The 144,179-nt window shown below is 40.9% G+C and overlaps 1 pseudogene; it reads right to left on the bottom strand.

Moving 5' to 3' along the window:
- Positions 1-73,947: 73,947 nt before the first annotated feature.
- LOC147427774 (uncharacterized) lies at positions 73,948-77,098 on the bottom strand (annotated as a pseudogene).
- Between the last annotated feature and the right edge of the window lie 67,081 nt (positions 77,099-144,179).

The raw sequence follows: 144,179 nt of genomic DNA, 5'->3' as shown, positions 1-144,179 counted from the left end.
TGATACCATGGTTATTCTCGGTGTTGCCATGATGATATTTCGTTGATACAATGGTTATTCTCAGTGATGCCATGATAATATTTCGTTGATTCCATGGTGATTTTTGTTGATACCATGATGATGTTTCGTTGATACCATGGTTATTCTCGGTCATACCATGATGTTGTTTCGTTGATACCATGGTTATTCTTGGTGATTCCATGATGTTGTTTCGTTGATACAATGATTCTTCTATGATGCTTTTCGTTGATACCATGGTTATTCTTGGTGATTCCATGATGTTGTTTCGTTGATACAATGATTATTCTATGATGCTTTTCGTTGATACCATGATGATTTATTCATTTTTATTGATACAATGATGATATTTTGTTAATACTTTGATGATTCTCATTATATCACTACGTTGATAAATGTCATTTTATGTAATATATACACATGTCATTTGCATCACGTATCTTGCATCTTGTACTTTTTATGTTCATACTTTATGTCCACATGTGTTGTCGTGCGTATATATGTCGTCAAAAGAGTGGCGTCGCGAACCATCTCTTATGGCATTGTGAACGTAATTATTTCACTAATGATGATAATAATTTTCATGACTATGTTTTTTGAGTCTATGATCTATGTAGGATTGATCAAAGAATTGATTTCATGAAGACAAACTTGGTGACAATAAAAGATTTATGAAGACATGTTTTGTGATTCCATATTGACGACAACATGAAGATATGTTTGGTGATGCGATAGTGATGACAAGCTACACACCAGATTCACGGAGACACTTCTGATTACGAGCTAATCGATAGACTTTACACCTCTTTATTGAACCTTTGTATTCATTATTGTATTTGATAGGATAGGAGTAATGTAACTCCTCATAAAACATTCATTGTAAAAGGGGTGATGTAGCTCCTCATAAAATATTCATTGTAAACGGAGTGATGTAGGTCCTCATGAACATTTGTATATTCAATGATTTTTATAATATAACGGTGGGTGTATATAGAGCTGTGGGTTTTTCCCTTGATCCCCCAAGGGTTTTTTCATCCACAGTTAGGGACCCTTATGTGAGCGGGGATGTTGAGTTTATATGTGAAGCTACTCAATATATGGCTTCTCTATATATGGCACCCAGGTCCCCTCTACATATACATCATCTCATGTGTGTATTCTACACACTTTGGGGTTCTATTTATGTGCTCTCTCTTTCTCTCTCAACAATTGTATCCTAGCTATTGCCGTCTACAAAGAACGCAAGAACATAGCAACTACAATACAATCAAGAAGAAATAAGTAAAAATTATCTTTGTGCTTCGAGCATACGGAAGAGCTCTCCATAGCCATAGATCGATAGAGAACACATGCGGTTGGCTCTGATACCATGATGAACGAGAGGAACAAAGCACATGTAGACAAGAAGAGAGAGAGAGAGAGAGAGAGAGAGAGAGAGAGAGAGAGAGAGACAACACCATCATATGCAAACCCCAAAGTGTGTATAGAGCACACACTAAGTATACATATATAGTGGGGAATCCTAGCTATATATAGCATAGAGGTTGATATTTATAGCTCCAACATGAAGGATCTATATTTGAAGATTGGAATGTGGCGTATACAGATTGGCGATGACGTGATAAAGCAGCTCGTCGGTATATTCTTTCTGCTCTTAGTGATTCTTTTTTGCTTGATATGTCTGAACTGCCTACTTCCCATGACGTATGGAAGTACCTTATTGCAAAATTTCAGAAGAAATATCTTACAAAAATACTTTATTTGAGAGGGTTGCTTAACAAACTACAATATGAAGTTGGTACTACCATGACGATTTCCTAGTAAGCAATGTTCTTACTGCAACAGAAATGGCCATACTGAAGATGATTGTTGGGCACGTCAATATGATGAAGAACACAATATTACCACGAAACAACCACGTTTATCTAGATTCTGAAGAGCGAGTGATGTCTGTGAAGGATGAGGAGACCTGTGATGCGGCGAGTCTCACATCTCTCTTTGCTGCTGCTGATCATGAATCATCTAGCAGGCTAGGGGATGGGCAAATTATGTTAGGAGTTTTTTGGAGCAAGGGATTGCGCATATGTACATATACATGCATGGTGTATCGAATAAAGGATTGCCCATTTTCTAGAGCCAGGTGGTTATGTGGGGCCTACATGTGTACAGGTAGGACAGCATGTACATAGTGCATCGATTTTCACTATTACCAGTACCACTATGTTTTTCTACAATAATGAGGAGTTTATAGCGCATAAAAATTCTCGAGGAAGCTATCCGCGGGCCGACGACATGAGGTCAGCAGGTGCGTCAGATGGCATCTAGTGGCGTCAGGAGGGCGAATGAGGTCAATATTTGCACTAGATGAGGAGGGACACAACATGGGTGTTTTCTTGTGAGGGTTATGCAGAAAGGTCATCATTAGGACCACTTTTTGGGGCCACTTCACGTGGTGGCGAGATGCATTATTGGAAAAAAGTTGAGTGCCAGGTGTGCGAATGATGCAAAAACGTGACAACTATGCATTGCGAGGTCAGTTTTTGGCCTGTTCGGGGTCCGTTTGAGGTCATCTAAAAGGCCAAGGGTGCCCAACTAATAAAGCTAAGTGTGGGAACTGAAAAAATAGAGAGAAGACCAGAAAAAACGTGGATAAGAGAGGAGGAACAGCCGCAACTGTGTTTTTGCTCATTTTGGAGCCTATTTTGGCCATAAACTGCTCATCCGAGGTCGGATTTGAGCACTTTGACATTGTAGACTGGGGTTTTGGGCCGTTCCGGACGCGATGGCGCTGCCCATTTTGCCAAATTCCTCACTCTTTTCCTACTGTTTTTCTGTGTAAGTTTCTCCTATGAGCGAAGTTTCTGCTCTAGTTTGTGATTGTATCTAGTATCTTTTACCCATATTGTGTGAGTTGTTTGCCCCATTGGTGTTGGCCCAAGCTCATTTGTATCTAAACATAAAAAATTCTCCTCTTTTGAGCTGAGTTTTTTGGGTGTGTGTGTGTGTGTGTGTGTGTGTGTCTGTGTGGAGTGGGCAAGTGGATAGTCTCTTTCCTCTCACTCCAGAGGTGTGTTCCCTGTCTCGGCCAGGTGTGTTGTGTAAGCCGAGTGGTGCCCCATAGTGTGTGTGTGTGTATCTTCCCAAGAGTGTGTGTCGGGTCGTTATAGAGGCGCTGTGTGTGTTTTCATCGCGCTCACAACGCCACTCTTTTGACAACATATATAGCACGACTGTAACATTTAATGGCCTAAAATCTTATTTGTAGCGGAAATTAGCATGAACATAGTGGGCATTTCATTAGAATAGATTCCTAATGATAATTACAAGAGTGCTTGGGTGGAGAGAGCAACAAAAAGCATAACACCTAGTTAGATAGCATCGACAATACTTTCAAAAGAGAGAGCAATTAAACTATTGACAACAGTTGAGGACCGGATTTGCATGGAGCCGGTCCCCCCTCCAAAAGGATTTGTATTATGGTTTCTCCCATCAAGAGAGACATTGTACAATACAATTCTTTGTGTTCCTTCAAGACTAGCTAGTGCAATGAAGATGGAAGCTTCATACACCAAGCAAAACACTTAATCAAACACAACTTGAATTATCCCCGTTCTCAGACCCAAGACCTCACACACCTTCGAAGATGGTGAGAGCTAGCAGGGTATGAGAGTAGATTGAGAGGAAAAAGAAGTATCTTACGAGAAAGAAGTATATCTCCTCACATAATCACTCATATTAGCATAGCTTAGCTTAGTAATTAGCTTGGTAGAGAAGATGAGCATGCATTGAAGCTTGGCTCTTGGTTGGATTTGCATCCACATGCCAAGAGAGTGTTGATGTAGGCTTCTATCTCACAAGCTTGGAGTAGGTGATGAGCTCTCCATTAAAGCTTGGGAGGAGATAGAGTGTTTTTCCTTCACACATGGTCAAGTGTGAGAGTGTGTGTGTCAATGCCAAGCAAAAATCAGCCCCCTCTCTCTCTTGGGCGAGCCCTAGCTGCTAAGTTAGGCTGGCTTTTGCCTCATTGGACCTCCCCAGGTCAAGCCAATAGGGATTAAGCAGCATAAGTGATAGCCTTCTGACATGTGTCCCCCTTTCCCCTTTTGTGAGAGCTTTAGGTAATTAAATAATTAAACTAAACTCTCATTGGACCCCTTTGCCTCCTGGCCAATAGGAATCAGGCAAGCCATGGGGCTCCTGAATGCTCATTGGACCCCTTGGGAGACTGCCCAATAGTCTTCTAGGACGCTTAATTCTTATTGGTTTCTTTTATTAAATGTTTTTAAATTAATTAAACTAGATTTACTCTAGCTTAATTCTCATTGGTCCACTTCAAGGGTCTTCCAATAGGAATTGGGCACACCTTGTGGGCATCTGGCCTAGGGAGCTGACATGTGTCCCTCATTCCCTTTGTGTAAAGGGAGCCTGTGTGTGTGTGTGTGGTTTTCTCTCTCGTCCCCTAGCTTTGGGGCTCGCCCCCTCCCATGTAGGGATGCAGAAAGACTTTTTGGGCACACACACTAAGCATCCAATTTTCCCTAAGGTTGACCTTTGGACACAACCTTTGAATTTTGGAACCTTAGCATTTTGGAAGTCTTAATGGGCTGAACCTTAGGGTCTTTTTAGCCCGTTGTTTCACATGGCTCTTTTGCAGATGGCCCCCCCTTTGGATCCCTATTTTCCCTCCTTTGGATCCCTACTGTGGCCGGTCTGCTAACTTAACCAATATTCTAGCTTTTTCTCCCTTGGCACTTCCCCACATTAAATGATCAGTTTAATATGAGAAAATCATTTAGGAGAATTAGATATTGATTATTATGACAACGACAACATATGTGTACATAAAGTATGAAAGTAAAAGTAAAAGATGCGTGATTACACGATGCAAATAACATGTGTGTATACTATATAAAACAACTTCTATCAATGTAGTGGTATCAATGAATATCATCAAAGTATTAAAAAGACATCATCATTATATCAATAAAAATGAATAAATCATGATGGTATCGATGAAAAGCATCATGGTATCACCGAGAATAATCATTGTATCAACGAAACAACATCATGGTATCAACAAAACAACATCATGGTATCACCGAGAATACCCATGGTATCAAAGAAACAACATCATAGTATCACCGAGAATAAGCATTGTATCAATGAAACAACATCATGGTATCACCGAGAATAACCATGGTACCAACGAAACAACATCATGGTATCACCGAGAATAACCATGGTATCAATGAAACAACCTCATAGTATCACCGAGAATAACCATGGTATCAACGAAACAACATCATGGTATCACCGAGAATAACCATGGTATCAATGAAATATCATCATGGTATCAACGAAAATCACCATGACCAAAGTACTAACAAAACATCATCATGGTACTATCAAAATCACTATGGTATCAACAAGAGACTATCAATAAATTGATGTAAACTATATCTCTAGAAGAATAATTATACAAGAATCAATGAACGAATATATAATATAATAAATTTAAGATCATATACAATAAGTAGCTCGACGTAATTTGGACGATCATCAACGGTCTGACTGTATCGAAATTATATTCATGACAGATATCCATGAACAGATCTACAGACATTTGAGATCTGAAAATATAGGTATCCAAGAACAGATCATTAGTAAATATCTCGGAACGTATTTGCAAAATTTAGAGAGAGTTTCTTCTGCAAAGTTCTAGACCACATCCATTTCGATGGCTCACACAGAATGTTTCTGCAAAATGGTTTTCAATTAGGAGAAAAATCAAAAGAAAAAAGTGAAAGTTTCTTTTCAGACATGTTCGCAGTTAGGGAACGATAACTTAAAATCTATGCAGAATTTGAAAAAAGAGTTTCTTTTGCAAAGTTGTAGACCACATCGATTTCGGTGGTTCACACGGGCCATTTCTGTACAATTGTTTTCAATTAGAAGGAAAATAGAAAACAAAAAACGAAAGTTGCTTTTCACACACGTTCACAGTTTAAAAATGATAACTCGAAATCTGTGCAAAATTAAAAAAAAGTTTCTTCTGCAAAGTTGTAGACCATATTGATTCCAGCGGCTCGTGCGAATTGTTTTTGCAAAAACATTTTCAATTATGAGGAAAATAAAAAACAAAAAACAAAAGTTAGTTAAAAGACATGTTCACAATCCAAAAACGATAACTCCAAATTTGTGCAAAATTTGAAAAAAGTTTCATCTGCAAAGTTGTAGACCACATGATTGCGGTGCCTCGAGTGGGCTGTTTTTGCAAAATCATTTTCAATTATGAGAAAAATAAAAAATAAAAAGTAAAAATTGCTTTTCAGACATGTACGCAGTCTGCGACGAACGATAACTGAAAATCGGTGCAGAATTTGAAAGAAGTTTCTTCAGTAAAGTTGTAGACCACATCAATTTCAGTGGCTCGCGGGTAGTTTCTACAAAATCGTTTTCAATCATGAGAAAAATCAAAAACAAAAAGAGGAAGTTGCTTTTGAGACATGTCCACAGTCTGCGAAGGATAACTCGAAATCGATGCAGAAGTTGAAAAAGGTTTCTTGTACAAAGTTATAAAAATTTGAAACAAAAATGTCCTACTCTGATACCATGTTGAGAGAGGAAGAGAGAGCACAGAAAAATAGAACGCCCAAAGTGTGTTGAATACTTACATGACATGATGTATATATAGAGGAGACCTGGGTGCTATATATAGAGAAGCCATATATTGAGTAGCTTCACATATAAGCTCAACATATTTCTTATGATTCATAGCGATTTGCAATATACAGTTTCTTCATTATTCCATGATATTGTTTCACATTGGCTCACATGATTTTATTGTATTTTTTATTATATATATTTGTTATGATTATGAGAGAGTGATGCCATGGTGCTTTTCATGGTAAATTATTATGATTAAAACGATTCTTATTCTATGGCTTTGCTTCATTATGCCATGATATTATTTCATGTGGGTTTGTAATGATTGAGATGATCGTTTTATGATGTCATGATATTGTGTCATTATCTTATTTCACTATATTTGGTTATATACGAGATGTTTATTTCTTCATGGATTTTGTTCTATAAAATTATTTTATGATACCATGGTATTGTTTCATGATCATTTATTATGATTAAAAGAGTTATTTCTCTATGGAGTTTCCTCATTATGTCATAACTATTTAAAATTGATTCACAATGATTTAGATGCTTGTTGTATGATGTCATAGAATTGTTTCTTGATATATTGTGTTTAAGATATTTATGATTTTATGGATGTGCTCTATGATGCAGTAATGTTATTCCATGATGATCTATTATCATTTTCTATGACTAGCATCTCTATTATTCCATTGTTTTCTTCCATGATTATTTGTTATATTTCGTATGATTATTGTTTCATGATGATTTGATACTTGTAATTTATATTACATTGGATACAATTCATATAAATAAAAATTACCCATGGTTAAATCTGTATGCGTATATATGTTCACATGTTACATGTCGTTTCATCTTTTTCTCACCCCCAAAGGATTTATCTCTTGCTCTTCAAATTGCAACTTATATACAAAATGCGGAGGTGGTAGTTTTGTGATTCTTTCTCTTTACATGGATGATCCTTGTTTTGAATGATTTGAGATTTCTTTAGAAAGTGAAGAAGTTGTTGTCTTTGGCATTTGATATAGTGGATATTGGACAAATTCACTCATGTCTTAGCATTCAAAACAAATTCACTCATGAACATCAAAATTTATTTAAAAAACTATTCAAAATATTGGTTTTAACTTTGCAAATTTGGTGAAGACACCTTGTCTTACAAGTTCTATAAGACACACTTCTAAAAATAGCAGTCAGCTTGTCATAAATCAACCTTATGGTAACTTGATCAGATGTGTTCAGTTTGTTGGCGCGTCCTTCTCTTAAGCACTGGTTAGTAAGAAAATGTGTGTCGAAATACTTAAAAGGCACTCTAAATTTTGGTTTGATCTATTGATGAAAATTGACATCAGATTCTATGCAATCTCTCTCACTTTTGAGTTACATAGATACAAATTGAGTGATCTCGCATTTATCTATGCGATGTAACAATGGAAAGTGCTTCTTTATTGATGGTTCTCTTATTTCTTGGACCAACAAGAAATAACATTCTGTTGCAGTTTCTACAACCGAGTCTGAATATGTTGCAACATTACTTGTAGCTTGTGAGCTGGTCTAGCATCAACAAATACTGGTTGATACTGGTCATTCTCTTTTTTCTAGCACACCCTTGAGATGCGATAATCAGAGTGCTATTAGTCTTTTAAAAGACTATGTTCAACATAACAAGTCAAATCATATTGTTGTGCATTATCAGTCTATCTGATATGAAGTACACAAAGGCACTATCATGATTGAGAGACGGCCAAGGCCTTAAACCCCCCATTCTTACCTGCAGCCCTTTCTTATCGGTTCATTTAGTGCCACGTGGCAGTTGTGGGAGGACCTTGAGCTCCAAGGGACCGGAAAATCCCCTTTAAATCTCCACGGGAAGGTAATGTTTCCCTCGATCTTCAAGGCCTTTCTTCTTTTCGTTGATCGAACGATCCTCAAGCTGCAAGGCCCCACATGTAGACCCGGTTCTCGAGTTTTACTCATATCGACCTCTCTCTTTTATAACTTGATAGGCCCTCCAACCAATGCGACCAAAAACTGGAAAAAGTATTCTGGCGTCACCTCACCATCGCTTGGTGCAAGCTTCATCTCGCAATAATTCACTGTTCGGGTATCCGATTGACAAGCAACCACTTCTTGCCAACTCCATATGAAGTGTTCTACCCTTCGAAACCTCGTTGAATACAAAATGATGCCCGAAAGACCATCCTCCAATGCAATGAGCGTGGCCCATAGCAGGCCCTCGGCAAATCTTTTGATGGCCATAACTTTCTCTCTGGAGCACTGATTTGCAATCCGAAAGGACGGGAATGGACCATAGCTTCAAATTTACACATCTATCTGTTATCATCCACTCTGGCCTCCTGTCTCCAGCTGCCCTATCCATGTGAGATCTACTAAACCTTCTAACTTCAAGCTGCAATATCTTCCACATCGAGGCTCCGTTTGACAAGCCATCTGAACCATCTCGTAAATCACTTTGAGCATCACAATATTGGCCTAGGAAACCACTTTTTGACAATAATCATTGTTGGAGCTATATAGACAGTCCACACTTCTGCTATATATAGCAAGGAGTCCCCACTATATATGTGTACTCAGTGTATGCTCTACATACACCTTGAGGTTTGTATAAGATGGTGTCGTGTCTCTCTCTTCTTGTCTGTATATGCTCTCTCTGTCCAGTTCAACATGGTATCATAGCATACAATCCAAGGCTTTAAGGCACGGTGGGTAGTGAGGAAGCTTCATAACAAAACAATTAGAAGTTCATCAAGAGTCAATCTCACAAAGTACAAGAATTATCATGCAACACACGGCCAAAGATAAGTCAAATTATCTATCAACTAAAGTTTGTTTTTTGCTTTTTTTATGGTCGTGTTGTAGCTGCATGCAAAAGGTTAATTCTACGTTAATTGTGGGTGTGAGATTGCAAGGTGTTTGCTCTAGTGCAGGATTATAATATTTTGCTTCTAGGCCACCATGGTGCAGCTTGATGTATAAGCGCAACTTGATGTGGCCTGATGTAGCACAGATGTAGCAGCCTGATGTAGCTTGATGTAGCATGGATGTATAGCAAGTAGCCTGATGTATCGTGGATGGAGAGATTTTTTACCCGAGGACGAGCATGATAGAGATCAGAATCCTCTATGCATGTAAGTGGCTACTTTCAACATCTCATCAATTCTACACGCAAGCGGCTGCTTTTGGTATATTTAGTTGGTTGGCCATCATTATAAACGCCTATAATTAATGCAAGTAGTGCCAAATTAGGCACCACTGCTCTTCTCTGCTGCTTTAACTGAGTGCCCGACTATAAATGTGGGCATGCTCAAAAGACTAGGATCGCAAGTCTTAGAAGCCCATCATGAATTCTGTGTGGCCACAAGCGGAGTATTGAGCGTCTACCTTGGGCAGTGTATAGCAGTGCATGGAACGTTGTAGAAGTTGGTAATATTATTACCTTGCACTGAGCATGTTTTTCTATTTCAGGGTTATGAGGATTCCATAAGACCCCAAGTGCGAGGATGCACTAGTTGTTAAAAATAACGTAGGAATGATTCTATTTTTACCTTGCAGTCTATTGATGACGCTATTTTTATCTTCTCTATCCTTTAACGAGCGACGTAAATAGTGAGAAGAATTAGAATAGCTGCTAACTAATGAATTCATTAATCTATTGTACTTAGACTGGGTTTTTCATGGTCGTAATTTAGTTGTTGGATGCACGTGTGATCAAAACAAGCAAGCGGCTTTATCCGAGCATGCCCCAATCTTTAGTGACCTTGTTTTTATTGTGCTGCACAAAGGAGAAATATTATTGTTGTTACTATTGCCGACCAGAGCAACTTGCAAAAACCTCTTATTTGATTATTGCGGTCTCTGTGAACTGTTTTAATGACCAGCGTGAAGGTTTATTTTGGCTTCGATCAGAGTAGCACCATCATGTTATCTTTATGAATATTTTTTATCATAAGTACTAAATGGATATACACGTTGATTGTTCCTATGAGCCTTCAAGTTCTATGCGTGCTCAAATTAAATTAGTTCTTGGAATTAGTTTCTACTCGGACTAAGGCACAAATAGTTTTGGCCTTCCTCGTCACTAGGGACTGCCCTGTAGCCACCTCGACCTTGCAATATTAAGATTGCATGTTTGGACATCAGTTCTTGTAATTTGTTGCTATTGATCTCATTGCAATTTGTCATAAATACTTCACGTAATTGTATGATCTTCTTATGTGATCGTATACTAACGTGTGTGATGATTTTCATGGGAATCATCGATGTAGAGATTACAAGATTTACCAAGCCTAGTGATTAATCATTGTCCTGAGGTTTTTCAAATTTTGCTCAAAATTAGCAACTCTGATGCCATGGTACGTAAAGGCATGATGATGATTCCTATTTTATACCTTTTATTTGATTTGAATAAAAACATCTATGATTCCATGGTACGTGAATCCATGATGATTGCTATTTCAAAGTTTTTCTGGGCGTCTCTAATGCCATGGTGAATACCGTGATGCCATGGTACCTAAAGCCATGATGATGTTTACTATTTTATAGCTTTTATTTGATTTGAAGAAAATGTATCTGATGCCATGGTATGTAAAACCATGATTGCTATTTCAGATATTTTTTGAGCGTCTCTTATGCCATGGTGAATATGGTGATGCCATGGTACGTAAAGCCATGATGATGACAACTGCCAGCTGTTGAGATGTTGGGGGTCCCAATATGTTCATTACATCTCGTATTTGTATATATGTGTGCCATGTGACTACATTGATATTACATTTGTTTCTATGTCGTCTGCACATGTGATTACATTGACATTATGTTTGTTTCTATGTCGTCTCTAGAATGGCATCGCGAACCATCTCTAAGGACAATGTGATGTGATTATTTCTAACCTTCAAATTTTGATATTTTTCTTGAGTTGGTATTAATTACATGATGAAAATCACATTGAGCAGCATATACAAGGGATCAAAGACGCTAAAGCTTCTCTATCATTTGTAGTGGCACAAGAGTGATGTAGCTCCTACAGTTAAAACTTTTCATTTGTTTCCATTAGATTTTTTATGAGCCTTCATGGCTATTGTTGTATATTATGGAGTAATGTACCTCCTTGAGAACATATTTTGTAAACTTGAAAATTTATTAATACAACAATGCATGTATATGGTGTTGTGGATCCACAGTTAGGGACTCCTATTTGAGTGGGGGTGTTTGAGCTATATAAAGAGTCCACACTTATGATATATATAGCGAGGAGTCTTCACTATATATGTGTACTCAGTGTATACTCTACATACACTTTGAGGTTTGCATATGATGGTGTTGTCTCTCTCTCTCTTCTTATTTGCATACGCTCTCTCTGTCCAGATCATTAATCATTGTATCTTGGTCTGTAAGCATCAACCTCATTTTGATGGCCCCAAAACCACAATTAGCATACATTCCAATTATCTCATGACATCATAGCAGGATTCTGGCCTAAACCATCACTTTGGCAAAACCTTGAAAATGCAAGCAGATCCTTGTCTTTCACCCCGTGCTAGCGAAGCGGCACAACATTCACCCCCTCTTAACCTGCACATCCTTTGGTATGTGCCTATATAGTTTTAAACTTTGAAGCAAAAACTTGTAAACACATAATCACTACCCCACTACGTGCAAGCTTTGAAAAATTTTCCAATGTGTGGCTTCATTCAAATATACCCGATCATAAGGAAAATTTAAGAGTTTTCCAATAGTGGAACATAAGTATGAATTCACCAATAAACTTTAATGAACCCCACCGGGATCAAATTGTTGAGAGAGAGAGAGAGAGAGAGAGAGAGAGAGAGCAGAGAAATAGAACCCCAAAGTGTGTAGAATAGACACATGAGATGATGTATATAAAGAGGGGACCTGGGTGCCATATATAGAGAAGCCATATATTGAGTAGCTTCACATATAAGCTCAACACCCCTGCTCAAGTAAGGGTCCCTAACTGTGGATGAAAAAAACCTTGGGGGATAAAGGGAAAACCCACAGCTCTATATAAACCCACCGTTATATTATAAAATTCATTGAATGTAAAAATGTTCATGAGAAGCTACATCACTCTTTTTACAATGAATACTTTATGAGGAGCTGCGTCACTCCTTTTACAATGAATGTTTTATGAGGAGTCACATAACTCCTATCCTATTAAATACAATAATGAATACAAAGGTTCAATAAAGACTTGTAAAGGCTATCGATTAGCTTGTAATCAGAAGTGTCTCCGTGAATCTGTTGTGTAGCTTGTCATCAATATGGTATCACCAAACATATCTTAATGTTTTCATCAATATAAAATTACCAAACATGTCTTAATAGATCTTTTATTGTCACCAAGTTTGTCTTCATAAAATCAATTCTTTGATCAATCCTACATAGATCATAGTCCCAGAAAACATAGTCATGAAAATTATTAGCATCGTTAGTGAAATAATTACGTTCACAATGCCATAAGAGATGGTTCGCGACGCTGCTCTTTGGAAGACATATATACACACGACAACATATGGTACATAAAGTATGAACGTAAAAGTACAAGATGTGTGATTACGTGATACAAATGAAACGTGTATACACTACATAAAACGAAATTTATCATTGTAGTGATGTCAATGAATATAATCAAAGTATTAACAAAACATCATCATTGTATCAATAAAAATAAATAAATCATCATGGTATAAAAAAACAGCATCATGATATCATTGAGAATAATCATTGTACCAACGAAACAACATCATAGTATCACCGTAAATAACCATGGCATCAACGAAACAACATCATGGTATCATTGAGAATAACCATGGCATCAAAGAAATATCATCATGGTATCACAGAGAATAACCATGGTATCAACAAAACAACATCATGGTATCACCGAGAATAACCATGGCATCAACAAAACATCATGGTATCATCGATAATAACAATGGTATCAACAAAACAACATCATTGTATCACCGAGAATAACCGTGGCATCAACGAAATATCATCATGGTGATAGTCGTTTTTCGGCTCTCCGTAATTGCCATAGTGAGTTAACCCACCCTACCAAAATCATCCAAACACTGTGGCTATCCCTACCATTTCACTGTACATACGCGTGTGTGAGGTAGGGGACTTTCCCCATATTTTCTTAAAAAACCCTCAATTGGCTAATCACTCGGCTAGTTGAGCCAAAAAATTATTTTTATTTTTTAAAAAAAGGTATATTATGGCTTCTTTGTGTGTAAATATTTCATTGTATATAGGGCCTAATATAAGGATTTTTCATAAATTTTTTATTATTTATTTAAATATTTATACTTAGGCCTGTGTTATTTATGCTATGTACATTCACTTACCATTACCACCATTTTTCTTACAATTTTGTATACTCTTTATTCCATAAAGATATAATTTCATGGAAGCTTCTCTTATTTTTGGTGTAACTCCATCCCAACAAAAATCCAAAAAAACTAGTTTTATTTATGTTTATATTTTTTCACTATCGTGATTTTTTTCCTTCCTACATCTATTCTCTATTACTCTCATAACGTAGAACACCAAAAATATTCATCTTTTAATTGTAGACTTATAATGAGAGAGATTTATTTTGACCCCTTTATATTTTTTCCACCTATATTATTTATATTTGACATGTACATATATTTTTAGGCCCCTCAATATTTGATTTCCTTAGTTGTACTATTCATTTATGATCTCAACAATATCTTCAATTATAGACCTACCAAATAAGGTCAAGGGTATGTGGCATGCATGCATGCATTATGGAGGGCTCACTCTTGGAGGCATTCAAAATAATCATCCAAAGAAGGACCCCACAAGGACTTTGTGCAGTGGAAAAATAAAGTAGGTTTTGCTGAATTTTTAAAGATCACTTGCTCTCCGAATTGGAAAAGGTGATACAAACAAAAGTTGTAAGTCGTAGGCTAAACTTTTGCCTCAAATTTTTAAATATTTTTTTGAGGTACGAACTGTGAGCTACAATTTTATTGGTGGACCCTAGTTTGCCCATGCCATGCAGCCACACTCCCTCTTCCAATTTATCATTTTCCTCTTTCACACACACTTCTCCACTCATCATCCCCACCTCTCTCAGCACTCCCCTTTGCACCCTACTCACCTCCTTCTCAACCTTGAAGAATAAGAGAAACTATGGTGAACTCATGTCTCCTACACACACTTCCATTCCAAAATTGACCACCTAGTCTCATTTTTCCTCTCCCATATTACCCATATCTATAAAAAAAACCACAAAATTCAGTCTCTTCTCTTGAAAGACAGCACCATGTTGATTGATTAATCATATTCAATTACCTTGGCTCTCAAGGAAGGTCAAGAGTGGAGAAAAAACGTACCGTGAAAGCTAGTGGACCGTCAACAAGCGTGAAAATTGACCCTACTCAAGGCACTTGGAGCATCAACATTGTAAGAAATCCATATTTTCTTACCTATTAAGAGTTTTCTCTTCCTTATTTGTATCCTGCATGGATACTCTCATTGTAAATATCCAATTCCATTTGTAAATAAATAAAAATACTAACTCTACTAATTTACTAACACTAACCTACTATGAAAAGTCCTATCACCTCCACTTCTCTCCTCTCTCTCTCTCTTTCATGTATCCCCACCAACTTCTTGATAATTCCAAGCAAAAGAAATTAGATAAGTGCTGAAAATCTAACCTAACCATGGTTAGAGGAGTAACCCTAGCCCTCAAAATTGCTATAAAAGGAGGGTGTAGCTAGCACAAAAGGAGAGATCCATAAGCAAGAGCACTATGCTATAGCTTGATAAGCCAAACTCAACCTCTCTAGAAGGAGCTCTTGAGTGGAAGCTCATTGTCTTTTTTTTTTCCGAGAAAAAGATCCTTCTGTTAGTTAATGAAAACTGCCTATAGGGCTACATCCACCTCTGCAAGAGAGGGCTACAACAAGCATGATGGGGAGACACTCCTAATGAAAAATCAGCATATATACAATGAGGCTAAATCAGGAGATGGGAGGAGGGAAGAGCCACACAGGTGGATAGTAGTGCCATCTGAGCACCCCCTGGACTATGGTGTAGACAGGCCCAGGGCGCTAGAGTCAAAGAAAAGCCTCGCGGTGCTCCTGCATGCGGTCGGAGCTGCCCTATAGTCCCTCAAGTTGTCCTCTGAGAGTATGGATCAGCTCTAGCCAAAAGTCACGAACAGTCTCTGCTGGTGGCACAGGACGAGTCTCAAAGATGCAAAAACAGCGGGCCCGCCAGATGAACCAGAGAGCTAGGCCACTGATGAGCTCCCAACACTCCTCTCTCTCACTACACCACTCCTGTGGAGTAATCTCTGTAGCAGGCTGGAGTGTAGGTCGCCCCCCCTGTATCACTATCATCCTGCTGGTGGAAGATAGCTCAAACTAAAGTGCTGGGCCCGTGAGGGTGGACCAAACCGCTGCCCCCCAAGTGTACTGTCGAGCCGTGGAGAGGGCAGGCATCAACCGAAGAACACGTAGCCACACCTGCTGGACCGAGGGACAGTCCCAAAGACAGTGACGCTGACTCTCCACCAACTAGTCACAGGCTGCACATGTGGCCGAGAGACCAGTATGCACAAGCCAGCTCCCTACTGCTGTGGCTCTGTGTGCAACCAGCCACTGGAACAAGGTGACTCGCCTCGGCTGTCTGGAGTCCCATAGCCTCTGCCAAAAATCTTCCAAGAACTCGACTGTGAGGCCCTCCTCCTGCCAATGACGTGCTGCAGCGGGGCGGGCCTCTCTCTCCGCTGCAAGTATATGAGGTCCAAGCCGAACAATGTACTGAAAGAAGGGGAATCCTGGGCGGTCGTATGAAGAGAAGGGGTCCCTCCATAGCCACTCACCAGGATCCCACTGTACTTGTGCTAGTGGAAAACACTTCCAAGCCCATAGCCTCCAGTGTCCAATCTCAAGAGCTACTGGGTCAAGGTCTATGACGCAAGTCCTCCCACGGATGCCCACAACTCGGATCCTCTGGAAACAGCACTCTGCTACTTACGGGGCCTCTTTTGCAACTCGCTGTAATTGTCCCCCACCCTGAAGCTCGAAGAACAGGGCTGGGACAGTCTCTGAGCAAGCCCTGACTGAAATGAGAACCTCTAGTCGTGTGAAAGCTCCCATCCATCGGGGTGCTACAGGCTCGAGAGGCGTGAGCCACTCAGCTGGAACTGACTCTAAGATGTTCTGACACATGCTCTACACCCCTCTCATGCCCTGTAGCTGGACAGCCTACACCTCCTCTGACAAACCTGTGAACTCTAGCCAGTCACCTAGAGAACGTGCTGGACCTGCCGCCATGGGACCCCAAGAAACATGAGGCCGACTCCCAACCAAGTGGCTTCTCTGAGTGCTAACCATGGTGTTCCAGACAAGGGGCTACCGTAGGCGCTCCTCCATGCACGTCGGATGTCTCTGCTCTAGGCCATGCTGTAAGAGCTCCCAAGATCGAAGCAAACTCACAACGAATCTGTCCTCTAGTCTCCTGCTCAAACCAACTCGACGCAGCTCTGAAAAGATCCATCTGGTCGAAGGTTGCCAAGGGACTCCTGACTGAGGCACCCTGGCACGAAGCCTCTGCAACAAGAATTCCTTCCAGGGCTCCTTGCCTGGAAGAAGTCCTCTGACGACAAACTTCCCAAGAAGGGCTCTGCTCTGTTGTGTAGGATCAATGATCCCAAGCCCTCCCTAAGAACAAGGAAGTGTGATGACCGACCAAGCCACCTTGGCTCGGGCAATCTGAGTATCGCGACCTGACCAAAGGAAGTTCCTGATCATCCTCTCTACCTGGCTGATACAAGAACTCGAGAAGATCCAGCAAGAAGTGATGTACCACATAGTCGCCAACAACACCTGGTTGGCAACTACTACTCTACCAGCCAACGAAAGTCGTGCTAAGCTCCAATGTAACAGCTTTCTTCTGATGGACAGGAGAAGAGGAGCAATCTGCTACTTGGGGGACAAGTCCAGACCAACCTGACAACCCAAGTACCAAACTGCAGTCCCTGGAGGAATCCACCTGAAACCCGCTCCTGGCATCCAATCTGGCACAGGAGCACAGCCAACCGAGAAAGCCACTGTCTTTCTCCAGTTGATCAATGTGCCCGATGCACAGCAGAAGGTCTCGAAAGCCTGCTCACATCTGTGTAGATTGGCCTCCTGGCCCTCTAAGTACAAGGCTGAGTCGTCGGCAAACTCAGTGTCCAGAAGCTCATCTCCCCGTATAGGGAGTGCTAAGCCTCTCAAACCAACCTGCTGTGACACCAAAAATCTTCTCATCACCTCCGCATAAAACAGAAAGAGAAACCTGCGAAACGTGCCCTCTAGAAAGTCCCAATCAACTCTGTCGTATGCCTTCTCAAAATCGAGAAGAAGAATCACAAGGTCCTCCCCACGGAGCCGTGCAAGGGCAGAAGCCTCCCAAAAAGTGAAGATGCTGTCAAGGATACTACGTTCCTTGACAAAACCTGTCTGAGTCCCATGTATAAGGATCTCCAAAAGTGGCTGAATCCTCAAACTCAGAGCCTTGGCAAGAATTTTGTAGGCTGAGTTGAGAATGGTGATGGGGCGCCACTGTCAAATCTCATCCAAGGATCCACCCTCCTTTGGAATGAGGTAAATCAGGCCCTCACTCATGCTATCCGGCATCACTCCTGTGTGCAAAATGTACTGAAAGGCACTACAAAGATCTGGGCCAAGCAGGTCCCAGTACTCCAAGAAGAAGCTGGGAGTCAGCCCATCCTTACCTGGACAGCTACCACGAGGGAGGGCCCTAAGAGCCGTGTGTAGCTCCTCAAGCTGAAGAGGTATCTCTAGCCTCTGGCGCATCTCCTCAGTCACAAGACAAGGCATCTGTGCCCAAACCTGCTCCCTGCATGCATCCTGTCTTTCTGACTCGGGCTCAGCCGACAATAACTCACGGTAAAAGTCAGTAGCAACTGCACGCATATCCTCTGGCTCACAAATAACTGACCCATCGGGTCTCCTCAACTGATTGACCTTGGCATGCGAGTGCCGAGGTCCCACTGTCTCAAAAAAAGCACTTGTCACTCTGTCACCCACCTGAGTCCACTAAGATGCTTGTTGGTGAAAGGCAAACTCATGGCGCCTCTCCTCTGTGCAAGCAAGCTCCTTTCAAGCCTGCTATAACTGCTCCTCCAACCATGGACTGTCTGGATGCTGCTCCTACATCCTCTATAGTGAAGCAATGCCTCGTCTAAGACAGTGCTCCTCCTCTCTCGCTGTAGCCCGTCGATCCATAGACTCCTAGAGAAAGAAGTGGCTAAGCTGAGCTAGGCCTGAGGCCACTCTGTCTGCAGGTGGAGCCTGGCTGTCCATGCCCTCTGTCCATAGAGCCTCGACCCTCTCTCTGAGTGTTGAGTCCAACAAGACCCGCTCTGGGATGCGAAGCATCGTGCTCCCACTCCTTTGCCTGTCTGCCATTGTGAGGATCACTGGTGCATGGTCCGAGAAGGATGTCCCTGCCAGGATGCCCACTGATCCCCCCAGGTCACTGAAGTGGTCACTAGTGTAGAAGCGATATATGCGCGATAGATTCACTCCTCCCACTCTGCGGTCCGCTCTAGAGAAGGCAAGACTCTCTGGAGGCCTCACAAAGCCAGAATGCTTCCATGTGTCCGAGACCCTCAAAGTCATACACAACCTCTCCCAAGCTACTAACTCGACTCCATGCACAGTAGCATGGCTGCCTCCGATCCTGTCAGAAGGGTCCTCCAACATGTTGAAGTATCCTCCTACACACCACTGGTCAACCTGTGGCAAAGACTCAACAATCTTTGACCAAAACTTTGCACAAGCACTCGCCACATTGGACACATAGATGTTCAGGAAACCCACAAGGCCACCCTGAACCTGCATAGTAATCCATTGAGCCCTGCCTGGCACAATAATCCCTCTGCCCACAATGGCCTGCTGCAATGAGTCCTCAATAGTCATACATACCCCACTCTAGATGCCTCCAAGTCCAAAAGCAGCTAACCAAAAGGTATCATAGAGTCCACGTAAAATCTGACCACATCGCCGAATGCAGCTCTCAGACAAATGGTGCTCCTGAAGCATAAGGAGATCAATCTCTCCTCCCACAAGGCAACGTTGAAGCTCCTGATGCAATTGGCCCCTCTGTCGCTGAAACTGAGGCCCACCTAGTCCCTGCGCGTTCCAGGAGACGATCCTCATGGAGAGCGAGATAGAACAGATGCTGCCGCAGCAGCAAGACGGGCTATCTTCGAGGCTAGCTTGGATGGGGAGTAATCCGCATCCGAGCGCCCTCTAGATATGAGAGACAGTAGTGAGTGCCTGGTCCAAGCCCAAGTAGAGCGAGCCGTGCGTAAAGCAACCTCCTCTGTCCAAGAGTCCTCATGAATGTATACATAGCAAGGCAAACAATGCGTATTAGAAAAAAAGTACACCACAATGTGTCTACATCCTCCTGAGTCTGGGGGTGTCACCGCAAACTTGGCCAGTGGCCACAAAGTCTGCAGCAAATCTGTAATGCCAAGTTCTCCCATGTGGTGAGAGAACTCAAGAACCTATGTATGCAACCATCCCACCACTGAATAGAGGGACCACTCTATGTCAGTCCTATCACAGAGGGGGAAGGAGAAACCAACTGCTGAGTCCAAGGCCTCTGTCCCCCTAGCGGCAAGGAACAAAGCGTGGACCCTGAAGCAGGCTGCCTCGTGGTCTGCTGCGGAATCGCCGAGAAAGCGAGTGAACCCATAATCGAAGAAATACCAGCGGTGTCGGAGGTCAATGCTCGTCAGACCACGAGGGATAGCTGCAAGGGAAGATGTCTGAATCTACAGAGGGGGCCGCAAGAAGGGCTGACCCTCTCTCGCTAGGCGACTGGTGGCAAAGGCGCTGCCAAGAGATCTCCTAGCCGTCGGCGAGGGACTAGTCTCCTGAGTTGACTGTGGTGCTGGAGCAGGAGGAGGGGGAGAAGGAGCTGGGGGGGGCGGAGGAGAAGAGAAGCGGGGTGGGGCGACAGAGACAGGGAGCGAGGTGGGGAGTGGGCGGGAGCAGAGGGCGGGGGAGGGGATGAGGAGGAGGAAGGAAAATTGGAAGGCGGGGGGGCTGGCAAGGGTTAGGCGGAGGTGGAGGCTGGCGTAGGGGGCTCCTCCTACTCAAGAGGACCAAAGCGGGTCCCCGTGGGGACCCATTGCTGCTGAGTAGGCACTTGAGGGCCACTCTGAGTGCCAGGCTATCTCTGTGGCCCCTAGCGTTGACGGCCACGGGCTTGCTGCCACCCTTCCTCCGCTGGAGCCCCAGGCTCGGAGGGTGGCTCTAAATCTGTGCGCTGTGTCGCTGGCTGTGGCTGCGGCCCAGCCTTAGCACGCTGGGGCTGAGGCTGAGGTGCAGGTTGTGGTCTCCTCCGTGGACAGGCCTTCGCTAGGTGGCCCATCTGTCTGCAAATGAAACACTGATTCGGGAGATCCGAGTACTCCACACTCTTTCTAAACCAACCCCCACTCACCCGAGGCAGAAGGATGACCTTCGGGAGCGTGTGGGTATCTGTGACCAAAACTGGAACAAAAGGGATGCCAGCCGCCTTGCCAGCTACTGATGCTGCCGTACGAGGTGTCTCCAGGACAGTCCCGATGGAGGAGCCAATCCTGGAGAGAAGTGGAAGGTACTCCCTCCGTAAACCTAGAAAGCAGACTAAGATGGGGATGTCCGCCTCCTCTACTAGCACATCCGAAGTCGGGTCAAAACCATGTCGCCACTGCTGAAAGTGGGCGTGTGATGCTCGGATGGCCAATGGACTCATAGCTATGACCTTGGAGGTCATCTCGGAAGTCGCAAACTCAGTCTGGTAGTAACTCCATCCGAGAATCTGGATATCCAAGATCTTGCCCACCTCTGCGAGGAGGCGGGTCTGGAGAATGTCTCGCAACTCTCCTCTGCTAGGACGGGTGCCGAGAACCTTGCAGATGATAGAAGTCGCCTGCAAGCGTTCTACCTCTGCGGCAAGGCTCGCTTGCTCTGTCGGCAAAAGAGCAAGTTGAATGGTGGGCTCAGCGGGGTCGGGCGAGGGGGCTTCAGGCGAGTCCCTCTGAGGTGGAGCTGGAGCCTCCATCTGTGTCTACTACTGAGTCGAAGAAGCGGGTAGTGAAGAAAATCTGCGAACGAGTACGCCAAGCACTTGTCCGAAGAGAAAGCGTTAGCTAGGTGCTGAAGACCTTCGGGAGCGAAGAGGACGGGGGGGAGATGGTGGGATGGCGAGGGCGAAGTGGGCAGCCGGGTAATGTGCGGGTGCACAAGCAGCAGCGAGGGGGGGGGATGGCAACGCGAGAGGAGGGCAGCGGGCATCCTTTGGGGCAGCGCAAAAATAGGGGGGGGTAGCAGGTGGGCTGTGGGGCAGCGTGCAGGGGCAGCGGGTGGGGGGGGGGGGAGAGGGTAGCGATGGTGCAGCAAGGGGGGGGCGAGCAGCAGTAGCGAGCTAACTTGTCATGGTGCTCTTTTCTCCTCTGACTTTTGAAAAGTGTTTTTGGAAGCTCATTGTCTTATGCATATGCATGCGTTGTATTAGGGGTGATTAGCAAGGAAACTCTATGCCATTGTAAGAGAGAGTGATCATTCAATTGAGAGTAGTAAATCTATCATTTCTCCTACTAGTGTAAGCCCAACATTTGCTTAATCAAGGAGGGTGGATTTGGACTAATCTTGGATACTTTGTCTCTCTTCCAATGTGAAGTAATGGACAACAATGATGTGTAAGTGTCTTGGTGTTTTTTAAAAGTTCTTGATTAGCTTGTCTCTGGGTGTTGTCATCAATTTAGCCATGAATCCCACATCCCGGGGAGGTCACCTAATAAAAATGTAACCTATCACGTGAGTTCAACATAAGGGTATTTAAAGTTCTTGAAACTTACAGAAATATATATACACAAGGGTATTATTTTTTCAAATTTGAAAAAAACTTACAGATTTTAAAAGAAAAGGGTACATTATATTCCTTAAAAAAATCACAGATAAGGGGTTTTACAAACATGTCTTGAACGCACGTGATATGGTAAGTTTACACATAGTGAACCCCCCAAGTCCCACATACTGTAAGAGGGCGACAGGGTGGAGAGGACTCCCTTGACCTTAAGACAGTGATTGGGGTGGATTTTCTTGTGATGTGTTGTGGTGTAATTTACTGAAGCTATGTTGAACAAATAGTAATCTCATTTTCATTGGTCATGACAAATTTGTAAGAAGGTATTAGTGCAACAAGCATCCCCTCCCCCTTCTCTCTCTTTCTTACATATATAATTGTGTTTGCTTGATCACTGCCGAACATTTCAAAGTAGCCCGAGCACTATCTCTCTCTCTCTCTCTCTCTCTCTCTCTCTCTCTCTCTCTCTCTCTCTCTTTACGCGTCCTTGTTCGGATCCAAAACTAGATGGTGCCCCAAATTTGTGTAGGGTTAGGTTGCGGGTTTGTGTGTGTGTTGTTGTTTTTTCCAACCCCAACCCAATTGAGCAGCACGGGAGCCTAGAAGAGTGCTTAGAGGCCACTCTGCTTGTTGCCCGCCCCGGACCGCCTCAAATTGGTGCCTCCACTGAGGAATGGCGTGTGTATTTTTGTGTAGGATCAACCTTTTAGCATAGTCAAGAAGTTTGCATGAATCACGAGAATTTGTATGATCCATTCATTTCCATTGCAAGGCAAAAGGTACACATAATTGTTAGTACTAAGTTGCAATTTCAACGTGTAATTCGTAGAATTTTAGGTTCTCTTAGGTTGGCAGAGATAAACGCATCAGTAAATCCTTTTATTTTGCCTCTCATTAGGTACGAGCTTAGTTTGGACGTCTATATTTTTTTTTTGTTTTAAGAATTAGGTCATGCATAGACCATGGATAATGGCCGAGGAATAGAGTTTTTTCCCTTTCATTTCACTCCACACATTAGAGTAAACATTGCAATTAGTATAAAAATCCATTTTCAACAACGTATGGTGTTCATGTTTGGTGCCCAAAGAGTAGGAGAAATTTTTGCATCACCAAACCCTGTCATTCTACCTCTTATTGATTATCATAGGTCATTTGATGTGAATATTTTTATTTTGTTGTAGAATAGATTGCAATTTAGAAAATATTATTGTGTAAATCTTTTAAAGAAAGAAAAAACAAAAACGCTTCACTTTGAAATCAATTCAATGGAGAGGCAACGCCAAATGTCTGGATATCCTCTTTTCTTTCGAGAGCCTGGAGAGGATGCAGAATTATTTTTAGCGAATTTGAAGATGTCTTGCCGTATCAAGAGGATAGTAACTGATCAAGAATGTGTAGAAATGTTTGATTTGGTCCTTAGGAAAGATGCTAGCACTTGGTTTGACTCTTTGTATAAGAAAGTTAAGGGGAATTACATAGAAGTTTTGAATGGTTTCAAGAAATACTTCTTGGATCCCCAAAACACTCAAAAACTATGGCAAGACATTGTTTCTCATAAGAAAAAAGACTTAGACGAGTACTACTTGTACAAGCAAGAGTTTCTACGTCTTTGGGCTCTATGGATACGAAATGTTGCTAACCCTGGTGATGGTGCAGAATTTCTAAAGAAGGAGAGGTTCATATCTGGACTCTTTCCTAACCTTAAGAAAAAAGTTGAGGCCAGTGCACCTGCTACCTTTGATGCAGCTGAAACTAGGGCTGCTGAGAAATATAGGAAACTCAAGTGCTTAAGGGGGGAGGTTCCAATAGAAGGTCTTAGACCCAAACGTAAGTCACAAGCATCAACATCTAGGGAGCTTCCTGAGGTAACGGCGGAAGTGATTGAGAAGTTAAATGAATCTCTAAGCAGCTTGTCAATTCACCTTGCACAAGTTGTAGGTCCAAAGGGACAAGCAAAGAAGTCTGAAGAGTGAGATTCACAACCTAGGAGAGTCTTGCAATGTTGGAATTGCAGTGAGTCTGGACATGGGATGCATAATTGTCCTTGGCCCTGTGGGGAGCCAGGGAGACCTAACTTGAATTACCCAGTGATGAATGCAGGTGAAGGAACTGGTCAACAACCAAGGCTTCTACAAAGACCAAATGGACCAAGACCACCTCCACAAGGGGTAGAAGGAGTTCCACCTTTGCCAGATCCAAATGTGCATCTGGTAGAGGTGACAAATTCAAATGAGGCTGACATGGAAACAAATGGCATTAAGCATGGCCGAGGGAAGGATAAAGAGAAAGAAGGTGTCACATCACAGAGTGACCATGGACGAGGCAAGAAGGCAAAGGAGACCAAGTAAGCTAAGAGGACTCGACGTCCTATCAATCTCCAAGACTTCCCTCTTGGACATGGTATTGCTCCATACAACTTGTTGGAAGACATGAGAGATAAGGGTCCTGATATCTCATGGCCTCAGTTTGTTGGAAGACATGAGAGATAAGGGTCCTGATATCGCATGGCCTCAGTTTCTTGCATTATGCCCACAAGTTAGGAGGGATTTAACAAAGGCAGTTAGCACTAGGAGAAAGGTAAAGGAGAGTGTGTCTGTTGTAAAAATTGCACATGCTAAAATGAATGAGTATATTACACCTGTGCTAGATTGTTATATCAAAGGAAGATTGGTTAGGAAAGGTCTAGTGGATGGGGGTGCACAAATTTGCATCATGACAGAGGGACTCATGCAAAAACTAGGCATGCACATCCATGAGAGACCTGCAATTAAAGTCAAGATGGCAAACAATAGCAAGGCTAGGTGCGTAGGCATTTGTAAAAATGTTTTTTTGGAGGCCTTTGGCATTAATAAGACAGTGGATTTCTATGTCATGTCTACCAAAGGAAATGGCTACCCATTTATCCTAGGGAGACCATGGCTAATGAAAATGCGAGCTTTGCAGGATTGGGAGAGTGGAAAGCTAATTTGCAGGAATGACAATCATAAGAAGGTTGTCTTTGACATGAAGGAGCAACGCCAAGAGGAGCTCCATGAAGAATCATCTCAAAGTGAGACGGAGGAAGGCAGCATTACTGAAGAGGAGTCTTCCATCGAAGTCAACGAGGTAAGGTTTAAGCCAAACAACCAAGAGACCTCTTGCCCAGGTTTGGAAGAGGTAGGTTCCCAAGAAAACCAAAAAGTGGAAGATGAAAGAATTCTAGAAGGTATGTTATCTACAACACTTGCAAAAGATGAAAGAGAGGAGCTCAAAGGTGTGTTAAGGAAATTCCCTAGGCTTTTTGCTAAAGACTACACCGATGTGCGTGGAGTAGACGTTGTTCAAAACAGAATTGAGTTGAAGCCAGAGGCCACACCTAAGGCTCAGAAGCTACGAAGGCTAGGAGTCATCAAGGAGCAAGCTTTACTCAAGGAGGTAAGAAAGCTTCTAGCAGCAGGTTCATTTATCCAGTGGAGAATTCAGAGTGGGTCTCTCCCATTGTTGTCACTCCCAAGAAGAACGGCAAGTGGAGGGTGTAAGTGGATTATCGTCCACTCAATGAGGCAACAAAAAGAGATCACTTTCCCCTCCCATTTCAGGATGAGATACTAAATGAGGTAGCTAGTCATGAAAAGTACACTGTGTGTGATGGATACTCGGGTTACTTTCAAATAGGTATCCCATTGGAAGATCAGTTGAAAACAACCTTCATCACTCCTTGGGGTTGTTATGCTTTTAGAGTCATGCAATTTGGTCTGAAAAATGCTCCTGCAACTTTCCAACGCTTCATGAACATGGTGTTTCAAGCATTCTTTGGAAAGTCCATTAGGGTTTCTATTGATGATTTTTGCATTTATAGCTCAAAATCATTGCATCCACAAAGGGTAGAAGAAGGTTTAAAGAAGCTCTATGACATGGGAGGTCAACTCAACCCCGACAAGTGTCACGTAGGTGAGGATGAAGTGATCTTGCTTGGTCACAAGGTTTTCTATAAAGGCATTGAGGTGGATCCTTCAAAGGCAAAGGCTCTTATTGAGCTCCCATCACCCAAGAATCTCAAAGAGGTCATCTCATTCATTCAAAAGGTGAAGTATATGTCACGCTTTATTCACTTAGCTTCGGAGTTGCTTCATCCTTTGCAAAAGTTGACACAACAAGTAGAATTTGCATGGTCTGATGAGCTTGAAGAGTACTTTTGTAACATTAAAGTCATTTTGTCAGGGCTACCAACACTCATGCCTGCTTGTTGGGAGTACACATTCTTTGTTAGCTCTAGTGTTGGAAGGGAAACAATTGGTGTTGTGTTGCTACAACAAGATCCCCACAGTACCAGGATGCGACCCATCGACTTTGCTAGTAGGGTCATGAATGCTTCGGAGAGAGGCTACACAGAAGCAAAACTCATGATGCTTTCTCTCATGTTTGTGGTGAGAAAGTTTAGATCCTACCTGCTACCAAAAACTTTTGTAATGCTCACTGCAGAAAATTTGTTCCCATGGGTGTCATCTCAAATGAATCTTAGTACTAGGATCTCAAAGTGAATTATGGAGTTGCAAGAGTTCCAATACTCTTTCAAGGTGGAAGATAGTGTGCGTGCACAGTTGGGAGGAATCCTTACTTATCTTTGATGGAGCTTTTCGACGAGCCATAGGAAAAGCAGGGGGAGAGCTAGTGTTGCTCAACCCAAGTGGGGAGGTGGTCATGAAAGATAAGGTCAATCTACCAGGTTCAACTAGCAACAATGAAGTAGAATACGACACACTACTTCATGGTTTAAAGATATGCATTGGCCAAGGTATACAACGTCTCATGGTAAAAGGGGATGCACTTCTCATTGTGAAGCAAATTTTAGGCATTTGGGCATGCAAGAATGAAAGCTTAAGGACAAAAGTTCATGCCATTCATAGGATGTTTAATCAGTTTGAAGAAGTGCAACTATATCATATTCCTAGGAAACAAAATGAAGATGTCGATTTACTTGCACAACAAGCAGTTACATGTGTTGAGAAAGAAGTGCAGGTCATCATGGTGGCAGCAATTGTCAATCAATCGAGATACCAGGGATTGGAGTCATTGACTCCCATTATTAGCTACATTTTGGAGGGTGAGTTTCCACAAGACTTCACGAAGGCTCAGAAGAGGAGACTCATGAAAAAGGAAAGTGCGTATCTCTTCCTAGAAGGATCCCTCTATCAAAGAGGGAAGGATCAAGTGTGCAGAAGAGTACCAACTATCAAGGAAATTCCAACCATTCAAGAGTTAACTGTGAAGAAGATTTTGCTTGCGGGGTATGTTTGGCCAAGTTTACATGTGGATGTCCAACATTGGTGTAAAAGTTGTCACAATTGTCAGGTAAATGGGAATAGAAGATTGGTTTATGGTCCAAGGCAAATCGTGCTTGCAAATGGACCCTTTGAAAAGTGGGGCATTGATGCTATGGGTCCTCTGCCTAAAAAACAAAATGGTAAATTTTACATTCTAGTGGCTATAGACTATATGACTAGGTGGTAGAAGCACAAAGTGTGGCGAAGGTAAATGAGAGGACAATGAGCAAATTTGTCTACACTCACATTTGTTGTAGATTTGGAACACCTTTGGAAATTGTTTTTGATAATGGTCCAGGGTTTAGAAAGGGCTTGCTCACAAAAGTCTGTGAAGAACTTCACATTTTACATCGTCACAGTACACCCTACTATCCCTAGTCAAATGGTCTGGTAGAAAAAGCTAATGGTGTCATTGTAGGCATCATTAGAAACATGGTGCGAGACAAGACAAAGTTGTAGGATGACTTCTTGGATGGTGCCTTGTGGGCGTATCGAACCAGATATAGGGAAGCCACGGAGTTTACACCATTTCACCTGGTCTATGGTCAAGAGGCTTTACAACCAATTGAGCTCAACATTCCAACAATGCGACTTCATGGCAAAGCAGCACAAGATGTTCAAGAAGCATGGAGGGATCGACTTCTTACCTTAGCTGAGCTTGAGTGGAAAAGAGAAGCAGCATACGAGTGCTACAAGAGGAAATCTATGTAGGCGAAGGATAAGGTTGACAAGAAACTAAAGGACAAAGGCATCAATGAAGGAGATCTTGTGCTAAGGTATGACAATCGACTCGATAATCGTTACGATGCCAAATTTGAAACTAGATGGCAGGGGCCATACATAGTTAAGAGGGCTTTCAATTCAAGTTACTATCAACTTATGGACTTGAATGGGAAAGAGCACTCTAGGAAGATAAATGGTTATCGCTTGAAGCCCCTATTTGAGTCTCCTTCTACCAAAGGATCTACCAAAGATCTGTCAAAAGATAACTATCTCATGTAACTATTGTTACATGAAGCATGAATGTAACTCCAGCCAAAATTCTGAGGAGCCAAACAATGAAGATCTCGTCAAGGACTCTGAAGCACTCTCTTTGGAAAAGATGCTCTATGATGGTACATGAATATACCATCATCCTGGGGGGAGGGCTAATGATAGCCGTTTTTTGGCTCTCCGTAATTTCCATAGTGAGTTAACCCACCCTACCAAAATCATCCAAACACTGTGGCTATCCCTACCATTTCACTGTACATACGCGTGTGTGAGTTAGGGGACTTTCCCCATATTTTCTTAAAAAACCCTCAATTAGCTAGTCACAGGGCTAGTTGAGCAAAAACAAAAAAGGTATATTATGGCCTCTTTGTGTGTAAATAGTTCATTGTATATAGGGCCTAAATATAAGGATTTTTCATAATTATTTTGGTATTTATTTAAATATTTATACTTAGGTGTGTGTTATTTATTCTATGTACATTGACTCACCATTACAACCATTTTTCTTACCATTTTGCATACTCTTTATTCCATAAAAATATAATTTCATGCAAGCTTCTCTTATTTTTGGTGTAACTTTATCCCAACAAAAATCCAAAAAAACTAGTTTTATTTATGTGTATATTTTTTCACTATCGTGATTTTTTTCCTTCCTACATCTATTCTCTATTACTCTCATAAAGTAGAACACCAAAAATATTCATCTTTTTATGGTAGACTTATAATGAGAGAGATTTATTTTGACCCCTTTATATTTTTTCCACCTATATTATTTATATTTGACATGTACATATATTTCTAGACCCCTCAATATTTGATTTTCTTAGTTGTACTATTCATTTATATCATGATCTCTACAATATCTTCAATTATAGACCTACTAAATAAGGTCAAGGGTATGTGGCATGCATGCATGCATTATGGAGGGCTCACTCTTGGAGGCATTCAAAAGAATCATCCAAAGAAGGACCCCACAAGGACTTTGTGCAGTGGAAAAAGACAGTCAGTTTTGCTGAATTTTTAAAGGTCACTTGCTCTCAGAATTTGAAAAGGTGAAACAAACATAAGTTGTAGCTCATGGCTGAACTTTTGTCTCAAATTTTTTCATATTTGTTTGAGCTACGAGCTGTGAGATATGATTTTATTGATGGACCCCAGTTTGCCCATGCCATGAAGCCACACTCCCTCTTCAACTTTATCATTTTCCTCTTTTACACACACTTCTCCACTCATCATCCCCACCTCTCTCACCACTCCCCTCTGCACCCTACTCACCTCCTTCTCAACCTTGAAGAATAAGAGAAACTATGGTGAACTCATGTCTCCTACACACACTTCCATTCCAAAATTGACCACCTAGTCTCATTTTTCCTCTTCCATATTACCCATATCTATAAAAAAACCACAAAATTCAGCCTCTTCTCTTGAAAGACAACACCATGTTGATTGATTAATCATATTCAATTACCTTGGCTCTAAAGGAAGGTCAAGAGTGGAGAAAAAATGTACCGTCAAAGCTAGTGGACCGTTAACAAGCGTCAAAATTGACCCTACTCAAGACACTTGGAGCATCAACATTGTAAGAAATCCATATTTTCTTACCTATTAAGAGTTTTTTCTTCCTTATTTGTATCGTGCATGGATACTCTCATTGTAAATATCCAATTCCATTTGTAAATCAATAAAAATACTAACTCTACTAATTTACTAACACTAACCTACTATGAAAAGTCCTATCACCTCCACTTGTCTCCTCTCTCTCTTCTTCATCTATCCCCACCAACTTCTTGATAATTCCAAGCAAAATAAATTAGATAAGTGCTGAAAATCTATCACCTCCACTTGTCTCCTCTCTCTCTTCGTCATCTATCCCCACCAACTTCTTGATAATTCCAAGCAAAAGAAATTAGATAAGTGCTGAAAATCTAACCCAACCATGGTTAGAGAAGTAACCCTAGCCCTCAAAATTGCTATAAAAGGAGGGTGCAGCTAGCACAAAAGGGGGGAGTCATAAGCAAGAGCATTATGTTATAGCTTGAGAAGCCAAGCTCAACCTCTCTAGAAGGAGCTCTGGAGTGGAAGCTTATTGTCTTATGCATATACATGTGTTGTATTAGGGGTGATTAGCAAGGAAACTCTATGGCGTTGTAAGAGAGAGTGATCATTTAATTGAGAGTAGGAAATCTATAATTTCTCCTACTAGTGTCAGCCCAACATTTGTTGAATCAAGGAGGATGGATTTGGACTAGGCTTGGATACTTTGTCTCTCTTCCAATGTGAAGTAATGGACAACAATGATGTGTAAGTGTCTTGGTGTTTTTTTAAAGTTCTTGATAGCTTGTCTCTGGGCGTTATCATCAATTTAGCCATAAATCCTACATACTGTAAGAGGGTGATAGGGTGGAGAGGACTCCCCTGGCCTTAAGACAGTGATTGGGGTGGCTTTTCTTGTGATGTGTTGTGGTGTAATTTACTCAAGCTATGTTGAGCAAATACTAATCTCACTTTCATTGGTCATGAAAACAAGCACCGCCTCCCCCTTCTCTCTCTTTCTTACATATATAATTGTGTTTGCTTGATCACTGCCGAACATTTCAAAGCAGCCCGAGCACTCTCTCTCTCTCTCTCTCTCTCTCTCTCTCTCTCTCTCTCTCTCTCTCTCTCTCTCTCTCTCTCTCTCTTTACGCGTCCTAGTTCGCATCCAAAACTAGGTGGTGCCCCAAATTTGTGTAGGGTTAGGTTGCGGGTTTGTGTGTGTGTTATTGTTTTTTCCAACCCCAACCCAATTGAGCAGCACGGGAGCATAGAAGAGTTCTTAGAGGCCACTCTTCTTGTTGCCTCCCCTGGACCGCCTCAATGGTATCTTGGAGAATAACGATGGTATCAACGAAACAAGATCATGGTATCAATGAAATATCATCATGGTATCAACGAATATCACCATGATCAAAGTACTAACAAAACATCATCATGGTACCATCAAAATCACTATGGTATCAACGTGAGATGGTCAATAAAACAACGTAAATTATATCTCTAGAAGAATAATTATACGAGAATCAATGACGAATATATCATATAACAAAAGATCATGTACCTACAATAGCTCGATAGAATTTGGACGATCATCAACGGCTCGACTGAATCTGAATGATATGTAACTCGCTTTTGTAGCAAAGTTACATTAGTAACAAATATATGATTGATGAAGAGAAAATATAATTGAGAAGTTTTCAATTATGAGAAAAATCAAAAGCAAAATGTAAAATTTGATTTTCAAACGTGTTCGCAGTCCGAGAACGATAACCCAAAATTGGTGCAGAATTTAGAGAAATTTTATTTTGCAAAGTTGTAGACCACATTGATTCCCATGGCTCTAACAAATAATTTTTGCAAAATTATTTTCAATTAAGAGAAAAATCAAAAACAACAAACGAAAGTTGCTTTTCAGGCATGTACGCAGTCCGCGAACGATAACGCAAAATTGGTGCAGAATTTGAAAAAACTTTCTTCTGCAAAGTTATAGACCACATCGATTCCATTGCCCCACCAATGCAACTTCTGCAAAAAAAATTTCAATCAGGAGAATAATTAAAAACATAAAACAAAAGTTACTTTTCAGACATGTACGCAATCCGCGAACGATAACTCAAAATCGGTGCAGAATTTGAAAAAACTTTCTTCTGTAAATTTCGTTGCCTCACGCGGGTAGTTTATGCAAAATCGTTTTCAATCAGGAGAAAAATTGAAAACAAAAAACTTTTCGGACATGTACGCAATCCGCGAACGATAACTCAAAATCGATGCAAAATTGAAAAAGCTTTCTTCTGCAAAGTTGTAGACCACATTGATTCCGTTGCCTCCCGCGAGTAGTTTCTGCAAAATCTTTTGAATTAGGAGAAAATTTGAAAACAAGAAACGAAAGTTGCTTTTCGGACATGTACGTAGTCCGCGAGCGATAACTCAAAATCGGTGCAGAATTTGAGAAAACTTTCTTCTGCAAAGTTGTAGACCACATCGATTTCAATCGTTTTCAATCAAGAGAAAATTAAAAAAAAAATTGTACTACTCTGATATCCTGTTGAGAGAGAGAGAGCACAAAAATACAACCCCAAAGTGTGTAGAATACACACATGAGATGATGTATATATAGAGGGGACCTGGGTGCCATATATAGAGAAGCCATATATTGAGTAGCTTCACATATAAGCTCAACACAAATGGCGTAACCATCAATGGCTTTGGACTATGCATATGACTCTCTCCACCTGGATCAAAAGCTAGCAAAGGATCCCCTACATCGTAGGGTAACATCAAGAAGTAAAATTTTGGTCCTGCTCATCTGAGTCCCTGAGTGGCCTAGAAAAACTCTCTTCATGTGGTTCTCGAGAATCATCAAGGAAAGATTCTCTTTTTGGTACATGCCCAAAATCTAATAGAACCTCATCCAGCAATTGCATAAGGTCCTCATTAGATGCATCTGGATAAACTTGACTTAAAAAGGGTTTAATACACGCATGATGATTAAAGAGAGTTTGAGAGAGAAGACTGCAAATAAGAAAATTATTAATTAATACAACGATAAGAAACATAGATTCTGGACTCAAGAGTGTGGAGCTTATATGTGAAGCTACTCAATATATGTGTAATAGGACTAATTTTTGAGGTTCTTAAAGTCGAAACGAATATAGTACGCCATATCTTTCGTTTACATGATTTGAAAGATTGTTGAATAGACTATTAGATAGAGCTTATTTGAATGAGTTTAAGATATCAAGAAAGAAAATATATTCTCTTTAAAAAAATATATATATCCTAAAGACATATTTGATAAAGATTAATGAATAACAGATAGTCTGTGTATGAATAATACAATAAAAACGTAGTTAAAATTGAGATTTTGATTAATATCAATGTTTTATATTTTATATGTTTTAGCTCAAAATGCATGGGTAGGCTTAAAATAAGTTGAAAAAGTAGTAGAGACCCAAAAAAAGAGCTTTTATGAGTCGCAACCTAAAAGTTGCGTTTTCATCCAAATAAAGACATTTTTTGCAATTCTGTTCACGTTGCCTTGTAGACCAGACCTATTCCTGCCGTTTTGAGTACCTGGATTGCTCTATTCTGAGTTTGTTTATAAAAGGTATGATGAAAACAAACAGAAGGTAGCAGCAATGTAGTATACATAGGGACAGACGGACAGACAACAACATACAGTTCTCCCTGCTATCAGCGAATAAGTGGATTTGTTTCTTCACGGTGGACTATTGCAATTGAAATTATGATTTTTCACTTTAACTATCATGTTGAATTGGTTTCACGAGTATTTTCTTTTTGCTATTTTGTAGACGATGCAGAAATCAATGCGTGAAACAGGATCTGTGCAAGGTGTCATGATATTGGGATTGTGATCGTGTTGCGATTCCGATTATGATGATTGTTGCCATCAAGAGATTGAGATTGAGAATGTGATTGAGATAGAGAGTGAGAGTGTGATTGAGATTGAGATTGTGCACAAGATTGAGCTTGTGATTGTAATTGAGAGTGAGAGTGTGATTAAGATAGCTCAGGGGTGGTCTGGAGGTTATGAAACGATCTATGCTCTTCTTGTAATGATTACCTTGTATCCATATATCCATACAGATTCTTTATTTGATCTATTTACTCTGCGTACTCTGTATATTCCTTGTTCATCAAAGTATTCCACTATCCCGTGTCGCATCACAATATGGCTTCTCTATATATAGCACCCAAGTCCCCTCTATATATACATCATCTCATGTGTGTATTCTACACTTTGGGGTTCTATTTCTGTGCTCTCTCTCTCTCTCTCTCTCTCTCTCTCTCTCTCTCTCTCTCTCTCTCTCTCTCTCTCTCTCTCTCTCTCTCTCTCTCTCTCTCTCTCTCTCTCTCTCTCTCTCTCAACATGGTATCAGAGAAGGAAATTTTGATTTTTCTTTTAATTGAAAATGATTTTGCAAACTACCTACGCGAGCTATCGGAATCAAAGTGGTCTACAACTTTGCAGAAGAAACTTTTTTCAAATTCTGTACCGATTTTGAGTTATTGTTCGCGGATTGTGTACATGTCTAAAAAGCAACTTTCACTTTTTGTTTTCAATTTTTCTCTTAATTGAAAACAATTATTTAGAAACTACCCGCAATAGCTATCGGAATCGATGTGGTCTACAACTTTGTAAAAGAAGCTTTTTTCAAATTCTGCACCGATTTTGAGTTATTGTTCTCGGACGGACTGCAGACAAGCACCTTTAACTTTTTGTTTTCAATTTTTCTCCTAATTCAAAACAATTTTGCAAAAATAACGACTTAGAGCCACTGGAATAGATATCGTCTACAACTTTGCAAAAGAAACGTTTTTCAAATTTCGCACAGATTTTGATTTATCGTACATAGATGGTGAACATGTCTCAAAAGCAAGTTTCGTTTTTTGTTTTTGATTTTTCTCCTAATTAAAAAGGATTTTGCAGAACTGACCCGTGTGAGCCACTGGAATCGATGTGGTCTACAACTTTGCAAAAGAAACTTTCTCTAAACTCTACAACAATTTTGGATTATCGTTCTAAGACTGCGTACATGTATGAAAAGAAACTTTCACTTTTTGTTTTTGATTTTTCTCCTAATTGAGAACGATTTTGCAGAAACAGCCCGCTTAGGCCACAAGAATTGATGTGATCTACAACTTTGCAGAAGAAATGTTTTTCAAATTCTGCACAAATTTTGAGTTATTGTTCTCAGACGGCAAACATATATGAAAAGCAACTTTCGGTTTTTGTTTTTGATTTTCCTGCTAATTGAAAAGGAGTTTGCAAAAACGGCCTGTTGGAACCACTGGAAACGATGTGGTCTACAACTTTGAAGAAGAAACTTTCTCTAAACTCTGCAATGATTTTGGATTATCGTTCTCAGACTGCGTATATGTTTGAAAAGCAACTTTCACTTTTTGTTTTTGCTTTCTCTCCTAATTAAAAACGATTTTGCAGAAACGGCCCGTGTGAGCCACCGGAATCGATATGGTCTACAACTTTGTAGAAGAAACTTTCTCTAAACTCTACACGATTCTGGATTATCGTTCTGAGACTGCGTACATGTCTGAAATTTCTATAGATCTGTTCATGGATATCTGTCATGAATATCGTTCTGATTCAGCAGAGTCGTTGATGATCGTCCAAATTTCGTCGAGATACTGATGGTATATGATCTTTTGTTATATAATATATTCGTTCATTGATTCTAGTATAGTTATTCTTCTAGAGATATAGTTTACCTAGTTTTATTGATAATCTCTCGTTGATACGATAGTGACTTTGATGGTACCATGATGATGTTTTGTTAGTACTTTGGTCATGGTGATTTTCGTTGATACCATGATAATATTTTATTGATACCATGGTTATTCTCGATGATACCATTATGTTGTTTTGTTGATACCATGGTTATTCTCGGTGATACCATGATGTTGTTTCGTTGATACCATGGTTATTCTCGGTCATACCATGATGTGTTTCATTAATACAATGGTTATTATCGGTGATACCATGATGTTGTTTTGTTGATACCATGGTTATTCTCGGTGATACCACGATGTTGTTTTGTTGATACCATGGTTATTCTCGGTGATACCATGATGTTGTTTCGTTGATACCATGGTTATTCTCGGTGATACCATGCTGTTGTTTTGTTGATACCATGGTTATTCTCGATGATACCATGATGTTGTTTCATTGATACAATGGTTATTCTCGGTGATACCATGATGCTTTTTGTTGATACCATGATGATTTATTTATTTTTAGTGATACAATGATGATGTTTTGTTAATATATTCATTGACATCACTACGTTGATAAATTTCGTTTTATGTAGTATATACACATGTCATTTGCATCACGTAATCATGCATCTTGTACTTTTACGTTCATACTTTATGTACACATATGTTGTCATGCGTATATATGTTGTCAGAAGAGTGGTGTCGCGAACCATCTCTTATGGCATTGTGAAAGTAATTATTTCACTAATGATGCTAAAAATTTTCATGACTATGTTTTTTGAGTCTTTGATCTATGTAGGATCGATCAAAGAATTGATTTCATGAAGTCAAACTTGGGGACAATAAAAGATTTATGAATACATGTTTGGTGATGCCATATTGATGACAACATGAAGAGATGTTTGTGCTGATGCCATATTGACGAAAAGCTACACAACAGATTCCCGGAAACACTTCTGATCACGAGCTAATCGATAGCCTTTACACTTCTTTATTGAACCTTTCTATTCATGATTGTATTTAATAGGATAGGAGTAGTGTAACTCCTCATAAAAAATTCATTGTAAAAGGAGTGATGTAGCTCCTCATGAACATTTGTACATTCAAGGATTTTTATAATATAACGGTGGGTGTATATAGAGCTGTGGGTTTTTTTCTTGATTCCCCAAGGGTTTTTTCATCCACAGTTAGGGACCCTTATTTGAGCGGGGATGTTGAGCTTTTATGTGAAGCTACTCAATATATGGCTTCTGTATCTTTAGCACCTAGGTCCCCTCTATATATACATCCTCTCATGTGTGTATTCTACACACTTTGGGGTTCTATTTGTGCTCTCTCTCTCTCTCTCTCTCTGTCTTAGCAAAGAGATCTATTCAACTAGCAGGTAATACAATTTTAATTTTTCTCATTGCCCTTTTTACAATCCGGTTGTATGCACCACATCGTTATGCCTTCTGAATTTGCAACCCTTCAACGAGGAAACTCCCAAAACCATCTAGTCTTTCGTGCTCTTGATGCTCTTCCCGACCTTCCCTTGTCTTCTCCAACTGCTCTAAAAAAACAATAATTGTCGCCTTTTGCATTCGGTTCCCCAAAAATGCCTCCAAAATGGCAAAAAAGGAAGAACCTTATGATGGAAAAAAGGACCTATAAATTTGTGTGCATCTCCTTTTATAGGAGTGGCTAAGCCCAAAAAGAAGAAAAAAATGGAGCTCCCCCAGCTCTTGTAGTTCAATTGAAGCTTTTTAGTACTTTTTTGCATTGGTTACACTTGCTCTACTCATTTTAGAAACCCTTGCATGGGCTCGCCACATCGTGAAGCTTCTATTTTCTCCCTCTCACATGCTAGCATGACTCCTCACTTTGCTTTGCTCTCTTGGCCGCCCGGCTTTGCTTCCCATCAACCGGTCAGTCTCTCTCTCTCTCTCTCTCTCTCTCTCTCTCTCTCTCTCTCTCTCTCTCTCTCTCTCTCTCTCTCTCTCTCTCTCTCTCTCTCTCTCTCTCTCTCTCTCTCTCTCTCTCTCTCTCTCTCTCTCTCTCTCTCTCATCTGTACCCGATGCCACGGAATCGCCTCCTTAGCACTAGCGACATCGTGCATGGGGCTCCCCCTTTCTCTGAATAAATTAGACCTTTTGTGGCGCGTGAGTAACTCTAGGTGGGTGCTACTCTCCGCCGGGAGCCCCCTACTGGAGCCATTGGCCACCGCCGTTGCTGCATGCCTCTTACACTGGTCAAAACAGTGTAAAGTGCCGCCCAGATGCACTGCCAGGGGAGGGCCCTGTGCCGACCGCCATGGCCACCAGGAGAGTAAGCTCTCTCTCTCTCTCTCTCTCTCTTGCAAAAGCTATAGGCCTCATGGCCTATGACTTATACTCCCCATTCTCACTTGTGGCCCTCGCTTACGGGTTCATTGGACACATCTAGAGTAGAGCACATGTGAGATCCAAATTACACACTAGGATTGAAAACAAAGGACATTGCTCATAGATGTGATACCTTCACATGTTGAATGTGACCAATGTATTATTTATGATTTAAGTATTACTTAAACAATGGATATGTTATATGTGTAGACAACAATAGTGCACATTCATCAAATGAGTGATGTAACAATGAGGGGTTTAAGGTGTTACAGTTGGATTTGACCTTCCAATCCCCAAGCAAAGATCAAGCTGTGGCTCTGTCTGTCTCTGGTGCCGGCATCAACATGAGCTCTCATAATTCCCATGCTTGCTCTAGTTGAGGTTGAGGTTATGCCTCATGCTCCACAGCTTCGTAGACATTATCCTCATGCTCATCTCGTCGGTAAATAAGGTGGACGTCATTTGCAGCTACAACTTGCATGGCGATGTCGGTGACAGCTTTACGGCGATGTCTTGCCTTCATCTGCACAAGGTGGCTAGATTATCCACGTCTTTCCACGCTCCTCAGACTGATGAATGAAGACCCTGAGGAAGTTCCAGGCCTTGGCGGTGGTGCGAGCACTACGGTAACTAGAACCGCCCATGAGAGAAGAACTGAGTCCAAAATCTCTTAAGCACCCTGCTTAAAACTTTTTAGGTAGTCTGATTATTGTCTGCCATGACTTGCCATGTTTTGAAACTCCCATGTGCTTGAGTTAGCACCACGGTAACACAAATTTTCAGTTTTTAACATGGAGCATAGTATTGTTTGCAGAATAAAGACATAAAACTGACAAAACTAATTGGACGAAAGTAAATTAGTGATAATTATACACGCCGTAGGCAAAATCATTTGATTGTTAGGCTTTCAAATGTAATAGTTACAACACAATTTTCAATATTGAGAGAATACATGGTTTTTCAATAGTTACAGAAAGATGTATACACGTCATCTCAATATAAAATCTATGACAAAAGGAAACTGATGCACTCTGGCTACGGCTACGTCTAGACTGACAACATGTAATCAGACGTCTCATCGCATCCAAGCAGCGTATCTGTCGGATTCTGCAGAAAAAACAATAAGACATACTTTGTGTAAGTATAAACATATAATTACAAAACAATTTATTTTCTTAGCTTGTCATCAAAATAGAACAAATGTAGAAGAGTAGAGTGAAATACTAACCATGCCGCCGTGAGAATTCAGAATGTCCATCAAAGCATTTAAGCCCTTTCTGCCTGTGTACTCGCGCTCGTACGGTGTGAAGTCACGTCGTGTCATCGACCACTGTTCAAAACATATAAAGAATCCATTATGTTAAAATTTAAAAGTACAAATAGATGTAGCTACCAAACCTAAAGAGCATGCAAAAACACTCACAAAATCGGACTCAAATGATGCCCACTCACCGCTCCCCAAGTGGTGCGAGCTCCTTGCCTCTACTCGCGCTTTGGCTGCATCCTTTTGTTGCTTCCACTTCTGAAGATTCTCGCACGTTGACCGCTTTGCATTCTTCGAATCTTCTTCGGCCAGTCAATCTAGTCCGTTCCACCCATGCTTTATTGATTTTTGTACTTAAGAACACTTGTGCCTGCAGTATTTGTGCATTCGAATCTTCATCGGGTCTTCATTGAAGTGTTCATCCCGACTTGACACGAGGAACTCGTCATGCAGCATGCTGATGACTCTGTCTTTTAATTCACTTTGGTACTTCACTCGTGGTGTTTAGTATATAGTGTCTAAACACCTGAGAGCAAAGACTGCGCATGCACGAGATCACCTTCTTGCCTTCGTCACCCAAGATGATGTCGTTGCTGATGTCAATCGAGTACGTCAAGCCATCTCGTGTCTCTTAGGTCGGTCCATTTTTTAGTTGAATCCACCTCAAGGAAACCAGACTCTCCTCTGCACACAGTAGCGTTGCAATCCTCCATGTTTATCTTCAATGAACAAGTCGACAAAAAATCCTCTATAATCCATCCTCTAAATCTCTTGTAGCGTGCCAAAGTAAGTGAGTTCCGCCACCACAGGATTTGCATCAGAGAACCGTCGTCGACTAGACTGTTCAAATTTTGCCATGATTCCACAATCTTGAGTAAAACGCTTTTTGTCAATTTGTTCCACCCTAAAATGTTGACCTTTACACCATGCTACTCTGTATCACTTATACTAAAACCAACAAAAATTTTGAGTGGCCGTTTAAACATCTAGAAAGTCGCTAGTCGTACATTCCAAACTAACCTTGGTTGCGCAACCCCGAGAGTACTCCCACTCCTCCTCATTCACTTCTTCACCTCATTTTTGTGCGCTTGTCAATTGGTTGCGCAACCATCTTAATCTCATGAATGTTGGTATGCTCTACAGTGTCAGGACAAGGGTCCTACGGGGCAAGGCCCAACCTAGGGGGTGAGGAACCTAGGCCAAGGGCCGGCTGGACCAATGCGGACTAGGGATCCGCTTAGGGCAAGTGCTAGGAGATAGCCTATATAAAGGGCGGTAGGGAGGAGGATTCTATGTTCAGTTACCCTAGGTCTTACACTAGTATCACAACAGCTAATCTCTACAAGAAAGTATAGATGCAGCAATCGGTTGTGACAACATGGCTGTCCATAACAGCTCGTAAGTTCACTTGTGTGGGTCTCCTGCTCTCTCTATAGCACTACGGAGTGTCTATGGACATACTGATTTAGGGTAAGACCCGGCGGGTGATTGTTACATCTCTCCATAGGCATTAAGGATCATAGTTTGATGTGCATTGAGGATCACAATTGATCTCTCCCAGTTATACTTTCAAGGAAAGAATTCCGCAATCTACCAAATGCGGTAGTAGATAGACACACTTTTCAAGTTGATTCCAATCATTCTGTACACGGTTGACTATGTTGGTTACCATTATCTGCTATTGAGCAGTTCTACAAAGAGTCTTACCAAGGGGTTTGACTACGTAGACTCTAATCCATGGGCTTGGATTGCAAAGGCAACACCCAAGATTCCCAGTGCAATGCTGTTTGTTTTTTCAGGTAGGGGACGCGCTCCTCTCCATTTGAATACATGAAAGTGTACATTATGTTCAAATCTCTAGGTACGCATCTATTGATTTGGTGTTATTCCATTTTTAGTATGCTTTGCTCGGTTTTTCAAGACGTATAAGTATGCTTGAATGTTACAGAGACATGCCAAGGGCATGTCGGCACTAAGTATTTTGGGCTAAGTATCCAATCTCTCTTTCTGCCTTATGCTATTACGAACCTACTTGTAGGGTTCAATTTGGCACATGTTGTCACATGGGATACAACATGGTCTAGGAACTCAAGGAGTTTGGTTTAGCCAGTGTGGATCAAGGCAAATGAGGGTCCCTCTCACTCCCGTCGTAGAGTGTTTGCAGCTACCTCCACACACAAGTACATCTTGTACTTGAAGGATGTTCTTTTTTACACATCCTTACATGAGACATATTCCAGATGTGGAGAATATGAGACTCTGGACTGACATTGGCACCATTATTTCAATTATGTGTCACGACAAAGTCCCTAGGTGCTGGTCACATCTGTTTTCTAGACCATTTTTAGCACGACATATCAGGAGCAATTTCATGGCCAGAAATTGTCGGATACATAAAATGACTTGTTAAGGTACAAGTACTGCTAAACAACATTACAGATGGTTGTGTATACCGCTATAAGTTGTTAATGAAAAAGTTTCATTGTCTGTACCTAGAAGTGATCAATGTTTCACCTTCTATTGTGATTGAGACGTTTCAGCAAGGCTTGCAAAAGATTGCAACTAAAAGTATTTAGTTTCTGTTCAGAACTATTTACCTTCCTTTTAATGTGTGCTAGACGCATCACATTTGCCATAAGTATTGGAAAGCAACATTATGGCCCTAGTGTTTAGCAAAGGCTGATTTGAAACGGCTTGCATATTCCTCAAGTTGTTGCTTATGAAGCATTTTGCACTTTATGTGCACTATCTCTATGAGATTACTTTTGGGTCTACTAATCACCAATAGAGGTCATGGCTCGGTTTGGGAGTTTGTGGACTTTTTCAAGTTAACCACGATGGTTATTTCGGACATTGTTGATTCCTCACCAATTTTATACACCACTATGCTTCCCCGTTTACCAGTCATCTGGGACGACTGTCTGTAAACCGGGAAGAAAACACACCTCAATATTGTCAGTTATCCAAGGGGATAGGTAGACTACAAAGAGTAAACTTGGGCTAAAGGATCTGCTAAAAGCATACGTTAGCACAACCCATTTCTGAATATATGATTTTCTCCCTATTCTAGAATTTTCTTATGTACGGTTTTCGACTTTAAACACCTGTTGTGGTGGGGTTGGAGATTGTGTCAACACTTTCATACGTCAAGGACTTACCAAGTGTGCTGACAAAGTATGTTGGCAAGTAACCTTCATTAGGGATGAGCATGTAGTTCTTTATGTTACAAACTATTCAGAATTCTAACACAAGGACATTCCCTATCTACGGACTTTTCAAGATACTCAAGCGAGTAGGAAATCTCGTTCACAACTGCATGGAAAGTTACGCCAAGGTTTTCTTGCATTATTCCAGTACCTTCAGAAGATCTGAAAACTGGTTATTCCTTTGGCCAACTCTTAGTTGTGGTTACTCCTTTATAGTACTCAAGTGAGTTATACATGGAGTCACCATTTAGACCCAAGTGGTTGCAAACGGACAACAATGTTGAAAATCAAGATGTTGCTCTTGGTTTCATTGAACCTCCTCACTGTACCAATTATCGGTCATACAGACAACTAGCTCACTTCTGGGACGTCAGTAAAGAAAACATCAGTATTCTTAAGAAGATATTACTATTTGTGTTTTCGAGGACGAAAACTCTTCCTTAAGGGGGGAGTAATGTCAAGACAAGGGTCCTATGGGGCAAGGCCCAACCTAGGGGGTCAGGGACCTAGGCCAAGGGCCGGCTCAACCAGTGCGGACTAGGGATCCTCTTAGGGCAAGTGCTAGGAGCTAGCCTATATAAAGGGCGGTAGGGAGGAGGATCCTATGTTCAGTTACCCTAGGTCTTACATACAGACTCTCCGGATAATGCATCGGCCATCGTCTTCCCCATCTCCACCCAATTTGTGCCCTTTGTCGCTCTTGCTTTGCATCCTTGTATTGTGCAATCCACTTTTGCATCACTAGATTGTGAAGCATGCAAAATTGGTTGATTTTAGCCTATAGATCTTCCATCATCTTCTTCTCAACACCAAGACTGCACATGAAAATCCCATATATGCGCTCATCATCTATGGTTTGCCATATCGTATCTCGGGCTTTATCAAATCCATCTAGCCACTCTCCAATGTAAACTAGGGACTTTGATACTAGCTAACCTTCTGCCATGCTACCCTCCGTACGTTCCTTCTGACGCACATATCCCTTGAGCATTTTCATGAAACGTTCTAAAAAGAACATCCGTCTGGAATGTACTGTACCGGCTATTTCCACCTCATCAAATATGTGAACAAGAAGATGCACCTAGATGGTTAGCATGGTAGTAGGAAAGTGTTTCTCAAACATGCACACAACCTCCGCAGCGTTAGTTTGGCAAATGGTACGGAGTCTACATTGATCTCCTTTTGTGAGATCCATTGCACCAACTTCGCAAGTTTATATATTATGTTACGGACGTTAGAAGACAAACACCCCTCAATGGCCACCGGTAAAATAAACTAAAAAACACGTCTAGCAATGATATTAAAGTCCATACACAAATTTGTTACACAATCCTCATTATGATATATTCCACTTCAAACATACCTGACACATTTTATGCCAGTCATGTGACTTCAAACCGGTAAGCTTCCCTTCTTTAGTAAAACACGTTCAGAGCGAGTGCATTACGCCAGTGGGGGTTCACACAGATCGAATGGTCTCTTTTACTTTGCGTTCTTGGGCTCTTGTCAAAATCCATGGCACTTTAGGAAGTTTTATCGATCCATCGGATGCTGTCTGTGGCCAATAGTTCTCCATACGATCCACATTTCTAAGGTCAACCTTGGCTCCCAAAGTATCTTTCTTGCCGGTCAGATGGTCCCGCAGCAGATTACCCACATTCTTGAATATGTGCATTAGATCCAGCAAGTGATTGATCATGAGTCTGGGCCAATATGGTAGCTCGTACCATAGAGAGAGTCTCTTTACCCCTGGGGACAAACCGTCATCACACATCTCCGTCTTCTCTAACCATGCTTGTGTAGACATCCTCGATGGCTCTCCTCCCAAAAAGCCGTCGCGTAACTCATGATCCTCCAAAAGATACGCTTGATGACCTTAGTAGATTTGCTTCTTCAATGAGGACGCCCAACGTTCATTAAGTGTAGGTCCACATGTGACACATGCTTTGTATCCGCTTGTTTGAAGCTCTGCATGTGTACACATGACAATAGATAATCTTAAGAAAAACCAAGATTTATAGTGTTTGAGTTTGAGTATAAATCACCTGAGCATTATGTTAGTCCGGGATAGTCATGCATGGTCCACATTAGAATGCCTCTGATCAAAGCATTCCATCGACCTGTGTGTCGGATCATATCCACCACCTCTATGTCAATCCACAATTGTTGTAGCTCTTCCTATAGTGGATGAAGATACACATCCATATTCTTCACTTTATACCACCCCGGCACAATCGAGCTTAGCCACAAGTGCCCCTTCTTGGTAGTCAACCACGGGGGAATGTTGTAGTTGACGATGACAATGGGCCATACACAAGATGTTGATCTCTGACCAAATGGATTTATGCCATTCACAGTGAGGCCTATGCGCAAATTGTGAGATTCCCTAGAAAAATCCATCCATGTAACGTCTATATGTTTCCAGGATGTGCAATCTCCAGGAATCCATAACACATCATCCGAAGATCTATTCTCCTCATGCCACGATGCTAGGGCGGCCATGGAGTTACATTCGAAGAAATGATTGATACAAGGAAGCAGAGTAAAATGTCACAAAACCTTTTGTGGAATTTTTGTTCCGTGGATATCTCTCGGAATCAAATTTTGGACACTTCTCCATGTCTATGTATTCCCCTCTGAAAAGAATGCAGTCGTCAGGACAAGCGTGAATTGAATTGTAATCCATCTCCAAGTTTTGCAAGATCTTTTGTGCTTCCTCTCTAGAATCTAGCATCACATTATCAGCTAGCAGTATGTGCTCTTTGAGCAATCTACATAGCAAACAAAATGTGGTACACTTGTGTAAGTAATCTATGACATCATTATACATCTAGAGTTTTTTATTGAAGTAAACACATTGAATTAGATCACCTAAAAAGCGCTCTGATGCTAGTGTCACTCCATCCAAACATTGCCTACATATTGAGAAGAACCAGGAGCGCTGTCGGGGGATATATGTTTGCTATGTGAGCCGGACAGGCGCAGGGCCTCTGCCTGTGGGAGGTGTGAAAGAGAGAGAACAAGAACAATTGATGCAACTGACTTAGGCAATCACCATAATCATCAATTAATTGATTAATATGTTTGGTACTATCCAAGGCGGGCTGTTAACAGCACCGTCACTTGGGTCATCTTCTAACTAGGAGTTTAAGCTCCTGTTTATAGGATTAACTGGGCCGTTAACGACACTGGACTTATCAGAATGTTAAATCAATTTTTAGGTGATGACGATTATGGAAATTTTCCTCATGTTTCTTCATCTGCTTCAAGTGCCCCGTGGATTCTGCAGTCTCCAATTCTGCTCACTACCTCACTCATCAAGCTTCAGTAGTTATTAATTATCCTGCTTTGTGCGCTTGCACTTACTTATCTGCCGTTTATGAATTTTTACGTCTCCTCTAATCCATTTTCTCTGATCTCCTTTGGTGCTCCAACTCTCTTTTTCTTGAGTACCTTATCTTGCCGGAATCTGCTTATCTGCTCTTGGCAAGAATCTTTTGTTCCACTTCCTTGCCTTCGTTAACATTACCCTATTACCCTCATTCAACTCTTCGTTAATTGCCCTTCGATGCTTCTTGGTTGCCCAGGTCGAAAGCGAGAGAGAGTAATACTTCGCTTCTCGAGTATATGATGGAGAGGGAGAGACTTCGTTCTTACTTAAGCCGAGAGAGAGAAAGAGCTCGTCCTGTTTGGATTGGAGATCAAGAGAGAGAGAGACCTCGCCTTGCTTACCCTCACCTCCTCTGAGCCTTGCTTCCCTTGCTTCGTTCAAGCTCGAGAGGAAGAGATTTGCCTCCTCTTCTTCTCCTTCGTTAATCTCCTTTCTTCTTATCCTCTCATCCTCCTCGTTTTCTAATTGCAAACCCTCGCATGCCAAAAAAAAATCCCTAATAATAGCTCTTTTCTTCCTAAGCAGTGGTGCCGGCGTCAGCGACGTGGCGCGGGAGTCGGCCCTATGACATGGCAGTTGGTGATGTGAGGCAGCGCCGAACTTGACGTGACTAGTGCAAAAAGGGTTCGCCATGGGTGGCGTTGCCATTTTCGTTTCATGGACGCTACCACTCGAGCATCTCCCTAGCTGTCACAAGAAATTATTTTCCCTGCAACGCTGCTTGCCCCTAGCTTATTCGCCATGCCTCCCTTTGTTCACACCTCATTAAGGTTTAGGGAAGCCCCATTTACAATGGCGGGCACACTTTAATGACTTTGGGAGGATAATTTAATTCTTTGAGGCTTAAGGCCCTTGTAGGGTACCACACTTGCCAAACATGCCGGCCAAGCTTGCTAAGCTTCTCCATTGGCGGTCTTCAGGTACCACATTTGGTATACAATTCAGCCAAGGCACCGCCAAGCATCTCCAGTGGTGGGCGGCCACAGCCATTGTAAGAGATGACATGCCGTCCAAAATAGTGCCAAGCACAACTTCTCTTCCAAGCAGTCCTTGCCAACAATCTCATCAAGAAATTTGTTGCCTCTACTGCGTTCAAAACCCTCGCTACAGGTCAAAATTCCCAATGGCACTCCGATCGAGCGGACTGCGACCCGGCCCCCGGTGAACCTTTATCGGCCAATATCTTTGCGACAGGAACTCTGATCATCGCTGATCTGGAAAGACCGAGGCACTCCACAAAGTGAGCACTTCAGGCCCGTGCATTCATTTCATCTCTGTCACCTCAGCTGTAGTTTCCCAATCCGGTACGGATCTGCAATCGACTTAAACTTCAAACTACCATAACTTCTTCACCGTAGCTCCAATTGACGAGCCATAAAGACAGGCCTGTAGAGCATTTCAAGCACTACAATTCTACATCATAATCTTGCATCTCTGCTCACTTCAAGAATAATCATTTTTGGCATCATTAAGGCATCTGTTGGCCCTTTTTAGATGCATCTAGCATACATTAATCATTAAACTTGGCCTATTTACAAGCCCTCATCACTGACCATTAATCAAGTAGGCTTTCAATAAGCTTGATCTGAATCTTCTTGGCATATTTCTTAGCATGGGAGCGGAGCTGCACGACATCCACCCCCTCTGAACCTACACAGCCTCCGGTCTGTGCCAACTACACTTCATTGTGCATCTGCTTTATGTACCTTAAGCTCTTTTCCATCATCAGTCTCACATAACTGGTAAACATATGAAAAAAATGAAATAAGGCTTATACCCTATCATTGATGTTATAGCTTAATCATTATATAGTTGTCCATCAAAAATCTCTGAATTGTATCCGTCGTATCTTCAAAGCATTCAATCATGGATAACTTGTTTAGTGCACCCCGCCAGACTCAAGTGCTCCAGTTAATGATGCACACGGCTTGCCCATTAAGCTCTCTTTAAGGAACCCTGTCAAGCTGAAATATTCCTTACTCTGTCTGCACACGGAATGGTCGTCAAGTCCTTTACTTCAAGTTCTGTTAGCAGAATCAACTCAATATATGTGAAGATACTTCATCAATTATCCAAAGAAGTCAACTGGAAGCCAGCCATGTAATCTTATTGACTGCATAACCAAAAACTCTTCTAACTTAGCGTAATATAAGAACAAAACCTTGTACCATGCAACCTGCTGCAACAACAGATAACTGGTACTCTTCAAATCTAGAACTTTGCACTTTATTAGCCCCCGGGATCAAACGGGAAACTTATCATTTGCCCAATTGTGAGAATTCCTTTAAAAAATATGCACCATCCTCCAGGATCATAGGGAATATACAAGAATTTACAATCAATACAGCATAAACATACATTAACCCACAAATCTTCATGCAAACCGCATGGATCATACGGCATGTAAGTCCATTGCCCAGGACCATGCATATATCTGTCATCTCCTGGGTCAAAAGCTTGTTCAAAATCCTCTATATCATAAGGTAACATCAGATTCCATATAACATCAGGTAGCATCAGATACTGCCATATCCCCTGTGCAATTGGCTCATCCAATTGTCGACCATCAATCACAGGTAAAAGCATTGGCAGTGCACCTTCACTCTCACTTGTATTGGAATCCCAATCATGCATATCTAAATACATCAAGCTACTGGCAAAATCCTCTTCATCAGACTCAAAAGATGCATCTGAAAACAATTCTCTATCTCGTAGAGGCTCAAAATCAAGTAGTGCATAGTCTAACAATTGCAGAAGTTCATCATCTGCTGAATCTGAACAAATTGGCTCATGCATGAACCTAGATGGATTGGTATCCTTAGCATCTGTGTTTGAGAACCCTTCCAAAGCTTCATCCAGTAAGCACATAAGGTCTAGGTCCACTACTTGAGAAGGTTCCTCCATATTGCACATCTCAGGTTGCTGCAGTAAACCAAGATTTCCACAGATGACATGCATACTAACCGTATCACCAGTAAACTGCTCTTCAAGTCTTGCACCCTCATCCAAATATCTTTGCACTTCTGTAGCACAAAGTTTAGCATGCGCATTGAAAATTTCATCTACTACTCTGTCTATATCATCGGCACAATAAAACCAATCATATTCATCTACAAGAGATTGCACTTCACTATGCACCCCCTCTGAATCAGCATCATCAAGTTCATGATCATTCTGCCATAGTGTGAGTCCTGTGTCACAAATTCTTGATAGAGAAGAAGTTTTCTCCCTCTCTAAATCACCTTCATCAAATTCAGGATCAGTCTGCCAGATCACTAGCTCTAGGTCACAGAAACTTTTCAAAGAAGGAGTCTGCACCCCCTCTGATTCATTATCATCACATTCAAGACCAATTTTCCACTTTTTGTAGCTGTGATTTACAAAAACTTTTCAATGAAGGAGTCTTCACCCCCTCTGAATTAGCATTTTGCAGATCTTCAAGCACATACTCTTGCTTAGTCAAGTCCTCAAAATCTGGTACATCCAAATTCGATAAATCTGGTATACCAAAATCCATGGTATTGCTTCTCTCAACAGCAGCCCTGCTTTGACCCATAACATCTGTATCATTAATCAACTCTTTGGTCTGTACCAGTATTTTCAATCACCTCTATGGTAGAATCTATACCAGAAAAATTATGCTCTAATTCTGAGTAAGTAGCAAAAGTATCATTTGTAGCTGAATCTTCCTGCATGTCTACTTGAATATGACTGCACTCATTCACCTGCAAAATTTCTTCGTGAGCTTTAGACACTTCATTTTTTTGATCCCTTGATTTCGTTTCTTCATGTACTGTATGCATAGGTTCTTTGCAAAATTCATTCTGTGTATCCCAAACTGCATGTGTAGATTCTTTGAAAAAATCACCTTGCATATCTTGAAGCTGTAAAGCCTCACCCTCAAAGACTTCTACTTCTTCATGCACAACATCTGCAAAACCCAACTTTGCATACACAGCTTCAACTGTCTTTGTCATTAGTGTGTAAAAAAATAGCATCCTGCACAATAAACTCATCAATCACAACTTCTAACTTTGATCGTACTTGTCGTCGAATATCCTCGTAGTCTGGTAGACTTGAATTCTGTTCTTGATAGCATTCATACTGCTCATAAAGTACTTGCACAATAGCTTCTTTGAAATACTCCCAATCATCGTTGCAAGCTTTGGTAACTTCTTGAATCTACTCCTTCACATCTGAAATCACTAACTGCTCAACACATTCAATCATCAATTCTTCTGGTATCCCTCTTACCTTGGTCTTCAACTAATAGCACTCTAGATCGTATCCATCAACGAGTCGTCTCTTGTCATATATACTGCATCCAAAGATTCATCCATTGGATTTTTCTTCTTTACTGCCTCTATTTCAAGCAGAGATCCTCAAACCAATTGAAGCATCTTCAAAAAATATGGAACTGTTGACTTATCATCAAAACCGTTCGCACTTAATTCTGCAATCATCTTCATCCTCTACTCTAAATTCTCCATCTTTACCTCCCACCCTGGCTCGTTTCACGTTGGGTTCACCAAAGATGTCGGGGGATATGTGTTCGCTACGTGAGTCGGGAAGGCGCCAGGCCTCTGGCTCTCGGAGGTGTGAAAGAGAGAGAACAAGAACAATTGATGCAACTGACTTGAGAAATCACCATAATCATCAATTAATTGATTAATATGTTTGGTACTAGCCAAGGTGGACTGTTAAAAGCACTGGCACTTGGGTCATCTGCTAACTAGGAGTTTAAGCTCCCGTTTACAAGATTAACCGGGCCGTTAACGACACCGGACTTATCAGAATGTTAAATCAATTTCTAGGTGATGACGGTTATGGAAATTTTCCTCATGTTGCTTTCTCTGCTTCCAATGCCCCGTGGATTCTGCAGTCTTCAATTCTACTCACTACCTCAATCTAAAGCTTTAGTAGTTATTAATTATATTGCTTTGTGCGCTTGCACTTACTTATCTGCCGTTTATCAATTTTTACGTCTCCTCTAATCCATTTTCTCTGATCGCCTTTGGTGATCTGACTCTCTTTTTCTTGAGTACCTTATCTTGCCGGAATCAGCTTATCTACTCTTGCCAAGAATCCTTTGTTCACTTCCTTGCCTTTGCTAATGTTACCCTATTATCCTCGTTCAACTCTTTGTTAATTGCCCTTCGATGCTTCTTGCTTGCCGAGGTCGAAAGCGAGAGAGAGTAATAACTTCGGTTCTCGAGTATATGATGGAGAGGGAGAGACTTTGTTCTTACTTAAGACGAGAGAGAGAAAGAGCTCGTCCTGTTTGGATTGGAGATCGAGAGAGAGAGAGAGACCTCGCCTTGCTTACCCTCACCTCCTCTGAGCCTTGCTTCCCTTGATTCGTTCAAGCTCGAGAGGAAGAGCTTTGCCTCCTCTTCTTCTCCTTCGTTAAGCTCCTTTTTGATTATCCTCTCATCCTCCTCGTTTTCTTGTCAACCCTCGCATGCCAAAAAAAAATCCCTAATAATAGCTCTTTTCTTCCGAAACAGTGGCGCCGGCGTTATCGACGTGGCGCGAGAGTCCGCCCTATGACGTGGCAGTTGTTTGTGATATGAGGGAGCGCCGAACTTGACGTGACTAGTGCAAAAAGGGTTCATCATGGGCGGCGCTGCAATTTTCGTTTCATGGACACTACCATTCGAGCATCTCCGTGGCTGTGACGAGCAATTCTTTTCCCTGCAACGCTGCTTGCCCCTGGCTTATTCGCCATGCCTCCCTTTGTTCACACCTCATTAAGGTTTAGGGTAGCCCCATTTACAATGGGCAGCCACACTTTAATGACTTTGGGTGGATAATTTAATTCTTCGAGGCTTAAGGCCCTTGTAGGGTACCACACTTTCCAAACATGCCGGCCAAGCTTGCTAAGCTTCTCCATTGGCGGTCTTCAGGTACCACATTTGGTATACATTTCGGCCAAGGCACCGCCAAGCATCTCTAGTGGGAGGCCACAGCCATCGTAAGGGATGACATGCCGGCCAAAATAGTGCCAAGCACGACTTCTCTTCCAAGCACTCCTTGCCAACAATCTCATCAAGAAATTTGTTGCCTCTACTGCATTCAAAACCCTGGCTGCAGGTCAAAATTCCCAAATGCCGCACCGATCGAGCCGACTGGACTAGTACGGACCCGGCCCCCGGTGAATCTTTATCGGCCAATATCTTTGCGATCGGAACTCGGATCGCTGATCTAGAAAGACCGTGGCACTCCACAAAGTGAGCACTTTAGGCCCGTGCATTCATTTCATCTCTGTCACCTCAGCTGCAGTTGCCCAATCCGGTACGGATCTGCAATCGACTTAAACTTCAAACTACCATAATTTCTTCACCGTAGCTCCAATCGACGAGCCGTAAAGGTATTCTGGTAGAGCATTTCAAGCACTAGTTCTAGATCATAATCTTCCATCTGTGCTCACTTCAAGCATAATTATTTTTGGAATCTGTTGGCCCGTTTTAGCCACATCTGGCATACATTAATCATTAAACTTGGCCTGTTAACAAGCCCTCATCACTGACCATTAATCAAGTAGGCTTTCACTAAGATTGATCTGCATCTTCTTGGAATATCTATTAGCATGGGAGCGGAGCTGCACGATAGCGCCTTCAATCTAGACACAGATGCTCCATTATACATTGGCGTGTCGGCCTCACTTTTCACATCATCATACATAAGACTTTTTGAATCCATGATTGTCTCAATCATTTCATTGATCTCGGACTCAAACATTGCCTCATTGGGAATGTGGTTTGCATGATCATCCTCCAAGATGTCAGAGGCTACATCTTGTGGCCTCACGTATCCTGCTTGATCTAAGCGTCTACAAACACGTTGTTGCGCCCATTTTGAGAACCCCGTTTTTTATAAATGTGTACATACGGACACGAGGCCCGATGTCAAAAGTGTGTATGGGATTTCTTTTTGTGAGATTTTTAACTTGGTTTAGCAAGCACATCTACATGCACTGCAAGTCGCTAGTCTAGTGACAGTTGTCGGGCTATTGTAAGTGCCTGTGAGTGAGTTTTTTTAAGTGAGCCTTGTATATAACTTAAACTCATGTACAAACTTAAAAACGTTCAGCCAAACATCAAAAATTTTCAGGTTTTGGGTCGTTGTGTCTTCTTGATGCTTTTGGATGCAGTTTTTTGCCCCGACTAGCCTTCTCTACGTGTAGTCGTGCTAGGACAACTTTCTTTTCGCGTCAATTTTTCTCATGGTGGAGTATGGAATCAAGTTTGTTCATCTTCAGCTTTCTCGCCAGTCATTTTTCAAGATTTCTCTCAATCTTTAAAGTTCCCCAATTGGAGTTGTGCTCATCAGGTTACGACTAGTTCTCTGCAGGGTTATGGCTATGGCAGCCTAGTGGCAAATTGTGTGCTGACAGAATTGGAGGGCAAGTATGCATGAATTGTGGAATTGATGTTGAAGTTGTGGGTTTGTGATGATTTATTTGAAAAGAGAGGCTCTTGTCTTCATATGCATTGGTCGGCGTGTGCTGTAAATCCATGCTTTGGCAGGGTTTTGCTCCTATGTGACATAGTCTCTTGGGTGGGCGACGGCTAGTAAATTCCCAAGGGGACTACTCTGATTGGGCTTGTGGTGTCTCAAAAGGATTCTGCAAAGCTTTTGGTGTCTTGTAGTTCTCTTTTAACGCTCTTGGGTGACATCGATATAGAGGTGTTTTAGTTCGTTTGTTTCTCAACAGTGTTTTGCTGCCCGCCACCGAGGATCTTCTTCAGGTGACCTTCAATTGACAGCTTTGATGGCTATGGTGACAGATTTTCCAAGGTTCTATGGCCATGTTGGTGAGGATGCAGATGCATTCATTGAAAACATGGAGTTTCATGTTTGATTGCCAATAAGGAAGATCCGATGCTTATGCTGAAGATTTTGTTTTTTTGCTTGAAAGAGAATGCAAGGATATGGTATGATGAGTATGAGTCTTGGTGGAAATCCTCTCAACCTTCACAAGTGATGAATTATCATGTAGTAAAGAAGACTTTCCTTAAGAGGTTTAAGAAATTAGAGGACCCAACGGATGTATGGCACTCCAGTGAAGGACTTGTCCAATGTGATGGTCAAAGTGTAGATGCCTTTGTCAAGGAGTTCAATGCCTTGTGGAAGAGATGGTGTGTTTCTTTGGGCAATGATTCTCCTCCTCTTATGCTTAAAAAGTGTATGTTTATGGAAAGTTTGAGGGCTGATTTGAAGTTAAAGGTTGAGCTTAAAAGGCCACTTACATTTGATGATGCAGTAAAGGTTGCAAAGCATAAGGAATGGAAGCTAGAGAGAGTGAAGGAGATTGGATTGCAAAGAAGATGTGAAGCCAAATGTATCTTATGTTTTAGACATAAATATGAACAATGTATGCAATGAATACTTTCATGTTTCTCATTCTCTTGAGCATGTGAAAGAAGAATGTCATATGCATAATGAGATAAAGAAGAATGCTCAATGTATGCCATCTTTGTTGTTTAAGAGATTTGATGTCAACCTTCATGTCAAAGATGGTGATTCTAGTAAGGTGAATGTAGACAAGAAAAGCTACCATGATCATGATAGAGTCTCAAATGCAAGGAGATGATCATTTTGAATGTCCAAGTCACATGGCTAATGCTTCTCATATAGGTTACAATGAGGATGAGTATGCTTCTGGTACGAATGTTATTGCTGTGAGTTCTTCTCTTGTAGATGAGGTAGTCAAGGATCATAGGATGGAGGTCAACGAAGATAAAAATGACAAAGAGGGTGATTTGTATGATGAGGAATCTTGAGTATATGCTTTGTGTGATTGTATGCAAAAGGGTGATGAAGCAACTAAGTATACTACTTGTGTTGTTGATGAGGACCCTATCAATGAGAAGCTTCATGGCGTGCATGATGGTGTGGGTGATCCTGGCTTAATCGATGAAGAGAATATTGAGGTTTTAGAGGATATGGAAAATGATGGAGATTATCTTGATATGCGTCATGTGAGTATGGTTGATACTACTCTGCTTGATCCTCTTGTTAATGAGCCTAAGGTATGCACGGAAGATAGCTTACCTATCAAGCATGGTGTGGTTGAGTTGGTGGATGGATGCTTAGCCAAGAGTGGGGATAATGAGATGGATATGCATGAGGATATAAAAATGGCCGAGAAGGCCTTTTGGATGAGATGTTAAAGGATTATTTGCATGCTTTAGTAATGAAAGGGTCTCTCCATGTACTATTTGTTGAGAGTACTTTCTGTATAATGAGGATTTGGATTCTACTTATGGTTTATGCTTTGATATTGGGATTGAGAGAGTTGACATGGCTGGTGTTTCTTCATGCATTTTGTGTTTATTTTGTATGGCCCTTTGATCCGGGTGGACAATATACTTATGCTACTGCTGAGCATGAATGCTCTAGCAGACTAGGGGGTTGTCAAATTATGTTGCGCGTATTTTTAGAACCCCGTTTTTTGTAAATTTGTAGATACGGACACGAGACCCGATGTCAAAAGTGTGTATGGGCTTTCTTTTTGTGAGATTTTTAACTTGGCTTAGCAAGCACATCTACATGCACTGCAAGTCGCTAGTCTAGTGACAGTTGTCGGGCTATTGTAAGTGCCTGTGAGTGAGTTTTTTTAAGTGAGCCTTGTATATAACTTAAACTCATGTACAAACTTAAAAACGTTCAGCCAAACATCAAAAATTTTCAGGTTTTGGGTCGTTGTGTCTTCTTGATGCTTTTGGATGCAGTTTTTTGCCCCGACTAGCCTTCTCTACGTGTAGTCGTGCTGGGACAGCTTTCTATTCGCGTCAATTTTTCTCATGGTGGAGTATGGAATCAAGTTTGTTCATCTTCAGCTTTCTCTCCAGTCATTTTTCAAGATTTCTCTCAAGCTTGACAGTGCCCCAATTGGAGTTGTGCTCATCAGGTTACCACTAGTTCTCTGCAGGGTTATGGCTATGGCAGCCTAGTGGCAAATTGTGTGCTGACAGAATTGGAAGGCATGTATGTATGAATTGTGGAATTGATGTTGAATTTGTGGGATTGTGATGATTTATTGTGAAAGGAGAGGCTCTTGTCTTCATATGCATTGGTCGACGTGTGCTGTAAATCCATGCTTTGGCAAGGTTTTGCTCCTATGTGACATAGTGTCTTGGGTGGGTGACGGCTAGTAAATTCCCAAGGGGACTACTCCTATTGGGCTTGTGGTGTTTCAAAAGGATTTTGCAAAGATTTGGGTGTCTTTTAGTTCTCTTTCAACTCTCTTGGTTGACATCGCTATAGAGGTGTTTTAGTTTGTTTGTTTCTCAACAACGTCTATTGGGTTGCAAGATTGTTGCATGTTGGCCAGTGTTAGAGTCCGACGAGTTATAATTGGCAACAACACGATCTATAATAGATGGATCAAACTTTCCAAATTCGCAAACTTGCTGCAAAGAAACGTTTCTTGTCTTTCGCACAGCATGCTTGCATTGATTACAAGGACATAAAATCCTTGTCGAGAGATAGGTGTGTTTTGATTGGATGGACCACATCCTCGTCACTACTCATTATAAATGCAAAATCCTTATAACTTGGATCTAAATTTAATCTTCTATTGGCATCCTCCATCTTTTATCTCTCTCTCTCTCTCTCTCTCTCTCTCTCTCTCTCTCTCTCTCTCTCTTTGTTCACATTGTAAACTACCTCACATTCTCTAGTCACATCTAGTCCGTGCACACCTCGGTCTGGAGGTGCTCGGAGATCAGAACCACTGGGTTATACTCTTGTCTTTATTGGTCAATGCCTATACTTGTGGGTACGGGAAATCTACACACCCACGTCTACATGTTAGTGCATGTAGTGGACAAAACCCCTTTGCCTCTTCTATAGCTATAGTAATTCACAGCATCTTAACATCTCTTCAGAGCAGATCCTTGTTCGAGGGATTACTTTGCACATTACATGTTGGCCTTCAATGTGAGTATCATGCCGTTGAAAGCTTTCCAACTTAAGGTCGTAGCTGTAGAGAGGAATAGAGGGATCACCGTTCACCTAACTCTAATATTTTTCCGTAATCCCGAAGGTGGACTTTAATATAGAAACTAAATAAAAAATCTTATCTTAAATCTAACCTAATTGAACATATGGTGATTCTGAGCTAATTGAACATGGTTAGTAGGTGAGTTAATAGGTGTCAGATTCTGATGGGAATATACATATTGTTGTGTAACTAGTGTTTTCTCTTTGGGCAAAGCCTTCATTGACATGCCCTAAAATCTAACCCAAATCTAATATAATTTAATCTTAAATCTAACATAAATCTAAATCTAATCTAATCGATCCTAAACTCAACATAAACCTAAATCTAATCTAATCTTAAATCTAACCTAAACTTAGATGTAATCTAACTTAAATCTAAATCTAATCTAGTCTTGAACTCAACGTAAACCTAGATCTAATCCAATCCTAAATCCTAAACCTAAATGTAATCTAACTTAAATCTAACCTAGCTAATCATAAATATTGCCTTAATTTTAAATCTAACGTAAATCTAAATCTAACCTAATCTTGAAGTAAACATAAACATAAATCTAACCTAAACCTAAATGTCATCTAACCTAATCTTAAATCTAACATAATTTTAAATTTAGCATAAATTTTTAATATAAGTTAAATGTAATCTAACTTAATCTTGGATCTTAATCTAACTTTAATTAAATGTAATTTTAAATCTATCTTAGCCCTAAATCTTAATCTAACATTTCATTTCATATTTTCTCTACTTTTTTAATCTCTCTCTCTCTCTCTCTCTCTCTCTCTCTTTGTTTTCTCCCCTTACCTCTCTCTTTCCATCTTTCCCCCTCTCTTTCTCTTTGGTTTTTTTTTTCTCTTTCTCTCTCTCTCTCTCCCTCTTTCTTTTCTCCTCTCTCTCTCTCTCTCTCTCTGTCTCTTTGCTTTATATCTCTCTCTTTACTTTCTCTCTCTCTCTCTCTCTCTCTCTCTCTCTCTCTCTCAATGTGTGTGTGTATGATTCTTTGTTTATGCATGTGTATGTGCTTTTTGTTTATGAATGTGTGTACTCTTTATCTCTCTCTCTCTCTTTCAAAGACACAATGTGTGTGTGTGTGTGTGTGTGTGTGTGTGTGTGAGAGAGAGAGAGAGAGAGAGAGAGAGAACGAGAGAGAACGAGAGAGAGAGAGAGAGAGGGGAAGGGAACATGAGAAGGAGGAGATGGAAGGAGCATACTTGGCTCTCCTTTCTCTCCTCGTGTGTGTGTGTGTTGGGGGGAGGGGGGGGAGAAAGAGAGAGAGGGAGAACACGGGTTTACCTCTTCCACTTGAGCACCAAAACTCAGATCTGAGATCTGAGTTTTTGACGCTCTCGATTTATTTTTTATCCCTGTCGGCGTCTTTATGAGCGTCTCTATGTAACAAAGAAAATAGCGACGCCCATAGCGACGCTCATAGTAGTGACACCGTGGATTTGCACTTTTGAGCATCACACCGTGAGCCTCGCTAATGTGAAGTACCTCTTGTAGTGTCCATGTAAGTAATTCTCCCATGGGCGACTTCCAAAGATCTATGAATGTTTCCCAAGGTCCCAATGGAATTTCCTAGTGTGATGTGCATACACAAATGTGAGATCATGACGCATAGAATTCATCTTTAGAGCTTGTGCACTTAATGGTCTATAACAAGGCATTTTTACTACCTAGGGTAGAAGCTTGAGCCCTCAAGAAGGGGAGCTCATTAAGGGCAACCCAATCATTGAGTATCCAACTGGGCCTATTTCCAAGGACAATGGTAGCTAGATATGTAAATGTAGATCGAGATGAGGAAATCACTCAACATAGGGACCCAATGTGAGTGGCCGGGTTGCTAATGAAAGGGAGAGTATCGCCCTAGCTACTTTCCTAGGGATTATAATGAGGCAAGTAACTACTACATAATGACCCTACTTACAGACTAGGATTCAAAACAAGGGGAAATCAACTTACAAACTAGGATTCAAAACAAGGGAGCCACTTAGAGTTGAATGCCCTCACAAGTTTTACGCTAATGCATGCATAAAAGAAAAGGTGTGTATATGATCTTCCTTCATCATCATATTCAAATTCTAGCAATACTCGAGATTGAAAATTGATAATCATGTGTTCTCCCTAACGCTAGTATTCCAAAAATTAACATGAATAGATGCTCATGAGCCTGGTCCTACCATACCCCTTGTAAATTCTCCTACTTTTGACAAACGAATGAAAAACTTAATTTTTGCGTACATGATCTGTAAAACAATCTTTAAAAAGTCCTAATGTTTTATCAAATGAAGATGGTAGGAATCAAGAAGAGTTAGACCTGTCTAATTTTATAAATGGATTCCAAGATGATTTTATCGATGATATCCCTTTGGACTTACCTTTAAAATGAGGGGATGATGACCATCGAGTTGATCTCCTACCAGGAAGCTCACCACCTAACAAGCTTCCTTATCAACTTTCCCAAGATCAACAATACTAGATCACACAAGATAGTTTATGGTTCTTTTATTACTTTGTAAATGGATGTAAGAAGAGGAGGATTGGGGGGTGGGGGGGGGGATTCAAGTGCTACCATTGGATGTTCCGATCTCCAAGCTCAGCTCTACCTCTACCTCTTCTGTAGTTTCTACCTTCAACTTCAAATGTTGTAGGTTTGTCTTGCAGGTATAAGCTACTCCATATAGAGCATAGCATATGTAGTTATGGTTGTGTTATTACCATACATAATCCTAAACCCTTGCCTAGAAAATCTAGCAACTTGGGCATGGGTTGTGTCCTAGAGGCTTTAGGTGAGCCCATTATTGGAGCATGTCCTTGAGTCTTCTTGAGGATATTCTCTAGCCAAGGAGAGTGTGTTGCATAGATCCGTGTGACACATAATGACGTGAAGCCTTTGGGCCATCTATGCTTCTTCTAGCTCCCAAAAGAATATAATAAAAAGGGTTGCCAATATTTCTAGCTTGCAACTTGATGAAAGCTATTCTAAATAGAACTTCTTCATGTGCACACTTTCTTATACATCAATTAATGTCTAAATTTGTATATATTCCTTGGAAATTGCTCACTAGATTTTATATTGTAACCAAACAAATACCCAACCTAATATAATGGGGAAAAAAGACTTTCTATATGTCCACCACAATGAGCTTCAAATCATTGTTCAACCAACCTTGAGAAGACTATTTGAAGGTGTTTCACCACGATCAAAGTCAATAGTTGGTGCCTTTGGAGCATGAAAAATGTAAAATCTATGAGTATTTACACCATTGAGGCTCAAATAAAAGGATTTCATATAGAGTTGAAATGTCTTTACATGCTCCAAGCTACCCCATGCATAAAAGACACAATGGACACAAGACATCACATCACAATCACATTTTGACAATGTACAAAATTCAAACAAGATAATGATATGTTCTCTAGCCAAGGGCTCTTGTTTCCCAACATAAGTCCTTTGGTTAAGAGAGTTTTTTTTTTCAAAAACAAAACAAAGAATACATATGCGTTCAAAGGAAAAATGTCGACCAATCACATCAATGACGAGCTGTGTTGCTATTGTACCTTTTGACCCCAAACTAAGATTTAACTCTAAAAAATGTTACTCCCGTTCCACAACTTCCTTATGTGATGGGAAAAAAGGAGTTGAATGCCTAATGTCTTTTACCATGATCTGGGAACAATTTTCTCAAACGAGCTATTAAATAGTGTTTCAAAAAATTGCACATAATATTAAAGACAGTCATCACTGAGCTCACAACTACTAGAAATTTACTACCCGTAAAGCAAAGCACATGCTAGATATAAAATACACATTTCGTACTCAAAACAAAGGAGGTCTGTGGGAGCTGAGATGCCTCCACAAGCTGCCTGATGACACATGCATGCAAGTAAAAATTCACATAAAGCAATCCTTCATGAAGGAATTTTGAAAATATCTTAAATTAGAAAACGATAATCATCCGTTCTTACTCAAGGTAGTTTTTCCCAAAAGTAAACTGTTAATTGTTTTATCATTACTTAAACAATGGACATTATGTGCACATAAGGACAATGCTAGGAAATCAAATGAGTGACTCAACAAAGAGGGGGTTCATGTACTGATATGATTGGACCTCCCCATATCCAATTAGAGATCTAGGTGTGGTCCTTCTGCTGATTCCATTTCCATCTTCTGTAGCTCTAGCTCTCCTTTACAAGAACTCATAATTGCATGAAGAGTGGAGTTGTTGTGAGATCAGAATTACACCTTATGATCATTAAAAAAAAATCCATTTAGAGTTCAGACGTTGTCACATGCTGTAAACATTTATGTTAACCCATGCATACAAACACAGCATGCATTAATGATAATCCTCTACAATGGAACTCAAAAAATAGGTCAAATGAAAAAATGGTAGTCATGTGTTCTTCTTCAAGCTAGAGATCCAAAATTTAACTTACTAAGGAATAATAGTTATGGTTGTGCTATTACTTAAACAATGAATGTATATGTATGACATAGCAATGATGGGGTTCATGTACTATGAGTGATCCTTCTAATCCCTAAGCTAATCTCTACCTTTGGCTCTACTAAAAATGCCACCGTTAGCTTCAAGAGTGCTAGGTCTAATATGCAACTATTACTAGCTACAACGTTGGAGTCGCTTGTGAGTCCTCATAACCATTTTTTGCACTCAGGGACTGAAGCAGCGCCTCATGATAAGATTTTTCAGTTGTGCCCCACGGGGGCTACTAAAACAACCGGGTATTTTTACCGTGTCCCAACCTTTGCAACAATATAACGTCATGAGGGCCATTATAACTGAAGGCCATAGTATTCTATTGCCTCTATTAATAGCATCCAAAAGCAAGGAGCGACGTAGAACGTGGAGGGTTTCTTTAGATGCCCAGCCAGGATGTTTAGAGATTTTGTTTAGCGGCAATAATATTGCCTCGTAGGTTGTCCTGTTTAGCGGAAATCTTCCTACCGTAGATTGTATAATTGAGCTAGGGTGTCGTGTCCAAGGTAGCGTTGATTGTATAATCCAACCAGGCTATCGTGTCCTAGTGGTTTATGAAAGCATCCCTTGTAAATTCTATTTCATCATGCTATGTGTAGCACCCAAAAGCAGTGTTTGTCGCTCTAGTTTCTATCGAAAATAGTGCTAGATATTATACTCTCGGCTTCCTTTATAAAAGCTCTACAAAAAAAAAAAAAAAAATCATAGCCGATTTGAGCCACAAAACCATGGATTTGGGGTTACTTTTGGCTAGAGACGGTATTGCCATCTTTGCCTTTTTCAGATACTAGTTTAGGTTCCTTTGGTCGTTCTCCAAAAATTATACCCCAATGTGATTGGCACTCATATTATGCAACCGTTCCCACTTTTCTCTTTGCTTCGATTAGAACAATACCAACATGTCGTCCTATTTTCAAGGAAAGATCTGTTTTCATAAAGTAGTTGTACTAATTATCTTGGTTCAGGTGAGGTGTCTTTATTTTCTCCATCCATGGCTCTTATTCTTGACGCTATGAGTTCTGTCTCGGTCACTTTGTAACTCATCGAATACTATCGTCTATAAAAATGTCTCATTTATTGGTCAATTTAGAAATCTGATGAAAGCTTCAATGATCTTGCAAAGTTTCCTAATGCCATGTTTCTTGACACTATGATGCTGGTATACTAATTTGTCTTGATATATTTTGTTGCCAGATCTCGTTATAGACAGTGATAAAGATGATGCAAGGTGATCGTTACTTCATGCCTTTTGAATCTATCCTACTTTGAGCCCGCATGGTTACGACGTGTATCCATATTGTCAGGGGTATTTCCATCTCATATTTCTATTACAAAAGTTTTCTTTTATTTGTTGAAAGCATCTCTGATGCCATGGTACGTGAAGCCATGATGATGATTGATGAAAGTGTCTCTAATGCCATGGTACGTGAAGCCATGATGATGATTTCTATTTCATAATTTTCTCGTTGATTTGTTGAAAGCGTCTTTGATGCCATGGAGAGTTCCATGATGCCATGGTACGTGACACCATGATGGATATACAATTTGAATTTGTTCAAAACCCATCATATTATTTATTTTGTGTCGACATTGTGTATATTTGCGCACGTGTATTGCATTCTTGTTTTATGTACTTGTGGCATCATTACGTTTATTTCTATGTCGTCTCTAGAGCGGTGTCGCGAACTGTCTCTAAAGACAATGTGGTGTGGTTATTTCTAACCTTCACATATTGATATGTTTCTTGAGTTGATATTGTTTACAGGATAAAAGCTACGTCAAGCAGTGTGAATAGAGACTCAAAGATATTGAAGCTGCTCAAAGATCTTGAAGCATTTTCATCAATTCAATCGTATATATATAGGGTTTTTGAACTTTCAAAGATTCTTGAAAGCACACATTGTATATTATGGAGTGATGTAGCTCCTAAAAAATGAATTTTGTAAACTTTGATAATTGTGAATATAACAGTGCATGTATATGGTGCTGTGGGTTTTTCCCTTGTACCCCCAAGGGTTTTTTCATCCACAGTTAGGGACTCCTATTTGAGTGTGGGTGTTGGAGCTATATATACCAACCACTATGCTATAGATAGCTAGGAGTCCCCACTATATATATGTACTCAATGTGTGCTCTACACACACTTTGGGCCTTGCAATTGTGGTGTCGTCTCTCTCTCGTGCGTGGTTTTTCAACACTAAGCCCTCATTAAAAACCTCTTAAGCTCTCTTTAACATCTCCTAACTCACTCTAAGCTAAGGTTTGATTCCGAAGCTCAGTAGTGAAAGCCCTCTATGCCCGGACTACCAAAGTTACGTGTTTTTTAGCCATTCAAATCTTCATCTTAAACCTTCACTAAGCCTCATTAGCCATTAGAATCGGGGAGTAGAAGACAGAGTAAGCAGAGTTTCATCATTTTCTTGTTTAAGCATTTGGTTTAAGCCAGGTTTCTTCTTGTAAAGAGCATTTAATCCTCCATAGTGATTATTTAACCATGGATTCTATCGATTAAGTGGGAATTAGACAGACTATTTGTCTAAAACTCTCTTGTTGGTAATAGCGTCTGCTACACCTTTTTCCCCGCACCTCTCATAGCCAGGGGTCTGGTGCCTTCCTGTCTCACCTTTCTCACAATTATCCCCCGACATTCTTGGTGAACACGATGTGAAACGAGCTGGGGTGAGCACTGTGGTGAAGAATGATGTCGACACCGCAAGAGGCTGCCATGTAGCAAATGATGCAGCAGTTTGCTGCTTACATGCAACAACAGCAGGCTTCCCAACAGCAGTACAATTTGCAGGACAGGATCCGTAAAGCTCGGCACACAGTTACCGAGAAATTGCATCGATTTGAAGGCTAGGATATTAGCAAATTTTGCAATATCTACAAATAGGCAATGTCAACATGATCGTGAAACGACAGATGAGAGTCGATAAGTTGATCATGGCTGACATCATGGATGTTGCAGAGGAGGAACCTAAAGTGAAAACTACATCGGCAATACACAAAGTGGAGGAGCCAGTTCTTGACGAATTGGTAAAAGGTATTCAAGGATTGAATTTGAATTTTAAACCTATTAAATTTGATGGACTAGTTGCAAAGGGCTCTACATCTGAGCCTAAACAACAGCCACCACACAAAGGCTGGGACCGATGCATGTGGTGTGATAGTAAAGACCACATGTATGTTAAAGAATGTGATGATTTTGACGAAGCATATGAAAGGAACGTGGTGTTCTGGAAGGACAAGAAGATACACCTTAGGGCAACAGGTGAGATGCTCGCCTAGATGAACTTCCGTAGGGGCGACATGAAGAAGATAGTTAAAGAAATTCATCATAATGTTGCTCTTGTGGAGGTAGCTACATATGGGCTGCAAGTCTGCGGGGGAGGGTGATGAAGATGGTGTAGGTATTAAGGGTCAATTATGGCCTTATGCTTTGAAGACAACAGAAACTTCAGGTGTCTTATGGTAAGCTGCGGCAAGTAGGGAATTCAATTCGAGAAACCACAGGGTGGACTGATCCAGTGGATTCCCTCTTGGTGTATGCATTCATTGCGGAGTCTCAAGCTAATGAGGCTATGGTGGAGGAAAAGCGGAAAAGAGATGAAGAAGCTCCTGGGCCATCGAAAAGGACAATGAGGCTCAACAGCAAGAAAGAAGAAAGTCCTGCTCCTAAGCCCGCTCTTGAAGTGGTGATGGAGGAGGCACCTAAGGACAAAAAGCAAGGTTAACCTAGGGCACCCTCTTATAAGCCCAAGTCTGACACTGAATTAGCTACAAATTTAAATAAATTCTTTGAAGACCGAATTCTGAATAGGAAGGGGGAGCTCACATTGGGTGATATATTGGGCATTGCCAAATGTGAGTTTCATGAGGAGATAATAGATATCGTCAAAAGGAAGCGGCAGATACCAAGGGAACAAGAGCCGGAGTCAGTGAAGAGCTAGGCGGTACGCCACATTGAAGCAATTCTAGATGACTATGAAGAGTATTTAGCAAATCTTGAAGAAGAAGAAGAGTCGAGGTCTGTGGTAGTGTCAAATCCAACCATAGCTGAGGTAAGGCATGTTTATTTCAATGAAGATGAATATAGTGAAAGCATACCAAGGAGTCACTTTTCAAGGACTCATTGGGCAAGAGCAACAACCGAAACTATTGTAAAGCTTGGTGACAGCGAAGAACCGGTCTTAGCACTCATAGATCATGGATCGGAGATCAATTTGATGGCTAAAAGCTTGCACAAAAAGGGGAAATGGCCTATTGATGTGGACCGTGGTTGGCAGATTTGAGCTGCCAGTATGCTTCTTGGGACCTCTATGGTGCATGTGCCAATGTTAAGGTAACTGTAGGGGATGTCTGTGATGAGCAAAACTTCTTTATACAAGAGCATTCCTCTTATCCTTTAATTCTGAGGAAACCATACATTATGGCTGTGTGAATGGAAACCAAAGTGTTGGATGATGGCTTGGCCTATGCCAGGGTTCGGAGCCATGATGGTAAGAAAGTAGCAATTCTTGACTGTATGTGTTGACCATGCTAGGAATAAGGACAGACTACATGATCATCCAATGCTGAAGATACGCAAGGAGTTTAGACAACATAGGTTTGCACAGGATTTTCTCGGAGTGCCATTATAAACCGGGACTATGGTGGTATAAGTGCGGAGAAGTTATCCCAAAGAGAAGCTTTCTCTTCGGGATTTTTGGGGTTAACATCTGAAGGTTCAGTCTCTTTCAAAAAATTTAATGATTTGCCAAAGTGGGAAAAACAGTATGTTTTAGGTATCCAAAGTGAATTGCACGGTTGTGATGTGCTTGAATCCGATTATGTGATTTCAGGAGTCTTTGAAGAGGTATCTTATGTAGATACTATGTCAGAGCTTGAAGAGATCATGTAAAACAGGTTACAAAGCGGGACTGAAGTGGTCAAGGTCCATTCAATGGACATGTATGATGAGTTAAGTATATATGAAGCCCTTATGCATATTGAATATGATTCAGGTGAAACTGTTGAAGCGCAGGTAGAGACAAAATACAAGACTGTTGCAAAGAAAGTGAGGCTAGTGGCTACACCGCTGCCAGAAGGAAGTGATGGGATGATCAAGGAGGCTTCTTGATAGCCTATACTCAGAGATCCCAAGAACATAGGGCATAAGTTTACTAAGGAGACACTGTAGTAGTTGAAACTTAGAGAAGATGGTTTCCTCAATGAAGAGGATATCAAATGTTTTCAAGGTATGCTTGAAAAACATGGTAAAGCTTTCGATTTTGAGCCGAGTGAGATTGGATGTGTGGATCCAAGTGTTGTTTCACCAATGGTTATTTTCACTGTTCCACACATGCCATGGAGCTTGCATCCTATTCCAGTTCCTAAAGCTCACTTGCCAAAGCTCATCAATTTGCTTAATGAAAAGATTCAAATGGGAATTTTGGAGCCGTCATGTGCTCCATATTCTAATCGATGGTTTAGTGTTCCGAAGAAAAATGGTACATTAAGGTTCATTCAGGATATGCAACCGGTTAACAAGGTAACAATCCGCAATGTGGGTATTGGTCCAATTGTGGATGAATTTGCTGAGGCCTTTGTAGGTAGATCTATTTACTCCATGGGTGATCTTTATTCAGGATATGATCAATTCCAGCTAGCTTTGGAGAGCAAAGATCTTACTACAATGCGTACTCCTCTTGGTTTAGTAAGGATGTACACACAGGGTGCTACTAATTCAGTAGCTCATATGATGAATGGCATGAATAAGGTATTAAGGGACTTTATCCCACATGTTACTATGCCTTTCATTGATGATCTACCAATTAAGGGCTGTGAAGAAGGCTCAAAAGATGAAGCAAAAGACCAGAGGGGGTGCTGACAGTTTGTTGCTCAACATATTGTTGACTGTGATGCTATACTATCAAGGCTTGAAGAAGTTAACTTAATACTTTCAGGTCAAAAATCGACTTTTGGAGCTAAGGCAGTCTTAATTGTGGGACACATGTGTAGTTATGAAGGAAGAAGTCCAAGTCCAGCAAAAGTCGAAGCAATCCAAAAGATGAAGGATACATATTCTTTAGTTATTGAGGTTTGTCAATTCTTAGGTGCGTGTGTTTTCTATCGTATTTGGCTGCCACACTCTTCCCATGTTGCAGAGGTGCTGTATTAATTGCTACGAAAAGGTAAAAGGTTTGTTTGGGAAGAAGTTCACACACGAGCTATTAAGAATTAAAGAAGATGCTTCTTGAGGCTTCGACCTTGAGGAAAGTTCATTATAAATGCGACAGGCCAGTTATTTTAACAGTTGACACTAGCCCGACAGGTATTGGATGGGCTATAGGTCAAGATGATGTTGAAGGACATAGGTATGTAGTGAGATTTGGAGCCAAGGTGCTCAATTCTCGTCAACGAGGATATCCACAGGTGAAGAGGGAACTTTGGGGCGTTGCTACTGCTCTAAGGACCGACAAAGAATACTTTATTGGAACTTTTGTTGTGGTAGAGACAGATTGCTTACCACCCCATTGATTGGGATGATTACAAACGACTCTAATCCAGATATTGCCATGCTACGATGGATAGCCTATATTAAGGCTCTTACCCTAAATTTTGTCATGTTGTAGGTAGAGATAACCCCGTTGCAGATATGTTATCAAGAGACAGGTTTGAAGATGAATAAGAGATGCTGACCCCATGAGTGATGATGTTGGGTTGAAGTTCTACACGTCTTCTTATCTACATGTCAACTATGGTAGTATTGCTCATGTTTTTGAAGTCTTTTCTGAAGACTTTTATGATGGAGAGTGGATTATGATTGGCCGCTACCTAAGTACTCTCACTAGACAAGAAGGATGGAGTGATCAAGAATTCAAGAAGATCAGGAAAAAATCCTATGGCTATTTCTTGAAAGACTGACATTTATGGAAGCAACCAAAGCGCCCATGAGGGGTACCACAATGAATTATTTGCGGCAAAGCAACCCAACAACAGGTGATTAAAGAGTTTCATGAAAGTCTATGGGCTAGACACAGAGGAGTCTGGGCAACTTTTGTCAAGATTAAAGACCGATATTGGTGGAGAGGTATGTATAAAGATGTGGTTCAATTTGTGGAATCATGCTTAATATGTCAACAGTACTCTAATGTGCGACATAGATATGGGTTGCATCCCACCTATCCCACTGGCTATGCACTACAAGTGGGTGGTGGACCTTATTACAATGCCAGTAGGAGTGTGGCAGATGAGATATATTGTTCTTGCCTGGGAAGATCTTACAAACCAGGTTGAAGGCAGAGCTTTGCGTACCAAAGCTACCAGTTCGGTATGCAAGTTCTTGCTTGAAGTATGTTATCTCCAGGTATGGGTGTGTTGGTAGAATTACTGCAGATAGAGGGGAACTCGATGCAGATGAAGCTCGAGAGTTTTTTGCTCGCATGGGCATTAAACTCGCCCTCACCACAGCATATAATCCAGAAGGTAACGGAAAAAGTGAAAGAGGACATCCACCTATTGTTAAAGCTTTAGCAAAGGTGTGTGAAGGATGTATTGGTGATTGGCCTAAACTGTTGTCATTTGCTTTGTGGGCTGATCACACTACAAATAGTTCAGTTTACAGGATTTATACCGTTCGGATTGATGCATGGGCAGAAGCCCATTATGACTACAGAGGAAGCAGTTAAAACTTGGACCATAATGCCATGGGAAGAAGGTATGTCTACTGAAGACTTGCTTGCTCTACGTATTCGCCAGCTTGAGAGGCGACAAGAGGAAATTGAACAGGCAAAAGAGAAGCTTAAGGAGGCGAGACTGAAGAACAAGGCAGCATTCGATGGAAAGCATAGACTACAACCACATGCTATCAAAGATGGTGACTGGGTACTTGTCTATGATAGTAGCTTGGAGAACCAATACTCTGTTACGCGGAAAATGGTTAAACGGTGGTTTGGACCATATGTGGTGCAACATGTTTTTGATAATGCAACATATCAACTATGTGAACTAGATGGTACTATGCTTAAGGTGCCTATTGCATGAAAAAGGATCAAGCTATTCAAGAAGTGAGAAGGCAAGATTGTTCTTGAAGATTCTCATTCAGATCCGCCTCCATAGGATCATGTTATGTATGCATCAGATGATATGTCTGATGATGATTTTAATAAAGCTGATTAAGTGCAATTGGCATAGACAAGAGGCTATGCAGGTTCATAGGGGGTGAATGTCGTGCTTCTTCTCTCCCTTGGCGATAAAATAAGCAAAGGAATTCCGGTCAAGTGTATTTGAGTCCTGCATAATTGTTCAACAATTATAAGGGCTTGCTAACAAGACAATTTTTTAGCTAAAAGTATATCAGATAGGGCTCTAAGGGCCAAAAGATGACTTGGTAATGCCAAATAGTGAGTGTGATTCATGTGGTCATATCTGGGGATTTATTAATCCAAGTTGAAGTACTCAAAAAGCTCTACATGCCTGTCTTTATGGCTCATCAATCGGAGCTACGGATAGGAAGTTATGACAATTTTAAGTTGAGTGGGTAGCAGATCCGTACCAGATTGGACAACTCCAACTGAGGGGACAAGAATTAAATGAATGCATCGGGCTGAAGTGCTCACTTTGTGGAGCGCGTCGGTCTTTTTAGATCGGTGATTGGATTTACGGCTGCCAAATTATTGACTGTTTAAGATTTACCGGGGGCCGGGTCCGCACTATAGACCGGTCCACTCGGTTGGATTGTCATCTCAAAGTTTTTGTCTTTCTTCCAGGTTTCAGAATGCTGAGCACGGTGATTCCGAGGAAGCATTGAGGCTTTTAGATCAGATGTGTATTGAAGGGGTTCCTCAAGATGCATTCACTTTAGTTTGTGATCTGAAAGCTTGTGGTAAAGCAGATTCTCCTCATAGGGGCAAACATGTACATGCCGAGGTTGAAGAACGGGAGTTGTTTGCAAAGGACCTTGTTGCTGCAATTGCCTTGGCCGATATGTATGCCTAATGTGGTGCCCTTATGATTTAAGCGTCCGCCCAAAGACTCAAGGGCCATAACCTAAAAGGCCGCCGAGCCGTTGCCTAAGAGGGGTGGCCACCCTATTAAATAAAAGGAGAGTGTGAAACAAAAAAGGGGCATGGCGAGGAAGGCGAAACGGCAGTGTAGAGAGAGAAGGTTATGCTCGCGTTGGTCGGCATGGCCACAGAAGCGAAATCTGTTGGGAATCACCTCGGACACAGGTATGGTACCAGCCTCGCGCATTTTCATGCTAGTCAAAAATCATCTGCCACGTCATTAGAGTGGCTACCCATTAGCGACGTCGCTAATGGGTAAGCCAAATATAGAAAAGGGGACGCATGCAACCTACAAAAGGGGCGTGTGGTTATTTTGGGGCTCTCATCTCCTCTTTTTTTTCATTGAGCGATCTCTACCGGGAAGATCAAGCAATCCTTAATCTCTCTCAAATCTTCAAGCTCTTAAGCTCTCTAATCTCGCCCTTAAGTCATCTAAAACCTCTCAAATCTCCTAAGCCCTCATTAAAAACCTCTTAAGCTCTCTAATCTCACCCTTAAGTCATCCGAAACCTCTAAAATCTGTTAATCCCTCATTAAAAACCTCTTAAGCTCTCTTTAACATCTCTTAACTCACTCTAAGATAAGCTTTGATTCCAAAGCTCAGTAGCGAAAGCCCTCTATGTCCGGACTACCAAAGTTAAGTGTTTTTTAGCCATTAAAATCCTCATCTTAAACCTTCCCTAAGACTCATTAGCCATTCGAAACTTGCTCAAAGCCCATTAGCCATACAAATCTGGGAGCAAAAGACAGAGTAAGCAGATTTTCATCATTTTCTTGTTTAAGCACCTGGTTTAAGCCAGGTTTCTTCTTGTAAAGAGCATTTAAGCCTCTATAGTAATTATTTAACCATGTATTCTATCGATTAACTGGAAATTAGACTGACTGTTTGTTTAAAACTCTATTGTCGGTAATTGCGTCTGCTACACCTTTTTCCCCACACCTCTCATAGCCAGGGGCCCAGTGCCTTCCCGACTCACCTTTCGCACAATTATCCCTCGACAACGTTAGCTTAGATTAATTTAAGCTATGCTAGGTTAAGTTAATCTACATTCGGTTTAGCTACATTCGGTTATGTTAGGTTAGGTTAGGTAAAGCTACATTAGGTTAAGCTACGTTCGACAATACGGCAAGCTATAGAGCTTACCCACAGTGCATTAAAAACAACACAATGGCAATCCGTTCATCAATACGGAAAGCAATAAAGATTACCCACAACACATATGCATTGTGAGCAAGCTGTATGGCTTTTTGTATTGCCAACTGCTCGCCATTGTGTTGTTTATATGTCTGCAAGCGGTTTTCAAGTCCTAAAATAGCACCATAGCAATCCATTTGGCAATAGGGCAAGCCATAGATCTTGCTTACATTGCATATGCAATCTGGGAAAGCTTTATGGCTTGCCGTATTGCCAAACGGCTCGCCATGGTGTTGTCTATATGTTTGCGATCGATTTTTAAGCGCTAAAATTACATCATGCCCCTAAATACATCACAATGGCGATCCTTTGGCAATATGGCAAGCCATAAAGCTTTCCCACAAGGTGTATGCATTGTGGGCAAGATCTATGGCTTGCCATATTGCCAACGGCTCGCCATTGTGTTCTCTATATATCTGCAAGCGGTTTTTAGGCCATAAAATCGCTTTGCAACTCTAAAAACAACACAGTGGTGAGCCGTTTGCCAAATTGGCAAGCCATAGAGTTTGCCCACATCGCATATGCATCGTGGGCAAACTGTATGGCTTGTCGTTTTGCTAAACACCTCACCATTGTGTTGTTTTTATGTTAGGTTAGGTTTAGGTTATATGGTAGGTGAGATTATAGGGTAGGTTAGAGCTATCGATGACATAATAGTCGAGAAAATACAAACGGACTTTGAATATGACTCATGTACTTCTAAAAATGCAAACGGACTTCGGTTAGGTTAGGTTATAGGTTAGCTATATGTTATAAGTTAGGTTACATTAAGTTAAGTCAGGTATAGGTTTTACGTTGACATAAGGAAGCCGAAGCGGGGCACCTCTATAGCAATGCTTCTTTGCCAGTTTGAACTTCCAACAAATACGACCAAAACACTACTTATCTCACCTTGCAAGACCGCCTCGAAATCGTCGGCTCAAATTCTTGGCCATGGGGGCTTACAAGCACACACCGACTAGGAAAAAAACAATCTCACTACATGAAACTACAACACTCGCCAACAAACCAAGTGCATACTAAGATCCTTCCTCTTTGATCTTATCGTGTCCTGCAAAATCACATTTGAAAAGCTTCTTCCATGCAACTCAACTGTCAGCATGCATTGAGCTTTTAAACTGCTTAAGATCAGCATCCTCCAAAATTGAGCTTGGGATCTCCTCTGTGATCAGAGCCCTTCAACATGGACGATGTACTGCATTGAAAGGTCGCCATCATCTCTGACATTCTCCCTCAAGTTTAACACTGACTAGAGTCATGAGCCCTCTTTGTCGAGCCTTACCACATCCCCTCATCTCACAAAACTGTCCCCCTTGGGTCTGCTTGTCCACTTTCCCCAAAGTTGGCCGCTTCCTCTCTGCTCACAGCTCTCCTGTAGTTATTAAAAAAAAAATTATTTATCTGCTCTTGCACACAAAGGGGAGGCTCTCTCCACCCTTATCACCATCGCACAACACACACTTCTGCCCTGTCGATTTTGCAACGCCTCTCTACCATCTGGACCCGCCAGCACGGGGAGGCACTCAGAGGAGAAAAAACGAAGGCCAGCTACATCACCGCCCTCGGCCACCCTCTTCCTCTTTTTCTGGTGTGCCTCCCATTCCTAACACGCTCCCCTGTCTCTGGCTTCTCCTCCTGCTCGACCTGTCCACCCGCTCTCAGATAGTGCCCTCCCACTCGGTTGTGCTAGTTACGCCACCTCAGCCCCCATCCCACCTTCTATATGTGGCAACGACTTTTGAACTATTTTTTACATCCTCCGTTAGTCCTTCTTACCTCTTCGATCGGTTGATCTCCCAATGATTGACTCCCATGATAAATTAGTTGACCATGGTGCCCACGTGTACAACACAACCGTGATAGCTACCCATCATGTATCACATTCATATACACACCAGGCGACGAACAAGAAACATTTTACTCTACATCTTAGGCTAGCACACTCAGTAAGCCACCAATGCACTGAGAAAAAGCATCCTGGACTCTTCCTTCAGCCTGGATGAACAAGAATGTATCCCTTGAGACCTCACCTATGACATGCATGATAGAAGCATCATGATTAGATCCAAAGCCAAAAGCCCAAAATGCTCCCACTGGTATCAAGCACGACAACGAGATTGATAGGGGCATGGGATTGAGGCCTTCCAGGAAAAAAAGAGGGAAATGCATGCATACCACGACCACAAAGCATACCAACTGTTTGACCCAAAAACCCTTGCCACCGTATCCGCCCTCATTGACCAAGTCGAGACCACTACCTGCAAGCACACATAACTCATGAGACAATTTGACAAACATTCCAGCACTAGAGATTGGCGTTTTGCCCATTCCAAAAAACACCTGACAACGTTAGGTTAAATTATAGGTTAGGCATAACGATTATAGGTTAGGTTAGAGCTTGCATCAAATAAATAGTAGAAAAAATGCAATTGGACTTCGAAGATGACTCGTGTACTTCTAAAAATGCAAACGAACTTTGGTTAGGTTAGGTAGATGTTATAAGATAGGTTACATTAAGTTAGGTTAGGTATAGGTTTTAGTCTAGGTTAGATTATTGGTTAGGTTAGAGCTAGCGTCAAATTAATGGTAGTAAAACGCAATCGGACTTCGAAGATGACTCGTGTACTTCTAAAAACGCAAACGGACTTTGGTTAGGTTAGGTTATAGGTTAGGTAGATGCTATAACTTAGGTTACATTAAGTTAAGTTAGGTATAGGTTTTACGTTAGGTTAGGCATAATGATGATAGGTTAGGTTAGAGCTATTGTCAAATTAATAGTAGAAACAATGCAATCGGACTTTGAAGATGACTCGTGTACTTTAAAAAACGCAAATGGACTTCGGTTAGGTTAGGTTATAGGTTAACTAATGACTTTTTCTAGGAAACCTTTTGTAAATCTCTTTTTATTTGTCTATAATACACTTTAGATTTTGGTCATTTATGTAGCAGTTTCATTGATTGTGTTTCATTTGTGTAGCACTTTCATTGATTTGTCTTTTGTATTGATTAAGCATTTCTTACGTAAACTAACGTATTTTGTGGGTGTTGTTTGTGTATGATTAACCATGGCCAATGACGATGAGGCATACTATCCTAGTTTTAGTTTTCCAGTCACTCCGGCCGGCATATCACCCGAGCGGATGGGCTTGTTTTTGTCTTAGTTCACACGAGAGCAGATCGCAATGGCACAACACCTTTGGGGTGGAGGTACCTCTAGACCTACTACGGCTGACCCTATGCCCGGGACTAGTGTGGTCCCTACACCGAGCGGCCCCACACCTCTGTCTTGTGTGCCCCCTATGCCTAGGACTCACGTGCCCTCTACACCGATGGGTGGTTCATCCTTGAGACGATGTAGCCATTGTTCTGGAGGTGATGGTTGCTGTGGTAGCAGTTCTACCGATGCGTCCACACCATCGACAGAGCGTTCACCACTCTCTTCAGTAGATAGTTCACTGATGGGCACACCACGTACACCTTGGGGATCACACGAGCATGATCCTAGCAAGGTGTATAGGAGCAGGGATGGGGCTATTGTGGCAGATACAGTGGGAAAGGAAATGTGATAGAGGATTCAACAGCTCTGTACGATTCAGTTTGGTCACTCTGTGATGGAGATTTGGAAAAATCTCAATCTTGAGAGAAAGAATTACATCATCGATGCCATTCAGAGAGAGTACAGGCTGACAGAGGGGTACGATCAGGTCTCGAACGCCTAGATTTTGAGCATGGTGAGGTCCATAATGTCACACCATCGATCAAAGGCCAGAGACATGTTTAATGATGAAGGTAGTCCCAAGCTCGCATGGTTGGACGCAGAGGAGTGGATGGGGATTGCATGAGAGACACAAGACAATCGCAATAGATTTTAGCAGTAGAGAGATGCAGCCAGAGCACATTTGGAGTCTGCTGGAGCGTCACATCTTGGGAGTGGAGGCTACGATACGCTTCAACATGATTTTGTAAGTATTATACGTATGCTTTAATTTATTGATAATATATATTTTACTTGAAGATTTATCTAATGATTAAACCATAATTTTGAAGGAAGTTACCGTGAAGCGCCTTCTGACATGCCAAGAGGAGAAGTATGGGTACAAGCATGGACTTGTGGACCTTTTGACCCAGCTGCAGGAGTAGGGAGAGGACATCAATTGGGAGGCATTACCATGAGGGCTTCTCACTCGGTAATTATTTGCATATGTACAGTTTATGGTATGGTTAAGGTTTGATAGTCAAGATAGATTATGGTTTTGCTATGATGGTATGACAATCATTTGATAGTTATGGTTATGGTTGTGCAAGGTTATGGTTATGGTTATGGTTTTGCTATGGTTATGGTTATGGTTATGGTTATGGTTATGGTTATGGTTATGGTTATGGTTATGGTTATGGTTATGGTACGAAAAGCAAGTTATGGTAATGGTTATGGTATGACAAATTGGTTATGTTTATTGTTTTACAGTTTTTGACTCATGTTTCAATTATGTTAACAAGTTATGTTATTCTTGAAATTTTGCTAATTGCCATACACTCGCTCTCTAGCAACAGCTTGTAGGTGGAGTGCGGTTGCTTGTGCACTCTTTCTTTGGGCAGAGAGGGCTGTTCGTTTTTGTTGCATTACATGCAGCATTAGCTCTCAGCCCTCTCTGCCCAAAAAGTTTTTGTCGTCGGTATCACCGTCGGTAGAGCCAACAGAATGAGTGTTGGAGTTTAATATATTATTATCGGTGCTTATTACGTTGAATATTTTGACGCCTATTCAAAGGCCTATTCGGACGCCGGCCATACCGACGCTACGATACCGACGTCTCTTTTGAGGCTTATTTTATCGCTTTTTAGTTTAAAAATTAGCGCTATTTCATCAGTACCTGCGCCGACTTCTACGCGACATCTTGTAGTGATAGACATAATATATATATATATATATATAATATATATATATATTATATATATATATATATATATGGCCTATGTATGTGCATGTATACCTTTGTAGAGAAAAGGAGTTTCTTATGCACATTGTATAAGAGCATTGTGTGTGTGTGTGTGTGTGTATATATATATATATATATATATATATATAGAGAGAGAGAGAGAGAGAGAGAGAGAGAGAGAGAGAGAGAGAGAGATTGTTTATCTTTGGGGAAGTGTTCTCTACAAGCATTCTTGATTGTGAAATCTAAAGTCTATAAAGTGTCTCCCATATAGCTGTCAAACTAGGGCTCATGAAAAAATTCTTTCTAAAGAAAGAACTTTAAACATAATTTCAACTTGTTGGTGCAAAGTATAACTGGCTAGTTTATGAGCTTGCAAAACTCTATGCGAGAGAGGTCCCTGAGGCTATAAATAAAGAAATCAAAATTTATCAAGATTTTAAAAAAAAGGGTTTGGAAGCACTTAAATGGACCTCCCCCCCCCCCGCTCTCTCTCTCTCTCTCTCTACTCCCTTTTGAAGGCGTTAGTGCATAGTTTCAATTTAACTAGCACAGGGCTAAGCCAAGACACACTTTTTTCGAACATTGCGGGCCCCTTTCCATGTTAACAAAAAATTTGGGCTTGTCTTTGTTAAGTATGGAGCCTGATTTACCCTTGTAATTTTCTATGGTAAAAGCACACATTTGTAAGGCCCCCATTATGAGGAGAAGCCATCGTGCGTGCAGAAAAATCACTCACCGGAAACCAAAATTTTCACGGACAAGAATCAGGGGCAACTTTAGAGGCCTCGGGGGCGGAGGCCCCCGAGACTTTTGTTTTCGCCGGAATATTCTTTTTCGCCGGAATATTATGGCCGGACGGCGGCCGGAAAATGGTCGGAAAACAACCGGTCGGTTGGCCGGTGGCCGATGGCCGAATTCAAAAGCGGACTTGTCTTCTCAAGGGCGGTCACACATGGCGGATTGGAGGGTCCGATTTGGACTTATTCGCACAAGGGCGGCTACACATGGCTGTCTCTCATAAGAGAGGGCAGCCCTTTTGGCCTATAAAAGGAGGCCATTTCTACACACATTTCATAGTGTGAAGTTGATGCAACAAGGTGAGTGTGAGGTGGTGAGAGTGAAGCAAGGCGGGAGCTCCATTAAGGGTATAATCCCTTTGTAAATTACTTCTTGTTTTGAAGTACTAAAGCCATTGAGTGGCTGCTTTCCCGTGGACGTAGCCCACATTGGGTGAACCACGTATATCGTGTGTACTCTCTCTCTCTCTCTCTACTCTATAATCTCGTGTATGTAAATCTGTCTCTCTCCATTAAGTAATCTACTCAATTATCTATTTAGCTACGTCTTATTTCCTAACAGTCTTATCGAAAATGGACCTTTAGAATTTGTCTAGGAAAATATTTTGGCAAGCCTTGTACCTTCCCTTTCTTCCCTTCCTACATGGCATTGATGAGAAAAATTGATTTAGAACTCCCACCCTTAGAATCCAAGCTCCCTCCCTCACTTGCTTTCAAGGCTCCAAGTACTCTGAGGGAATATAATGTCAATGTGGTATTGCAGGTTGCTAAAGTTGAGGCTGTAGTGTACAATACTGAAACTCCTAAATTACCACATTGTATTTTCAAATATAGGCTCGTGAAAATTTGGGGATCATTTTGACTTGTACTATTCTCCATGAATTCGCTCCCCCCCTCTTGGTGATTGAAATGTACCATGAATGATTTCGCTCGCACCCCCTTCTCTACTTGATAGCACTCCATCTCCCGCATCTACTCAGACAACTGAATGTATCCCCCCCCCCCCCCCCAAACCCCTCACACATAGGCACCAGTCACCACCACCTTCAACTTATTAACGGGCTGGATTAAGTGGAAATCCAAGTACACAAAAGAAGGGGAATTCAGGTGTTGTCAACGAATAGTATTGGAAGGTCACCATATACGCTCCCAAAGACTGATTCATATTGAGGACAAGATACAAATATATAAGTGAGACCAAGTTGAGTAGAGTGAGCCATATATAGCTCCAACACCCCCACTCATACAAAGGTCTCTAGCTTTGGATGAAAAAACCCTTGGGGAGTTCAAGGGAAAAACCCAAGCCCCTATACAATTTGAAAATATGAACCAGCGATGATGATGTGAAAGTGAATTGTGCATCTATGTACAAATATTCAAGTGACTTAGAGATCACAATGTGCAAATGTGGAGTGTGCATAGTGCATGGTACCTAAAAGATTACAATGTCATATGTACAAAGCTATTACAATAGCAAAGAAGCTAATCTAGAAAGAGTGAGGTCGAAGCAACTCCAAGCTCTGAGCGCAAGAGGATGAAACGTGACTCGTTGAGGCCTTTGGTCAAAATGTCTACAATCATCTGGTCACCTGGACAGTGTTCAACCATAATGGTTTCTTTGCGTACTTCATACCTGACATAATGATAATGGACAGCAATGTGCTTTGACTTATTATGTTGAACATAGTCTTTTGAAAGACTAATAGCACTTTGGTTGTCACACCGCAAGGGTGTGCTAGAAAGAGGAGAGTGACCAATATCAACCAGCATTTGTCAAAGCCAAATCAACTCACGAGCTGCAAGTGATACCGCAACATATTCTGACTCAGTCGTAGAAATTGCAACACAACGTTGTTTCTTGCTAGTCCAAGAAACAAGACAACCATTTATAAAGAAGCAATTTCCACTAGTAGATCGCATAGATAAATGTGAGCTTGCCCAGTCTGCATCTGTGTAACCCAAAAGAGAAAGAGATTGCATAGAATCCGATGTGAGTTGTCGTCGATAGACTAAACCAAAATCTGTAGTGCCTTTCAAGTATTTCAACACACGCTTTACAACAGACCAATGCTTAAGAGAAGGACATGCAAGATGTTGTCCAAGATAATTAGCAGCAAACAGAATATCAGGACGAGTGTTCATGCCAACAAACTGAAGACATCCAATCAAGTTAGCATAAGGTTGATTTGTGACAAGTTGACCGCCATTATCAGAAGTGTTCTTCGTAGAGCTTGCAAGACAAGGTGTGTTGGCTGAATGTGCAGATTCCATAACAAATTTTTGAATAGTATCTGCAATAAACTTTGATTGTCGAAGGAATAAAATACCTTTTGTACGGTTCCGTTGGATTTGAATGCCAAGACACGAGTGAATCTCTCCAAGATCCACCATATCAAATGCAGAAGACAATAACTTTTTCACTTGCTGAAGAAATCCCAAATCATTGGAAACAAGGATGGTATCATCCACATAAAGAGCAAGAATCACAAAACTGCTACCTTGGCGTTTTATGTATAAGTTGGGGTCTGACGAGCAAGAGATGAATCCTTTAGAGGTGAGAAAAAGATCAAATTTTGTATACCAGGCTCGCGAAGCTTGTTTGAGACCATATAGTGCCTTATGGAGTTGAGCAACAAGGTCTCCATATAAATTTCCTCTTCCAAGTTACCATCAAGAAAAGCAGTTCGCACATCCATTTGATGAGCTTCTAAATCAAATTGAACAGCAAATGCCAATAAAACTCGAACACTTGTAATGCGAACAACTGGTGAAAAAGTCTCTTGATAATCAACACTAGCTACTTGGGAATAACCTTTTGCAACTAAACGCGCCTTGGACTTGTCAAAAGATCCATCTGCTTTTACTTTTGTTTTATACACCCACTTACATTTAATAGCTGTACGACCAGGAGGTAATTCAGTTAGTATCCATGTACCTTTAGAGATAAGAGAATCGTACTCTGCTTCCATAGCCATTGATCCTTTTGTGGTGAAGAGATAGCTTCATCATAAGTAATGGGATCTGCGGAAGTAGAAAAAGCATTATCAGCAACATCGTCATCATAAACATGACATGAGCCATGTTCAAAATCAATAGGCAGATCAACAAAAATATCAATATCATCATTGGCGACATTTGGAATGGATGGTTGTGAAGAGGAAAGTTTCTCTATAGGAAGAGTTTCATCTTCTGAAAGAAATGGAAAAGCTTGAAGCAATGATTTAGTATCATCAGAATCATCCATGGACCATGAGCCTCCCATAAGCTGTTCGTTAAAAGTAGCATCACGATTCACAATTAATTTCTTGGAGGAAGGGTCATAGAATTTGTAGCCTTTGGAAGTGTCAGAATATCCAATAAAAATAACTTTAAGACCAGGAGCATCAAGCTTTGTTCGTGTTTCTTTGGGAACATGAATATAAGCAATACATCCAAAGGTTCGAAAATGAGATACAGAAGGAATGTCACCTGTCCATGCTGTGATGGGTATCTTACCAGAGGGTGCAGTAGTAGGAAGATGATTTTGAATAAATACTGTTGTCAAAGTAGCTTCAGCCCAAAAAACACGAGATAAGCCAGAATGAATCAGCATACATCTTACAGCATTGAGAATAGTGCGATTCTTTCATTCAGCAACACCGTTCTGCTGAGGCGAATATAGAATAGTGTGTTCATGATGAATTCCACTGTCAGCACAGTAACTCACAAACTCTCGAGAAACATATTCGCCTCCATTGTCACTGCGAAGCTTCTTAAGGCGACGACCAGTTTGAAGTTTTGCAGCCTTGTGGAATTGTTTGAAAACAGATAAGGCTTCAGATTTTTGTCTAAGTAGAAATACAGTCGTATACCTTGAGAAATCATCAATGAAAGTAATGAAGTAGCGATATTGTGATCTCGAAGAAGGTAGAGGTCCACATATATCAGTATGAACAAGATCCAATATGTCATGAGAATGAGTTGTATTTGAAAGAGGAAAGGGTTTGCGATTGTGTTTCCCAAGAGCACAAAATTCACAAATTCCCATATGAGGATGGGCTTTAAGATCCATGCCATGAACAAGATCACGACGTTGAAGATCAAGGAGTTTTGAGAAATCAGCATGAACAAAACGGTGATGCCATACTTTGCAATCATGATCACCTGGAGCAGTGACAACATTTGCTACAGCATCGTTGAGAGAGAGTTCAAACAAATTACCATTTCGAGGAGCAGTGGCTATAGTCTGTCCATCTTTCTCAATTTGGCATTTGGTATGATCAAATCCAACAAACAGACCAAGATCAACAAGTCTAGCAACTGAAAGAAGATTACGTTGAAGATCTGGTACATGTAATACTTCTCGCAAAATTCGAGTGGAAGAAGATAAGGTACCAAGATATAAGTCTCCAATACCCTTTACTTGACAAGTAGTTTCATCAGCAAGATAAAAAACACGTTGAACTGGCAGTGGATGATAGTTATGCAGCCACTTAGACTGATATGTCATATTTCCTATAGCACCAGAATCGACAATAAAAAGTGATCCATCGTGTACATGAAGTATTCTGTCTGGAGCAACTGAACATAGGACGCAACTTGTTTCTGGTACAATGTTGTTTCGATGTTCAGTAGCATATGCTCTATTCCGATCTATGTCGAATCGACGCTTATAGCACATATGAGTGGGATGATCAGATCGTCCACAATATTCACAAGAAGAAGAAGAAGAGTCTCTAGATAAACGTGGTTATTTTGTGGTAATATTGTGTTCTTCATCATATTGACGTGCCCAAAAATCATCTTCAGTATGGCCATTTATGTTGCAGTAAGAACATTGCTTATTAGGAAATTTGAGACGAGAGAAAATATTACCGCGACGGCCACCTCTGCGGTTTCCTCGTTGAAATGGACGCCTTCGAGCATAAAAAGCCCATTCCATCTGTTGTGACTCAGTCTCCTCGTGTGAAATCATAGTTGTATCATGACTAGCATTACGACATTCTTGACGTTGAGAGTATTCAATTAAAGACATGCAGGCTTGGTCGAAATCAAGACCATCTTTATTAGAGAGAATAGTAACAATGTTATCATAAGAAGAGTCCTTCACCGTATCAAGGAGAAGTGTAATCAGTTGCTTTTGTGGAACAGGATCACCGGCAGCAGCAAGTTGATTAACAATAGATTTGAAAGATTCAATATGTCCCGTCATGGCAGTACCAACTTCATATTGTAACTTGTTAAGCAACCCTCTCAAATAAAGTATTTCTGTGACAGATTTCTTCTGAAAGTTTGCAATAAGGTACTTCCATACGTCGTGGGAAGTAGGCAGTTCATACATATCAAGCAAAAGGGAATCAATAAGAGCAGAAAGAATATACCGACGAGCTGCTTTATCACATCGTTGCCAATCCGTATAGGCAACATTCCAATCTTCAAATATAGGTCCTTCAGTGATAAGCACGTTATCATTATCCGTATCAACAGGCTGAGGCGGACAAACACGATTTCCAAGAACAACATCGGAGAGTTCATCGCCTTCAAGAATTAACAACATCTTTGCTTTCCAGCCTGGAAAACCTTGACCTTGGAAAGGAGGAATAGAACGCTGGCCAGAAGGAAAACCGTTGACGAGAATATTCATAGCCATATCTTGTTGCAAGAAGATGTATAAGATAAGATCGCAGAATTTGCACACCATATATGGTGAAGGCCGCAATTGAGAATGAGAGAGATATGAGGACTTCGTTCTGTCAACAATAAACGTAAGAAGGATGCTCAAGGAACTTCCAAAGATGTGAGAGACGTCACCCAAAAAGGGCAGGGTAAAGGAGACGTTAATAATAAAAGAGTCCTCAAAATAGAGTGGCGTGAGACGCAAGATTGACGGACACAATATGAATAGCAAAAAGCTAAATCTTCTTGAAAAAGTTAACGCCAAAATAAGAAAAACGATCGCGGATGCTTCACGAAGAAGTAGGACGAAGAAAGCTGCGTCAAGCTCGATTGCAGTAAAAACAGCATAACTTTCTGCTGCGAACTCCGATTGACGCAAACCTAGAACTCAAATCGAAGAGCTCGAGGAGACAAAACAAAACACTAATCATATTCTTCTTAACACAAAACAACCACAATTAACAAGAATCAATGCTCAAAAATAAAATTTGTAGCAATTTTTGAATCTTACATGCAAATCGCATACACATACTATTTTGTCACCATGAATTGAATCGGCGCATGATCGTTACTGCTCTGATACCATGTTGAGATGTAGAGAGAAAGAGAGAGAGACGAGACAAGAGACACACCATATACGCTCCCAAATACTGATTCATATTGAGGACAAGATACAAATATATAGGTGAGACCAAGTTGAGTAGAGTGAGCCATATATAGCTCCAACAAAATCAACACATCCTGCTGACCGGCATTGTGAGCGGAGAAGCATCAAGAGTTTGGAGGCAAATGGGCACATAATGGGCACACTGTTCACTGTGAATTTTGTTTAAACTAGTGCAGAGTTCTCCATGAGGTTGCATAAGCAAAGATGGACAACGTTTGATGCAAACTAATCCATCCACATTCACACATACATGCATACCTAAACACATAAGATACACATATCCCATGCACATCATCAGTCATCTTTGGACTAGATGGTGTGCCATTAGATTTGGATAATGTGCTGGTATAGGATTTTTGCGCGTGTGTTGTAATATGGATACCATATTTTATTATAATTTAAACATAACTTCTGATTGTTATCGCTTGGTCATCATCTAATCTACTATGCATGAATTGCTAAAGAGAGTGGGTATGTTGACATTATGCTCTTATTGACTTAAAGGTTGTTGATGATAGAATGGCTTGTGTGTTCTTATCTCTGTTTGGATAGGAGAGGTCAATCTACCCCTGAAGTGGTGGATATGAGCAATATGAGAAGGTACGGAGGTAGTGATCATTAGCTATGTTGTCTACCTTTTGAAGTGTTTTGCCCTTCATGGTTTGATATTTGATTTTCTATCCCTAGCCAATCCACTTAGGACAATAATATTCACAAGTAGTCTCAGGTTAGAATGTGTGTTGCTTGAACAACAAATACCTAATTGTGTTTTGTATTGCTAGATTTGGAAAAGGTCCGATTGTTTGTCTTCATATGTTGAAAAGTCTTGGTGTTTTTTTTTACAGATGTCTTGCATGCAAATGACCTTTTGTTGGGACCGGCTAGCTTAAACATATTTGGAGGGTTAAGTGTGTGTGTGAAGGTGAAATCTTGTTCATATTCATGTGTTGATGTATTTGCCAAAAACGATCATTAAATCGGAGATAACCAGAATAGAGCTTTGTGTAAGTTAAGTAGTTTAAAAAATGTACTTAATAGTGTTTTGAAACAAGATAAATTGGGTGTGTTTGCATCTTGAGTAGCACGTCTCTAGTCCACTACCTGTTGGTAGATCTGTAGGTCTTTTTGGATTGTCTCTTATTCTTGGTTTGCACACTAATCCATCCACATTCGCATCCAACCACCGCATAATGCATTTATTTTTATATTTTCCAGAAATCATGGCTAAGGAAGTACCCCTTCCCATCCCTACCTCCTTAGAGGTGTTGCTTAAGAGGCTAATCTTGAAGTCCACACTTGTTCTAGATGTTGTGACCAAGGTACTTCCAAGTGAAATTCAGTTTTAGAGGATTTTGAGGATCACATTATCAAGTGTCTGGGAGATACACAAGTTCAAGTGACTGATAGGTTTGGAGGTGTGTATCATCTATCCTATGAGAAAATTTTGAATGAGAGTCATGAGATGGGCCTTGCTATTTTGAACCAATGTATTCCCTTGGGTAACTCTTTTGTGGAGCCCCTTCATAGTTTCCTTCAGTTTACGGATGACATCCATCATGACTTGTTATAAGCGATGGGGTTTGGACACCTCAACTTTAAGGTAGGAGTCCTTTATACCGACAAACATTTCTTTATGGCCTCACATATAGACCCCATGTGTACAATCGGGTGGATTTTGTTGGTAGAGGGGAGAAAGACATTCTACTTATGGGATCCAAATGACCCAAAAATTATGAATGCTTGGCAAGCATGTATGAACAAGGGTACAAGTGTTCTCCCTCGAGCACAATATCACTTCGTGGCTGAGATTTGATCACTTCTATTTATCCCTCCAGGATGACCCCATGCATTGCATACAAGCAAGCGGTCCCTAGGATTGATAGGCACATTGTTCATAGCTGAGAGTCTAATTCAGATTCAAAAGAGATGGGACTGTTGGATGAGGAAGTATCCTCAAGATGAATCTCGGTTATTCAAGGATGTGAAATGCATTCTTTAGAAAAATCTTGGATTATCTTAGAAGGCTCTTAGTCAAAAGCTTAAAATGGTTGATTTACAGTTTAACATGTTCCTGGAAAGTGTCATCAGCCAAGAACATCTTATAGTGGTCAAGAGGGGATGCAAGAAAGGCTCCTCAAGGAAGGTTTCAAGGCCAAAGCCTTCGTGCCAATGGGGAAAAAACACATGCCAGCAAACAGTGCCAAGAGTTGGAGCATGATCCCAAAAAATGCCTTAGTTGCTCAAGATGCTCGTGTATGTAGTCTATGGCTTCCCTATTTCACCGAGTGCACCTTATGCTACAAACAGAATCACTACAATGAAAAATTCCATGTTGAGGCTTCACTGTGACATGGACAGATTCTCATTTGGGTGATTTTTATGTTTTGATTCTTTGACAATGCAATCATATGGTTGGTTGATGTAGAAACCTGTTTTGTCTTTTTCACTTTTAATGTTGTCACATGGTACAGTAAAAATAGATATGTTTTGCAATATTTATCAACAGAGAATATGTAATTTCCGATGTCTTGTGTTGATATGAGTTCAATACAGAGTTGAGTCTAGTGACAAAAGATGTGAAGCATTTGTAGTGACAAAAGATGTGGAGCATTTGCTATTGTTGATAATTTCACGACAATTGAAGCATAAGCATTCAAGTTTTGTTTCAATTTCTAGAATATGTTCATAGCTTTGTTCTCTGTATACATCTTTGTTTTACATACATCTTCATGTTCATATCTTCAAGGAATATCTTCAAGAAATGAAATGATCTTTTACATGTTCACAGCTTCAAGAAATTTTGAGTTGGTCTCATAATTTTTTGGTGGTAGTGGGGCCTTTAGTTTTCAAGGTTTTCTATAAGGAAATGCTACATCCACATAAATCTTTAGTTTCAGACTTTGAGAAAAATTGATTGCTATTTTTTGTCAAGGTTTATGTATTCTATGCTCCTTCTTGGTTCAAACTTCACAGACTAAGTTGTATATACATGCATGATGCCCTGTGGTTTTTAATTAGCTTACTTGACCTTAGCTGCTTTTATGACAGTAATTTACCTATGTTGCCTTTGTGAGGGTGTTTTTGACATTCTATGAGACCCTATCTAGCGTTCCTCTTACATGGGTTTACATGTAGCTTTAGATAAGTATATTAAGCCTAGGCTAGTGTTGAGTATCTCTCCCACAATTGCCTCATTCCATAGCATGCACAAGTTTCCCAGATGATTGGAAAGAGTGCGAAGATGGTCATTGACGGTGGCAATTCTCGATTATTTCTCAACAGAAGCACATTGTCCTTTCCCATAGAAATCAGCCCATTAAGGTTGCTTTAGTGAGATAGCCAAAGCAACATGCATTGCATGAAATTCTTCATGGAGGTAGAAACTCTGAGCCTTCAAACTCACAACATTTTGGGTTGCATATGTTGTATTTATTTCTCTCAGGGTTTTCCTTCTTACTTGTGTCTTTTGCAAACCTAGAACTTTGTGATTCTTTTATAGTCTAAAATTGGCTACGGGCTTCCAGTAAATTGAGGAAGAATGTGTGGACTATCCTCACTCCTATGCACTTCTGGGCCCCTTCTTGGATAATAAATATGAGTGTATTCTTCCTTCATTGTGAGTAATCATGCCTCTTTGGGATAAGTTGTCTTCTAGGAGGAACAAGCTGTCCGTATGTTCCTTCAAAGTTTCAAGGCCTTAAATGAGGAAGCTCTTGATGATTATATTTCACATTGCGTAGTGCGGTTGCAATCCACCCTAGATCAGCATCAAACATCGATAAAATTAAAACATGACATCTTATGAGTGTTGTTTGAAGGAATTTGTCCCTCAAAGGGAAACAAATCAACTACCACTAAGGAACCATGCTTGGCTTCTCTATTGATACAAAAGTCCAAGGACTGGGATGGATGTCTCAATGGCAGCCCAATTCCTTCTAGCTTCTCAAAATTATTTAGGTTGTACAAAGATAGGGGCATGGTCTCTCCGGAAGAGTGGAAGCTATGCATCGGAAAAGAGAGTCATAGCCACAAGCCAAGTACTCCACCCAAGATTAGAGGATCTTGACGAATAAGAAGCATTGAAATGCACATGTAGTGACACATTATCATCGACTCGCTTAAAACGTGATTGTGAGAGGTGTATTTATGTAACACTCCAAGGAAACAAATGATATCGTTTCACTATACCTCTTTGATTGACCAGTTAAAGACATAATGTCTCAATCAATCATACTACCATGACTTCTTAGGTATGTGCTATGCAAGAAGAAAATGGTTGGGCAAAGATGTGCGAGACTTTCCTAAGCACATACATGATTTTTGGGGCGGTGAAAAGACAAGAATTTATCAACAGTTTTGGGATCCAGGTTCATTTTGGGAATCTCCCATAATTTGCAACAACGGATCTTGCAATATACCGTATCGAGCATTTCGTAGCAATTTACAAAGTCCACAATTAGATCTGGCTTGGGATGAAGCATCACAAGCTTATAGTTTCAAATGAACCAAGTGCAGACAAATGATAAGGAGGAAGAAACAACTCATCAAGGTAAAGTTTTTATTTTACCAAGAGTGTCATTAAGTTATGTGCGCACATGAGTGCTGAGTTTTTGGAGCTTATTATGTTTCTATGCATCTAGGGAGATCCTCGGAATTTTGCACTCATGATGCACTGGGATGGCTTTTTAGAAGCATCAACAACCATGAAGAATAGTGTAGTGGTCGAGATAGTCTTACTTAATGGTGGCAAAGAATCGATTTTAGGTTCATTCCCAGTGTTTTTCATACCTCTCTCTTATAAGGATCTGGAAAAGAAGCATGCTGATATTCTTACTTCTTTTCTACAGCCTTTGCTTAGCGATTTGCAAAGCTCTTTCTTAGAGTGAACTATAACTACCACCCAAATACACTTGGTGAGGGTGTACAAGGTGGTTTGGTGCAACTTCAAACAATGTTAATGTTGTGTACAGGCGATCACCGACTCAGTGTAAGCTCAACCAGGTTAAAGACAGGGGAATGAGCTTTTGCAGGCGAGATAAGTTTCATGCAGCTCTAGTTGAGGAAGTAAATGGGTGTAGGTATGTCTATGACAGACACAGGTATCAGGGGAGGTATCCACCAGAGAAGAGGACGACACAAGAAGTGTGGGATGCAATCAAAGCGTCAAAAAGGCAAAGGACAAAAGAGAAAAAGAAGGATGTGCTAAGATGTGCAGGTCTATTAGGTGAATCAATACTATGGAGTCTATACCATTTATATGGGTTTGATATAACAAAGGACCTAGTATATGACATTATGCATATCTTATCCCTTAACCTATTTCAAAAGTACATAAGGAAGATGATGTCCACCGCTTCCACCTCCTTAAAAAAGAAGATAGATGAGATAGTCAAGCGGGTTGCAAAAGCTATCCCCAAGACAATCTTGAATTCTAGTAGATGGCCAAACAACCCTTCAAAGCATTACAAGATGTTTAAAGCTGAGGAGTGCGAGAAGTTTGTGTAGTGGTGTCTTCCACAAATATTGCATCTTTAAGATGAACTTAATGTGCCGGACATTAATATTGGGCGTCTACTCGTTGACATTTCCCACATGTTCTTTGACTCCACTAGAAAGCATGGTTGAATTCAACATGATATTCATGTTTATCGTTCCTTGCTTTGCTCGTGGCACATTCTATCTGAGGAGTTTTATGGACCAAATAGCTCCCTGTTGGAGCATGTAGCTAGTACACATTTTCTTTCCTTAACCTTCAATGTATATGGAAGTGTGTTTATTGCAAGGTTATGAGAACGAAGCTCATTGAGATGTTGTTGGGGTGTTTTTCTCTCAGGTAGTGGAGATATATTTGAAGATATTATGCATCATGGGTCCCATGATTGCTATTGGTACCTCTCGTTTAAAAGAAATGTGTCAGGGTATTTAAGTATATCAACCAATAACAAGTCAAACCAGATATCTTACACTCATTTCCATAGCCGTATTCTATTCACTAAGCTATGAAAGCAGTTCAAAACAGAGAAGGATGGTATTCAATCTTGTGAAAGAGAAGCAAACTTTGTGCCTGAGGGACATACTAGTGGCTCACAAGACAGTTCACATTGTTTAGATTGGCACAAGAGAGGTATCTTCCATGTTACATCAGAAAAGCAAGCTCAAGGCCTTTGGGATACATGCCACCGATTGCCTCCATCTGCTTACAAGGATCTTATTCATGGAAAAAGTATTTTGGTGGGAAGCAAAAAACGGCAAACTTTCCTCTTGAACAAATTTGAGAGGGACAAATTGCTTGAGATTTACAAAGAACTACAAGGGATTCTTCTTCAACCAGAAAGTCTTTAAGCAAGTGGTTTTTAGTATGCAAAATCCTACCTACTTTGAACTGGGTATATGGTTGGCAATAATGTTATTTTTGAGGGCTCCATGCAGAGGAGTCGCTTGAAGAAGATTTTTTCTTATGAACAAGGAGGAACTATTACGGGTTTTGTTGTGCTGGAGCGTCTTGCACATGACGCTAACAATGTAGATCTTATAACCGGTATGGCTATCCTACCCAAAAATGAGAGCATCAACTATGTTGACATAATAAGGCCCATATCGACCATCAACCATGCGTTTTTCTGGTTCAAAGCTCCATCAGTAGATATGAAGATAGCATATGAGGTTAGTATATGTATAGTACGCTCTAGGCTGGATAGTTTGGGTAATCTTGGTTGGGTTTCTCCATGGATTGAGATGGGGGATCATGAGCCATTGTGAGGGTAATTGATAGTGAAAATGATCTATGTAGGATTGATCAAAGAATTGATTTTATGAAGACAAACTTGGTGACAATAAAAGATTTATGAAGATATGTTTGGTGGTGCCATATATAGAGAAGCCATATATTGAATAGCTTCACATATAAGCTTCTTGAACTTATATGTGAAGCTACTCAATATATGGCTTCTCTATATATTGAGTAGCTTCACATATAATCTCAACAGAAAATATAAGATGTAAGGTCCCTCCCTAAACCATAAAGCCATTTAGAACTTTTTCAGCCTAGAAATTAATTCAGAAAAAGCAAGACCAACAAAGAAGCCATTGGACAACGAGAATTTACTCCAGAATGAAAAGACAAGGATATTCCGGATAAGAAATTATGTCATCCCTATATTTTCCCAAAAAGATTAAGATTATTTTTAGAATTCTTTGTCAAACACCGCATGGGAACTGATCTAGATCGAGGACTGGCAAAAAAAGGGACTAGCTTGGTTGGAAGATAACGTTAAGAGCTCGAAATTGAGAAGAAATTGGGGTCCAATAAGAATTAAGAAGAGAATTGGAGTCCAATAGGAATGGAGAAGAAATTGGGGTCCAATAAAAATTGAGAAGAGAATTGGGGTCCAATAGGAATTGAGAAGAAATTGGGGTTCAATCAGAATTAAGAAGAGAATTGGGGTCCAATAGGAATTGAGAAGAATTTGGGGTCCAATAGGAATTTAGATGAGAAATGGGGTCCAATAGGAATTGAGAAGAATTTGGGGTCCAATAGGAATTGAGAAGAAATTGGGTTCCAATATGAATTGAGAAGAGAATTGGGGTCCAATAGGAATAGAGAAGAGAAATTGGGGTCCAAGAGGAATTGAGTATTCTACCCACATTTCCTATATAAGCACCCCCTATCCTTTGTAATTTTACATATATTGCTAATCTACTTGCATACTTGCCATGCTCAAGATTATGCTTAAGTAAGTCAAGGCTTCCATTAAACCTTGCTCTTGCTCTCTCCCTCTGTTGAAGGCCAAACACTACAAGAGGCTATTCATATTAGCGACGCTCACACAGCGACACTCAAAAAAAAATTTCCCGGCGTCGCTATGAGCGTCGCAAATTTACAAAGAAATTTGCGACGCTTATAGCGACGCTCATAGCGACGCCGGATGGGCTAAAAAAATAACCGAGCGCGCCCAAAAACTCAGATCTCAGATCTGAGTTTTTCGGCGCCCTCAAGCAAGGAGCAGGTAACGCTCTCCCTCTCTCTCTCTCTCTCTCTCTCTCTCTTTTTTCTTCTCCACACACACACACACACACACACACAAGAGGAGAGGAAGGAGAGCCAGGTATGCTCCTTCCCTCTCCTCATGCTCATGTTCCCTTCCCCTCTTTCTCTCTCCCTCTCTCTCTCTCTCTCACACACACATAGTGTTTTTGAGAGAGAGAGAGAGAGAGAGAGAGAGAGTACAAACAAAAACAAAAACGCACACACACATACATAAACAAAGAATGCACACACACATTGAGAGAGGAAAAGAGAGAGAGAGAGCATGCATAAACAAAAAACGCACGCATTGAGAGAGGAAAAGAGAGAGAGAACATGCATAAACAAAAAACGCACACATTGAGAGAGGAAAAGAGAGAGAAAACATGCATACGATCCAAAAAAATGCACACACATTGAGAGAGAAAGAGAGAGAAACTAATTTAACGTCGTAGGAAACTAATTAAAATTAAAAGACCTAAAAATCTAGCCGACGAGGAGTTGAACTCAAGACCTATTATTCAAGAGGGAAATGGCATAATCAATCTATCATACTTGGCATGGGTGATAGAAAGGTTATACCATTTATCTCTTTTTATTGGCACACACATCCACACACGTGCACACACACAAGAAGAAGAGAGTTATAACGTCGTAGGAAACTATCTTAAAAGACGTTAAAGATTAGGTTATATGTAGACTTACATTAAATTAGATTTATGTTTATTTTTAACTAGATTTACGTTTATTTACGCTAGATTTAGATTTACTTTATATTAGATTAGATTTAGGTCTCCATAGACTGCGATGCCTGCATGAAGCGGGTAAAGAAAGCCGTCAATGGAATATAGGGTATTGCTGCCTTCACTCATGGTGGGCTCCGTCGATCCAAAAGTACTGGTGAAATGTCCTTAAAAGATAGGGAAGAAGGTGGATCTTCAGGGCGGCAAGAGTCACTACATCCCCGACACAATGACCATCTAGACAACCTCTAGTCATTCAACAGCAACTTCAAAGTTAGTAACAAGAGCAAGAACGGTCTAAAGGGCCAATTGCTGTCGTCATATGTGGATGGAGATGAGGCAGCGTCACCGCCGGAAGTTAACTCTCACATCTTTAGTGATGAGAATGCCAACTCTTGCCGAGTTATGTGAAAAATTATGTGTTAAATCAGTTTTAAGGTTCTTATAATCCCTGTTAGTTTAGTTCTTTGTTTTTAATATAACATAATTTATGTTAGATTTAGATTTATGTTATATTAGATTAGACTTAGGTTTATTTAGGTTTACCCACACACACACACACACACACACACAAGAAGAAGAGAGTTTTAACGTCGTAGGAAACTATCCCAAAAGACGTTAAAGATTAGGTTAGATGTAGACTTACGTTAAATTAGATTTAGGTTTATTTTTAGTTAGATTTATGTTTATTTAGATTTACGCTTATTTACGTTAGATCGAGTCCACGCAAGAATTACTTACGGTTTAGGGTTTAGAGTTAGACGAACAGTGAAAAGATCTACTGTGAAAAGATGGTAAGATGCTGTGAAGTGCTACAGCTAGAGAAGAGGCAAAGGGGTTTTGTCCACTACATGCAGTATCATGTAGACGTGGGTGTGTAGATTTCTTGTACCCACAAATATAGGTATTGACCAATAAAGACGAGATTATAACCCGGTGGTTCTGATCTCCGTGCACCTCTAGACCGAGGTGTGCCGGGATTGGACATGACTAGAGAATGTGAGGCCGTAAAGAGAGAGAGAGAGAGAGAGAGAGAGAGAGAGAGAGAGAGAGAGAGAGAGAGAGAGAGAGAGAGAGAGAGAGATAAGACAAAGAATGCCAATAGAATATTAAATTTGTTGTCCAGGTTATAAGTTTTTTATATATTCTCATTATGAGTAGTGACGAGGATGTGGGACCGTCCAACCGAAACACCTATCTCTCAACGAGGGTCTTATATCCTTGTAATCAATGCAAGCATGCTGTGCGACGGACAAGACGTGTTTCTTTGCAGCACGTTCACGAATTTGGAGAGTTCGATCCATCTATTATAGATCGAGTTGTTGCCAATTATAACTCGTCGGACTCTGACGCTAGCCAACAAGCAGCAATCTTGCAACCCAATAGACGTTTTTGAAGGCGCTTTGGTCAAGCAGCATATGTGAGGCCACAAGATGTAGCCTCTGACAGCTCGGGGGATGATCATGCAGAGCACATTCCCAACGAGGCAATGTTTGAGCCCGAGATTGATGAAATGATTGAGACGATCATGGATTCAGAAAGGCTTATCTATGATGATATGAAAAGTGAAGCCGATACGCCATTGTATAATGGAGCACGTATGTCTAGATTGAAAGCACTCCTGGTTCTTCTCAACATGCAGGCAAAGTTTGGATGGAGTGACACTAGCGTCACAACACTTTTCAGGTGATCTATTACAATTAGTTTACTTTAATAAAACTCTAAATGTATAATGATCTGATAGATTTTTACACGACTGTATCATATTTTTATGTTGTGTAGATTGCTGAAAGAGCACATACTACCAGCTGACAATGTGATGCCAGATTCCCGAGATGAAGCAAGAAAGATTTTGCGAAACTTGGGGATGGATTACAATTCTATCCACGCTTGTCCTAATGACTGCATTCTTTTCAGAGGGGAATACATAGACATGGAGAAGTGTCCGAAATGTGATTCCGAAAGATATCGAGTAGATCTCCACGGGACAAAAATTCCACAAAAGGTTTTGCGACATTTTCCTCTACTTCCTCGCATCAAGCATTTCTTTGAATGTAAGTCCATGGCCTCCCTAGCATCATGGCATGAGGAGAATAAATCTTCGGATGGTGTGCTACGAATTCTTGCAGATTGCGCAGCCTGGAAACATATAGATGGAACATGGTCGGATTTTGCCAGGGAAGCTCGAAATTTGCGCTTAGGCCTGGCTATGGATGGCGTAAATCCATTTGGTCAAAGATCAACATCTTACAGTGTATGGCCCGTTGTCATCGTCAACTACAACATTCCCCCGTGGTTGACTACGAAGAAGGGGCACCTATGGCTAAGCTTGATTGTGCCAGGGCGATATAAAGTGGGGAATATGGATGTGTATCTTCGTCCACTCTTGGAAGAGCTACAACAATTGTGGATTGGCATAGAGGTGGTGGATATGAGCCGACACACAGGACGACGGAATGCTTTGATCAGAGGCATTCTAATGTGGACCATATATGACTATCCCGGGCTAACAGAATGCTCAGGTGATCTATTGACACTCCTCACTCAGACACTGTAAATCTTGTTTTTTCCCATAGTTGATCTATTATCATGTGTATACATGCAGGGCTTCAAACAAGCGGATACAGAGCATGTGTCACATGTGGACCTAGACTGAATGCACGTAGGGCACCCTCACTGAAGAAGCAAATCTACGAAGGTCATCAAGCGTATCTTCCAGAGAATCATGTGTTACAGGACGGCTTTTTGGGAAGAGAGCCACCAAGGATGTCTGCACAAGCATGGTTAGAGCAGAAGGAGATGTGCGATGACGGATTGCCTCCAGGGATGAAGAGACTATCTCTATGGTACGAGTTACCATACTGGCCTCGACTCATGAACAATCACTTGCTCGATCCAATGCACATATTCAAGAATGTGGGTAATCTACTATGGGACCATCTGACCGGCAAGAAAGATACTTTGGGAGCTAGAGTTGACCTTAGAAATGTGGATCGTATGGAGCAATATTGGCCGCAAACAGCGTCTGATGGATCGATAAAACTCCCTAAAGCACCATGGATTTTCACAGGAGCCCAAGAACGCAAAGTAAAAGAGACCATTCGATCTTTGCGGACCCCCACTGGCGTAATGCACTCGCTCCGAACGTGTTTTACTAAAGAAGGAAAGCTTACCGGTTTGAAGTCACACGATTGGCATAAAATGTGTCAGGTACGTTCATAGTGGACTTTAATATCATTGCATAAAATGTGGACTTTAATATCATTGCTGCACATACTTTACAGTTTATTTTACCGGTTGCCATTGAGGGATGTTTGTCTCTCGACATCCGTAACACAATCTACAAACTTGCAAAGCTGGTGCAATGGATCTCACAAAAGGATATCAACGTAGACTCCATACCATTCGCCAAACTAAATGCTGCGGAGCTTGTGTGCATGTTTGAGAAACATTTTCCTACTACAATGCTAACCATTCAGGTGCATCTTCTTGTTCACATAGTTGATGAGGTGGAAATAGCTGGCACAGTTCATTCCAGATGGATGTTCTTCTTAGAACGTTTCATGAAAACGCTTAAGGGATATGTGCGTCAAAAGGCACATCCGGAGGGTAGCATGGCAGAAGGTTGGTTGGTATCAGAGTCCCTAGTGTACATTGGAGAGTGGCTAGACGGATTTGATAAAGCCCGGGACACGCTATGGCGAACCATAGATGATGAGCGCATATCTGGGATTTTCATGTGCAATCTCGGTGTTGAGAAGAAGATGACGGAAGATCTAGAGGCTAAAATCAACCGATTTTGCATGCTTCACAATCCAGTGATGCAAAAGTGGATTTCACAATATGAGGATGCAAAGCAAGAGCGACAAAGGGCACGAATCAAGTGGAGACGGGGAAGATGACCACCGATGCACTATCCAACGGTTCTGGAGAGCCTACCAACCTTCATGAGCTTAAGATGGTTGCACAACCAATTGAAAAGCGCACAACAATGCGGTGACAAAGTGACTGAGGAAGAGTGGGAGTACTCTCGGGGTTGCGCGACCAAGGTAAGTTTGCAATGTACGACTAGCAAGTGACTTTATTTATAAACGTTTGAACGGCCACTCATAATCTTTGTTCGTTGTAGTATAAGTCATACACAGCAGCATGGTGTAAAGGTCGACATTTTAGGGTGGAACGAATCGACAAAAAGCGTTTTACTCAAGATTGTGGAATCATGGCAAAATTTGAACAGTCTAGTCGACGACGTTCCTTTGATGCAGATCCTGTGGTGGCGGAACTCACTTCGGCACGCTGCAAGAGATTTTGAGGATCGATTACAGAGGATTTTTTGTCGACTTGTTCGACGTGCAATGGTTCAAGATAATCATGGAGGGTCGCAACGCTACTGTGCGTAGAGGAGAGTCTGGTTTTCTTGAGGTGGATTCTACTAAGAAATGGACTTACCTAAGAGACACTTTCGTACTACCCGAGCATTGTGAACAAGTAAGTATGTAAATAGTTAACATCCCCCTTTTACAAGTTATGTGCTTGAAAGCTCTCATGTAAGTTATGTGGATCTGGCAGGTAATATTTCATCCTACAAAGTCTACATCAAACTGGTGGTACGTCATAGAGGTAGCCCCTCGTAGTGCAAGGACGTATGAAGGCTACCATGTGCCAATCACAACGGCATCAATGGAGGAGATCAGAGAAGATGCTCAATCAGAAGCCGTTGCGGTGGTGCCAGACGAGCATCAAGATGCTACTACTCTATATGGGGTGGATGCAGAGGAGCTACAAAATGAAACAGAGGATATGTGTTTAAACGGAGAGCTCTATATAGATATAGGAAATTATGCTGAGTTATGCGAGGATGAGAGAGAGATCTCTTAAAGCCACAAATATTGTATTTGAACAATTTTGCTCCGTGTTGTAAAAGCTCTGGCTCTCTAAGTACCTTCCATGGTGTATAACGCTCTTTTCTACTCGCGCTCACATCTTTTGATTAAAAATTCTGAGTTTTCGACTTGCCTCTTCTATCACTCAATTCATTGCGTCATTGTACTTATATGCGTCATTACGTCATTGTATTTAATGGTCTTTGCGTCATTGTCTACTCTATTCATTCAATATTAAGTTTAAATATTCGTGTCTTTAATGCAGGTATGGATGATGAGGGGTTTCTTTCTTCTTTGTCACCGCATCAGAGACAGTGGTACGTGGAGCGTCATTGCTCTGGCGCACCATCGCGCATTCCTACTCCATCCGCATCTCCCTCTCTTTCGGAGCATTCGGCGCGCTCCGAAGCTTCGGCGTCGACGAGACGAGCTTCACACTCGTCTAGACACCGGCGCTCTACTGGTGGAGGTGGCGGTTGTTGTGGGGATTCCGCCACCGATTCCTCTACACCGCCTCGTGTTCGACGAGGCTCTTTACCCTCCCCTTCTTTTCCCGCCCCCACACCAGCCACAGCATCGCCATCTACGCCAGGTTTTGCACGGCTGACTGTTCCTAGAAGATACACACCTCTACCTACTCCGCTAGGAGCCACTCCACTCGACACTCCTCGCTTCGGGGCCCAGACGCCGGTGGAGACACCTGACGTCCGTACCCCCATCGACACGCCGCTAGAGACCCCTACCGGGACACCCAGGTTCACGCGTCGCCGGCCAGAGGGCTTGTCTTACTCCATCGACTTCAGCGACGGCATCATCATGGATGATGACGGCAAGAAGGTGATCTCGCGCATGCGTGGTCTTTGCTCTCAGCTGTTTAGACACTACATACTAAACAAATGGAGTGAGGTACCAAGTGATTTAAAAAACAGAGTCATCAGCATACTTCATGATGAGTTTTCCGTTCCAACACGGGATCAGCACTTCAATGAAGACCTGATGAAGATTCGAATGCGCGAATACTGCAAACACAAGCGTTCCGAAGTGCAAAAAGCAATCAAGAATGGGTGGAACAGGCCAAATTGGTTGGCCAAAGAAGATTGGAAGAATGCGAAGAAAGCAGCGCGCGAGAATCCCGACAAGTGGAAGCAACAAAAGGATGCAGCCAGAGCGCGAGTAGAGGCAGGGAGCTCGCACCACTTGGGGAGCGGTGGATGGGCATCATTTGAGGCCGATTTTGTAAGTGTTTTCACATTTCTCTTTATGTTCGATAGTTTAGGGTTTATGAGTTTTTTAATTCTAACATAATGAAATCTTTGTATGTTTTGACAGTGGTCGATGACAGGACGTGATCCCACACCGCACGAGCGCGAGTACGCAGGCAGGAAGGGCTTAAACGCCCTGATGGACATTCTCAGTTCTCGCGGTGGCATGGTTAGTATTAGGGTTTACTCTTTTTTGTTTTTTGTATTGTTTTATAAATGTCGTTATATGTTTATACTTACTGAAAGCTGTCTTATTGTCTTTTTTTGCAGAATCCGACAGATACGCCGCTTGGACGCGATGAGACGTCTGACTAGACGACGTCAGTTTAGCCGTAGCTAGATAGCATTAGTTTAGGGTTTCTCATAGCTTATGTATCATGAGACGGATTTTATACGTCTTTTTGAACCATGTATATTATTACATTTGTCACCGCAGTTCCTTTTGCCAATCAATTCTTTATGCCTATGATGTTGTACAATTGTCATTATTACATTTGCCAATCAATTCATTTTGCCTATGATGTGTACAATTGTCAATTTTGCAAACAATGCGTCTTGTGGGTGACTATTTTGGGTCTATTATCTACCCTTGCACTTTTTTTAAAAAGTGAATCAAGTACAATATGGTTGATGGATGCCCTGCCACCAAAAAAAATTTATCTCGGGCGTCGCTATAACCGTCGCTATTTATGGCTCCGTAGCGTCGCTATGAGCGTCGCTATAGTCTTCAGTGTAAACGTCGCTATAACCGTCGCTATGAGCATCTCTATATAGCGACGCATATAGCAACGCTCTCGTAGCGACGCTCGTAGCGACGGTTTTAGCGACGCCGGGGGTTATAAAAACCCAGTGTATTTCCGTCGCTAACAGCGTCACAAGAGCACACAACCTCTTGTAGTGAAACCCTCGAGGGTTATGTGAAGAATCTCCTCTCTCCTTCCTCTTCATCCTAAATCCCTTTCCTTCTTCCTTGAGCCTCACATCTCTTCAAGAAGGCCTTCAACCCCACTTCCCTCTTGATTAGAAGAGGTAATCTTCACTTCTAGTAGGATTAATTAACCTAAACCATGTGTTTTAATACTAGGAAGGTTTATGTGCATCATTTTAAATTTAAGCTTTACTGGTAACCTTAGAACTAAGCTTAAGTATTAATGGTAGTTATACTTTATTAAGTCAAGCTTCAAAGGTATATTTGGATCCTTAAGCTAAGCTTTAATGGTAGCTTTGCACTTAGGTGTAAGCTTTAGTGACTACCTTGTATTTTAGGTTTAAGATTTAATGGTAACCTTGGAATTAGGGTTAAGTATGAATGGTATTTATACATCATTAAGTTAAGCTTCAGAGGTAGATTTTCATCCTTAAGCTTAGCTTTAATGGTAACCTTGCACTTAGGTGTAATCTTTAGTGACTACCTTGTATTTCTAGTTAAAGTTTTAATGGTGACCTCGCAGTTAGGGTTAAGTGCTAAGAGTATCTTTGCATCATTAAGTTAAGCTTCAAAGGTAGATTTTCATCCTTAAGCTAAGCTTTAGTGGTAAATTTGCACTTAGGTGTAAGCCTTAGTGACTACCTTGTATTCTAGGTTTATGCTTTAATGGTAACCTTGCAATTAGGTTTAAGTGTTGAGAGTTTCTATGCATCATTAAGTTAAGCTTCAAAGGTAGATTTGCATCCTTAAGCGAAGCTTTAGTAGTAACTTTGCACTTAAGTGTAAGCTTTAGTGACTATCTTGTATTTTAGGTTTAATCTTTAATGGTAACCTCATAATTAGGGTTAAGTGTTAAGAGTATCTATGCATCATTAAGTTAAGCTTCAAAGGTAGATTTTCATCCTTAAGCTAAGCTTTGATGGTAACTTTGTGTGTGATTAGGGTTAAGCTTCCATGGAAACCTTGTCTTATTAAAGTGAGAAAGGTTTAATCTCATTATGGTAATCAAGCTTAGGGTTTGTCTGTCTCTTTAGGGCAAAAAGAATGTATCGTTATAACCCTCTCTTCCAAGATTTAATGGAAAGATATGAATTCCCATTTTATCTCCAAAGAGAGATTTAATTGAAAGCTCGAAGACTCATAAATTATAGGAAGTGGAAAGACTATAAATATAGGGGCTATCCACAGCATCTGTCACCAGATGGTGCTATACCTCTCAAAATAAAATGCTTAGGAAGGAATGAATAAATTACTTGTTGAGCCTTTCCCAAACACTTAATTATGGGAAAGGCTTGTAACCAATTATCTTGGTTTGTGATGGATTCTGATGGATTCTGATGGGAATGCTTATGATCATGCTGTGTGCAACCAGAATTCACGATCTATGGCTGCCCTTCGTTCTTCGTAGGCCTTTCTTTCTGCTTTTCTTTCTTCGCGTTCTAACTGTCTTCCCTTAAACAACTGCTTCGACTCCTCCATAGAAATTAGTGCAATCCTTGACATAGATGGGGAAGAGGGAGGGTCGGAAAAACCTCCTGGTGGGGAAAATTCTTCTTCACCTCTCTCATGCTCATCACCTCCCAGCGAAGTATCCATTCTGCTTCAAGTGATAACCATCCACTAAAGTCGTGGGTTCTTGTGGTTCTTGGGGTCTTGGGTTCTTAAGTTCACGAGGAACTTAGGTTCTTGGGGGTCTTGAGGTTCTTGAGGTCTTGAGGTTCTCTTTTTCTTGCAAACCGTGTTTGAGAAGGATCTTCTCTTCACCCGAGTTCTACTCCTTTCCGCGGGCGCATCCCTTGGCGGCCTTGCGCTCACACCAAGGTTGCTTTTTCCCACCTCATGTCAATTGGCCGGCCGCTAAGTGCACGGTCCGCTCTCAATGAGTGAAAAGAGACACAAGGGGAGGCTGGACAAGCCCTTCTTTCTTGGGATTACTGTCACTCTTCAAAAAACAATTACTGTCACCATTTTGATGGCTCGTAACCAATTATCTTGGTCCTCAGTGAGGCAAGTGAATTGGTTGAAACTAAATGTGTTTCATGATTAACGAAACTAGTTACAAGCTAATTGTAGCAGATAAAGGTAAAGAAATGAATTATAAGTTTCTAAATCAAGATCTGATGGGAACAACCGGATGAATTTCCTTGAACGAGTATATGCAACAGATTCTATGCTGCATGTTATCTGACGATGTCTGATATACTGTCTTCCTGATTTTGTAGTAGTTACGTGCTACCTCAAGAAGGGGTTTTCATGAAATGGTTTGGTGAGTGGGTGGATGCGAAGGGTCAGATGATCGGATGTTGACTTAAAATGTTTATGTTAAACTCTAGGACTACGTGGGATAAAAATGTATAATCGGTCACGAGCGAGACCAGGTAGGCTTGCAAGATCCCTCTTCTTAGGGGAAAGTGATAATTGCCATGCCTCCTTGTCAAGAAAAAGGGGTTAGCACCATGAACCAAGGAAGCACAAGAAAACAAGAGTAGATCCTCAAGTTAAAGATCAAGAGAATCAAGACTAAGGACCACGATTTTGGGTGTGGAAAGTTGTGAAGGACAGATTGATTATGAGAAGTGGATAGAATCGTTGAATGAAGGGATGTACCACCTTGGGTTGGCATTCGAGATAGACCAGAGTCCTGCCTGTGTGTCGGTCCCAAGTGGGAGGGATACCTGTAGATAGATCTACGTCATTTCCTGGAATGGTCTCGAGGACTGAGGGAGGTGAGTAGGGTCGAGTTTGGGTATGGCCCTCACAAGTGGTATCAGAGTCTAATTTTGGACCTTGGAACTTGGAATTTGGGATTAATGCATGAGGGAAAACCAACTCAGTCTATTCTACACCCAAATTTTAATATCTATGAGAGGAGACATGCTTAAAAACTCACAAGGATTTAAGATGGAAAAGTGAAATAGATAAGCTCATTAATATTGCAGATATTTGAACTCCAAAGAAGAATAAGAAAATAAACTAATGAGCTAGCCAAGAACTCAAAGTTGGAATCTTTACTCAAGACTATTATAAATAGAAGACCCTTTGCTGAAAGCACTAAATAGAGATGTCCTTAAGAATTTAATTAAAGAGGACAATACTCAAAATTTTTCAAAAAAGGATTCTTTCTTCAATTAAAACCAAAACTGATTAGAAGGGAAGCAAGAAGTAATTACACGAGAGGAAACAAAATTTACATCTCATCAAGATCCTCTAATATATGGTCACATAACCAAGTATTGCAAGCATCACACATATTAGTACACTCACCCTCTGGAATGCTTCTACGAGAAACAGCTTGAGCAATTTCTCGGGTATGAGCTGAGAAAAGAAAAGGACTTCTAAGAGGAAGACTCCAGATGGTATCGAGGCAAATCTTGGAATGGGGACAAATGGGATGTGTCTTATGTCGAGGGGAGAGTTATGGCATGTGAATTTAGGAAGTTGAGAAGACATGAAGTAAAAAATGAGTTTCTACTCTAGCATTATATCTCTTATCTAAATTCTCATGTTGGAGGGATATTTGAGAGAAAATTTTGTTCACACAAGGGTAACTTGTATTATCATGATAATCTTATTATAAAGAAAAGATATGAAGCTAGAACTAGAAACCATTTTGATTGTAGAGAGGCCAGTAGCTTATAAAGAGGAAGTAGCGTATCGAAGAAGCCACCAATGTGATGACTTATTTAAGAAGATAGCTTATTAAGAAATATTTCCCATGACTCCAATATTATATAAGCACATTTTTGGGGATGAAGAAGAGTAAGAGAGAAGTCAAGTTGAAAGAATTAACAAGAAGTTAAGTCGCAAGATGTATCCAAGCAGCTTCATCAATTACGTACTTTATTTGAGTTAAGGATAGCTCTTTCTTTTTTTGTTGGGGAGAGATGTTGCCTTCAATAGACTCCAAGACCTCTTGACCAGCAGTCCTGTCCTCATCAACATGACTAACTCACCCCTTAGCTCTTCTTTACCCGAGGAAATTCAACAAGAAATTAAGGTAGATCCCTATTTTAGACCTCTTCTGCAAGAGATTCAAGCTCAAAATCCAAGGGAGAATTTAGCTGACTATACCCTAGCATATGGTCTTCTTTACTTCAAACAGCGGATGTGCATTCCCTCCAGTTTGCGCACCCAAATTTTAAAGGAAGCCCACGATAACCCGTTGGAAGCTCATCCAGGGCACCATATAATGTTTGCTACCCTCCAAAGGAATTTTTACTTGCCTAAGATGAAGAAGGACATCCTGGATTATGTTCGCAAATTCCTTACTTACCAGAAGACCAAAGCAGAACATGTCAAGCTATCTGGTAAGCTTCAGCCCCTAGATATTCCTCAGATGAAGTGGGAATGTCTGAGTATGGACTTTGTCACTAGTCTTCCAAAGACAACTGGAAACTATGATTCTATTTTTGTCATAGTAGATAACCTCACTAAGGTGGCTCATCTAATTCCACTCAAGCAGTCAGTCACCGCCATCGACATAGCCCAAGTATTTGTCAAAGAGGTAGTAAGCTTACATGGAATCCCTAAAAGAATCATCAATGATCGAGATGCCAAATCTACTTCTAAGTTCTGGCAAGCCATGTTTTGATCGCTAGGTATCCAAATGAATCTCAACTCAGCATATCATCCGGAGACGGCTGGTCAAACTGAGCGAGTAAATCAAGTCATTGAAGATATGCTTCGAGCATATTGCAACCAGCAGCCCAATCAATGGATCAAGTTTCTTCCCCTAGTTGAGTTTTTTTATAACTCTTCTCACCATCGCAACCTCGGAATGTCATCCTTTAAAGCCTTGTATGGTCAGGAATGTTTAGTCCCTCATCGATTAGCCGACCCAGCTCTTCATGTTTCTGTCACTAAGTCTACCCTGGAACAGATGGATCATCAACTTCTAGTCATTAGAGACAACCCGAAGAGAGCTAGTGATAAGTAGAAGAGTTACGTTGATCTTCACCGCTCTGCTAGAAGCTTTAGCGAAGGCGAACAACTTTTCCTCAGAGTCAAACCCAAACGCAACTCCTTAAAGCTAGGGAAATTTCATAAGCTTGCATTCAGATATTGTGGACCTTTTGGAATCCTTAGAAATATAGGAGAAAAAATCTACGAGTTAGCCTTACCACCTCACATGTGCATTTATAATGTTTTTCATATCAGCCTCCTTAAGAAATATGTTGCTGACCCTCTACATGTTTTGAATCGTACCATTCTCGTCACTTAGGAAGAATTTCAAATGGAACCAGAACAAGTTCTGGAAACTAAAGAGAAGCAACTGCAGCACAAGACAGTTGGAGAAGTACTAATCAAGTGGAGGGGCTATCCGGTTGAAGATGCTTCCTGGGAAGATTGGGACCAGCTAATTACCCAATTTCCAAGTTTTGGAGGATGAGCCCATGCAATTCATCTTTTGGAATCAAATCAATATCTCCCTTTTGTCCAAACCCTTGATCATATTTTTGGTTGTTTCTTCGGAACAACTTATAATTATTCTTCAAGATATCGATGGCACTTTTGATGTAATTTTTATACGATGTAATCAATCATCATTTATAGAATTCAAGCATCTCTAGTCAGCCAATTCTTTTGAGATTCAGATCGTCTATGGTGTTTTACAAAGTCTAATTGTTATGATACGTGAAATATATGATTACGAAGAGAAAGATAAGACAGTAACCTATAGACATAAGAGAAATAAGGATGGAGGAAATAAATTGGGAACACAAGGAAGGAGATATTGCAAGATTAATAGAAAGATCAATATGAAATCTTGACTATCAAGAACAAGGTATCAGTTGGATGATATCAATAGAGAAATGATTCAACGCTCAAAACCGGAAAAGGTTAAAGTCTAGGTAAGAATGATAAGATTATTAGATAGGGTATTCAGGATAGATGGAGAGCGAAGTGAAGAAATGATTTTCAGACCTCACAAGAGAAACACAATCCGGTCACACCAAAGGAAAAATACCTAGTTGAGTAAGATCACATTCAGTAGTTAAAGTAACCCCGAGTCATTAAGACTTCTTTATGATTAAGACTTTTGAGTCAGCGCTAAAAATGAAAGAGAAGTGCATTATTCAAGGTCCATATCAGCTTCATTGTCCTTTAATCTAAATACCCTAAAGTTACTCACCATCTTCAATCATAACCTAATCGAAGATTGAGTTTGACTACTCTCTAAAGCATCTCTCAAGCTGAGGAGAGCTCTTTCGTTTTGTTGGGAAGTTTGTAAAATCCCTCCCTAAACCCTAGAGCCATTCACAACTTTTTCAGCTTAGAAAATAATTCAGAAGAAGCAAGACGGACAAAGAACACATGCGGACAATGATACTTAAGAAATTACGTCATCCCTATATTTTTTCAAAAAGATTAAGATTATTTTTATACTTCTTCCTCAAAATCCGCGTGGAAACTGATCTAAATCGAGAACTGGCAGAAAAAGGGACTAACTTGATTGGAAGCTAAAGTTAAGAGATGGGAATTGAGAAGAAATTGGGGTCCAATAAGAATTAAGAAGAGAATTGGGGTTCAATAGGAATTCAGAAGAAATTGGGGTCCAATAAGAATTGAGAAGAGAATTGGGGTCCAATAGGAATTGAGAAGAATTTGGGGTCCAATAATAATTAAGAAGAGAATTAGGGTCCAATAGAAATTGAGAAGAAATTGGGGTCCAATAAGAATTTAGAAGAGCATCATGGGTCCAATAGGAATCAAGAGAAATTGGGGTCCAATAAGAATTGAGAACAAAATTGGGGTCCAATAGGAATTGAGAAGATAATTGGGGTCCAATAGGAATTGAGAAGAGGATTGGGATCCAACAGGAATTGAGTATTCTACCCACCATGTCCTATATAAGCACCCCCTCTCCTTTGTAATTTTATATATATTGCTAAGCTACTTGCATACTTGCCATCCTCAAGATTATGCTTAAGTAAATCAAGGTTTCCATTAAACCTTGCTCTTGCTCGCTCCCTCTCTTGAAGGCCAAACCCTTGAGGGTTTTGTGAATAAGATCCTCTCTCATTCCTCTGCATCCTAAATCCGTTTTCTTCTTCCTTGAGCATGACACCTCTTCAAGAAGGACTTCAACCCCACTTCCCTCTTGATTAGAGGAGGTAATCATCACTTCTAGTAGCATTAATTAACCTAAACCATGTGTTTTAATACTAGGAAGATTTATGTGCATCATTTTAGGTTTAAGCTGTAACGGTAACCTTGGAAATAGGGTTAAGTATTAATGGTAGTTATACTTCATTAAGTTAAGCTTCAAAGATAGATTTACATCCTTAAGCTAAGCTTTGATGGTAGGTTTGCACTTAGGTTTAAGCTTTAGTGACTACCTTGTATTTTAGGTTTAAGCTTCAATGGTAACCTTGGAATTGGGGTTAAGTATGAATGGTAGTTATACATCATTAAGTTAAGCAGGTAGATTTGCATCCTTAGGCTCAGATTTAATGGTAACCTTGCACTTAGGTGTCAGCTTTAGTGACTACCTTGTATTTTAGGTAAAAGATTTACTGGTAACCTTGCAATTAGGGTTGAGTGCTAAGAGTATCTATGCATCATTAAGTTAAGCTTCAAAGCTAGATTTTTACCCTTAAGCTAAACTTTAATGGTAACTTTTCACTTAGGTGTAAGCCTTAGCGACTACCTTGTATTTTAGGTTTAGGCTTTAATGGTAACCTCACAATTAGGGTTAAGTGCTGAGAGTATCTATGCATCATTAAGTTAAGCTTCAAAGGTAGATTTGCATCCTTAAGCTAAGCTTTAGTGGTAACTTTGCACTTAGGTGTAAACCTTAGTGACTACCTTGTATTTTAGGTTTAAGATTTAATGGTAACCTCGCAATTAGTATTAAGTGCTAAGAGTATCTATTCATCATTAATTAACACTAGAATGGTAACAGGACACTTTTCTGTCCTGTTAAGTGACCATTTTGCTTGAATTATTTGAAGAGTATAAAAATGAGTTTCTAGGTGCTATATATCCACAAAGTTGCCTTGTGAGCTGAAAAAAACTTATCATTTTTTGGAGTATCGATCTCACCATTAACCTTACTCTTGCACAACATTTTTGAACCTAAACTGTGTGAAAAAACGGGTCCTGTTTTTGTCTTTTTTTCAATTTTTGGCAACTATACCACTCTAAACTTCATGTTTGTGAGGTTTAGATGGCGAGAGGTTAGGCCTTCATAGTTCTCAACATGGTTTGATGCTTGTAGGGAGAGCTAAGTGTTAAAATTGAAAGTTATGACGAATTTACAAGAATTGCATAATCCTATTTTTTGGCCAAAATTAGCACTTTTATGATTTTTTTGGTGGCTTTCTTGATATCGAAATTCAATTTTGATTGTGTAAGTGTAATGTATAACATAAAGCTAATCTTCCTTGAGTTTTGGGGGACCTAATATGCTATATAGCATAGTATATGATGATGGTTGAGTTTTTTGATTGCTGAAGAATACGATACATTTTAGAGTAGCAAGTATACCTTTCTCAATATTGCTAGTTTCTTAGGCCAATTGTGTGTATTTTGTAGGTAGTAACCATATCTAATCATAGACTACAAACATGGCTAGATATTGAGTAGTTTCTATGGGTTTCTAGAGGTCATAATGCTAAACCCAGTTTTTTCATGTTTGCTGTATTTAGCATTGTATCATTGCCGCCAAAGTTCCAATTGTAAGAGATCCATTATCCTTTTGACATGCTCCATGGCTCCTTTTGAATCCAAAGGCCCAAAGGGAACTAATAAAACATGTATATAGTATCTATATTGAGCGTGACTATAGAAACTTTGATGATAGGTCCGCAGAATGGCAAAAATGCAACTTTTTTGTATCTTTTTTTTTCCCAAAAAAAAATAGTGAGGTAAAAGCAACCATATGTTTTGGTCACCAACCCATTGAAGTTAACAGGGCATTTTATCTCATGTCCTACAAAAATCCCCACTCTTATTTATATGCAATAAACCATAAGAAATTGATGTTTTGGGCAAAATGCACTGGTCCATCAGCTTTGGAGGCTTGTAGTGACCAAGGGATGAGAAAAATTACAAGTTTCTCATTTTTTCCATATGTAGTAGTTATTGAACTATAAGCTCATGAAAGGATTTTTCAAAATGAGTGGATCTACTATGGTTTTGGAATTTTTTTCCAAAACCCTGAAAGGACACTTTTATGTCCTGTTAGGTTACCATTCTAGTGTTAAGTTAATCTTCAAAGGTAGATTTCAATCCTTAAGGTAAGATTTAGTGGTAACTTTGCACTTAGGTTTAAGCTTTAGTGACTATCTTGTATTTTAGGTTTAAGCTTTAATGGTAATCTCGCAATTAGGGTTAAGTGCTAAGAGTATCTATGCATCATTAAGTTAAGATTCAAAGGCAGATTTGCATCCTTAAGCTAAGCTTTGATGGTAACTTTGCACTTAGGAAAAGCATTGAAAGACAAGCTTGCAATTTAGGGTTTAGCTTCCATGGTGACTTTGTGTGTGATTAGGGTTAAGCTTCCATGGTGACTTTGTGTGTGATTCTGGTTAAGCCTCCATGGTGACCTTGTGTGATTAGGGTTAAGCTTCCATGGAAACCTTGTATCATTAAAGAGAAAGATTTAGTTTCATTATGGTAATCAAGCTTCGGGTTTGCATGTCTCTTTATAGTAGGAAGAATGTATGGCTATAATCCTCTCTTCCAAGCTTTAATGGAAAGCTCTAGATTTCCATTTTATCTCCAAAGAGACTTTAATGGAAAGCTTGGAGACTCATAAATTATAGGACGACCTTCTAGCTTCCTAAATGGAAAACTAGGCACCATAAGAAAAGAGTAGTTGTCTAAGTTTGATAGAAGTAGTTCAATTTTTGGTATTGAAGAGTATTTCTAAAGTTGTCAATTTCAAGTTTGTTTGAAAATACGGGATGGGGGAGATAGGGGATAACTTCGCCGAATTGATCTCTGTGTTGTTTGAGCCAGAAACTCTACAAGCTTCCATGGAGATGTCCCATGGATGACAAAGGATTGCAAAAACCTGTGAATCGTACAAAACGGGGATTGAACTTAAAAAGTTGGCATTTCCGAAGAGACATTAACCATTAAATGCATATGGCAAAAACTCGCATGTATTTTCTAAATAAACTTGGTTGGCAGATAATTAATGAAAGTAGGAATTAAGATTGATAAATGAATGAACCTGGAAATTACCAACTAGGAGTTTAAAAGGAATCTTGAGAGGTGATAGGGATAGCCCATTACAAAACATAGATTTAACTAGGAGTTTTAAGGATTTTCTGGAAATGATCGGAAACCAAGATGGATCTTCTTGGGATCAAATTGATTGAAACACCGATGCATTGAGAGGATTCTCTTGGGGAACTTGACGGAGATTGACCCTTTTTGGCTAGGGCAGCACAACCGACCAGTTTGTTATACCTAGGTCATTCATGCCCGAGGGATAAGGGATGAATGGGTTTGTTTTATTTATGCCCGACCAGGTGAAGTACCCGCGGTTTCTTATTGAAAAACGGCCATAATCCGGGTATGTCTTGATGCCAATAGTTGGATGAGAAGGTCATACTTAGGGAGAATGATGTGAATTTATTTAAGGAAATTTGTTCGATCTGGTTGCTTAAAAATGAACTGGAAAGGATAGGAATATAGGGGCTATGTTGTGCATCTGTCACGAGATGGTGCTATACCTCTCGAAATAAAATGCTTAGGAAGGAATGATTAAATTACTTGATGAGACTTTCCCAAACACTTAATTCTAGGAAATATTGTGAAGGTGCTCCCATTTTGATGGCTTGTAACCAATTATCTTGGTCCTGAGTGAGGCAAGATGAATTGGTTGAAAGTAAATGTGTTCCATGATTACTTAGGAAACTAGTTACAAGCTAATTGTAGCAGATAAAGGTAAAGAAATGAATTAAAAGTGTCTAAATAAAGATCTGGTGGGAACAACCAGTTGAATTTTCCTGAACATTGTATGTTGCTTGTTATCTGACAATGTCTGATAGACTATCTTTCTGATTTTGTAGTACTTAAGTACTACCTCGGGGAATTTCATGAAATGGTTCGATAGGTGGGCAGATCCGGAGGGTCAGATGGTCGGATGTTGATTTAAATTTTTATGTTACACGCTAGGACTACGTGGATAAAAATGGGTAATCGGGGACGAGGAAGACTAGGTGGGCTTGCAAGATCCCTCCTCTTAGGGTAAAGTGATAACTGCTGTGCCTGCTTGTCAGGAAAAAGGGGTTATCGCCATGAACCAAGGGAGAACAAGAAAACAAGAGAAGATCCTCAAGTTAAAGATCAAGAGAATCAAGACTAAAGACCTGGATTTTGGGAGCAGAAGGCTGTCAAGGATAGATTGATTATGAGAAGTGGATAGAATCGTTGAATGAAGGAATGTAACCCCTTGGGTTGGCATTCGAGATAGACCGGAGTCCTCTCTGAGTGTCGGTCCCAAGTGGGATGGATACCTGCAGAAAGATCTACATCATTCATTGGAACAGTCTCGAGGATTGAGGAAGGTGAGTAGTGTGGAGTCTGGGTATGGCCCTCACAGAAGAGCTCGTTTCTTCTGGATGGATTCACAACAGGAAAGCATTGGGGCTGATTGTGAGGATATAGGGAGCATCCTTTCAGGTTCAAATACATCTTTTTAGGATTCAAAGGTAATGCTTCTTTGTGGTTTTTTGACCTACCGACTTGAGCCCCCGCAGTAATTCTTTTAAAGTAAATCTTCTCGTACAATTGTTGCATGCATTAGCATAAAAATTGTGACAGCATTAAACTCTACGTGGCTCCCTTGTTTTGAATCCTAGTGTGTAAGTTGATTTTCCCACATGCTCTACTCTTGGCATGTAGCAAGTAATACTTGTAAGGGAGAGCCACAATTGTTGAAGTTGAAAATGGATCCAGCATGGGAATTTGACCTACAACACCCTAGAGTGGGGATGGGAAGGTCCAATGGTAACACCTCAACCCTCTCATTGTTACATCACTCATTTGATTAATGTGCACTCTTGTTGTCTACACATACAGCACATCCATTGTTTAAGTAATACTAGAATCATAAATATTACCTCCCAATCCCCAATTCGAGATCAAGGTGTGTGGGCCTTGTGCTGACTCCATTTCCATCTTTAGTAGCTCTAGATCTCCTTTACAAGCATTCCTAATTGCATGAGAGTGAAGCTACTATGAGATGCAAATTACACCCTATGATTTAAAAACAAAAGGCCACTTAAAAAAGATCAAATGGAAAAATGGTAATCATGTGTTCTTCCTCAAGTTAGAGCACCAAAATTTAACTTACTAAGAAATTATAGTTGCAGTTGTTCTATTACTTAAACAATGAATGTATATGTATGACATAAGAGTGATGGGGTTCATGTACTACGAGTGATCCCTCTGATTCCTAAGCTAATCTCTACCTTTGGCTCTTGTACCATTAACCTCAAGAGGTCTAGGTCTAATTTGCAACTATTAGTAACCACATGTGAGATGCAAATTACACACTAGGATTGAAAACAAAGGACATTTCTCCGAGAGGTCCTATCATACCAGTACGTGAACCCCTTCTTTGTTGAGTCACTCACTTGACTCACTAGCATTGTCGTTATGCCCACATAGTGTCCAATGTTTAAGTAAACAATTACCAGTTTACTTTGGGAAGAACTCTTTTGAGTAAGAACACATGATTATCATTTTACAATTTGAGAACACATGATTGCTTTATGTGCATTGTTACTTGCTGCATGCACCATCATGCAGCTGGTGGATGCATCTCAGCTCTCACAAACCTTCTTTGTTTTGAGTATGGAATGTGTATTTTAGATGTAACATGTGCTTTTCTTTACATAAAGTAAATTTCTAGTACTTGTAAGCTCAATGATTGTCTTTTATATTGTTTACATTTTTCTGAGAACAATATTTAATAGCTTGTTGAAAACATTGTTCCTAGGTCATGGTAAAAGACATAAGGCATTCAACTCCTTTTTTCCCAACACATAAGGAAGTTGTGGAATGGGAGTAATATTTTCCAGAGTTAGAGCTAGAGCTAGAGCTTAGTTTGGGGATCAAAAGGTACAATAGTAACACAACGTCATCATTGATGTGATTGTGTCATCATTTTTCCTTTGAACGCACAAGTGTTGTTTGTTTTGTTTATGAAAAAACAGAAACTCTCTTGTCCACAGGGCTTATGTTGGGAACCAATAGCCCTTGAATAGAGAAAAAATTATTATCTTGTTTGAATTTTTCTACATTGTCAAAGTTTTATTGTGATGTGATGTCTTGTGTCCATGGTGTCTTTTATGGATGGGGTAGCTTGGAGCATGTAAGGACATCTCAACTCTACCTGTACGCCTTTTATTTGAACCTCAATGGTGTAAATACTCATAGATTTTACATTTTCCATGCTCTAAAGGCACCAACACTACAAGAGGTTGTGTGCTCTTGTGACGCTGTTAGCGACGGAAATACATTGGGTTTTTATAACCCCCGGCGTCGCTAAAACCGTCGCTACGAGCGTCGCTACGAGCGTCGCTATAGGCGTCGCTATATAGCGACGCATATAGCGACGCTCTCACAGAAGACTATAGCGACGCTCATAGCGACGCTACAGAGCCATAAATAGCGACGCTTATAGCGACTCCCGAGAGCATATTTTTTTGGTGGCAGGGCATTGAATGCCCTGCCACCCATCAACCATATTGTACTTGATTCACTTTTTAAAAAAAGTGCAAAGGTAGATAAGAGACCCAAAATAGTCACCCACAAGACGCATTGTTTGCAAAATTGACAATTGTACACATCATAGGCAAAATGAATTGATTGGCAAATGTAATAATGACAATTGTACAACATCATAGGCATAAAGAATTTATTGGCAAAAGGAACTGCGGTGACAAATGTAATAATATACATGGTTCAAAAAGACGTATAAAATCCGTCTCATGATACATAAGCTATGAGAAACCCTAAACTAATGCTATCTAGCTACGGCTAAACTGACGTCGTCTAGTCAGACGTCTCATCGCGTCCAAGCGGCGTATCTGTCGGATTCTGCAAAAAAAGACAATAAGACAATTTTCAGTAAATATAAACATATAACGACATTTATAAAACAATACAAAAAATAAAAAAGAGTAAACCCTAATACTAACCATGCCGCCGCGAGAACTGAGAATGTCCATCAGGGCGTTTAAGCCCTTCCTGCCTACGTACTCGCGCTCGTACGGTGTGGGATCACGTCCTGTCATCGACCACTGTCAAAACATACAAATATTTCATTATGTTAGAACTAAAAAACTCATAAACCCTAAACTATCGAACATGCATAAAGAGCAATGTGAAAAGACTTACAAAATCGGCCTCAAATGATGCCCATCCACCGCTCCCCAAGTGGTGCGAGCTCCCTGCCTCTACTCGCGCTCTGGCTGGATCCTTTTGTTGCTTCCACTTGTCGGGATTCTCGCGCGCTGCTTTCTTCGCATTCTTCCAATCTTCTTTGGCCAGCCAATCTGGCCTATTCCACCCATTCTTGATTGCTTTTTGCACTTCGGAACGCTTGTGTTTGCAGTATTCGAGCATTCGAATCTTCATCAGGTCTTCATTGAAGCGCTGATCCCGTGTTGGAACGGGAAACTCATCATGAAGTATGCTGATGACTCTGTTTTTTAAATCACTTGGTACTTCACTCCAGAACCGCTGGATAGTGCATCGGTGGTCGTCTTCCCCGTCTCCACTCGATTCGTGCCCTTTGTCGCTCTTGCTTTGCATCCTCATATTGTGAAATCCACTTTTGCATCACTGGATTGTGAAGCATGCAAAATCGGTTGATTTTAGCCTCTAGATCTTCCGTCATCTTCTTCTCAACACCGAGATTGCACATGACAATCCCAGATATGCGCTCATCATCTATGGTTTGCCATAGCGTGTCCCGGGATTTATCAAATCCGTCTAGCCACTCTCCAATGTACACTAGGGACTCTGATACCAACCAACCTTCTGCCATGCTACCCTCCGGACGTGCCTTTTGACGCACATATCCCTTAAGCGTTTTCATGAAACGCTCTAAGAAGAACATCCATCTGGAATGAACTGTGCCAGCTATTTCCACCTCATCAACTATGTGAACAAGAAGATGCACCTGAATGGTTAGCATTGTAGTAGGAAAATGTTTCTCAAACATGCACACAAGCTCCGCAGCATTTAGTTTGGCGAATGGTATGGAGTCTACGTCGATCTCCTTTTGTGAGATCCATTGCACCAGCTTTTCAAGTTTGTAGATTGTGTTACGGATGTCGAGAGACAAACATCCCTCAATGGCAACCGGTAAGATAAACTGTAAAGTATGTGTAGCAATGATATTAAAGTCCACATTTTATGCACTGATATTAAAGTCCACTATGAACGTACCTGACACATTTTATGCCAATCGTGTGACTTCAAACCAGTAAGCTTTCCTTCTTTAGTAAAACATGTTCGGAGCGAGTGCATTACGCCAGTGGGGGTCCGCAAAGATCGAATGGCCTCTTTTACTTTGCGTTCTTGGGCTCCTGTGAAAATCCATGGTGCTTTAGGGAGTTTTATCGATCCATCAGACGCTGTTTGCGGCCAATATTGCTCCATACGATCCACATTTCTAAGGTCAACTCTGGCTCCCAAAGTATCTTTCTTGCCGGTCAAATGGTCCCATAGTAGATTACCCACATTCTTGAATATGTGCATTGGATCGAGCAAGTGATTGATCACGAGTCGGGGCCAGTATGGTAACTCGTACCATAGAGATAGTCTCTTCATCCCTGGAGGCAATCCGTCATCGCACATCTCCTTCTGCTCTAACCATGCTTGTGCAGACATCCTTGGTGGCTCTCTTCCCAAAAAGCCGTCGCGTAACACATGATTCTCTGGAAGATACGCTTGATGACCTTCGTAGATTTGCTTCTTCAGTGAGGGTGCCCTACGTGCATTCAGTCTAGGTCCACATGTGACACATGCTCTGTATCCGCTTGTTTGAAGCCCTGCATGTATACACATGATAATAGATCAACTATGGGAAAAAACAAGATTTACAGTGTCTGAGTGAGGAGTGTCAATAGATCACCTGAGCATTCTGTTAGCCCGGGATAGTCATGCATGGTCCACATTAGAATACCTCTGATCAAAGCATTCCGTCGTCCTGTGTGTCGGCTCATATCCACCACCTTTATGCCAATCCACAATTGTTGTAGCTCTTCCAATAGTGGACGAAGATACACATCCATATTCCCCACTTTATATCGCGCTGGCACAATCAAGCTTAGCCATAGGTGCCCCTTCTTCGTAGTCAACCACGGGGGAATGTTGTAGTTGACGAGGACAACGGGCCATACACTGTAAGATGTTGATCTTTGACCAAATGGATTTACGCCATCCATAGCCAGGCCTAAGCGCAAATTTCGAGCTTCCCTGGCAAAATCCGACCATGTTCCATCTATATGTTTCCAGGCTGCGCAATCTGCAGGAATTCGTAGCACACCATCCGAAGATTTATTCTCCTCATGCCATGATGCTAGGGCGGCCATGGACTTACATTCGAAGAAATGCTTGATGCGAGGAAGCAAAGGAAAATGTCGCAAAACCTTTTGTGGAATTTTTGTCCCGTGGAGATCTACTCGATATCTTTCGGAATCACATTTCGGACACTTCTCCATGTCTGTGTATTCCCCTCTGAAAAGAATGCAGTCATTAGGACAAGCGTGGATAGAATTGTAATCCATCCCCAAGTTTCACAAAATCTTTCTTGCTTCATCTCGGGAATCTGGCATCACATTGTCAGCTGGTAGTATGTGCTCTTTCAGCAATCTACACAACATAAAAATATGATACAGTCGTGTAAAAATCTATCAGATCATTATACATCTAGAGTTCTATTAAAGTAAACTAATTGTAATAGATCACCTGAAAAGCGCTGTGACGCTAGTGTCACTCCATTCAAACTTTGCCTGCATGTTGAGAAGAACCAGGAGTGCTTTCAATCTAGACATACGTGCTCCATTATACAATGACGTATCGGCTTCACTTTTCATATCATCATAGATAAGCCTTTCTGAATCCATGATCATCTCGATCATTTCATCAATCTCGGGCTCAGACATTGCCTCGTTGGGAATGTGCTCTGCATGATCATCCCCCGAGCTGTCAGAGGCTACATCTTGTGGCCTCACATATGCTGCTTGACCAAAGCGCCTGCGAACACGTCTATTGGGTTGCAAGATTGCTGCTTGTTGGCCAACGTCAGAGTCCGACGAGTTATAATTGGCAACAACTCGATCTATAATAGATGGATCGAACTCGCCAAATTCGCGAACGTGCTGCAAAGAAACACGTCTTGTCCGTCGCACAGCATGCTTGCATTGATTACAAGGACATAAGACCCTCGTTGAGAGATAGGTGTTTCGATTGGACGGTCCCACATCCTCGTCGCTACTCATAATGAGGATAAAAAACTTATAACCTGGACAACAAATTTAATATTCTATTGGCATTCTTCATCTTATCTCTCTCTCTCTCTCTCTCTCTCTCTCTCTCTCTCTCTCTCTTTATCTCACATTCTCTAGTCATGTCCAATCCCCGCACACCTCGGTCTAGAGGTGCACGGAGATCAGAACCACCGGGTTATAATCTCGTCTTTATTGGTCAATACCTATATTTGTGGGTACAAGAAATCTACACACCCACGTCTACATGATACTGCATGTAGTGGACAAAATCCCTTTACCTCTTCTCTAGCTGTAGCACTTCACTTCATCTTAACATCTTTTCACAGTAGATCTTTTCACTGTTCGTCTAACTCTAAACCCTAAACCGTAAGTAATTCTTGCGTGGACTCGATCTAACGTAAATAAGCGTAAATCTAAATAAACGTAAATCTAACTAAAAATAAAGCTAAATCTAATTTAACGTAAGTCTAATGACTAGAGGTTGTCTAGATGGTCATTGTGTCGGGGATGTAGTGACTCTTGCCGCCCTGAAGATCCACCTTCTTCCCTATCTTCTGAAGACATTTCACCATTACTTTTGGATCGACGGAGCCCACCATGAGTGAAGACAGCAATACCCTATATTCCATTGAGGGCTTTCTTCACCCGCTTCATGCAGGCATCGCAGTCTATGGAGACCTAAATCTAATCTAATATAACGTAAATCTAAATCTAGCTTAAATAAACGTAAATCTAGTTAAAAATAAACCTAAATCTAATTTAATGTAAGTCTACATATAACCTAATCTTTAACGTCTTTTAAGATAGTTTCCTACGACGTTATAACTCTCTTCTTCTTGTGTGTGTACGCGTGTGTGGATGTGTGTGCCAATAAAAAGAGATAAACGGTATAACCTTTCTATCACCCATGCCAAGTATGATAGATTGATTATGCCATTTCCCTCTTGAATAATAGGTCTTCAGTTCAACTCCTCGTCGGTTAGATCTTTAGTTCTTTTAATTTTAATTAGTTTCCTACGACGTTAAATTAGTTTCTCTCTCTTTCTCTTTCAATGTGTGTGCGTTTTTTTGGATCGTATGCATGTTTTCTCTCTCTTTTACTCTCTCAATGTGTGCGTTTTTTGTTTATGCATGTTCTCTCTCTCTTTTCCTGTCTCAATGCGTGCGTTTTTTGTTTATGCATGCTCTCTCTCTCTTTTTCTCTCTCAATGTGTGTGTGCATTCTTTGTTTATGTATGTGTGTGTGCGTTTTTGTTTTTGTTTGTACTCTCTCTCTCTCTCTCTCTCTCTCTCTCTCTCTCTCTCTCTCTCTCTCACAAAACACTGTGTGTGTGTGTGTATGTGTGTGTGTGAGAGAGAAAGAGAGGGAGAGAGAAAGAGGGGAAGGGAACATGAGAATGAGGAGAGGGAAGGAGCATACCTGGCTCTCCTTCCTCTCCTCGTGTGTGTGTGTGTGTGTGTGGAGAAGAAAAAGAGAGAGAGAGAGAGAGAGTGAGGGAGAGCGTTACCTGCTCTTTGCTTGAGGGCGCCGAAAAACTCAGATCTGAGATCTGAGTTTTTGGGCGCGCTCGGTTATTTTTTTTACCCCAGCAGGCGTCGCTATGAGCGTCGCAAATTTACAAATAAATTTGCGACGCTCATAGCGACGCCGGGATTTTTTTTTTTGAGCGTCGCTAATATGAAGAGCCTCTTGTAGTGCAAATAATGATTTTGATCTTGGTGAAAGACCTTTATTACAAACGAATTGCTAAGAATAGTCTTCTCAAGGTTGGTTGTACAATGACTTGAAGCTAATTGTGGTGGACATCCTAAAAGTATTTATTCCCATTATATTAAGATGGGTATGTGTTGGGTTATAGGAGTATATAATCTAGCGAGCAAGTTCTAAAGAATATATAAAGAACTAGACATTATCTCATGTATAAGAAAGTGTGCACAAGAAGAAGTTCTATTCAGGATAGCTTTCATGGAGTTGCAAACTGGAAATATTGAGCACCCTTTAATTGGTTTTATTCTTTTGAGAGCTAGACAAAGCATAAATGGCTCAAAGGACACAACCCATGCCGAACTCACTATATTTTCAAGGCAAGTGTTTAGGGTTAAGTATGGTAATAAGTATGGTAGTAACACAACCATAGCTTCCATTTCTTAGCTAGTTAAATTTGGGAGCACTAGCTTGAGGAAGAACAAATGATTACCATTCATCTCAACTATAAGTGACCTTCTTTTTTTACAAATTATACAGTGTAATTTGGAATTCACAAGCTCGCTACTCTTCATGGAGTAAAGACTGCTTATAAAGGAGATCTAGAGCTACTGAAGTTGGAAATGGATTCAACACAAGACCCACATCTAGATCTTGAATTCGGGATTGGGATGTCCAATCATAGCAGTACATGAACTCACTCGTTTGATTCCCTAGCATTGTCCTTATGTCCACATAGTGTCTATTGTATAAGTAATGAATAAATAAACATTTTACTTTTGGAAAAAACTACCTTCAGTAAGAACACATGATTATCATTTTCCAATTTAATATATTTTAAAATTTTCATTGTGAAGAAATGCTTTATCTGCATTTTTACTTGCATGCATGCGTCATCATGTAGCTTGTGGAGGCATCTCAACTCTCACTTACCTCCTTTGTTTCCAGAATGGAATGTGTATTTTGTATCTAACATGTGATTTGCTTTACATGTAGTAAATTTATAGTACTTGTGAGCTCAGTGATAGTCTAAATTATAATACATGCAATTTGTTGAGAACACTATCGTGGTTTAAAAAAATAAGGCATTCAACTCCTGCTAGGCACACATTTTTTTCTTGACTTTTCTTGAAAAAACTCCGAGTCTTCATTGCATATACTTCCTCAAATATAGCATCATTTCAAGAAATCAATAAGATTTTCTGATTGATGTGTATTCCATCCAAAAGGAGCTACCAATGCACATAGAACACAAACAATAGTCATACAACAAGTGGGAGAAAAATTCTTCAGAATCAATTCCTTCTTGTTGTGCATAACCTTTTGCAACAATTCTAGTTTTGCAGCAATCACCTCACCATTCAACTTACATTTCAACTTGTAAACCCACTTTTGTACCAATGGCCTTTTTGCCAAGAGGCAAATCACATAAAGTCCACATTGCATCATTTTGTATAAGTGCATCATTTTCTGATTGCATGGTAGCCATTTTAAATTTTTGAATTTTGTGCTTCACCAAAAGAAAGAGTTACATCCTTATCACTTAAACTAGAAATGGCCCAAACATAACAATCTAACACATAATATACATGGAAAGAATGCTGACCATTATGACTAGGCATAGGTGCATCCAATTTACTATCATGCAAAGCATGCACGAGCCATTTTAGCATACCTCTAGCCTCCTCATTCTGAGCCCTTTCCACATCAAGTGCATCATGTACATCTACATTAGTAATAGGGTAATCCATAATATTTTTAAAAACCCCTATAGACTGTATATTTGCCTCATTAGAATTTACATTCAAGTTTCCACCATTAAAAAGAGTCAAGAAAGTATGATAAATGTCATGTGAGCTTCCATTACTATCTGTAGTACATGATAACAAAGGTTGAACACAATCTTCCACAAACAGAACATCTTGTGCAGATAAAGGTAATAAAGGTAATGATGTTAAGAAAATTTATTGTAATTAACAACTATAATAATATGGCAATGAGTCATTTAAGGAGGAAAAAAGTAAGAAAATCTTGCCAAGTTTGTAAGTGCAAGACATTTTAAGACCTAAAAGTTAATTTCATAACATCCGATAACCTCAATTGATGAAACAAATCATAAGAAGACCATATCTAGTGTATTATAGTAATATTAATACGAATCACATACATGTAGAAAGAGGTTAAATGATGCCAAAGTTTTCTACAGGTTGGTGCACCCAAAGTTGGTCCGAGCTAGAAAGGGTTTTATCACAAGCAAAGGCTGTAGGAAAGTGCAGAGCAGAAGGCTAGGGCAGGTGCCAAGGTCATGGGCAGCCAAAGGGAAGCGGATGTGTATGCTCAATGCGGTTTTTTAGACCAAAAGAGCTAAAAGGGTGGCTAATTGAGACAGCAGATGAAGGTGCCCAAAGTGCAAAGTCAATGCTTTGAAATGTAGTGTTCAATGTGCTCTAGAAGGCGGTCCAGACGACTCGTCAAAAAGAGCCCCGGTGCTCAAGATATTGCAGCTCAAAGTTTGAAGGTGTTGTAGATCCCCGACGGGTAGGGCAGCTGGGGACATATGGCCCAAGATGATGTTACTGGATGCATGTGTAGAGCTTAAATCATAGAGCATGCATGTTTTCTCGAATTGCCAATCGGAGCTCTGGTTAGCAAGTTATGGTCAATTGGATTTTTTCCAGGGGTTGGGTCTGTGCCCGCACTAGGGGATGCGCCATTTGGTATCTTTTTGGCCCTGCCAAGGTTCTCACTGATAGTATGATTTATGTGGAGTTGGTAAAAATTGACCACACGTTAATTGGATACTTGGTCAGCAAGATGCATCAGGATGAAGTTGGGGGCATTTGGCGGTGGAGAGTTTCCAGATAATTTTCTTTGTTTTTTATGGCCTTGGATAGCAAGCTCAGAGAGTTCATGGGACAATGAGGTTTGCACGGCCTGGGAGCGGCTCACGACACGACTTGGAAGCCTATGATTTTGACCTCCGGGTAGTACATAGGAGCATGGGGAGTGTGGGCCAAAAAAGTCAGTGTATGATGGTTTTTTTGGGAGTTTTTCAACGCCTTAAGGCTCAATGGGCCAAGAACTACCACATGGAGAGCAATGAACGCGTAGGCGGAGTTCGGGCAATAACTGCATGTCTATAAAGGCTACAAGTGGAACCCATTGAGGGTATCCAAAGGGGAGGGAGATCCTCTCATGATGGTTGGTGATGGTGAGCCCCTTGTGGCTTTGCGTTGGCAGTGCCACTGGCATTGGGTGCTGCTTTTGGGCGGCGCGGAGATGTTGTGGTCTCTGGTGACCCTATACTGATGGTGCGTGATGACGAACGGCAGTGTCTTGTGTTGTGTAATGCTGTGGCAGACTTGTAAGGCCTTGTGCCCGTGCCCACTAGGGCCCAATTTATTGAGGGCAAAAAGTCCCCCCCCCCCCCCCCCCCCCCCCCCCCCCCCGCCACACACACACACAATACTGACGTTGCTATTGCCTAGGGGAGGGGTTCCCGCGGCATATGACAGAGAAGGAGAAAGAGAGTAACAGAGGGAGATCAAAGGGTGCCCAAGCAGAGGAAAATGCAAAGGGAGGGCCCATTTCATGGGCCGTCAGCTAAGCTCATTTTAAAGCCAGCTAAGCAAAAGCAAAAGCAAGGAGGGAGGCCGAACCAAAAGGGAGCAAAGGAGGAGAGAGAAACAGAGAGAGAAAAGGAAGGTGTGAGCCGGACACAGGTGATCAAAGGGTAAAAAAAAAAAAGAGGGTGCAAAGCTAAGCTCCCAAAGGGGTAAAAAAATAAAGAAGAAATGAAAAATGAAAAATCATATGGGGCAATAGCGACATCGCTAATGCCCCCTCCCCCCCTCCTCGCCAAATGCAAAGAGAGCACAAGAAAGCAAAGCGGCTACCTCCTCCCAAAGATGCCAAATGTGAATGCCACATGGGCCAATAAGAGGAAAAATTTCCAGAATTGAAGTGCCCTTACTATTGAGGCTGTCCGGGGCGGGCAACAAGAAGAGTGGCCTCTAGACACCCTTCAAGGCTCCCGTGCTGCTCAATGGGGCTGGGGCACAACACAACACAAACCAAAACAACAAACCCACCGCCAAATCCCAACTACACAAGGGGCACCACCTAGTTTAAGAGCGAACTAGGACGCAAAAGAGGAGAATCGTTAGAGCAACCCACAAACAAGCAAGGAATTTACACTAACCCTAACACCAATGGAATACTCTCACACACTAAAACACGAGAGAGAGAGATAGAGAGAGAGAGAGAAAGATAGTGCTCGGGCTGCTTTGAAATGTATCGGCAATGATCAAGCAAACACAACTATATATTTAAGAAAGAGAGAGAAAGGGGGAGGGGGTGCTTGTTGCATTAATACCTTCTTACAAATCTGTCATGACAAATCAAAGTGAGATTAGTACTTGTTCAACATAGCTTGCGTAAATTTCACCACAACACATCACAAGAAAAGCCACCCCAATCACTGTCTTAAGGCCAGGGGAGTCCTCTCCACCCTGTCGCCCTCTTACAGTATGTGGGATTTATGGCTAGATTGATGACAACACCAGAGACAAGCTATCAAGAACTTAACAAAAAAAAACACCAAGACACTTACGCATCATTGTTGTCCATTACTTCACGTTGGAAGGGAGACAAAGTATCCAAGCTTAGTCCAAATCCACCCTCCTTGATTCAGCGAATGTTGGGCTTACACTAGTAGGAGAAATGATAGATTTCCTACTCTCAATTGAATGATCACTCTCTCTCTTACAATGGCATAGATTTTCCTTGCTAATCCCCTATTACAACATATGCACATGCATAAGATAATGAGCTTCCACTCAAGAGCTCCTTCTAGAGAGGTTGAGCTTGGCTTCTCAAGCTATAGCATAGTGCTCTTGCTTATGGCTCCCCCTTTTATGCTAGCTACACCCTCCTTTTATAGCAATTTTGAAGGCTAGGGTTACTCCTCTAACCATGGTGGAGTTAGATTTTCAGCAATTTATCTAATTTCTTTTGCTTGGAATTATCAAGAAGTTGGTGGGGAAAGAGAGAGGAGAGAAATGGAGGTGATAGGGCTTTTCATAGTGGGTTAGTGTTAGTAGAGTTAGTATTAATTTACAAATGGAATTGAATATTTACAATGGGAGTATCCATGTAGGATACAAATAAGGAAGAAAAACTCTTAAGAGGTAAGAAAAGGTGGATTTCTTACAGGGTTGATGCTCCAAGTGTCTTGAGTAGGGCCAATTTTGACGCTTGTTGACGGTCCACTAGCTTTGACGGTACATTTTTTCTCCACTCTTGACCTTCCTTGAGAGACAAGGTAATTGAAGCTGAGTAATCAACCACCATGATGCTATCTTTTAAGAGAAGAGGCTGAATTTTGTGGTTTTTTGATAGATATGGGTAATTTGGAGGAGGAAAAATGAGACTAGGTGGTCAATTTTGGAATGGAATTGTGTGTGGGAGGTATGAGTTCACCATGGTTTCTCTTATTCTTCAAGGTTGAGGAGAAGGTGAGTAGTGTGCAGAGAGGAGTGGTGAGAGAGATGGGGATGATGAGTGGAGAAGTGTGTGTGAAAGAGGAAAATGATAAAGTGGAAGAGAGAGTGTGGCTGCATAGCATGGGAAAACTGGGGTCCACTAAAAAAATCATAGCTCACAGCTGGTAGCTCTAAAAATCATGAAAAAATTTGGGGTGATTATTCAGAGCGTGGGCTACATTTTCTCTTTTAACCACCGCTCCAAATTCGGAGTGGAGATAGGTGCCAAAATTCTCACCAAAAAGCCTGTTTTTTAGGCCTGCAAAAGTCTTTTAGTGGTCCCCTCTTTTGTTGAATTTGTACAATGCATCCAAGAGTGAGCTCCTCCTTTGTCATATTATAATACAAAGCATTCAAGTTGCCCTTGACCCATGCATGGAGGAGGATTATTGGTGAAATAAGAAATATATACATGGTGGGACTAGTGTATGGACTATTCATGGACTTTAGCTCAATGAGCACATGGTGTTAGAATAATGAGTAAAAATAATAATAAAAATATGGAGGAGTTATGGATATGGAAAGATATTGGAATCATATGATATGGTCCCTCCTTGAATTATTTTGGGTGAAAGAGGAAAATGTATGCAAGTAAATAATATAATAAAAGTAACCAATGAGTAGAAATCAATTTTTTGTTTTCACGAGGGTGAGGGTGAAAATGTGGGAGTGATTTGTATAAAGGAAAAATATGAGGTTAGAGTATGTACATATTGGCAAAAATAAAATAAAATTATGGTGTAAGAGGATGAAAGAAGGTGTACATAGGTTTAATAAAACACACACCTAAGTAGAAATATTTAAATAAAATACCAAAATAATTATAAAAAATCCCTATATTTAGGCCATATATACAATGAAATATTTACACACAAAGAGGCCATAATATACTTTTATTTTTTTATTTTTTTTATTTTTTTTGGCTCACCTAGCCCAGTGACTAGCTAGCTGAGGGTTTTTAAGAAGATAAGGGAAAAGTCCCGTGACTCATGCACGCCTATGTACAGTGAAATGGTAGGGATAGCCACAGTGTTTGGGTGATTTTGGTAGGGTGAGGTAACTCACTGTGGCAATTACAGATAGCCAAAAAAACGGCTATCATTAGCCCTCCCCCTGGATGATGGTATATTCATGTACCATCATAGAGCATCTTTTCCAAAGAGAGTGCTTCAGAGTCCTTGACGAGATCTTTATTGTTTTGCCCCTCAGAATTTTGGCTGGAGTTACACTCATGCTTCATGTAACAATACTTACATGAGACAGCGGCCTTTGGACAGATCTTTGGTAGATCCTTTGGTAGAAGGCGACTCAAATAGGGCTTCAAGCGAGACCCGTTTACCTTCCTGGAGAGCTCTTTACCATTCAAGTCCATAAGCTGATAGTAGCTAGAATTGAAAGCCTTCTTGACTATGTATGGCCCTTGCCATCTATTTTCAAACTTGGCATCAAAACGATTGTCAAGTTGATTGTCATACCTTAGCACAAGCTCTCCTTCCTTGATGCCTTTGTCCTTCAGTTTCTTGTCGTGCGTTTCTTTCGCTTGTGTGGCTTTCCTCTTGTAGCACTCGTATGCTGCTTCTCTTTTCCACTCAAGCTCCACTAACGTAAGAAGTCGATCCATCCATACCTCTTGATCATCTTGTGCTGATTTGCCATGAAGTCGCATTGTTGGAATGTTTAGCTCAATTGGCTGTAAAGCCTCTTGACCATAGACCAAGTGAAATGGTGTGAACTCCGTGGCTTCCCTATATGTGGTTCGATACGCCCACAAGGCACCATCCAAGAAGTCATCCCATAATTTTGTCTTGTTTTGCACCATCTTTCTAATGATTCCTGCAATGACACCATTAGCCTTTTCCACCAAACCATTTGACTGTGGGTAGTATGGTGTGCTATGACGATGTAGAATGTGAAGCTCTTCACAAACTTCTGTGAGCAATCCTTTTCTAAACCCTAGACCATTATCAGAAACAATCTCCAAAGGTGTGCCAAATCTACAACAAATGTGAGTGTAGACGAATTTGCTTACTGTCTTCTCATTTACCTTTGCCACACTTTGTGCTTCCACCCACCTAGTCATATAGTCTACAGCCACTAGAATGTAGAGTTTACCATTTTTTGTCCTAGGCAGAGGACCCATAGCATCAATGCCCCACTTTTCAAAGGGTCCATTTGCAAGCACTATTTGCCTCGGGCCATGCACCAACCTTCTATTTCCATTTATCTGACAAGTGTGACAGCTTTTACACCAATGTTGAACATCCACATGCAAACTTGGCCAAACATACCCCGAAAGCAAAATCTTCTTCACAGTTAATTCTTGGGCAAAATGACCACCACATGCCTCTTCATGCAAACCTTTTAGAATGGCTGGAATTTCTTTGATAGTTGGTACTCGTCTGCACACTTGATCCTTCCCTCTTTGATAGAGGGAGCCTTCTAGGAAGAGATATACGCTTGCCTTCTTCATGAGTCTCCTCTTCTGAGCTTTTGTGAAGTCTGGTGGAAACTCACCCTCCAAAATGTAGCCAATGATGGGAGCCAATGACTCCAATCCCTGGTACCTCGGTTGCTTCACAGCAGCCGCCACCATGATGACCTGCACTTCTTTCTTTACACATGCAACGGCTTGTTGTGCAAGTAAATCAGCATCTTCATTCTGTTTCCTAGGAATATGATATAGTTGCACTTCTTCAAATTGATTAAACAATCTACGAATGGCATGAACTTTTGTCCGTAAGCTCTCATTCTTGCATGCCCAAATGCCTAAAATCTGTTTAACAATGAGAAGTGCATCTCCCTTTACCATGAGGCGTTGTATCCCTTGGCCAATGCACATCTTCAAACCATGAAGTAGAGTGTCATATTCTGCTTCATTGTTGCTAGCTGAACTTGGTAGATTGAACTTCTTTTTCATGACCACCTCTCCACTTGGGTTGAGCAACACTAGCCCTCCCCCTGCTTTTCCTGTGGCTCGACGAAAAGCTCCATCAAAGAAAAAAGTAAAAGCATTAGGAATACTTTTTGGTGGTGGCAATGGTAGGGTCTTTACTTCAGGCACCTTAATCTCCTTTTCGTGTACCCTATAAGTGAGAATCCCTGCCAATTGTGCACGCACACTATCTTCTACCTTGAAAGAGTATTGAAACTCTTGCAACTCCATAATCCACTTTGAGATCCTAGTACTAAGATTCATTTGAGATGACACCCAAGGGAACAAATTTTCTGCAGTGAGAATTACAAAAGGTTTTGGTAGCAGGTAGGATCTAAACTTTCTCACCGCAAACATGAGAGAAAGCATCATGAGTTCTGCTTCTGTGTAGTCCCTCTCCAAAGCATTCATGACCCTACTAGCAAAGTAGATGGGTCGCATCCTTGTACTGTGGGGATCTTGTTGTAGCAACACAGCACCAATTGTTTCTTTCCCAGCACTAGAGCTAACAAAGAATGTGTACTCCCAACAAGGAGGCATGAGTGTTGGTAGCTCTGACAAAATGACTTTAATGTTACAAAAGTACTCTTCAAGCTCATCAGACCATGCAAATTCTACTTGTTGTGTCAACTTTTGCAAAGGGTGAAGTAACTCCGAAGCTAAGTGAATGAAGCGTGACATATACTTCACCTTTTGAATGAACGAGATGACCTCCTTAAGACTCTTGGGTGATGGTAGCTCAATAAGAGCCTTTGCCTTCGAAGGATCCACTTCAATGCCTTTGTAAGAAACTTTATGACCAAGCAAGATTACTTCATCCTCACCTATATGGCACTTGTCGGGGTTGAGTTGACCTCCCATGTCGTAGAGCTTCTTTAAACCTTCTTCTACCCTTTGCAGATGCAATGATTTTGAGCTATAAATACAGAAATCATCAATGAACACCCTAATTGACTTTCCAAAGAATGCTTGAAACACCATATTCATGAAACGTTGGAATGTTGCAGGAGCATTTGTCAGACCAAATGGCATGACTCTAAAAGCATAACAACCCCAAGGAGTGATAAAGGTTGTTTTCAATTGATCCTCCAGTGCAATCCCTATTTGAAAGTAACCTGAGTAACCATCGCACACAGTGTACTTCTCATGACCAGCTACCTCATTTAGTATCTCATCCTGGAATGGGAGGGGAAAGTGATCTCTCTTTGTTGCCTCATTGAGGGGACGGTAATCCACACACACCCTCCACTTGCCGTTCTTCTTAGGAGTGACAACAACAGGAGAGACCCACTCTGAATTCTCCACTGGATAAATGAACCCTGCTACTAGAAGCTTTCTTACCTCCTTGAGTAGAGCCTGCTCTTTAATGACTCCTAGCCTTCGTAGCTTTTGAGCCTTAGGTGTGGCCTCTGGCTTCAACTCAATCTTGTGTTGAACAACATCTACTCCACGCACGTCAGTGTAGTCTTTCGCAAAAAGCCTAGGAAACTTCCTTAGCACACATTTGAACTCCTCTCTTTCATTTTTTGTAAGTGTTGTTGATAGCATACCTTCCAACATCCCTTCATCTTGATCACCTTCGTTCTCTTGAGGACCTACCTCCTCCAAGCCTTGACAAGAGGTCTCTTGGTTGCTTGGCTTAAACCTTACCCCCATGACTTCGATGGAAGACTCCTCTTCAGTAATGCTGCCGCTACTTTCTTCTTCTGAAGTGCTATCGGTCCAACCTTCTTCCGTCTCACTTTGAGATGATTCTTCATGGAGCTCCTCTTGGCGTTGCTCCTTCATGTCAAAGACAACCTTCTTGTGATTGTCATTCCTGCAAATTAGCTTTCCACTCTCCCAATCCTGCAAAGCTCGCATTTTCATTAGCCATGGTCTTCCTAGGATAAATGGGTAACCATTTCCCTTGGTAGACATGACATAGAAATCCACTGCCTTCTTAATGCCAAAGGCCTCCACAAAAACATTTTTACAAATGCCTACGCACCTAGCCTTGCTATTGTTTGCCATCTTGACCCTAATTTCAGGTGTCTCATGGATGTGCATGCCTAGTTTTTGCATGAGTCCCTCTGTCATGATGCAAATTTGTGCACCCCCATCCACTAGACCTTTTCTAACCAATCTCCCTTTGATGTAACAGTCTAGCACCGGTGTAATGTCCTCATTCATTTCAGCTTGTGCAATTTTTACAACAGGCACACTCTCTTTTACCTTTCTCCTAGTGCTAACTGCCCTTGTTAAATCCCTCCTAACTTGTGGACATAATGCAAGAAATTGAGGCCATGAAATATCAGGACCCTTACCTCTCATGTCTTCCAACAAGTTGTACGGAGCCATACCATGTCCAAGAGGGAAGTCTTGGAGATTGATACGACGTCGAGTCCTCTTAGCTTCCTTGGTCTCTTTTGCCTTCTTGCCTTGTCCATGGTCACTGTGTGATGTGACTCCTTCTTTCTCTTTACCTTTTCCTCGGCCACGCTTAATTCCATTGGCTTCCATGTCAACCTCATTTGAATTTGTCACCTCTACCACATGCACATTTGGATCTGGCAAAGGTGGAACTCCTTCTACCCCTTGTGAAGGTGGTCTTGGTCCATTTGGCCTTTGTAGAAGCCTTGGTTGTTGACCAATTCCTTCACCTGCATTCATCACTGGGTAATTCAAGTTAGGCCTCCCTGGCTCCCCACGGGGCCAAGGACAATTATACATCCCATGTCCAGACTCTCCGCAATTCCAACATTGCAAGACTCTCCTAGGTCGTGGATCTCGCTCTTCAGACTTCTTTGCTTGTCCCTTTGGACCTACAGCTTGTGCAAGGTGAATTGACAGGCTGCTTAAAGATTCGTTTAACTTCTCAATTACTTCCGCCGTTACCTCAGGAAGCTCCCTCGATGTTGATGCTTGTGACTTACCTTTGGGTCTAAGACCTTCTATTGGAACCTCTCCCCTTAAGCACTTGAGTTTCCTATACTTCTCAGCAGCCCTAGTTTCAGCTGCATCAAAAGTAGCAGGTGCACCCGCCTCAACTTTTACCTTAAGGTCAGGAAAGAGTCCGGCTATGAACCTCTCCTTCTTTAAAAATTCTGCACCATCACCAGGGTTAGCAACATTTCGTATCCATAGAGCCCAAAGACGTAGAAACTCTTGCTTGTACAAGTAGTAGTCATCTAAGTCTTTTTGCTTATGAGAAACAATGTCTTGCCATAGTTTCTGAGTGTTTTGGGGATCAAAGAAGTATCTCTTAAAACGATTCAAAACTTCTGTGTAATTCCCCTTAACTTCCTCAGGCAAAGAGTCAAACCAAGTACTAGCATCTTTCCTAAGGACCACCTCAAACATTTCTACACGTTCTTGATCGGTTACTATCCTCTTGATACGGCAAGACATCTTGAAATTTGCTAAAAATAATTCTGCATCCTCTCCAGGCTCTCCAAAGAAAAGAGGATATCCAGACATTTGGCGTTGGCTCTCCATTATTATGAAAGATTACAACACGAGTTACAATAAGGGATACAATAGAGATCTAGAACCACTCGCCTGCAAATGAAGAAGTGAGAAAATACCACTCTAGGTTTTCTTCTTCAGCTATCCAAGCTTCAATAAGGTCTCGATTTGTTTGATCAAAACAAAAGGGTAGACTATTGATGAGCTCTAAGAAGGGTTGAAATTCTTCAAAGCTAAGGCGATAAACAGAAATCTCTAGAACTTCCTTTTCTGGATCCAAAAGAGCAACCACGTCCCAAGTGATAAATTGCACTTGCTCTACAATTCCCAATGCACAAGCGGTTTGTATAAAAACTAGATCTTCATGCTCGTCGAAGGCCGTGAGAAAGTAGCAATTGACTAGGAGCTCCTTTCCTTCGAGTTCCACACAGTCGGAGTGAGGCAACCTTCTCACAATTTCATAAAGAACATCCTCATCAAGTCCAATCAAGTTTGCAAGATTTAAAGACTCCACTTGTGCTACAAAATTCCTGGACAAAAACTCCTTAGGATTATGGTTAAATCATTCAAAAGCATAAAGAGATTTACAATGTCTCTATGAACAAAGTGTCATAGAAAGTAGAGAAGGATGAGAATTTATACAAATTTGCAATCTTCTCTATGCTCTCTTTATTAAGACAAGCTCTGAATAGCTCCCTATCTCCTTTGTTGAAAGCGAAAGGAAGACTATTTATAAGATGCAAATGAGGGAAAAATTCACCAAATGTGAGTCTATGAAGCATGAACTCTGGCCGCAAGTTTCCTGAAGAGTCTTCCTCAATGGTGAAATGCACTCGCCAAACGCCAAATTTCACTCTATTTACCAATCTTAGGGCACACACTAGTTGGATGAATGCGCGGTCTTCCTTAGTGCCCAACAACAAGAGGAAAATGGAATCAACGCGTAGGACCTTCCGTCTTAACTTCACCACCCTCTTGTTATGAGGGAGACGCCTTACTACTTGCTCCTGCAACTCAATTGGTAATAGAGCTAGATCTCTAAGGATTGAACTTTCACTGCACACACATTCCCAGTTAGAACAAATGATCGTTTTTTTGTTTCTTGTAACAACTTGGACAAAGAAAAAACAAACATACACACTAACTTGCCGGGCTGCACTTCATTTTAAAATAAAATGAACACATGTACATCAAAAGAAGTGTGGTAGTTGATGAGAGGTAGAATGACAGGGTTTGGTGATGCAAGAATTTCTCCTGTTCTTTGGGCACCAAACATGAACACCATTCGTTGTTGAAAATGGATCTTTCTACTAATTGCAACGTTTATTCTAATGTGTGGAGTAAAATGAAAGGGAAAAACCTCTATTCCTGGGCCATTATCCATGGCCTATGCATGTCCTAATGCTTAAAACAAAACAAAAATATAGACGTCCAAACTAAGGTCGTACCTAATGAGAGGCAAAATAAAAGGATTTACTGAAGCGTTTATCTTGGCCAACCTAAGAGGACCTAAAATTCTACGAATGACACGTTGAAATTGCAACTTAGTACTAACAATTATGTGTACCTTTTGCCTTGCAATGGGAATGAAGGGATCATACAAAGCTTCGTGATTCATGCAAACTGCTTGACTATGCTAAAGGTTGATTCTACACAAAAATACACAAGCCGTTCCTCAGTGGGGGCACCAATTTGAGGCTGTCCGGGGCGGGCAACAAGAAGAGTGGCCTCTAGACACCCTTCAAGGCTCCCGTGCTGCTCAATGGGGCTGGGGCACAACACAACACAAACCAAAACAACAAACCCACCGCCAAATCCCAACTACACAAGGGGCACCACCTAGTTTAAGAGCGAACTAGGACGCAAAAGAGGAGAATCGTTAGAGCAACCCACAAACAAGCAAGGAATTTACACTAACCCTAACACCAATGGAATACTCTCACACACTAAAACACGAGAGAGAGAGATAGAGAGAGAGAGAGAAAGATAGTGCTCGGGCTGCTTTGAAATGTATCGGCAATGATCAAGCAAACACAACTATATATTTAAGAAAGAGAGAGAAAGGGGGAGGGGGTGCTTGTTGCATTAATACCTTCTTACAAATCTGTCATGACAAATCAAAGTGAGATTAGTACTTGTTCAACATAGCTTGCGTAAATTTCACCACAACACATCACAAGAAAAGCCACCCCAATCACTGTCTTAAGGCCAGGGGAGTCCTCTCCACCCTGTCGCCCTCTTACAGTATGTGGGATATATGGCTAGATTGATGACAACACCAGAGACAAGCTATCAAGAACTTAACAAAAAAAAACACCAAGACACTTACGCATCATTGTTGTCCATTACTTCACGTTGGAAGGGAGACAAAGTATCCAAGCTTAGTCCAAATCCACCCTCCTTGATTCAGCGAATGTTGGGCTTACACTAGTAGGAGAAATGATAGATTTCCTACTCTCAATTGAATGATCACTCTCTCTCTTACAATGGCATAGATTTTCCTTGCTAATCCCCTATTACAACATATGCACATGCATAAGATAATGAGCTTCCACTCAAGAGCTCCTTCTAGAGAGGTTGAGCTTGGCTTCTCAAGCTATAGCATAGTGCTCTTGCTTATGGCTCCCCCTTTTATGCTAGCTACACCCTCCTTTTATAGCAATTTTGAAGGCTAGGGTTACTCCTCTAACCATGGTGGAGTTAGATTTTCAGCAATTTATCTAATTTCTTTTGCTTGGAATTATCAAGAAGTTGGTGGGGAAAGAGAGAGGAGAGAAATGGAGGTGATAGGGCTTTTCATAGTGGGTTAGTGTTAGTAGAGTTAGTATTAATTTACAAATGGAATTGAATATTTACAATGGGAGTATCCATGTAGGATACAAATAAGGAAGAAAAACTCTTAAGAGGTAAGAAAAGGTGGATTTCTTACAGGGTTGATGCTCCAAGTGTCTTGAGTAGGGCCAATTTTGACGCTTGTTGACGGTCCACTAGCTTTGACGGTACATTTTTTCTCCACTCTTGACCTTCCTTGAGAGACAAGGTAATTGAAGCTGAGTAATCAACCACCATGATGCTATCTTTTAAGAGAAGAGGCTGAATTTTGTGGTTTTTTGATAGATATGGGTAATTTGGAGGAGGAAAAATGAGACTAGGTGGTCAATTTTGGAATGGAATTGTGTGTGGGAGGTATGAGTTCACCATGGTTTCTCTTATTCTTCAAGGTTGAGGAGAAGGTGAGTAGTGTGCAGAGAGGAGTGGTGAGAGAGATGGGGATGATGAGTGGAGAAGTGTGTGTGAAAGAGGAAAATGATAAAGTGGAAGAGAGAGTGTGGCTGCATAGCATGGGAAAACTGGGGTCCACTAAAAAACTCATAGCTCACAGCTGGTAGCTCCAAAAATCATGAAAACATTTGGGGTGATTATTCAGAGCGTGGGCTACATTTTCTCTTTTAACCACCGCTCCAAATTCGGAGTGGAGATAGGTGCCAAAATTCTCACCAAAAAGCCTGTTTTTTAGGCCTGCAAAAGTCTTTTAGTGGTCCCCTCCTTTGTTGAATTTGTACAATGCATCCAAGAGTTAGCTCCTCCTTTGTCATATTATAATACAAAGCATTCAAGTTGCCCTTGACCCATGCATGGAGGAGGATTATTGGTGAAATAAGAAATATATACATGGTGGGACTAGTGTATGGACTATTCATGGACTTTAGCTCAATGAGCACATGGTGTTAGAATAATGAGTAAAAATAATAATAAAAATATGGAGGAGTTATGGATATGGAAAGATATTGGAATCATATGATATGGTCCCTCCTTGAATTATTTTGGGTGAAAGAGGAAAATGTATGCAAGTAAATAATATAATAAAAGTAACCAATGAGTAGAAATCAATTTTTTGTTTTCACGAGGGTGAGGGTGAAAATGTGGGAGTGATTTGTATAAAGGAAAAATATGAGGTTAGAGTATGTACATATTGGCAAAAATAAAATAAAATTATGGTGTAAGAGGATGAAAGAAGGTGTACATAGTTTTAATAAAACACACACCTAAGTAGAAATATTTAAATAAAATACCAAAATAATTATAAAAAATCCCTATATTTAGGCCATATATACAATGAAATATTTACACACAAAGAGGCCATAATATACTTTTATTTTTTTATTTTTTTTATTTTTTTTGGCTCACCTAGCCCAGTGACTAGCTAGCTGAGGGTTTTTAAGAAGATAAGGGAAAAGTCCCGTGACTCATGCACGCCTATGTACAGTGAAATGGTAGGGATAGCCACAGTGTTTGGGTGATTTTGGTAGGGTGAGGTAACTCACTGTGGCAATTACAGATAGCCAAAAAAACGGCTATCACTATAAAGGTGAGGTTTTAGTCAAATTAAAGGCTCTTTTTGGGTCATTTGAAGCCTACAAAGAGGAGTCCTCTGACAGAGCTATCCCTTTGTACTTTTTTCTTGAAAATGGACACAATGATGGTAGTGCAAGATTGTATACAGGCCTTTTGAAGTGTAATCAAGCCATTGTTGCCATGTCTTGTTGTTGTTCCCCTTTCCCCCCTTCTCCTTCTCCTACTTTCATGTTTCCCCTTGGTGCCGACTGTGTGGAAGTGTGTGTCCCCTGGGACCAACGGTGTTTTGTGTGAGATTGATCAGCTATGTGTGTATATAAGGTTAGAGATAGACCATGGCCGTAGGTGTGCATTGTGTGGTGGATTTGTGGAGTGCCTCAGCAGTGGAAATTGAGTAGGCGGTAGTTTGCTAGTGTAAAGTGTGTTTTCAAGAGGATAGGGGTGTTGTCGATACCCTGATCTATAGAGAGGCCCTTGTGTTTGTGTCGGGCGTGTTCCCCCATTCTCCCTCTCCATCTCCTAGAGCCACCACGAAGGAGCACACTGATTGCTCCTAGTTGATAAAAAAGAAGCAGTTTTTCACGTTGGAAGTCATGGCAGCTAGAAGGTATGGACCAATTTTCGTAGGCTAGGAGGGCCCTGATGATTGGATGTCAGATTTCAAGCTGTATATGCTATCATTGCGTATGCCAAACGAGGATAGCAAGATGAAGACGTTTAACTTGGTTATGCATGGAAAAACCAAAGTATGGTATGAAGCGTTGGAAGGTGAGCCGAGGCAGGCATATCTGGCTCTACGGGCCAGGTTTCTTCATGACTTCTGCAAGGAGGCATCCCTACTGGAGATGGATGTGAAGCTACACACGCTACAAGAGGTAAGTGAAGAGTTCAATGTGCTTTTGGGTCATTTTGAAGAGTCACTGGGTAGAGTTAGTGACAGCCATGCAATTGGCTAATGGAGACTACTTCAATCTGGATAAATTCATGGCATGTCTGCATCCCAAGGTGAGAGAGAAAGTAGATCTCTAGAGTCCAAAAAATTACAACGGTGCTATAGAAATTGCACGATCAAAAAGAAAAAAAATAAAGATGAAGATAGAGCAGGGTGTGTTGGGCTACGAGACGATGGCCCCGATTCAACCATAGAGGCTGAGGGAGTCTATGCACAAAAAAAATCATGGGAACAGTGGTGTAGTTGTTGTGCCACAAAATTGGGTACTCATGCTGCAGGATTTATCAGAGAAAATGTAGGAGTTGGTGCTCAGTGTCATGGATATAGGACATCCAAGAGGAGCAAGGGGCAGGGCAAGGCCGCTGCTAGGTAGGTGCTACAATTGTGGAGAAGAGGGACACTATGCACCCTCGGCCACACAAAGAGAGAGGAGGCATTTACCCGCTATTTGGTAGGGGTCGAGGTCAAGGGAAGTTCAATGGTCCAAGAGAGCAAGCGATGGAGAATCCTATGCACCTAGCTCCGCCAAATGGAGGTGAAGTCCCAAGAATGAATATTATCGGGGTAGATAAGCAAGATGTCGAAGTTTTGGCCAATAATAGAGCTAGAGTTGAGAGAGACATAGAGATAGCATGGGAAACCAGAGCTCGCAAAGGCAAAGAGAAGGTGTACGAAGGTAGAGAGTAGCCCGAGCCTAGAAAAAGAAGGAGGCGTCACAAAATCAAACAAGCAGATTTCCAATTAGGGCATGGCTATCTTTAGTACAATCTGGTATATGATGTTCAGAATAAAAAAGCAAACATTAATTTTGGTTAGCTATTAGCTTTAAATCCAAAATTGAGGAGGCAGTGGTCCAGAGTGCTAGCACCACACTGCCGAGAGCTAAGGAGAATGTGCAAGCGGTGCAAAACATGGCTTTGAGGGTAGGTAACCCCACTGATGTTGTTCCGTTGGTGGATGCTATTATAAAAAAGAGGATGCAAGTACATGCCTACATAGACGGTGGAGCGCAGGTTTATGTGATGACAGAAGTAGCCATGAATGAGACGGGAGTCAAGGTAGTAGTCAAGTCAAATGTGCACATGAGGATGGCTAACCATACTAAGGCCAGGTGTCTTGGTGTGGCTCACGCTGTGAAGGTCAAGGTGATGGGCATAGAGTGCCTGAGATTTTTTGTGATGAAGGCAGGAGATAATGCTTATCTGATTATTTTGGGTAGGCCATGGCTTTTGGTGATAGGTGCTAAGCAGGAGTGGGAGACCAAAGTGTTCACCTTGCCTAACAACGAGAAAGGAAGACAGATTGTGCTTGATTTGAAAACCAAGGAGAGCGGTTCTCGTCCTATTGCAGTTAAAGATGAAGGCGACACGACAAACTACGAGTATGAGACAGAGATGGGCTATGATGAAGGCTACACTAGCACAGAGGAAGAGGAGAGCAAGGACAACATGCTAAAGATAGATGCAGACTTGTTTGGAGTCACCATAGATGACTCCCCACCTAAAGAAGAAGGTATGTAGCCTCAAGCTCATGGTTTAGGCATAGAGGAGATTTGGAGCATGATAAGTGAAGATTTGGCCAAGGGTGAAAAGGAGGGTTATGTCCAGCTATGTGAGTCCTATCCAAATTGTCTGCGATGGAATACAAGCATTTGGGTGGCACATATGGGGTAGAGTACAAGATTGTTCTCAAGGAGGGACATAGGCCTAAAGCACAAAAGCTAAGAAGACTAGGGGAAATCCAAAAGGAGGCCCTTTGGCAGGAGATCAATAAGTTACTGGAGGCACGAATCATATACCTTGTGAAAGAGTCAAAGTGGGTCTCACCAGTGGTTATAACCCCCAAGAAGAATGGGAAATGGAGGGTGTGTGTCAATTACAAGCCATTGAATGCAACAACCCAGGGAAACTACTACCAGTTGTCGTTTCAAGACGAGATGCTAAACCAGGTGGCTGGGCATAAGAGATACTCAATTAGGGATGGCTTTTGGGTATTTTTAGATAGGGATTGCATTCAAAGACCAGTTGAAGACCACATTTATATCTCCATGGGGTTGTTTCACTTACTACAGGATGCTGTTTGGATTGGTAAATGCATATGCGACCTTCCAAGATTGGATGAACAGGGTATTTGGTCCATACGTGGGCCGCTTTATCAGGGTCTTTATGGATGATATAGGCTGCAACAGTTCAAGATAAGAGCAATTATCAAAGCTGCAGTTATGCTTTCAAAGGATGGATAAAGAAGGAAGTAAAATAAACCCCAAGAAGTGCAAGCTAGCATAGCCTTGAGCACAGTTGTTGGGTCATGTGGTGTCGTAAAATGGTATAGAGGCTGATCCCAGGAAGGTGAAGGCATTGGTGTTGATGGAGCCACCATCAGATGCTCAAGGTGTGGCTTCATTTGCTCATAAGCTAAAGTATCTATCACGTTTCTTTTGGATGTTGTCACAATATGTGCATCCTCTTCAAAAGATAGATCAGCAGGTCCATAGTTATGAGTGGGATAAGGAAGCTCAAGAGGCTTTTGATAGGGTCAAGGAAATTTTGTGTCAGTTGCCAGCAGTGTGTCCTCTCACTCAAGAGGACGACTTCTACGTGTCTATGTGGTGGGCACAATTGCTATTGGAGAATTTCTATAGCAAAAGGTAGGGAGAATCTACAAGCCGATATATTTTGATAGCAGGGTGATTAGCCCAGGAGAGGCATGTACATGAGGCAGAGCAATGGGTGATTGGTTTAGTCTTCGCTTGCAGGAAGTTCAAGGTGCATTTAATTGTGCGCGGGTTTTTTGTGTTGACAACTAACAATCTAATACCAGAGGTAGTGTTACATTTGAAGCCAGGGAGGAGGATTATGAAGTGGGTGTTGGAGCTACGAGAGTTCAAGTTTGAGTTCAAGGTAGATCACATGAGTCGGTTCCATTTGGCAGACATTCTTTTCAGAAATTCCGTCCATTTGCCATCCTATCCAAGGGTGATATGAGATGAAGATAAGTAGGAGCCTAATGATCTAGAGAAGTATTTTACAATGTGGTTTGACGGAGCGTATCAAAGGGTTTTTCAGAAAGCAGGAGGAGTTCTGGTGATACACGACCCACATGGCAAAGCAATATTCTCGAAGGCGTTGATGGAGCAAAAGACACCGTGTGCACACTCACACACCCATAAGACTCAACACCACATAAGGAATTTACTTAAATTCCTCACCTCACTCACCACCACTCAAAATATCTCTAAAAAATCTACCCACAAGCTTGATTCCAACTCCAAACACCTCGACCTACAAGCCCTTGCCGGCCCGCTGTCGTGCTATGACATGTACATAGTGGGAATGCATGCTACAAGATCTATCTTGTATTTTTTTAGATACATAATTATATTTCCTATAGTGTACATATGCATATTTAAGTATAATAATAAGCCTTCTATCTCATCCTATTATTTTTCTCAAGGGTAACCTATCCTTACTTTACCATCAGAAAATACTATGGGAAAAGCATCAATAGCTTCGCCTTTTTAACTTGGGGCAAAAAGCATTGATTATTTATTTTTACTATTTCATTATCATCTCACACCCTAGCTAGATCCTATATCTAGGGTAAAATCCAATATATATATATTCTATGTATTTTTTATACTTTTCTTATATTTCTTTTTAAATAGCTACAAGGAGAGAATCAAATCCTAGTGGCACACTAGGTGGCATGATTTCAAAGATACACTTATTTTAATGCATTATTGCAAGCATGATTACAAAACATTGTGAAGGAGCAATGTCATGCTTTCATATGGCATGAGGTGTCCTTTGGAATTAAATGAAAGTCTAGGCTACGGAGACCACATGAAGACTTTTGCTGCCATAAATGGACCCTATTTTGATGAATTTTTTACACAAGGTTCCAATCCGAATTGGAAAAATATTTTAAAATGAAAATCGTAGCTAATGAGCTGAAGTTTCTTCCCATATTTTTACTTTTTTATTTGGAGCCACAAATGAGGAGTTATGATCATAATACTGGACCCCAGTCTGCCCACATCATGCAGGGACAGCTCATTTCCAACTTTTCCAGTTTCTATTCACACTGGCTCCTCTCTTCTTGTGTAAACCTTTGGGGGCTCCCTTCACCTATAAAAGGGGACCTCTTCTTCCTTGAAAAGGGACTCAAGCATTCAAGCCATTGATGAGAGGAATTCTCGAGGGAGTGAGTAGTAATGCCTAATTGTACTTAGCCATTAACATAAGCCCAAGCCTACACTTTCTCCTAGAGGGAGACTAGCCATTCTTGCAACAAGCCAACCTTGGAAGATCAACTTTAATCAAAGAAGGTCTTGCACTTGGTGTTTCAATCAAAGTGGAATTATCCACTCTTCTTCTCTCTCCCATCAATAATGGTGCCGAAGGGTTTCAAGTAAGATGTGTTCTACATTGATGTTTTCTTGATTTCTTGTTGTTTTCTTTTTCATCTCTAATCCAAAAAATATATATATATATATCTAATCTCATCTCTTTAACCAAATCTATCTCTTTCACTCTTAGTAATTCATCCTCTCTACAAATTCTAGGTTCTCCTTGCTACAGGTACATCTCTCCCCGCAGTATCCTTATTGCCTACGGGCAAGAATAGGGCTTGGGAGGGAAACTTCTCATTTCTTCTCTTCTCTTCTCTCATATCTACATTTCTCACATACTATCCTAAATGAATAACCCACATGATGATAATTTCATCGCTTTCACTCTGTACGATCTATTAGAATTAACGTATGGATTAGCCGTAAAATACACTTTCAACAACGTATAGTGTTTCTCTTTGGCCCAGAAAGGCTCAATGAAATACTTCTATCACCGGATCCCATCATACTACCTCTCATAGACTATAACTTTTCTTTTGACGTAAGCGTAGTTATCTTGCTATGAACCAAGAGGATCTGTACACACAATTAATCCCAATCACTAGACAAAATATATATATTATGGTAAGCACAAAACTACAATTCCAAAGAACAATTCGTAGCCTATTTGGCCAGCCAAGATTGAATGCCATTAACTCATCTGTTAACCCTTTCATATTACCCATGATACGATATGACCATAGCCTTGATGTTTTCATCTTTGTGTTATTTTGACATTTTCTTTTGTGTTCTTTCTTTGTGCGTGTGAGTGCAAGAGAGAATGGGTGGGCTTCTTTGATTGTACTTCTTTCCAAACCCTAGTCTTCATGGCATCTATGGTTTAACTCCTTCATATAGTTTTTGTCGAGTTCTCTCACAAACTCTCATAGCCATAAGCCCGGTGCTTTCCTGGCAAGACCGCAAATTTTGCGACATATTTTTGGTGAACCCGACGCGGATCTCCTAGGGTGAGAGTTTGTGGGTAACCATGGGTGATCATGTTGAGCAACAGGGTATGCATTTTGACCCAGCAACAATGCAAATGTTTCAAGCATTTGCAATGTTCATGCAACAACAACATGCTACTGAAAGAAGGGAGATTTCAGCAACGAAGGCCATACAAGCGGTCGTCAACAGAATGGATCAGTTCAATGGCAAAGATGTAACCAAGTACTTACGCGAGTATGTGAAGGAGATGGAGCTGCATCGCGTGTCAGAAGGTGAGATGATTCAAAGCTTTGAGCTAGTTGTTGCTCTGGAAATTAGGGAGCATGTTAGGGCAATTAAAGATGGGCATGGGAGAAATTGGGAAGAACTCAAAGTAGCTTTAAAGGAGGAATATTTCATGGAGGACTCTGAGAGAGTGACCAAAAGGACATTCTTAGAATGGGTAGTCAAGCCAAAGCAAGGACTATCAATAACAAAACTACTTAGGGAATTTGAGCGGCGCTATGCACAACTCACAAGGACTGAAAGGGCCACACTAGATGCAGAGAAGACTGATCTTTTCTTACAAGATGTAGGTAAAGAGTTTCAAGAAAATTTGGAGCTTCTTCTTGAAGATAAAGATGCTGAGCAAGGACTAAAGACCGACTGGAATGAGGTTGAAGGTGCTGTCTCACTGCTTGCCAAACGACAAAGAAGAAGGGACAAGATGGTACTAAACACTACAAGTCCTTCCACCTCAACTCCTGACAAAATGGTAAAGCCTATTTTTATCGCTCCTAAGTTTGATGAGTCCATGCTAGATGAGCTTGTGAAGGGAATGCGTGACTTGAAGGTGAAGCTTGCAAAGCTTGAAGAAAAAGGCCAACCATCAAGGCCACTTCCTAGGCAAAGACCATAGCCCAAAGAAGGGTTTGTTAATAGATGTATTTGGTGTGATAGTACAGACCATGTAAGAAGGGATTGTGATGATTTTAGTGATGCTTTGTCAAAAGATGTTGTCTTTTTTAAGGATGGTAAAATCCACTTAAGAGAGACAGGTCTACCCTTGAGAACTAACTTTGGGAAGGGGGGAATGCAAACCTTAGTTGAAGATATGGCAACCAAGCATGCCACCTCTTCAGTTGAGGCAGCTACTTATGGAGTAAAAATTGAACATTTTTGTGATGAAGAGGTGAGTGACCATCATGGTCAAATTTGGCCAAATGTCATGCAATTAGCTAAAAAGGGAAAGCTTACAAAAGAGATTCTACATGAAGCAGGTGATTGCATACGTCTAGAAACAGGATGGAATGATCCAGTGGACTCATTGTCAGTGCATGCCTACATTACAAAATGCCAACAAAATGAGGCAATTGTAGAAGAAAAGCGCAGATGTGAGAATGCTGATGAAGGACCATCAAAAACATCTTCTAGAATTGGGGGAAGAAGCGACTCAATGCCTTCTCAAACACCCTCAACACAAGGAACATCTCCACCTGAAGTACTCATGGAGGAGTCTACAACAGGAAAGAAGAAAGAGCCAACGAAAGGTAAGACAAAAGGCCCAACTTATAAACTACAATCTGATATTGAGGTTGCTACAGATTTAAAGAAAGTCTTGGAGGAAAGGATCTTGAATAGCAAGATTGAGTTTACTCTGGGAGAAGCTCTTGGCATTGCAAAGCGTGAATTCCACGAGGAGATCATTGACATCATCAAGAGGAAGAGGCAAACCCTTGCTGGAGTTTCTCGTCCACAGGTTGAAGGGGAAACCTCGAAGACACAAGGGATGCAACTGAAAAATAAGGAGAATGATGGAGCTATGGTAGGATGCTACCAATCTAGTGGGAGAGTGAAGCAAGTGCATTTCTCAAATGATTATGAAGAAGTTGAAGATAATCCTAGGAGTTACTAGTCACGAAGTCATTGGGCAAGGGCTACTATAGAAACTTTGGTCAAGGTAGGTGATCTTGAAGAGCCATTTGTTGCCTTGATTGACCATGGTTCAGAAATAAACATAATGTCAAAGAGTCTCTACAACAAGTGCAAATGGCCAATGGACACAGATCATGGTTGGATGGTAAAAGTGGCAAACAATTCATCCGGTGAATTGTATGCAGCATGTCCAGGTGTGAAGGTGACAATAGGTGATGTAAAGATTGACCAAAACTTCTTTGTACAGGATACATCTTCATATCATCTCATCATTGGACAACCCTACATTGTGGGAGTTCGAATGGAAACAAAGGTTATCGAAGATGGTTCAACATATGCTAGAATACGTAGCAAAGATGGTAAACGAGCCGTCCAATTTCTCACAGTCTGTGTAAACCATGAAA

The sequence above is a fragment of the Adiantum capillus-veneris genome, chromosome 23 (genome assembly GCF_014529385.1).
Source record: "Adiantum capillus-veneris isolate H3 chromosome 23, ASM1452938v2, whole genome shotgun sequence".
NCBI lineage: Eukaryota > Viridiplantae > Streptophyta > Polypodiopsida > Polypodiales > Pteridaceae > Adiantum > Adiantum capillus-veneris.
This window is presented reverse-complemented; position numbering and strand designations above follow the sequence as displayed.